This window comes from Lissotriton vulgaris, chromosome 12 (genome assembly GCF_964263255.1).
Source record: "Lissotriton vulgaris chromosome 12, aLisVul1.2, whole genome shotgun sequence".
NCBI lineage: Eukaryota > Metazoa > Chordata > Amphibia > Caudata > Salamandridae > Lissotriton > Lissotriton vulgaris.
Window position 1 is genome coordinate 87143502 of NC_141700.1, and position 112224 is coordinate 87255725.

The 112224-nt window shown below is 46.0% G+C and overlaps 1 protein-coding gene and 1 pseudogene across 2 annotated transcripts; both read left to right on the forward strand.

Annotated features, from left to right (window-relative positions):
- Positions 1–33578: 33578 nt before the first annotated feature.
- On the forward strand, positions 33579–91121 carry LOC147673427 (scaffold attachment factor B2-like). Of its 2 annotated transcripts, XM_086947289.1 has the most exons (18): positions 33579–33965; positions 35069–35156; positions 36975–37036; positions 37113–37244; positions 48910–48937; positions 49740–50190; positions 50507–50556; positions 63024–63121; positions 63574–63723; positions 66432–66514; positions 69592–69704; positions 72500–72585; positions 74689–74825; positions 75231–75530; positions 76074–76208; positions 83468–83510; positions 87832–87941; positions 90712–91121. In XM_086947289.1, exons 1-18 carry the CDS (start codon positions 33810–33812, stop codon positions 90857–90859), a joined length of 2370 nt encoding a protein of 789 aa, XP_086803415.1. In that variant the 5' UTR covers positions 33579–33809; the 3' UTR covers positions 90860–91121. The 2 variants fall into 2 exon arrangements, with proteins under 2 accessions (XP_086803415.1, XP_086803416.1); XM_086947290.1 differs by lacking the exon at positions 87832–87941.
- Positions 91122–94892: 3771 nt separating this feature from the next.
- LOC147673428 (endoplasmic reticulum-Golgi intermediate compartment protein 2 pseudogene) lies at positions 94893–104273 on the forward strand (annotated as a pseudogene).
- The last annotated feature ends 7951 nt before the right edge of the window (positions 104274–112224 follow it).

The window sequence follows — 112224 nt, forward strand, 5'->3', positions numbered from 1 at the left end:
AGTTACAGGGGTACTTATTATCTGATTTGATACGCCCACTACTTGGATCGCTTCTCCCGAGAGGGGTAGGTTAGGAACATCCACTGTTCTTACAGTAGATCTGGTAGCGCCAGTGTCCAACAGAAAGGTGACATCTCTTCCTTCAACCTTTCCTTCAATGTATGGTCCAGTCTGGTCTACCGGTAAGGAGGCGCCAAGTACGCACTCCTCATCCTCCCCTCTCAGGCCCCGTCAATCTTGATCTTCACAAAGGAAGGTATCACTTAGCAAGTACTGTGGAATGACTGCATTTCTTTCACTCTCAACCTCCCATACTTCCGCCCTCTCATTCTGCTGACCCTGATTCTTAAAATTCTGTCTAGGAGCGCGAGGTACTGGAGGTAATTTTACCTGTTGCTGGGTTTTCCTTGTCCCCTCTTTCGGTACCTGTGGATTTAAACCATTTACAGGAGCATTACCGGCCTGTAGGTGTGGACACTCGTCTCTCCAATGCCCCATCTGGCCGCACCCATGGCACGGAAACTTTTTCATGGCCTCCTCACGACTCATTTTAGGCCTGGGCTTTCCTCCCCCCCCAGAATTGGTATTCGGAACATTATTATCAGAAGTCATTTTACTTAACTGTTTTTCTTGCTGTTCGGCTAATTTTACCTGTGCCCACATCACCTTTTCCTTGAGGGCTTTCTTTTTATTTTCAATTTCATCTTCGCAGTATTTTGCATATTTCAGGACATCATCTATGGGCTTTCCCTGCCAACTGATTTTGTTATCTCGAATCCATTGTGATATTTCAGGCCTTAATCCTAGCACAAATCTGTAACTGAAATGGGTCATGTCTTTCATGTCCACATTATCAATACCACTGTAAGTTTTGAATACCTGTAGTAACCTTTCGTAAAATGAATCAACTGTCTCATCACGTTCTTGGGTTGTTCTATCTATTCGGGTCCAATCTGTCTCTTTGGCTGGCACCTTTTTCTTAAGATACTGTATGACCTGGTCATATTTCCTCATAACATCCGCTGAAGGGGCTCCCGTCCTCTCATCTCTGGGATATTCATCATTAGGCCAATCAATCTCTATTTTACATTCCGTCCACAGATCTACAGGGACCACAATATCGAAAAACCCATCCAGGTCTTTCAGCAGGCATTTCTGAACTTTTATGAAACGCTCTACCTGTCGGTACCAGTCAACTGGTTTCTCTCGTAATTTCGGGAAGTCATTTGTAAATGACACAATGTCTTGCCTGGACCAAGGGACATGGACGTACTTCCCTCCCGGGACCTCTCTCATGGGACACAATTTTTCTGTTGGGGTTACTTCCTTTAATACGAATTCTGAAGTTACTGACCCAGCCCTGCTGCCTTCCTTCTTCTTTGCCCACCTTGTTCTCCACTTCCCCACTTCGCCCCATTTCTGCAGGAGTTTCAACAATTCTTTTACTTGGATCTGTTTCCCCATCACATTCAGGCTTTCTAAGTCCTTGTCTGAAAAGTCCACTCTGTAGGGTTTCTGAAGGATTTTGGAGCGACTAACATCAACGCCCATTTCTGCAGCTGCATCCATTATCTTTTCGTGGAGCACCCTGGCACTCCGGGTAAGATTTTTACTGATGAATAGTAACTCTTCTTCATTATACGAGCTCAGGCGCTCAACTCCCACGTTCCCAGCCATCATTTCTTCTATTTCTATTCTTAATTTATATATTTCCAATGTTTTAGGTTGAGAAGTGGTCTCTTTCTCTATCTCCTTTGTCCACCTGTCTAATTCTTCAGGGGAAACTAAAGAGGCGTTCCTGATTCCAGATGCACTTTCAATCACCACTTCCTTTTGTCTAGGCTGACTTCTTGCCCCTACTATACTGGCCCTCGGCTCCCTTATGGGCAAATCCATTAAACTTCCAGATTCACACTCACTTTCCTGATCCTCATCTATGAACACTTCTTTCCTCGGGGTCTGGAAGCTAGTAGTAGGCAGCATTGGGGTGATGACAGGAGGAAGGGGACTAATCAAGTCATTTTTATACATTGGGATAGCAGGACCAATAGTTACCGGGATGGTCAAGGCCTCAGGATGGGGATGCATCTGTGCAATGGTTCTGGCTAAGTCCTCTCGCTGTCTAGTCAGGACTTCTCTCTCCTTTTCCTGCAACCCCCTTCCAGCAGTATTGCCATGTAATACCTGGGGTACTAAGGATGGATAAATACTCGGGGCAGTCGGGGTAACCAACCGAGGGGGACTTTCCCCGAATGGTTGATAATTCGGGACTATGGACTTAGGTCTGCAAAACTCATCCCTTCCACTATGCTTACTGCTTGTAGCTGTCCTGTCTGTATCACTTTCCCTCCCACTCCGGGGGTAATTGGTAACAGAACTTTGGGAATGCACCGAATCTGATTCCGCTACATAGGGAGGTGGATCCTTTATTAACAAGTCTTCCAGGTGTTCATCTTCTACATCCCCCATAGGTGCTAGGTGATGGGTTTTTGCTTTACATTTTCCTCCTTTCTCCTCTAATACTCCCATCATGGGGAACAGCCCTTCAGTCAACATAGACTGCCTCCACTGTTTCATTTTCTGCTCTTTGGTTGGCGTTGGAAGTCTGGGATACCACCTACTCACTCCCTTATCCATTCGTGGTTTATCTCGCTCTGCAGCCTCAATCTCCCATTCCTCCAAAGCTTCGTACTGGGTCAACCTAGGTCTAGGGTGTAATTCATTCATGCGGGTCCTTAAGTTAAACAGGATCCGACCATTAAATGTACCTTCAACAGGGAATGCCAGGACTCCGTCATCTACAGTATACTTTGCCCAATTTTCTAGCCAGAGACAAGTGTGATACCCTTTATCAAACATCATAAAAGAGGCAGGGGTATTTGGCGGGGGAATGAGTACGCCTTCTCTCGTTCTAATGGGTTTGTCAGTTTTGAAAAAGTTCTTCACTTTATCCGAAAATGACAATTTTCTCTTTATTCCATACATCATGTGCGGTCTACCTCGTATAAGCTGATCCTTATGAAATCCTAGGTACTTTGGATTCGGTATGAAGTCTGGATACCACATACAACTCTCCAGACTCGCTTCTAACTCGGCTTGATTAATTTTGTTTACTTTCGTGCTTCCAATGCTAGCGCGACTTCTATTTCGCGCCACCCAATCAGGTCAGAGAATACAACTACGGTCAACCAATGGGTGCGCGGCCTTTTCGCAAGACAGAGTCTCACGCTTCGGCGCTCACCCCTCCTTCACAAATTCAGCTCCGCTACACGCCCGCTATCCTGACCAATACCAGCGCGGCACGGAGTGACGTCAGAGCAGCTCTCCGACTGACTCCCGCCTTCACAAGGTAACGGAAACTTTTTACTCTCTCTAAAGTGCGAGTGCAGGTTTTAGTTAACAATACACAACGTTTGCCACTATGTCTGAGTGTTCTAAAGAGAGAAAAGACTTTTCTTTCGCTACTAGTAAACCACTTCTGTCTACTTTTCATTCACTCTGGATAGACTTCTTTGCCTGTCCCTACACACTAGTAACATAGAACCCGTTATTCTTCTGACTCATCCACCTTGATCGGGGATATGTACTGAGCCAGGATTTCACCAGCGAACTATTTTACTTACCAGACAAGCCTCGGAGACCCTACTACTCCTCCCGTATGCGACCCTTACTAGGTGATATCGCAATGAAAGTTTTATAATGGACTCGTAGCTATCATTCACTCCAGAAACAAAGGTCCTAATTAGTGCTTCCAGTTATCCTTAACCCTGCACTAATATCTCAAACCTAGTGACTTCAACAGCTAACCGGATTCTACTCACCGTTAGCTAAAATACTTCCCCGGGGATTCAGACTACACTGAACATTTACAAACAATTCTGGGTTAATTCAACCTGCAGTATTTATAACAGCAATGCAAATTCATGAACATTTACATATAAAAACACATTTCAAAAATATTGTAAAAATACAGTAACAATCAGCAGCACGTTTTTGCATTCACGGTTTGTTTATGACTATCCTGCCTACCTAATCCAACTAGTCCAAACCATCCTCTGCTACCAGAAATTACTGCTAGAGCGCGCAGTTTTCCCCAGGTCACCCGGGATACCAATTCTCTAACACGCACTGGGCCCTCGGCGTGAAGAACACATTAATTTCGTTTGGGTGAAACCTGGGTGAGGATTTCTCCTCCTGCACGCTGCTAGGAGTAATCAAGTTTGGATTTACCTCTGCTTACCATGCACCCGACTTACCACGGGCGCAATTCCTTGACGGACCTGGAGCTGTTAAGAAAAAGTAGACAGGCCTAACATCCAATACACCTTAAATCCTTAAAATACTTTCCACAGTTTTGTAAAATGACCACAGACACCTGATTAAGTTCAAGTTTTTATATAAGATTTCAAAGTGAAGAAGCCAAAATAATGAGCGATACACAGAGTAATATATCAAACATCAAAATCAGTACCAAAAGGTAACTTTGCACCAAAAATATGACCATTTAGAATATATGGGAAACTACAAGGAGAAGTTTAGCACATACTATTCACTGCAACGTTATACTAGAACAAAGGAATGAGATGGGACCTAGAACATGTACTTAACCTAAGTGTTCAGATTATTCTTGCTAAGCTCACTGCAATCCACTAAAGGAAAGGGAAAAACGGGAACATGCTATGGTTTATAAAATGTATTTCTAAAGGAGAGGGGGAGAGAAGGAACCAACTAAAATTCAGGCACATATAAGTTCAATGGCAATAAGGCAATAACACAGGTAAGAATGCTTTAACAGATCAGAGAGAGAGAGAGAGAGAGAGAGAGAGAGAGAGAGAGAGAGAGAGAGAGAGAGATACGCAAACCCACAATCTATATTTACCTAATTTAGATTGAAGACCAACCCTGGCCACGGGTCAGTTGGGAAGACGGGGACAGGGACCCTCAGAAAAGGAATGCCAGACTGTGAGCAGGTACAGCTCACGGAGAATAAGGACAGGATACCCCTCAGGTTCGGATCAAGGACTGGGCCTCCCAGGGTACGACCAACACCCACAGCTTCGGACAGCAACGCCTGCGTTACCCCCTCCTGCAAGTAATCCGCCAGAAACCCTGATTGGATTTTCGAATTCCCCAGCAAAGTGCTTCGCCAGCACTTAGGATTTTCCACCCCTTGGGAGTTTGTGGAAAGTATGGACAAAGTGCTCCGCAGCACTTTCAGAATGAGCACCTATTGAGATCGTAGGGTCAGTGACAGGTCTGCTACTCGGACAAGTCGGACAATTTTCCTAAGCTAAACTAGGGTAGTTATACAGTTTGGGGACCCTTAGACCACCCATAAATGTTGCAAGTGACAGTTTCCCACATTGTGATTGGTCAGGAGAGGTGGTGCGGTCTTTACCACCTCCTAGAATTCAGTTTCACATGATTAAATATGCAATTTTGAATACCCGCCCCTCAGGTTCACGTTCCCATGCATAGAATACAACAGTACAGGACAGTTTTCAATATGTAGCAACAGTATTGCTTCTTTCAAGGTGAGACTCCGTATTCCCAGCGGTGTTCCCAGGCGCATTGTGCTTCAGGAGCCAGCTGGCTAGGTTTAGCTTCTGCGCAGTTGGAACTTTCTCTGGTCAGGTGACGGTGCCCAGCAGAGCCTCAAGCATGGCTCCGCTCATGAATACCCAGCCCACAAAGACGCGGTACATGAAAAGTAAGCGAAGACAAATTAGAATCATACATAAAATGATCGCACTGTATACCAAGCTAAAACTTAACCAACCCTTACTTTATAATGACTATAGCGTTAAAGATTAATGCGAAAGAATAGATAGGCTAAAAGCTGCTGCAGTAAGCAGAGAGCGTGGTGAGAGACAAGCGGCCATATTTAGCATCAATGCGCATGAGCACAGAATCCCTCCAGAATGCGAGTGCGTCACATCACATGGGTATGACCGACGCATGCGCAGACTGAATTTGCGGCAAAGCAGCCATTTCAGTGCAAGCTTCGTTAGTACGTGAAAAGACAAACAAGCAAGCATCCTAGGGACACCCGCGTGTAGGGGAAAACACTTTACAAATGACGAACAATGGTGTTAATATTATTATACAATTATAGACAAGGGTTTTGCATACGAGCAAGGCGCTATACGTGCGAATCCTTGCTCCATCAACTTTAGGTGACCGAACGCATTTTTCATTATCAAACTTTAAGTCAGGCCAGAGTGAGACAAAAGCAGGAACGGGAAAAATGAAGGTAAGGAGAGGGAAACGGGGATAAAAGGAAGGGATGAAAAAGAAGCTGCAAAAGCGGTATAAGGGTACAGGAAGCGCAGGGTGAAGAAGAGGTGGTACGGGGCGGACTTAAGGCCCAACCATATCAACGCCAGCATTTGCAAGGGCTGTGGGGGGAGTCCAAGAGAACCAATAGGTACATATATGTTTATGATATACTGGTTTTTGGGGAAAAGGTGGTTGCAAGAACACTCAGGCCGGCTTTAGGGCAGTGCGGCTGCACTGGGCGCTGACCTGTAGAGGGGGCACTGACCTGGGAGGGGGGCGCTGTGTTCTGTGTTTAGCAACAAAGTATGATTGGAGAGATGAGGTGCCAGTCGCGGCTAGCAATACTCGCGGGTGGGGGGGAGGAAGGTGTTCGTGCGGGGGGGGTTTTAAAAGAAAAAGAAAACGTAGCTGACCGGTCCCATGCCGCCTCTGCTCCTGGGCCGGGTCCAGCGTTTGGCATTTGAACAGGAACAGGCAGCCTCCCTCTCCTCCACCAATCACAACGCTGCAATGCCAGCGTTGTGATTGGTGCGGACAGCGCCCAGCCGGGCACCTGTAGGGTGGCCATTTTCTCTATGTAGGGAGGCCATTTTCTCTCAGACGTGGCCTTCCTGACAGAGACCTGGATGAACGCCTCCACAGCTTCCAAAATCGCCATAGTCATCCCGGACGGCTACAAGATCACCCGCAGGGACCGCATCAAAGGAATAGAAATTGGAATCGCCATCATCCACAAGAACACCCTCAGGGTATCCACCAGCACCGACGAGACCCTCAGCACTGCCGAACACCTGCACTTCCAGATCCTCACCGATCCCAACACCACCCTCAGAGGAACTCTCGTCTACAGATCCCCCGGTCCCCGGCATCAGTTCAGCGACTCCTTCGCCAACTTCGTCAGCACACACGCCCTTGCCTCCACAGACTACATCCTCCTCAGAGACCTGAACTTCCACCTCGAGAACAACAACACCACCAACTCCACCACCCTGATTGACAACCTCACCAACCTCAGACTCAGACAGCTCGTCACAACGCCCACCAGCTCCCCTGGCCACGCGCTCGATCCCATCTTCTCCGCAAGCCCCCACGTCACCTTCAGCCACACCACCGAACTCCACTGGACCGACCATCGTTGCATCCACTTCACCTTCCAGAAACCCACCACGCACCACCGCACTCAATAGATCCCCTGCCGCAGCTGGAGCAAAATCACCGAAGACCGGCTAAACACCACCCTCACCCGAAGCCCACCCACCGACCTAAATGTTGCCGACACCGCTGCCCCCAAAGTCAGACGTTGGATCGACAACTGCGCCAACACTCCAACAGACACACTAACAAGAAAGCCAGCTGGTTCACCGCAGACCTCCAGGCCTCCAAGCAAACCTGCCGAACACTAGATAAGAAATGGGACAGCAAACAGACACCAGAAAGCTACACAGCCCACAAGAACGCCATCCGCAGAAACCATCACCTCATCAGATCTGCCAAAAGGCCCTCCTTCAAGGACCGACTCGACAACAACGCGCACAACAGCAAAGAGCTCTTCAACATCGTGAAGGAACTCTCCAACCCCAGCTCCAACACCAACGACATCCCACCATCACAAGACTTGTACAAGTCCCTCGCCACCTTCTTCCATCGCAAGATCGCAGACATCCACGACAGCTTCAACAACCCGACCACCCCAACAACCACCAACACCTCAGACCCCACGGCCTCCACCCACATAGACCCCCTACTCACCTGGACCAGCATAAACGACAACGACACCATCCAAATCATGAATACCATCCACTCCGGCTCTCCGTCAGACCCATGCCCACACCACATCTTCAACAAGGCCAGCGCCACCATCGCACCCAACCTCCGCAAGGCCATCAACATCTCCTTCGAGACCGCGACCTTCCCGGAGAGCTGGAAGCACGCCGAGATCAACGCCCTACAGAAGAAGCCCAAAGCGGATCCAAGGGACCTCAAGAACTTCCGGCCCATCCCCCTGCTCCAGTTCCCGGCAAAGGTCATCGAGAAGACCATCAACAGGCTGCTGACCCGCTACCTAGAGGAGAACAACATCCTGGACCCGTCCCAGTCCGGGTTCCGCAGCAACCACAGTACTGAGACTGCCCTCATCGCCGCCACCGACGACATCAGGGCCCTGCTCTCCGAGACCGCTGCCCTCGTCCTCCTGGACCTATCAGCCACCTTCGACACTGTCTGCCACCGCACCCTACGCACACGCCTCCACAACGCAGGGATCCGAGACAAGGCTTTGGAATGAACCACCTCCTTCCTCTTCAGCAGAACGCAGAGCGTCTGCCTCCCCCCTTTCCGTTCCGAAGCCTCCGAGATCATCTGCAGCGTACGCCAAGGATTAGCCCTCAGCCCAACACTGTTCAACAACTACATGGCACCGCTCGCCCAAGTCGCCCGACCTCAACATCATCTCCTACGCCGACGATGCCCAGCTGATCATCTCCGTCACAAAAGACCCCCTCACCGCCAAAACAAATCTCCAGAAAGGCATGAAAGCCGTTGCAGAGTGGATGAAGAACAGCCGTCTGAAACTAAACTCGGACAAGACAGAGGTCCTCATCCTCGGCTCCACCCCCTCAGCCTGGGACGACTCCAGGTGGCCGCCCGCTCTGGGAGCAGCACCGACACCCACTGACCACGCACGCAACCTGGGGTTTATCCTCGAATCAACACTCTCCATGACCAAGCAAGTCAACGCCGTCTCATCCTCCTGCTACAACACCCTCCGCATGCTCCGCAAGATCTACAAGTGGATCCCCACCGAAACAAGAAGAACGGTCACCAAGGCTCTCGTCAGCAGCAGACTGGACTACGGAAACGGCCTCTACGCAGGAGCCCCGACCAAACTCCTGAAACGTCTACAACGCATCCAGAACGCCTTTGCTCGCCTGGTCTTCCACATCCTACCCCACAGCCACATCACACCGCACCTGAGAGCCCAACACTTGCTTCCCGTCAACAAGATGATCACCTTCATGCTCCTCGCCCATGCACAAAAGGCACTCCACAACACCGGACTAGCATACCTCAACAAACGCCTCACCTTCTACACCCCGAACCGCCAGCTTCGCTCCACCGACCTCGCACTCGCCACCGCCCCCGCATCTGAAGAGCGACCACCGGCAACAGATCGTTCTCCCACCTCGCCGCCAAAACCTGAAACACCCTCCCCATCCTACTACGGCAGACCCATGACCTACTAACCTTCAGGAGACTACTCAAGACCTGACTATTCGAGCAGTAGCAGCACCCATCCCCCCTCCCCCAGCACATTGAGACCCTCACGGGTGAGTAGTGCGCTCTACAAATGTACTGATTGATTGATTGATATGTAGGATGCATTTTTGCAGCCTACATAGAGAAAATGCAGAGTGCGCATGACTGGTTTGGTAGGCCCCAGAGAGTCATTCAAACAGTCAAGATACTCAGAGTGGTGCAAGCCACTCCTCCCGGACCCGCCCACCCACCGGCCCCCAACCAGGCATACCCCTGCCTTATGCTTTCTCACAGCGCGAGAAGCAGAAACATAAAATGGTATTTAAAATACCATTTTATATTTATGCTTCTCGCACTGCAAGAAAGCAGTGGTGCGGCACTCCTCCGGCCTAATGGAGGAGCCGCCCCTGTGGTAACCGAGCGGCGGAAGGTAGACGTAGGTGATTGACCTTTCTTCATGACTACCAACTAATATGTTGCAACGAGTGAAGCACCTACCCCCTGCTCGCTGAAGTCCAACTAGAGTATTACTCCAGTTTATGTTGGCACCCTATATTCTAGGAGTGTCTTCCCAGAGGAACATTTTTTCATCTGGATGACCAAGGATTTAGGACAGGGTGCGTCTTTTAGGGGACCCACACCTCCCACTTCCTTGTTTTGGTCCTGAAGAATACCGGGGATCACCCCATATGGTAGAAACATGTTGACCAACACATAGCAGAGATACGTAGGTCGTAACTCCCCTCCCAGTATCTCACCTATATTTTTAATATTGTCCAGTTACCTTTTTATTAAAATCTATACAAAGTATTAACCAGGACAATTTTAACACTCACACTTTTTTGTCTGCAACCCACACTTCACTACCTGCTCCACTGTAACTCAGGTGTTGAAGCACACCCAAGTGACGCTAGGCCACTTGGGTGGGCCCCGATGATGAAGCAAGTCACCACTAGGTGGTGAGTGAGGGGTTTACTAACAAAGGAACAGTGTTTCCATGTTTGGAAAAGCCTTCATCTCCCTCATCGGGTAATACTCCTCCATTTGTTCTTTATAAAAGAGACCTGTGCCACTGGATAAAGGAGACAGGATACACTGTGTGCACCAGGCGCTGGATAAGGGAGGGGGGGCACACTGGATAAGACAGACTGCACACAGGGGGCACTGGATAAAAGAGACCTGTGCCACTGGATAAAGGAGACTGGATACACTGGGCGCACCAGGTGCTGGATAAGGGAGGGTGCACACACTGGATAAGACAGACTGCACACAGGGGGCACTGGATAAAAGAGTCCTGTGCCACTGGATAAAGGAGACGGAATTCACTGGGCGCACCAGGCGCTGAATAAGGGGGGGTGCACACACTGGATAAGACAGACTGCACACAGTGGGCACTGAATAAAAGAGACCCTGTGCCACTGGATAAAGGAGACTGGGTACACTGGGTACACCAAGCGCTGGATAAGGGAGGGTGCACACACTGGATAAGACAGACTGCACACAGTGGGCACTGGATAAAAGAGACCTGTGCCACTGGATAAAGGAGACTGGATACACTGGGCGCACCAGGTGCTGGATAAGGGAGAGGGGTACACTGGATAAGACAGACTGCACACAGTGGGCACTGGATAAAAGAGACCTGTGCCACTGGATAAAGGAGACTGTATACACTGGGCCACTGGATAAGAAAGACTGCAGACAGTGGACACTGGATGAAAGAGACCTGTGCCACTGGATAAAGGAGACTGTGTACACTGGGCCACTGGATAAGAAAGACTGCAGACAGTGGACACTGGATGAAAGAGACCTGTGCCACTGGATAAAGGAGACGGAATACACTGGGCCACCAGGCGCTGGATAAGGGAGGGTGTACACAGGATAAGACAGACTGACACAGACGGCACTGGATGAAAGAGACCTGTGCCACTGGATAAAGGAGACGGAATACACTGGGCCACCAGGCGCTGGATAAGGGAGGGTGTACACAGGATAAGACAGACTGACACAGTGGGTACTGGATAAAAGAGACCTGTGCCACTGGATAAAGGAGACTGTGTACACTGGGTGCACCAGGCGCTGGATAAGGAAGGGGGGCACACTGGTTAAGACAGACTGCGCACAGGAGGCACTGGATAACAGAGTCCGGTGCCACTGGATAAAGGAGACGGAATACACTGGGCGCACCAGGTGCTAAATAAGGGGGGGTGCACACACTGGGTAAGACAGACTGCACACAGTGGGCACTGAATAAAAGAGACCTGTGCCACTGGATAAAGGAGACGGAATACACTGGGCGCACCAAGCGCAGGATAAGGGAGGGTGCACACACTGGATAAGACAGACTGCACACAGTGGGCACTGGATAAAAGAGTTCTGTTGCACTGGATAAAGGAGACGGAATACACTGGGCGCACCAAGCGCTGGATAAGGGAGGGTGCACACACTGGATAAGACAGACTGCACACAGTGGGCACTGGATAAAAGAGTTCTGTTGCACTGGATAAAGGAGACGGAATACACTGGGCGCACCAAGCGCTGGATAAGGGAGGGTGCACACACTGGATAAGACAGACTGCACACAGTGGGCACTGAATAAAAGAGACCAGTGTCACTGGCTAAAGGAGACGGAATACACTGGGCGCACCAAGCGCTGGATAAGGGAGGGCACACACACTGGATAAGACAGACTGCACACAGTGGGCACTGGATAAAAAAGACCTGTGCCACTGGATAAAGGAGACAGAATACACTGGGCGCACCAAGCGCTGGATAAGGGAGGGTGCACACACTGGGTAAGACAGACTGCACACAGTGGGCACTGGATAAAAGAGTTCTGTTGCACTGGATAAAGGAGACGGAATACACTGGGCGCACCAAGCGCTGGATAAGGGAGGGTGCACACACTGGATAAGACAGACTGCACACAGTGGGCACTGGATAAAAGAGTTCTGTTGCACTGGATAAAGGAGACGGAATACACTGGGCGCACCAAGCGCTGGATAAGGGAGGGTGCACACACTGGATAAGACAGACTGCACACAGTGGGCACTGGATAAAAGAGTTCTGTTGCACTGGATAAAGGAGACGGAATACACTGGGCGCACCAAGCGCTGGATAAGGGAGGGTGCACACACTGGATAAGACAGACTGCACACAGTGGGCACTGAATAAAAGAGACCTGTGCCACTGGATAAAGGAGACGGAATACACTGGGCGCACCAAGCGCTGGATAAGGGAGGGTGCACACACTGGATAAGACAGACTGCACACAGTGGGCACTGGATAAAAGAGTTCTGTTGCACTGGATAAAGGAGACGGAATACACTGGGCGCACCAAGCGCTGGATAAGGGAGGGTGCACACACTGGATAAGACAGACTGCACACAGTGGGCACTGGATAAAAGAGTTCTGTTGCACTGGATAAAGGAGACGGAATACACTGGGCGCACCAAGCGCTGGATAAGGGAGGGTGCACACACTGGATAAGACAGACTGCACACAGTGGGCACTGAATAAAAGAGACCAGTGTCACTGGCTAAAGGAGACGGAATACACTGGGCGCACCAAGCGCTGGATAAGGGAGGGGGCGCACACTGGATAAGACAGACTGCACACAGTGGGCACTGGATAAAAAAGACCTGTGCCACTGGATAAAGGAGACAGAATACACTGGGCGCACCAAGCGCTGGATAAGGGAGGGTGCACACACTGGATAAGACAGACTGCACACAGTGGGCACTGGATAAAAAAGACCTGTGTCACTGGATAAAGGAGACAGAATACACTGGGCGCACCAAGCGCAGGATAAGGGAGGGTATAATTATCACACAATGTCCTGAAAAGTAAAAGTCAGTAGAGAGTTATGAATAGCATGCACATATCATTGCTGCAGTGGACAAGAAGGAGATTACTCATTTATTTTAATCAAAAGATAGTTATTCATTTTTATGTCATAGCATTCATTTCATGGGTGGAAGTACACAGTTAAAAACAGCACTGCATAGAATGTATTGACAACCACATGAAACTTGGTGCAGCAAACGTGAATAAATAGTGCAAGTGGCGACGCAAGTGAAAGGAGAGAAAACAGCGTGGTCGGCGCACTGTGTGTAAGGTGCAAATTATCTACAGTGAGTGGCTAAAGACGGCGCATGTGACATAGTGATATCACAGAGGGCACAATTAATTTAATAGATTTGGAGCCACTAAGAAGAAGTGCGCCTATTAATTAGGCTGTTGGGTCGACGGCGTTTTGATCCGGACCATTTCGGATCATCATCAGGACTGGTTGTCTGAATTGAATAGAGCTGTGAAGAAAGGGAGGGAGTGTTAGGGCTGTGAAGAAAGGGAGGGATTGTTGGGGCGGGGAATAAGGAAGTGTAAATGGTCAGGGGACATTAGGGAGGGCTAAGGTTACCTTAAGCAATCCTTGTGAATTGGAGTACTTGTATACAACATGGAAGTACGAATTGAAAAACCAGGCGATCACCAAGGATCAGGTACCAACATCCCTCATGACGAAGGTTTACAGGTTATCCACAATTTACTTATCACCAGACTACAGCCCACACGTATCCCGACAGAATTCATCATGGATCTTCTACGAATAGCATTAAAAAACAATTACTTTCTCGACCAAGATACATTTTTTCTACAAACGAAAGGAGTCTCCATGGGCGCATGTTTCGCCCCAAACTTTGCCGTCTTGTTTGTTTACCACCTGGAAAAGACATTTATCTTGACACCAATTAATCCCTTTTTTAACAACATCAACCTGTGGCGCAGGTATATAGACGACGTTCTATTACTCTGGACTGGCACAGCTGACACACTGCGACCCTTTGTTGAATGGCTCAACCGCTCCCAAGAACACCTTACTTTCACCAGTGATTGCAAGCAAAATTATTTGCAGTTCCTGGATGTGACTATCCATGCCAAAGAAGGGCACCTGAGCACCATCCTGTATCGAAAATCTACTGAAAAGACCACGCTGTTACTGTATTCGAGTTACCACCCGCGCGGACTACGTGATGGCCTACCCTACGGACAATTCGCCCTAATACTCCCTCCCTTTCTCCACAGCACTATTCAATTCAGACAACCAGTCCTGATGATGATCCGAAATGGTCCGGATCGAAACGCCGTCGACCCAACAGCCTAATTATTAGGCGCACTTCTTCTTAGTGGCTCCAAATCTATTAAATTAATTGTGCCCTCTGTGATATCACTATGTCACATGCGCCGTCTTTAGCCACTCACTGAAGATAATTTGCACCTTACACACAGTGCGCCGACCTCGCTGTTTTCTCTCCTTTCATTTGCTCGCCACTTGCACTATTTATTCACGTTTGCTTCACCAAGTTTCCTGTGGTTGTCAATACATTCTATGCAGTGCTGTTTTTAACTGTGTACTTCCAACCATGAAATGAATGCTATGACATAAAAATGAATAACTATCTTTTGATTAAAAAAAATGAATAATATCCTTCTTATCCACTGCAGCAATGCTATGCGCATGCTATTCATAACTGTCTACTGACTTTTACCTTTCAGGACATTGTGTGATAATTATACCTTCCTACCCAGTCCTGACCTGGTCTATGGGTTATACTCCTGTCTTATTTACAAGGATAAGGGAGGGGGCGCGCACACTGGATAAGACAGACTGCACACAGTGGGCACTGAATAAAAGAGACCTGTGTCACTGGATAAAGGAGACCGAATACACTGGGCGCACCAAGCGCTGGATAAGGGAGGGTGCACACACTGGATAAGACAGACTGCACACAGTTGGCACTGGATAAAGGAGTTCTGTTGCACTGGATAAAGGAGACGGAATACACTGGGTGCACCAAGCGCTGGATAAGGGAGGGTGCACACACTGGATAAGACAGACTGCACACAGTGGGCACTGGATAAAAGAGTTCTGGTACACTGGATAAAGGAGACGGAATACACTGGGCGCACCAAGCGCTGGATAAGAGAGGGTGCACACACTGGATAAGACAAACTGCACACAGGGGGCACTGGATAAAAGAGACCTGTGCCACTGGATAAAGGAGACGGAATACACTGGGCGCACCAATCGCTGGATAAGGGAGGGGGCGCACACTGGATAAGACAGACTGCACACAGTGGGCACTGGATAAAAGAGACCTGTGTCACTGGATAAAGGAGACGAAATACACGGGGCGCACCAAGCGCTGGATAAGGGAGGGTGCACACACTGGATAAGACAGACTGCACACAGGGGGCACTGAATAAAAGAGACCTGTGCCACTGGATAAAGGAGACGGAATACACTGGGCGCACCAGGTGCTGGATAAAGAAGGGGCACACTGGATAAGACAGACTGCACACAGTGGGCACTGGATAAAAGAGTCCTGTGCCACTGGACAAAGGAGACTGGATACACTGGGCCACTGGATAAGAAAGACTGCAGACAGTGGACACTGGATAAAAGAGACCTGTGCCACTGGATAAAGGAGACTGGATACACTGGGTGCACCAGGTGCTGGATAAGGGGGGGTGCACACACTGGGTAAGACAGACTGCACACAGTGGGCACTGGATAAAAGAGTCCTGTGCCAATGGATAAAGGAGACTGGGTACACTGGGTACACCAAGCGCTGAATAAGGGAGGGTGCACACACTGGATAAGACAGACTGCACACAGTGGGCACTGGATAAAAGAGTCCCTGTGCCAATGGATAAAGGAGACTGGGTACACTGGGCGCTGGATAAGGGAGGGTGCACACACTGGATAAAAGAGCCCAAGGGCATGGGAACTGGATATTTTGGCTTTCAGTGAACTTGACATTTTTAAGAAACACTCTAGGAACACTCAGAACAACAGGCACAGGATATGGGATAGTGCACACAGCGGACAGTGGATAAGATAGTTCAGGGGCACATTGTGTGCAGTGGACACTGGATAAGAGACAATGGGCACACGGTGTGCTGTGGACACTGGATAATAGATTGCAGGGGCACACTGTGTGCTGTGGACACTGGACTGTGTGCTGTGGACACTGGATAACAGTCCATGGGCACACTGTGTGCTGTGTACACTGGATAAGAGTTCATGGGCACACTGTGTGCTGTGGACACTGGATAAGAGTTCATGTGCACACTGTGTGCAGTGGACACTGGATGCAAGAGTCCATGTACACACTGTGTGCAGTGGACACTGGATGCAAGAGTCCATGTGCACACTGTGTGCTGTGGACACTGGGCTGTGTGCTGTGTACACTGGATAAGAGTTCATGGTCACGTTGTGTGCTGTGGACACTGGATAAGAGTTCATGGGCACACTGTGTGCAGTGGACACTGGATGCAAGAGTCCATGTACACTATGTGTGCAGTGGACACTGGATGCAAGAGTCCATGTGCACACTGTGTGCAGTCGACACTGGATGCAAGAGCCCATGTGCACACTGTGTGCTGTGGGCACTGGGCTGTGTGCTGTGTACACTGGATAAGAGTTCATGGTCACACTGTGTGCTGTGGACACTGGATAAGAGTTAATGGACACACTGTGTGCAGTGGACACTGGATGCAAGAGTCCATGGGCACACTATTTGGCTGTAGACACCAGATAAGAGTTCATGGGCGCATTGTGTGCAGTGGACACTGGATGCAAGAGTCCATGAGCACACTGTGTGCTATGGATACTGAATAAAACAGTCCATCGGCATACTGTGTGCTAGGAGCACTGTTTGCAAGAGACCATGGGCACACTGTGTGCTGGAGACTCTGGATGAAAGAGTCCCTAAGCATAGTGTTTGTGGGGGGAAATGGATGCATGAGTGCACAGGCACACTGTGCTGTGGACACTGGATGCAAGAGTCCATGGGCTCACTGTGTGCAGTGGACATTGAATAAAATTGGCCATGGAGACACTGCAAGCCATGGAAAATGGACAGTGGAGGATTTTGATGACTTGGAATTTCATTAAAGAACTATATGAAAAAAACTCAGAACAACAGGCACTAAATAAGGGAGGCAGTACACATCGAACACTGGACAAAAGATTCCAGGGGCACACTGTATACTGTAGAGGCTGAATAAAATAATTCATGGGCATTCTGTGTGCTGTGGCACTGGAAAGAAGAGGCCATGAGCATAGTGCGTGCTGTGGACAATGGAATTCAGTATTTAGTGATGGCTGTCTTGGATAGGGCGGCAGGCACTCGCACTGAGGGCAATTATACTTGGAAACTACCCCCAGGACTACACGTGAGATTGATTCGTCACTGTTTAAGGCTATGTTACAAACCTACTAGTCCCAGCCACAGGCAGAGCCACGCACCTCTGCTATTATGTATGAGTTTTGCACTTCCTGGCACTTTGAGCACAAGTCACTGGCTTGAATCTGTTAGCCTTTTGACAAATTTTAATTACTTGTTTGTCTTTTCATGTTTGTCTGTACTTTTTATCTTCACAGGTGTTTTTAATTTTTGTCTCTAATAATTAGAGACCTGAGGCTGTGTGCGTCCCGCCTTTTGGCTGGTGAAGCCCCCTCGTTTTTGCACTTCACAGACATATTTTTACTTTCAAGTCCTTTGGTTGGGTGAGCCTTAGCGTGCCCATACCGCCGGGGTTTACACTCTAGGTCCTGACGAATGCCAGGTTAATTATACCATACCGGCTGAAACATGTTGACCACTCACGTTTTCACCTAATGATAGTGGTAGCAGACCATCCAATTAGTTGGCCTTGCTTACCATCACATTTTTAACCTTGTCCTTGATGATCACTTATTAAAAGGATTTTTGATACATACAAGGCAATTTTAACTCACCACTTCACAATATTCACGTAACTTATCACATAGCCCTCTCATCCTCACAAGACCAGCTCCGCAGTAATTCTGGCGTCGCAGCACACCGGGGTGACACTCGGTCACACCCGGTGGGGCCCGATGATGAAGCAAGTCACCGACCAGGTCGGTGAGTGAGGGCTTCCATAACAAACCAAATGGGCTTTGTTGGTTCCTTGTGCTCTGTGCATATCTCCATCTAACCAGAACAGGAACACTCTTTTGTTGTTATTTTCTAGGGCGGCAGGCAGCCAGCTCCAGGCGCTTTCAGACTCATGCTTTGTTATAATTCTTTGCTGGTCAAAATGACCCTCACGTCTAGGTATTTGGACTGTAACACTGGAGTAACTTGGCACACTTTCAGAATAGACCGTGGGAGGATGGCCGCATGGCACCTCTCAGTATGGATACGGAAGGATCTACCGCCTTAGTGGGGTGCTGCTGCTCTGTCAGAGGGTATGGGTACCGATCCCCCTGGAAGGCTATCACTTCTATGCCCCGGGACTTCAGCAACTTCTTTCTCTCCAAGACCTGGGTTGAGAGATCTGGAACAAAAAAACATAACAAGTACGGAATCCGAAGACAGCCTTCTTCTAGCTGATAGGAACTTGATGTAATGTATATCATCTGACACCCCATGGACCAGGCCTGGTAAAGCCTTTATCCATTTTACGATTCTTGTATGGTTTATTACATCCTGTGGGCCCCTGGAATTGAATTTAGGAATCCATAAAGCTGACATCCCGGGTTATTGCACTCCATTGCTATATGTTTCGAGTCGATCAAACGTAATTTTCCGCTGGACATGTCCTTTGACCCATGGGGACTATGCCAACTTCAGTGTGATCCCTCCCAACATCTTGATCGGAGATTGCTGACTCTGTTTGCTTGCTGGGTCAATCGGCAGACTGCGTGCTGTGGACACTGGATAAATTAGTCCATGAGCATGCTGTTTGTGGGGGACACTGGAGGCAAGAGTCCATAGGCACACTGTGCGATGTGTAGACTGAATGCAAGTGTCCATATGCATACTGTGTGCAGTGGACAATGGATGCAAGAGTACATGGGCACACTGTGTGCTGTGGATACTAGATAAAAGAGTCCATGGGCACGCTGTGTGCTGTGGACAGTTGATACATGAGGCCATGGGCATAATGTGTGCAGTGGACACTGGGTGTAAGAGTCCATGGGCACACTGTCCCCTAAGGAAAAATGATAAAATAGTCCATGGGCACACTCTGTGAAGTGGACACTGGATAAAAGAGTCCATGGGCACACTCTCTGCAGGGGACACTGGATAAAAGGTGCCATGGAGACACAGCAAGTCATGGAAAATGGACAGTGGAAGATGTTTTTGAACTGGACATTCGGTAAATAACCATATGGGAAAACTCAGGACAACAGGCAGTGGATAAGGGAGGCAGCACACACTGGACTCTGTATAAAAGATTCCAGGTGCACTGTGAACTGGGGAGGCAGATAAAAGAGTTAAAAGGCACACTGTGAACACTGGATAAAAAAGTCCATGAGCATAATTTATGCTGTGGGCAATGGATAAAAGAGTCCTTGCACATAGTGCGTTCTGGGGACAATGGGTGCAAAAATCCATGGGCACACTGTGCGCTGTGGGATCTGGATAAGAGTCAATGGGCACACTGTACTGTAGGCACTGGACAAAAGAGTCCATGGGCACGAAGTGTGCTGTGGATGCTGGGTGCAAGAGTCCGTAGGCACAGTGCACATTCTGTCCATCAATTGTTCTTTTTGCACTTGTCACTCCGAGTGGGACGGGTATGCCCAGACGTGGGTCCCGTTCTCTCCATGCCACTGGAGTCAAGCTATCCTATCTGATGAGGGCTGACAGCCCGAAACCGGTCCTAGGTTGCTTGTTCCCAGTCCAGGGAGGACCTGGTCTGGCAGTTCGGACTAGACTGTTCCCATTGGGCGAAGGGTCAAGACTGATTTGCATATGGCTGGGTCCAAACTGGAATTGCATGTTGAGCAAAAAAACGATGGATTTAGGCCCAGATCTCTGTACTGGGGTGAATGTATGACATTGTTCTGCATTCAGTCTATCAATTGTTCTTTTTTCATTTGTCAACCCGAGTGGGCCAGGTATATGCCCAGACGTGGGTCCTGTGCTCCCCATGCCACTGGAGTCAAGCTGTCCTGGCTGATTAGGGCTTAACCGCATACGCGCTAGCGCAATTCCGCTCCTGTGCTGAGTTTTTTAAAACCGCACTTTACGTGACGAGCTGGGCTCGTGTAATGGCTGGATTTTCTGTTTAGATGGGATCAGCCCCCAGGGGCCCCTGTGACCCAGCCAAAACGTACTCACCTTCCCTCCTTAGATCGTATTCACAATGAGTAAATATACAGATAAATATACAGGTTGCACCTAAGGATGGGGAATAACAATATACATATACGGATTTTCTACAATATCTTATTCACATCAGTTGGCCTCGCGGTCACCCCGACCCAGACCGTTCTACCCTAGGGCAGATCTGACACACAATCCGGTGTGTCTACACATGGGCCTGCAGAACCCAATGCTCCCTTTTCCAAATTGTTCGCGATCCTGCGAAACTAAGCGCCAGTATCCTCCCTGGCGTTCTCACTTATTCAAGCCACAATCCAGTGGGTATCGGCACTGGTCTCCCACCCAGTGTTCTCATTAACGCCGCATATCAACGACGACCACATTCCTATGAACCATTATTGGGATGATATCTCAGCAATCTACTCGGGACAAAACTAAAATAATAACTTTGAATATGGTTCCAGATTGTATAGTGTACTTCCTGCTCTTGGCATCAAAGGTCCACTCACTCCCTCTTTATTCGATCACCATTTACCTGATCGGGGTTTCTCATCCGTTCACCTAGACAGCGTTCAACTAGAAGTGCGGTTTACCTAGATTGAACATGAACACCAGGTACACAATAATTCTATGTGAATTAGGGTATTTATTAACAATAGACATAAATCACATTACTATGCAGCATAACATTTGCAAGAAAAAGGTAAAGATTAGAGTGCACATCCTACATAAATTGGGCGGGTATCACCTGGTAAGTGGGAAGTCTGGACTCGGCAGTCATCTAGGCTCCTGTCTCGTCTCTGGGTCCTGGCTCGCCTTGCAGTCACCCTCAGCCGTCACAAGTACACGTCTGCACCGCTAGGCTCGACCTCGTCTGCTCTCCCTCAGGACCTCGGAACCTTGCTGTTTATTAGCTACCGTCTCTCTCTCTCTCTGTATCAGTGTGCTCCGCGCTACTTCTCGTTCAGTCTATCTCAGAGAGTTTCGGTCTTAAATCTTTCTCCGACTTCAAAGATGGCGACTCATCCACCATGAAAATGAATAATGGCAGAGATGCTAACGGCTAGATGCCGCCTACGGACTAACTGACAAAAAGACTAACACCTTCGCTAATATCAAAGCCCGTTCCTTCATGGAAATTCATGGCCAGTAACCTGCCGCCCACCAAATTCTTGTACCTCCCCGTACCAAGGACACTTTCCCAGCTGGCCAGCCTGAAGTTGTGTCTTCGGAGTGGAGAAAAATACATTCCTTCGATAAGGGTCAGCCTGAACCGGTTCTCTCCAAGCGAACAACAGCTTGAAACTAAAACATTACTCTTCACCTAGAAAGCCTTCTCGAGCTACCGGGCAGAAAGCAAAATGGAGTCTGTCTCGTTTAAGGCCTACGGAGCCCATAATATGCATAGCTCCATGAAAAACAGATCGGCATGTTAGCAAATGAGTGAATCATGACTAGTACTTATATATCTATCCCCTAACTTAAATTCATAAGCCTTACTCTAAGGGAAATAATACGAAAATGCCTTTATATATGTAAGACAGGGTCCCTGTCTATCGGCCTAATCCCTATGCTATGGGGGTGATAGGCTGGAGTCACTCTCCATCATTCTCCATCTCCAAAGAGCTAGCAAAAAGACAGCCATAACATTACACCCCTTGACTCCAGTCTATTAACCACAAACTAAATAGAACTAACGTCAGTAGACGAATAATATGAAACAAAACTAACTGATCTACGACCCTTCGTAAGTCTAAAAAATTGTAGCAGGGAAGGGATACACTGAATAAAGCAACAAATTGCTATAAGGATACAGACAGCAACAATAACCCCCCCTAAAATTTGTCGCATGAAATGCATGTCAGGGAGCCAATTAAAAAGCCAGTCAAAGAAACCCTGATCTATATGTTCTCTGATTTCTGCAGTCAAGTCGTGGAGTTTGTTAATGTGGGACTGGATATCTTTAGAATGGTCAGACAAATTAAAACAGCATAGACCTTCAAAATCAGAGCACTCGTGCCCATGTTTTAACAACAAATAATCGATTGCTGCACGGTTTTGCAAAATAGCTCTACGTTCACCTTGGGAATCTAATAATAAATCTGATAAAACAGTAGACGTTTGGTTTATAGACTTCACCATCCAGCAGGCCATTTTGCCGATTGTTTTGGCATTATAAACGGCCAATGCTGGAACACCAATAATAGAAAAAGCTAAACCAAGAAATTCTGATCTGGAATAAAGATGAACAGAGGAATCACAGTCTTCATGTAATGACATTGAGTCTCGGACAATACGGGAATGGGAAGGAGGATGTGAAGAAAACATTAGCAAACTTAATCTAGTGATGGCACATGGGCCACCAGAAATATTCGCAGGAATATAGGGCCAAGATGAATTCCCGCAGGAAAAGAGCCATCCAGCTGGCAATAACATTGAACGATAATGGCTAGTTGCTACTACTAAACGTTTACAGGTCATATTGTTCTTCACTGAAAGGCATGAATTAGGAAGTCTCTTTGAACATAACAAACGTTGATGAAATGAAAAAGTAGTAGCGGCTTGGAGTTTCAACCGCAAACACTCGGTAATAGCCTTAGGGTTACAGGTCATAACGAAGCAAAGATCACCAGGGGTAATATTAAAAGTAGTAATTCTGGAATTAATAGGGATATCAAGGTCTGGAAGAAGAGTACATGAGGGACAGAACTCGTGGGCCGCAAAATCGCCCAGAATAACATTAGGTCGGGCATTGGATACATTAAACACATGGCGCAAAGTCTCAGTGGATGCAGGGACAGCTACCAAACAGGTCGCTAGAATGTCAGTAACACTCTTCATAGGAGTGAGGCAAAAATGCGGAGAGTTCGTCACCCGCTTCGCGAGTGTGACCCAGAAGTTTGAAGAAGTACGCCACGCAGACCGCGTGGCTCTTATAATCCCATCAACCGGCGTCGGTGGATCCTCTCCTCTCCCGGCGTAGCAAGCCAAAAGGAGTCCAACGCCGACACATCCTGCAGCAGCAGTCCAAAGAATGATCTGAAACAATACAAATACAGGCCTTAATCATTCTCGTAAGTAACATTTATCAGCTGGGACAGCTTCCCAGCCATCTTTCCCTGGCTTCATCACCAAAACGGTGTTGTCATGACCGGTCGCAATAATATCAGCCTGTTCAGGAGGATTTTTAGGCGATTGCACCCATATTTTAGCTCCAGGAAGATCAGACGATCCGAAGCCTTTTTGTCCTCGCACAGTTAGCAACGTTGGGGCAGAGCCTTTCTTGATCTCACCACTGAAGACAGGCATAATCAGTAACTGAGCAACACGGTCAGACTTTTTGATCAATAAGTCAGTCTCACTGCTATTAAGCAAGAGAACCTTAATCTCTCCCTGATAATCACTGTCAATCACTCCTCCGAGTACTTGTACACCTTTCAGGGCCAGGCCAGATCTAGGGGCAATTAATCCAAAACTACCGGCAGGTATAGAGACACCAATGCCAGTTTCAACAATGATTCGATCTTTTCCTGGAAATTGTGCATCATTTAATGCATGCAGGTCAAGGCCTGCAGAACCTGGGGTTGCTCTACATGGAGCCAAAGCACCGGGGGTAATTTCCCAATATGTTACAGTATTCGAAATAGAATTAGGTTTTGCATCAACATGTGGAGGAAACAAACGCATCAAAGGAGATTCAGCATGTAATAAAGGACGATTATTTAAAATTAACAAAGCTTGAAGTAGGACATCTCTCCACTGGCTGTAACGGTCATTAGTCAACTTGCGCAACTGTTCTTTCAACAAGCCATTCATTCTCTCAATCAGTCCTGAAGCTTGAGGATAATATGGAATATGAAACACCCAGTCAATGTTATTCTCCGTACAGAATTCCTGCACCAATCTTCCACGAAAGTGGGATGCATTGTCTGATTGAATCTGGAATGGGACACCATAATACAAAATAATGAGCTCCAGGGTTTTAATGGTATTCACTTGGGTAGCATTCTTGCAAGGGAAAGCGACCAAAAGGCCACTATAAGTATCAACAACTGTACAAATGTATTGACAGTTTCTGCTCATAGGGAGCGGACCAATATAATCAATCTGCCAAATTTGGGCGGGCAATTTACCTCGATGTAAGTGGCCTCGAACAATTTGAGGCACCTCTTTCTTTCTAGAATGCTGGCAAATGGGGCAATGTAGAATGACATCTTTAATTAAAGAAAAGGGAATATGAATTCCTCTATCGACAGCCCACCTGTTAGTGGCTTTCTCTCCAAAATGTCCTGCTTTCTGATGGGCCCACTTCGCCAATCCCGCCAAATCAGAATCCTGCATGTCAACCACTGCCTCAGAAATTTTAGACTGTTCATCTGCAATATTATGAAAAAAATTGTCAAGGGAGTCGATTGGAGTATGAGCATCCACGTGAAAGATTGTTACAGTACTCTGCGGAAGCAATTCCCAAATTTCTTGCCACAACTCTTTACCCCATAACTCCTTAGAATGCAATTCCCAATTATGAGAATGCCATGTTGGCAGCCATACCGCTAGTCCATTTGCAGTGGACCAAGAATCAGTGAAAATGTGACATGTACCTGGTAACTCTTGTTTCAAAACCTGATAAACCGCATAGAGTTCAGCATATTGACTACTCTTACCGTCTCCAGTTGTGCATAACAATTTCTTTGTAGTTGGGTTATAAGAAACAGATTTCCAATGTCTTTTGTCACCAATGAACTTCGCAGAACCATCCGTAAACCACACATGTTTTCTATCCTCCACGGACAGATCATCAAATGATTTACCCCACTTCACGGGAGACTCCTGCACTACGGGAACCGAACACTCACTTTCAGCCTCATTGGAGGGCGCCTGCGCCACTCGCTCATGTAAAACCGCCACACCTTTCGGACCCACACGTGCCCTGTCCTGAATGTACCATTTCCATTTAATCACACTAGCCTCCTGAGCATGTCCAATTCGATGGGACTTCGGTGAACTCAAAACCCACTGCATAATGGGAATTTCAGGCCTCAAAAAATCACAGCATGGCCTAGGGTCAATTGCTCGGTATCCACCAGAGCCCAATAACAAGCAAGCAACTGTTTTTCAAAAGGTGAGTAACGCTCACCAGCCTCTGGCAACTTTTTGGTCCAAAAACCTAATGGCACTTTTTGTCTGCCCTGCTTTTGCCACAAACTCCAATTGGCATACAGGCCTTCCACGGACACATTCAAATCCACATCACCGTCACTCACAGGCCACAAATCCAAAGCATACTGAATAGCTTCTTTAGCCAAATTAAAAGCAGTCTGTTGAGGTTCACCCCATTCAAACGCATTCTTTTTACGAGTGACTCGATACAATGGAGCCAAGATCTGACTCAAATGGGGAATATGCTGACGCCAAAATCCAAACAATCCAATAAAGCATTGCGCCTCTTTCCTGTTTCTGGGAACAGCAAAATCAAGTATTTTTCGTTTAACTTGTGGAATCACCTCTCTGTGACCCTCATGCCAATTAATTCCTAGAAATTTTACAGCTTGGGATGGAGTTTGTAATTTGTCAGGATTAATTTCCCAACCTTTTGCTCGCAAACAATCAATGATTTGATCTAAATGGGATTGTACCTGGTCTTGCGTTTCACCTTGAATCAAAATGTCGTCAATATAATGACAAATCTGAACTTGTGGATTCGTGGGCACTTCAGATAAATGTTCCGCCACCAGCCGGTGACAGATCGTAGGACTATGTACATAGCCTTGAGGAAGACTCCGGAACGTCATTTGACGTCCATTCCATGTAAAACTGAATTGTTCCTGGCATTCGGGGGCAATCGGAATTGAAAAGAATGCATTAGCAATATCAATAGAAGCATACCACGTACCTGGATGCTTTTGAATTCTCTGAATCAGTGTAACAATGTCAGGCACTGCAACAGTTAATTTAGGTGTATGTTTGTTCAATTCTCGATAATCAACAGTCATGCGCCAAGAGTTGTCACTTTTGCGCACGGGCCAAACAGGATTATTCCAAGCAGATGTGACCGGAGTAATAACTCCCGCGTCAACCAAATCCTGAATCGTAGCAGTAATTTCTTCATGACCACCTGGAATGCGATATTGTTTCTGAGAAATCACTTTCGTCGCTAAAGGGATCTTAATAGGTGGCATGCGTAAACGGCCAACCCGAACGGGTCCGGTCGAAATGTACTGTCGTGTACCAAATTGATAACATCCATCATCCAAATGCAAAGTCATACCTTTCAAAATGTCAATTCCAATAATGTATTCCAAAAGTGGCACAACCAACACAGAGTATTCTCTACGAGGAATTCTACCAATTTTAATTTCGAGTGCAGTTTGAACCGCGGGTGTCTCTTTATCACCCAGACCGGTAATTGTAAAAGACTGTCCATGAAATTTTCTCGACTTACCATGAATTAAAGTGGCCTCCGCCCCAGTATCAACCAACGCTCGGGCCCTTTGGATATTACGATGTTTCCAAAAAATCTCAATATCTACATAAGGTCTGTAATCTCTGTGGGCCCACTTGCGTACCGGAGCTTGACCTACTTCCTAGTCATTTTTCCTGCGCTCCGTCAACCAAGACAGATCAGGGTAAATGTTCTCAGTTTTCTTGGGTATTAGAATTTCTTGTTCATATCCGTCTCCAGTACGAAACGGATTAGTGTCAGGTTCAAAAAGTTGTGAGTTACGGTCAGAGAGCCTGTTACGATCCTCCCTCTTTCTTACATCAGGGGAATAACTCCTTGCATCTCGACGTCTGCTAGAGCCACGATCATCTCTTCCCCTCTCACGATCATCCTCTCTCCCCCTCCCATCATTACGACGGGGGGAACCACCACGTTCATGGCGCCGATCATCACGGCGATCAGAATTCACACGTCGTCTCTCATCACCACTGTCATCCGAACCACGATCATACTCATTCTTTCGCACACGACGGGCACCCTCCTTCCGATCCAAACCACGCTTACGAAACATATCCCATAGGATATTATTAGGTTCGCCATCAATTTCTTCCCTTTTGACACCATCAGCAATGAGAGCAAGAAACATGTCACGTCTAGAGAACTTATAGTCCCCACCAGTACGACCCTCAGGTCGGGATTGTCTTTCAGGTTTAAACCATTCACCCAGCTCACCAAGCTGACGAACAGACTCGAGCACAGCAGACAAAGGATTGCCAGTTTGATTAATCAATAGTGTCATCATGACCTGCTTATAAGCAACAGGGGAAGTACGTATAATGCGGTTACGCACAGAAGATGTTAAAAGACCATCCAATAACCTGTCAGCAGTACTAAGGAAGATACACGTTTTCATGACTTCCTCCTTCAAACGTTGCGACGCATCGCGCAGAGTATACCACGGTTTTTCATCAGTAGGCCAATCAGATTCAGTTGGATATTTATGATTACAGCCCTCAGACGCAAGCTGGAGCAAAGAAATTTGAACACCACCATTATAATTCCGAAAATGGTCCTGAATCGTAGAATCAGAACTTAAAGAGCAAAATCGTAAGCAATCAACAGCATCAAGCATAATACCGGCAGCGCCAAGATCATAAAGACGCACCATCCAGGTAAGCAAGGCCTCACCAGGCCGTTGTTTAAATCGTTGCAGGATGTCACTGACCTCCTGCTGAGTAAAATCTTCCATACAATCGAGAGCTATACCACCCGGATTACCAGGGGCTTGTTGTAATTTTCGTCGAAAAATCGGGTGAGCAGAAACTGCGGGAAGAGCTTCCGAGGAAGCCCGCATCTTAGATTTAACAGAACAATCAGGGCAAGCTACGTCATCCACACGGGAAGAACGAGCACGGTCACAATCGGGAGTCAAATCAATGCATGAAGCAGATTTACAATCACGTCCGGAGCGAGAAGACTCGCGCTTGTCACCCTCCTCTGCCGAGGAGTCAGAAGTATGAGAATCCCAGATATTACCGTCCCACTCGTCGGGGTTCCAATCCATTCCAGCTTTCGCTACAATCATACGCACTTTGCGTGAAGACACACGTCCACGACGATGTTTATATTTATATCGTGCAATACGGACCGCAGCCCTTTCGGCAATGGTCTGATATGTTTCAAGTTTATCGGCAAGCAATTTATTTTGACAACGCAACAAAGTGTGCGCATTTTGCAACTCGACACACTGTCCTTCCGAATCTTTAAACTGTTTCTGTAGTTGAACAAACCTCTCATGCAATATTCTGTATGCATTAAGAACAATCCACCCTCTGCGTCCTAAAATAGGAAGCTCATCACCCTTCACTACTGGCGCTTTCTGTAGGCATGACACCACATCAGCAGGCTCCGCCTGCTCCAAGCATGAAGACCAATTTTCACTCAAACCAGTAGAATCAGCCCACTCACGGGCCAAGGCCTCGTAAGGCGTAGACTCCCAGCCGGGAATCTGGATCGGTAATTTGAAAACCGACGATGATTTTTTCGCAAACATAATGACACACAAAAAATTATATACACAATTATAAACAAAATTTTATACGTACAAGCCGAGCGCAAACCAACGAGATTAAAACAACACAATGCACACAGGCTTCGTAAACAGTTCGTGACGCCAGATGTAATGGCTGGATTTTCTGTTTAGATGGGATCAGCCCCCAGGGGCCCCTGTGACCCAGCCAAAACGTACTCACCTTCCCTCCTTAGATCGTATTCACAATGAGTAAATATACAGATAAATATACAGGTTGCACCTAAGGATGGGGAATAACAATATACATATACGGATTTTCTACAATATCTTATTCACATCAGTTGGCCTCGCGGTCACCCCGACCCAGACCGTTCTACCCTAGGGCAGATCTGACACACAATCCGGTGTGTCTACACATGGGCCTGCAGAACCCAATGCTCCCTTTTCCAAATTGTTCGCGATCCTGCGAAACTAAGCGCCAGTATCCTCCCTGGCGTTCTCACTTATTCAAGCCACAATCCAGTGGGTATCGGCACTGGTCTCCCACCCAGTGTTCTCATTAACGCCGCATATCAACGACGACCACATTCCTATGAACCATTATTGGGATGATATCTCAGCAATCTACTCGGGACAAAACTAAAATAATAACTTTGAATATGGTTCCAGATTGTATAGTGTACTTCCTGCTCTTGGCATCAAAGGTCCACTCACTCCCTCTTTATTCGATCACCATTTACCTGATCGGGGTTTCTCATCCGTTCACCTAGACAGCGTTCAACTAGAAGTGCGGTTTACCTAGATTGAACATGAACACCAGGTACACAATAATTCTATGTGAATTAGGGTATTTATTAACAATAGACATAAATCACATTACTATGCAGCATAACATTTGCAAGAAAAAGGTAAAGATTAGAGTGCACATCCTACATAAATTGGGCGGGTATCACCTGGTTAGTGGGAAGTCTGGACTCGGCAGTCATCTAGGCTCCTGTCTCGTCTCTGGGTCCTGGCTCGCCTTGCAGTCACCCTCAGCCGTCACAAGTACACGTCTGCACCGCTAGGCTCGACCTCGTCTGCTCTCCCTCAGGACCTCGGAACCTTGCTGTTTATTAGCTACCGTCTCTCTCTCTCTCTGTATCAGTGCGCTCCGCGCTACTTCTCGTTCAGTCTATCTCAGAGAGTTTCGGTCTTAAATCTTTCTCCGACTTCAAAGATGGCGACTCATCCACCATGAAAATGAATAATGGCAGAGATGCTAACGGCTAGATGCCGCCTACGGACTAACTGACAAAAAGACTAACACCTTCGCTAATATCAAAGCCCGTTCCTTCATGGAAATTCACGGCCAGTAACCTGCCGCCCACCAAATTCTTGTACCTCCCCGTACCAAGGACACTTTCCCAGCTGGCCAGCCTGAAGTTGTGTCTTCGGAGTGGAGAAAAATACATTCCTTCGATAAGGGTCAGCCTGAACCGGTTCTCTCCAAGCGAACAACAGCTTGAAACTAAAACATTACTCTTCACCTAGAAAGCCTTCTCGAGCTACCGGGCAGAAAGCAAAATGGAGTCTGTCTCGTTTAAGGCCTACGGAGCCCATAATATGCATAGCTCCATGAAAAACAGATCGGCATGTTAGCAAATGAGTGAATCATGACTAGTACTTATATATCTATCCCCTAACTTAAATTCATAAGCCTTACTCTAAGGGAAATAATACGAAAATGCCTTTATATATGTAAGACAGGGTCCCTGTCTATCGGCCTAATCCCTATGCTATGGGGGTGATAGGCTGGAGTCACTCTCCATCATTCTCCATCTCCAAAGAGCTAGCAAAAAGACAGCCATAACAGCTCGTCATCAGCGTGCGAGGAGGCTACGCCATGACGAGCCCAGCTCGTCATGAGCGTGGAAGGGGTTAAAGCCCGAAACCGGTCCTAGGATGCTTGTTTCCAGGCTAGGGAGGACCTGGTCTGGCAGTTCGGGCTGGACTGTTCCCATTGGGCACGGGGTCAAGACTGATTTGCATATGGCTGGGTCCAAACTGGAATGGCATGGGGAGCAAAGGAACGATGGATTTAGGCCCAGATCTCTGTACTGGGGTAAATGTATGACATTGGTCTGCATTCGGTCCATGAATGGTTGTTTTTGCAAGAGTCCGTAGGCACACAATGTGCTGAAGACACTGGCTAAAACAGCCCAGGATCACACTGATTAAGAAGACTGTGGGCACACTGGGTAAAACGGCCACTGGAAAGTATAAACTGAAGACGTACGAGGCACAACGGGCACTGGGATAAGGAGACTAGACATATGGTATTTGCTGAAAATTTTAAAGATCACACAGAGGTACCATTGAAGTCTCCACAATATGAGATCAGTTCCAGTGTTTTGCCTTTTTTAGTTGTAAACACACAATAAAAGAATTAAGAAACTTCACTTCAAAATTCGTTGGAAGCTCTCCATAACGTTCACAAATGATTATAAAAGAACGTAGAGGCAGAATTGTCATTTAAAAAAATACCTCAGAATACAATACAAACTCGTGGTCTTTGCGTAATTTAAAAATAAAACAAAAAGTCGGTACTGTTCTCTGGGAAAGGCGGCAAGCCTATCTACAAAGGGCATTTCCTTCAGAGTGAATATGAGCTGAAGGAGTTTGAAACCGACTAAACGAGGATTCGAGGTGACTGGGAATTATGCTTTACACCTAATAGTTGAATTATTTATGCATTTTAAAGTATTGCGAGCATTACTGGCCAAGTGGCCAAGTGGATGAACACAAACAAACTTAAAATGAACGCGAGCAAAACGGAGGTGCTATTCTTTGGTAACCCCAAACATCCCCCTCCGGATCTGTGGTGGCCAGCGGAAATGGGCCCTGCCCCATCTCCCAGCCCCCATGCAAAAAATCTAGGAGTAAAATGGGATGAGAAGTTGTCTTTCTTGCCGCATATACAACAGCTCACCACGGGCTGCCTGCATAAACTCAAAAATTTGCGGAAATTTCTGCCTTTGCTACCAGTCGAGTGCCGGAAAACGGTTGTTCACGCAACAATCACCTCTCGACTCGATTACTCTAATGGCCTCTATCTTGGTCTACCTAAATATGCGGTGCAACGCTTACAAATCGTGCAGAATGCGGCTGCGAGATTAATAAAACGGGTCCCTTTTAGGCAGCATATCTCTCCGCATCTGCACGAGCTGCACTGGCTACCAGTGGCAAGCAGAATTAAGTTCAAAGTGTTAACCCTGGCTTTCAGAGCGCTAAAAGGCACATGTCCAAATTATCTGAAACTCCGACTTCCCCGCTACCACCAAAAACGTGAGCTACGCTCAAACTCCCTACTCAAGCTAACTGTACCGCACATAAGGAAAGCGAGACTTGGAGGCAGATCTTTTTCGGCCTGCACGGCGAAACTTTCGAATACCCTGCCTCCTGCCATCCAATCCGCTACGTCAGAAGCAAGCTTTAGGAAACTCCTAAAAACCTGGCTTTTTACGCAATAATCCTGCCCCCCTTCCTGACTACTTACTCTTGTTGTGGGACTCGCTAGCGCCGGGACACCTCCCCAGAGGTAGCTGTTCGCGCTCAATAAATTTCTGTATTATTATTATTATTATTACTTAAATGTGTCAGGGCGCTTTATGTTAGCATATGTCGCTACAGGATAGTTACAGTGGGTTCTAATGACCAAACATTACCAAAAACAGTTATATAAGTTCTATGGTAAATCATTTCATAAAAATAAATTAAACAATAAGTATTTACAGCAGAGAAAGTGTTGGAAGCGCCTGGGGACTAATAAACTATTCGGACCCTAGTATGGTAGTTCGAGCTTCAGCATTTACTGAGGCTTCTCAAGACGGGTTACTGTAGCCTTGAGCTACACAAACCGCCAAAAACGACACCCTCGTCGCCTTTCACTATTGCCAGTGCTGCGAAATCAAGTTGCCTAAAAACTCTGAGTCAGACTGAAGCGAATGTGCGGCTATAAGATAAAATGTTGCCCAACAGACTTCAAGCGGCTGTGTTAGGAGTACAAACGCATGGAATTAGCTACGGCCACCTCAAATTGAACCAGGTAATTTTTTGCGAAGTAAAAAAATAATAAATTACATTTCCAGCGTTTCGAAGGTATGCATAGTGTATTGTCGACATACTAATTTCAAATAAAAATATATGAGAATCTCCAACCTTAAAAAAAATATAATTCTAATAACTTTATTAGGATTTTTTTAATGTTATTCTAATATCAAGAAAGATAATATATTTGTATTTCTGTAATATCATAGCCCTCATAAGATGGCAGCCCTCTGTGCATAGCTCTTTAGCTATACAGTAGCCTGTGAATCAGCAGTTCTCGCGAGATCTGGGTTGGAGGTCTCGCGTGTCTTGAGTTCTGCGTTGTGTCGGCTCCCTTAGACTGGAGAAGCCATTTTGTGCGCGAGTCGTAACCGTGCGGACTCTGGAGGTGAGCCGGTCGGAGGCTAGAAACAGCACAGCCCCAAGGACGGAGCTTACAGAGCCAGAGGGAACATCACAGGAGGCTTAGAGCACGCACGGGGACCGTTGACCTGCGACATCCGGTATTAAAACGGGTTAAGAAGACTCACGTTCTGTAGGCCTCTACTTCCTGCACTGCGCTTTCGGCATGGCGGACTCTGGAGCCGAGTCGGGCGCGGCCTCCGACACCGGAGAGAGCCGCAAGCTGACCGACCTCCGTGTGATCGATCTCCGGGCGGAGCTGAAGAAGCGTAACCTGGACAGTGGCGGAAACAAGAGCGCCCTCATGGAGCGGCTTAAGAAGGTGAGCGATCTCTTAAAGGACATAACCTTCGTGTCGAGCTTCAGCGAAGCCCGCATTTATTTTTACGGTTCCGTTTTCTTAAAATGTAAGCGGTCTTTCATTATTGCTGCATGTGCTTTGCCGTTGACTTTTGTTAATGTCGCGGAGGTGGGAACCTATCCAGTATCACCCTTCTCAACTCTAGTTCTGTGGAACCAGATAATTCCAGAATATTGTACTAAATGTCCTGGCACTCAAAGCGAGCTCTCGGGTTCACATACGAAATGTCTTTAAACGGCGAGTGCATCCCCATAAATAGCCCGCCAACACCCTTACATTTGCACGCTACCTTGGTGTGTATTGAACAATGTGTGCCGATGCATAAATTCGCTTTTCCGAAGTGCGATCGTCTGTGTATGTTTTACATGTGTATATATGCACTATAATGGAGCTAGTACTAAATGCGGTTTAGTAATCTAGCCGACGGGTGCGCACAACGCGTCTTTGTGCTAACAGATATACATTAATACAGCAGCAGTACTGTGTATATCCCGCAGGCTTAACGGTGCTCCTCACTGCTACATACATATGCTGTTGAAGCACGTGGGGGTAAAGACTGCTACTTAGCGATCGCCGGCTGCATTGAAATGGCCGACTCGGCCGCCATTATTTGGCGCCTGCCTTACCTCCGTTAGGCGCTGGGCGGCGAGCGCCCGAGGAGCTCTTTTGCAAAAGCTCACGATGTAGTTAATAATTGAGCGTGGTAGAACTGGGACTAGGCCCCTCGTCGTACAGCGTAGTGCATCGCAAGCGCTCCCTAGTGGATTGACATCCTGCAGCAGATGCAAGCATCTCTGGGTCTTGGGCATCCTGTGTAGCCTTCTGTATCTTTTGTGTGGTTATGCAGTTCTGAGTTTTTGGATCTGCCAATCTGCCTTTGCACGAGTTTGGATTGTCGTAATTGTGCAACCTAACTCGCGTCCACGGTGATCTGACTTCGTGTTCCGGTGTGGGTTAAGGGTGTTCTCAGGCAAGAGCACGCGAAAGCTACCGCCGTGGACTTAAACTATGAGTGCCGTTTCAGTACACGCTTTCATCTCCTACGTTTTTCTCCCATTACCCAGGCAATTGAGGACGAAGGCGGAGATCCAGAAGAAATCACGATCGAGGCCGACACCACTGCCAAGAAAACTCCAAGGCGAAGTGGAAAAGGTAAAGTTTGTTCAAAAGTTCAGTTCAAAATCTTCATTCGAATTATTATGAAACCATAAAAGCACATATATAATTATACAATTCATAAAATCCATGAAAATAGTAACAAAAATACAGGTATTTACAATGAGTGACTAGCAGTTCTAATTTGGGCATTTTCCATCATATTTCGAGCACGAACTGCAGTTTTTAGGAAAGTGCAAGCGCGGCAGATTATTTCCTCATTGTCCAATTAAAGCAGCAGCCGATAGTTGGTAAAGTTGGCTATTTAGTCAACTCTGCCTCACGTGTGATTTGGGTGAGGAAGTATAATACAAACTACAATGTTAACTGTTATAAGTGATGATATGGCTGGTTCAAAAACGTACACGCCATTGTCAAAACAGGGAGACTCATGGAAGATTTGAGATGTAACAAAGGCACATCCTATCCTCGGTGGGCCCCTTCCAGGGCCCTTGCTCATCTGCCCCCTGTTAATCCACGCTGTTGAATCCGCCCCTAGATATCCTTGGACTGGGCCACGCCATCCTTCTCTCACCACCTTGGCTGTAGTATTTCCCAGCCCTTGGACTTTCCTCCCGGGCACATTACATTGCCCCCTGACATACCAGCGCGACCTCCAACGTCTTTTCCCTGTGCTTCCCAAAAATGTCACCAATTCAGTATGACTGATGTGAATAATTAATCGGAAACCACAAGTGCCTTTGTTTATTTCAAAACACAAGCACAGGTGCACCACACATCAATTTTGAAACAGAAAGAACTGTAAAGTCCATATCCAGTAAAGGTGTTTTTCAAACTTTCTCTTTTTATTCAATTTCCAGTAGATTAAAAAACGAAATCAAAATTTACAACTTTTCACACGGTACAGCAGACTCGTTTCGACCTAGAGCACTAGATATTAAGTGGATCAATCTCATCCAGAGGCCAGTGAGTAGCAGGCTTCGTTGCTTGTAAATCGTTCCCTGTCAAGTGTTATACAGTATCAAATGTATACACCGTCTATATCACGGGTACTTACAAACTTTCTCTCAAGGACCAAATTTACAGTGTGGTTTGTGTCCGAGGGCCGCACCGGTGGGGTCTGGGGGAGGGGACGGGGCTAGAGCAACAAAAAAAACTGTGACCATGAGGTTGAACACAGGTCCCTGCAGCGGACGCCTTCGTCCACTGCGCTACCAGACCCTATATATATATATATCTGCCTCCCTCCCTGTCTCACTCACTGACTGTCTCAGTCTCTCTCCCCCTCACTCCCCTTCCACCTCTTCCCTCAGTCCCTTCCACCTCTTCCCTTACTCTCCTTTCCCTTACTCTCCTTCACTGAGGAAAGGGGAGTGTGTTTTGAACTGCGACGGTGGGTGCGATTAAGTGTGTACACAGACCCCAGTAAGTATAGAGGGGCTAACACTGGTAGAGGTATAGCAGGTTAGGTGCTGTTAGTCAGAAGGCTCCACTGTCGGGTTCGCCTGTGTACGTGCCTTTGTATATATTTCTTTGTCACTTTCTCACTCTGCGCCTAAGCTGATCTATTTCACTTGTCACCACGGCCGTTCACTTCCTAATGTCACGTGCACCTGATATGATGCATTTGGCACATCAAATATCTTCGAGTCTCCCTGTTTTGTCACTTGAAATTATAGCCAAAAATCAGATCCATAATAAACTGATAGATGAATTGACACAGAAAGGATATTTTCTATTAGCTTAGCAACTTTTAAAAACTTTGCTGGTGACAAGGCAGATCGTGAATTGTACTAAACAGACATTGACACAGCCATGTTCGTTATAATGTGGGACCCTTCCTTTCTCTTTCAGGGCGCAAGTCCGATGAGGACGGCATTGAAGATAATGGTCTTGAAGAGGATGGGGAGGGACAGGTACGTGCAGTTGGTGATTTCACACAACGCGCCGAAATGAGTGGAACGTTTGTTTCATTCTATTTTTCTTTTTCAGGAAAACATGCAGGACATTGACATGATGGATTTTAGCGTCTTAGACGAAGCAGAGATAGATGATGCCGCTCTTGATTCAGGTGATGAAAACAAGGATGACAAAGAAAATCCAGAGGCAGCCGAGGAAGACGAGGTAAAGATTAACCATTTAATTGGATACACATGATGCAGTACCAGGCAGCTCTGAATCTCAGTTCGTCTTGGATGGTCTGTTGAAGTCTCGTATGATTACATAGCCGTGATTTCCTACAATCTGGGCAGTTTTTATGCTGGTGGAAGCGTTTAGAACTTTATGATACCATACGTGTTTTCCAGCTTGGCCATTGCGCTCTCCAAGTAATAATAGAAAGTGCACATTCAGTGTGGTTTTTCCCAGGTAAAATTGCTTTTTAGATCTGCTAAATTTAGCTCGCAGCAGCAAGGACGCCTGGGAGTTGAAGTCTTCCCGATGGACGTAGTCAAATGGCCGTAACTTAATCCACCAGTTTTCTTGATGATCACGGGGGTGCTGTCGGCCACAGGGATTGTGATAATCAGTTTGCCACATAATCCGTCATCTGCTGCGTGTGAGCTGTGCAGATATCAACCGGCTAGCTCAACCGGATCAAAAGTTACCAACACTGCAGCAGCATGTTTTGCATGTCGCTGGTAGGCATTTCGTAGAGTTTGACTATTGAACTTTGTTTAATTATGTATTTGTCTGTCGGAGTGCGACCAATGAGACTAACTTTGCCCAGATAGTGTTAACGTGTAAACAAACCAATTGAGTAATACGTAACGTGTGCCGCATAATTTGAGCTTCTATTTCATGATTCCAGTAAATAATACTTAAAAGGCATCGCACATAATGGAATTCCTGTTCAAATTGCGCCAGAGTGGTGCATTTGACATCTGACTAGTTGATAATCTTGGTGCTTAGTGTGCCAGCAAATGTTGCTCCTTTAGGTAGCTAGAGGACGAGCAGGATTCAATTTTAAGAGTGACTTGTAATTGCGACTCAATTGAACATCCTTATTTATGTGCAGTCATGGGAAAATTCGTCAAAATTGACTTTATTCTCAATAAATATACAATAAAAAAGTACGTTAAACAGTCTGTATCTGCAATAATCCATAACGGTGCACAAGACAATTTATATCAAAAGGGATATTGCTCCGTGATGTCTAATAAATATACTATAGTCCCATTCTATACACAAAAAAGGAAGAACCAAAACCTCAAGGGTCCACTAAGCACTCATACCAACATAGTTGTTGCTTCACAATGTCTGAGATGTAGTGAGATCCCAGCTCTATACACTTGTAAAGTCAAGCAAAGTGAGAGCAGGACATACTCCCAATGGCAGCCCTCTTGATGGGTGAAATCCGAGCCTCCAGGCCATACACCACATGCTCAGGCCTCAGACATGAAATGGAGGAGGCTATGACCTTATGCAGTGAGAAGGGCTACAGAGGAGTCGCACGCTAAATGCGAATTTGCTTTGCCCGTGTTGATTGTCAACACAAAAAAGGTATTGCCACCCTTTTTTGTCTGCGAGAAATGTATTGTGGGTTTTTTGCGCAAGAATAAGCTGCATCTCCCACCTTCTTTGCAGTTATGGGTCCCTCGATTTTTAGGTCGAGCTCGACCTGCAATCAATGCTGCTCGGAACCTATTGTCAGCCGTTTCTGGGAATGAAGACACGAGTCAGGCGTGCGCTTTTCCAGTCTCAGTTTTGAGTGCGCCTCTGAGACGTGCAGACGCACACACAGCCCCTGCTTTTGCTTGGCTTGCATGCAAACACGGCGCACACACACACAGCCAGCCCCCACCCCCTGCACACAGGCGCAGGCACACATACACACGCTGCCGCCCCCCCCCCCCCACAACCCCCCTGCGCGCACACATACAGACACGCATACACCCGCCGCAGCCCCCTACCCCCTGCACACACACACACACCCCCGCCCCCCTTACAACTAAGCCCCACTCACCGCATCGCTGCCACTCCTGACTTAATCAGCCACCGCTGGGCTCTACCTCAGGAATGGGAGCCCCGCCCGCGTCACCAATGCTGCTCTCTGGCACTCCTTGGATGCGGGCTTCACGCAGAAGGCGGAGGTCCCGCCCCACGACTGGCTTCACGCTGCCGAACTTCTGGTTCAATAAATTGTGATTAACAGAAAGAACCGTATTTCCCCTATAAACTGACAGAATTTTGGCCCAACATGTTCCTATTTATAACACTAGTTGAAAGAAAGGTAAAACGTATTCGGCGATATAATCAACGAAGTACAATCCTGGTTTTCCGAGATTAGGAGCTAACTAGTAAACCTTACTAGTGGCTGCTCGTTAGCTAGCTGTGTAATTCTAAACTATACTCCACGCTACAAGCCTAGCGCTTTGAGCAGCTCCTCGAACTGCAGCTGTGGTAGATTAACGAGGCGCCTTGGTGAGGATTGTAAGAGTCTCCACCCTTCAGGCCCGCATGTGAGTAGCCTGAGTAGTTTATTTACCACTTCTGTTTATCCAATCACAATATCCGGTAATTAAATGCAAGTAACACATGGACCTGGGAGACTTGGCAGATGTGCTCCCATCAAGCCTGCACATGCTTCTAAGAGTCAGTCCATGTGAGACCCTCAGTCCTATCTAGCTATTTATTTATTTGCGAATTTATATACTCCGAACATTACCCAAAGGTGTCAGAACGCTTTACATAAGATCCAGTTGCATTACATAAGAAATTTGGATTACATGAGTTGCATAAAAGGTACATACAGCAAAAGTTGCATATAAACAAGTTGCAAGTTCGCACAAGGAAGATAAAAAAACAGTAAAACGTTACATTCACATAGGAGTAGTAAGTACAAAGGTCTACTACAAACGCTAGTGGTTAGAGATATATGTATACAAGTTGCATATTCTCTCAAGAATTTACAGATGTCAGTGTTATTAATGACGTATCATGTTCAGACACCCTCGATTTTTACCTGTCTGCTTTTTATGAAGATTGCCTTCGCATCTTCGGCATAATGCTTTTCTGTTAATACGTCTTTCAGGTTAGCGATGAATGATGCATTAGAGAGGTGTAGAACCCACCCACAGTTTTTTTTGGCTGTACTTTTGTGTATTTAAAATATGAAAAATATAAAGTGGTTTATTGTTTTCAAAGGATGAGTAGATGTCTTTTTCTTTGCTTTCTAGTACTTTTAGTAATTCGTCAATGGAATGAAAAGGACCTCAAGCACTAGGAAAACAACTAGTTGAGCTAGTCGCGTTAGGACGTTAAAAACTGCAAGTCCCAGCATGCTTAGACCTGTTAGCTAAAAAAAGTGGCTGAGAGTCAACTACACGACAATGGGTCATTAATGTCTACAAGGGTACCAACTAGTGCTTTCTTTGGAAAAGCACTGAATAGTTTTCCATTCTTCAAAAAGCATCAGTTTAACATGAATACTCCAACACTAAAGAAAACCTAATAGCCCCTTAAATTCACTACAAATGATCTGCTACACAAACTATTAATCACTTTAAAATAAACTGCTCATAACATACATGATGTAGCAGAATCCATTAGATCTGACATAACTGGTGATGTATATCATCTTACCATTGACATGGGTATAATCTACTTTGTATGGATATGTATCATTATTCTATTGTCTTAAGTCCAGTTGTTTACTAGTTTTACATGTGGAAGTTGTCCGGTGTGAGGTATGGTTTTGATCACAAAGGCACAAATTATTGTTTGTGTAGGGAACTTTAACCAGTACATTTCAAAAGTTTTTAGGTTTTGTGTTGCAACCATAGCGTCACAGTGAAATCATGTTATGTTCGATTTTTTAGAATGCAACAAATACTTAAGGGAAGCACTGGCAAAATGGAGCTAGTAGTCCGCAAGAAAGCATCGATAAGATTGCATAACAAACATTAACAATGCCAATAGGTCTGGTTTTAAAGAAATGTATGATAATATGAAACATTACAAGTAAATAGCATGGTGATGAATAAGGCATGCCAACTTGTTACTCTGACACTCAGATTGCTATGAACGTCAATGAATAGAGGAACAAGTTTGAAAAAGGATGTCAGACTTTAAAAAAAGAACATGTATTTTAACTGTTTGTAATGTTTATATTGCATTACAAATGCTATAGGTGTCACATTTGCGAAAGTTAAAACTATTGGCATTGTAAATGACAAAGCTATTAATTTCGCTATTTTCAAAAGCAACACATAAATAAAAAAAATTCATTTACAATACCAATAGCTCAAACTTTCCTAATGCGAGACCTATTGCATTGCAAATGCTTGTTTTTTATGCCTGTATTTTGGTGGGATGTTAAACTTCGTATTTTGCTCTTCAGAGCGGCAGGTGGCAGCTTTGTCTGGTCGGCCCTCTGACTAGCTGCATAATTTAGTTTGGAAGTCGTATTTTCATGTTACGTTACTTTCAACAATGACCATTCTCTAATGCCAGATTTGTTTGCACCTTTAAGAGCTTAGTGCTGCGTTTGACAAACTGGAACATTCCCGATTGGTGGGCCTAGAACCGACTTTTGGTGGTTCACAAAGGCCCTGGACTATACGCAAGTCAGATTTGAAATAATTAATTAGCCCTGTTTGTGCGCCGTTGCACAATTGCTGCACTTTGTCCATAAGACCAGTTTTAACATAAACCCTTGCAAGTATTTACAAGCAACGCTCCCAGTATTTTTCGCTGCTGTTCTTAACTGCGCAAATCAATGCCAAATCACTTAATTTTATGTTTATATTAAACGAGGCTTGCCATGTGTCTGCTATGCATGTAAAGCCGCTCTTGGTCGTGTTGTCCATAATGCACATCTGCACCATGCTTTAACGCAGATTTGGATCAGGCCATAGCCCATACTGTATTAAGGGTCTTCAAATGTGCTAATATGTTCGAGGCATGAGGGCTGCTGAATTCATATCTGTGCATAGATCGCCACCTAGTGTTGGGTCCGGATGATTGCACATTGTTGTCCTGGAAGAGTCTTGGAAATATCACGAGATAGGTGGCTCCTCCCCTGGACTACAGTGCGCATGGGCATCCTCTCCATCCTCAGATTGTTTTTTTCCGCCATTGGGTTCTGATGTCCTTATCTCGACTCCAGTTTCCAAAACTTGTACTCTTTACTCCTAAGGCCAAAAGGCCTTCACAGCGTCGGTATTGTATCGTTCGGTGCCTGTACCTTTCTTCAATCTACGTCGAAAGACGAAATTTATTTCGACAACACATGCCCAGGCTACATCGACGATGGAACGGACCCCGTTCAAGCGGTGTCCCGTTTGTTATTCGAAATACTCCAACTTAGATGTGCACCCAGTGTGCAATACATGCTTGTCCCCCGACCACGACGAGTCAAAATGTTTCGCCTGCTCGAAGTTCCGCTCGAAGAAAACTATCAAACTTCGACGCGCGGCGAGGCAGTCGGCCCCTGCACCTGCGAACATCTTCGATGCCGGAGACGAAGAGGTCATCCCTGAAGATGAGGAAGACTAAGAAGACGTTCCCGAAGAAATGTCGGAGCAGGACTCAAACTTCGAGGTGGACGAGCAAGCTGAAGAATACGTCCACGACCAAGACGTCGTCTAGGTAGGGGACGACTATGAGGCCCTTGGGGCCGTCTATGACAACTCCAATGGAGAGCAGAGCCCGCCCGCAGTTACGGGGCCTATCACTACCATACCGCCCCCTCCGGCTCCGGTCGAGGCATCGCCGAAAGGCCTTAGCCAAGATCCTTCTGCACGGTCTACAGCCCCGCGCCAAAGCCAGGCTAAGACCCTTTCCAAGGAGCCATCGGTCGATTCCACGAAACCGAAACAGTTGGAGCCGAAACTACTCAAGCTGGTGGTCGGTTCGACGTCGACGCACGTCCAAACAAAGGCTGTCGACGATCCTTCGGCGTCGAAGATGGCCGTCAGCTCCAAGACTGGGTCATCAAAGCAGGCCTCGACCAGCAAGCAAGTCGCCTCGAAGGGCTCTGCGTCGACGACCAAACATGGCGAAGAGCAAAGACCTTCCGTCGAGGAAACGTCTCGAGACCAACCTGTCTGGACTCAAGACTATGCTTGGAAAACGCGCTGAAACAACAACCAAGGATGCCCCGAAGGTGTCGGCAACGTCCAAAGATTGGGGGCCCACCGCGCCGGGAGCTCTATGCGGGCAAGCGAGCGGCCTACACAGCCGGCGAAGGCCCGAATCGGCCACTTCAGGCTCAACCTACGGGCACGGCGCAAATTAAGTTTGGACTTCCGCCTACGGCCCGCCCAAAGCATCTCGAATGCCATGAAACCGCAGAGGCTTCCAAGATGTCGAAGGTGTCCTCCAAGTCCACGCACGAACAGGTCGTCTACCACGAGCCTTCATATGACAACCAGGCTAAACTCATGATTGACTCGGAGACAGGCAGGCTTACCGTCCACAAGCGGAAGGTCGCGCCTGAACATCCGTTGGAAGGTTACAGGATTCCCCTCAAAAAGATGGTCTCATCTACATCTCCTGTTCTTTTTGAGGCTGTTCAGGACTATTCGCAACATGTGCCTCATTCTCCAGCTCGGAGTGAGGAGGACTTAAATACAGACTATGGCCAAATGGCATGCTCTTACCACACAGACCCTGATCAGGATGACTCGCATCAATGGTCAGGACAGGGGATCAAGGCGATGACCCTGATGACCCCCATACAGCTCCGGACTCAGTCCTACAATGTTAAACCATCGCCAACTGAGGACACCGCAGCATTTAATGCATTAATTGAACGTGCTGCCCTTAACCATGACGTCGACATGCATGCCGAACCAGTGGATGAGGATTTCTTATTTGACACCTTCTCAACATCTGAACGCTCCACTAAAACACTACCCATGCTTAAAGGGGTCCTCAAGCATGCGACAGGACATTTTCAAGGAGACAACCAAAGCCAGGGGGGCTCTACAGTCCCAGCAGTTTCAGGGCACTTCCTTTTGTCGCTCCGGTAACAGGGGAGCCACAAGAGGACAGGCTCTACAGCACTCCCAATACGCCACGGGCAACATGCAGTCTACCTACACGAAAAACACCAGGGGTGGATACCGTGGGAACGGCGCCAAAGGGAGAGGACGCGGCAATAACAAAGCCAGATCCTCCGCTCCCAACAAACAGTGACTTCTTGTCACTGCCCCCGACCATCTAACACCTGTCGGGGGAAGTCTCCAGCAGTTCCTGCCTCTCTGGGAAGACATTGCCTACCCAGGATACACAAAACCCTGTCTGGGATGGTGCTAGCACCGCCCCGACACGAAACCCTTTGTCTAAGCTCCCCTCGCTGGAAGGACTCCCAGCTGCAGGGGGTCAGACTTGTGTCTGTGGTGGCAGCATCCATTTTGTGATGCTGAGGCTCGAGTTAACTTTAACCGGGGTTCACAGTTACACACATGTCATGTCCCTCTAGAAGGGTGGAATGCTAACCCCGTCGCCAGAATTGGCGAGGGGTTAGTATTCCAATTCGTATGACACCTTACTCGACATGTTTTGATAAAGCGATACCAAAGATAGCATTTAACCGTGAGGATTATAATGCACTTAAGAGTATATGGTATGCGTTATCATGGAACAGCTATTAGGACTTGGTTCCGCAAGCTGCAAACGGGCTCAGCTCATGCCAGAGCACCATCTCACACGATTCCAAGCACTCTGCCTTCAGGATTGTCATGGCCTGCCATAGGAGTGACTGATAGGAATATGTGCGTCCATTTTAGGGTTAGATATAGGTATACTATATCTAAAGCAAAGGGTGGTTTCACCACCTTGCCCCAGCTGTCGTGCAGCCAGTTGTGTCAGATTTAGATGGCCAGCCAGGGGTGGCATAATACATGCTGCAGCCCCTGGTAGGTCCTGGGTACACCTATGCCCTGAGTTACAGGATCTGATAAGGTGGCCCAGTACCAATTGGAAATGTACCTAAGGTACATGGAATCCATTTTAGAGAGAGAGCAGTAGGCCTGGGGTCCTGATTGGCAGGGTCCCAGGCCAACTAAGTCGGAAAACCAGCAAAACACCAGGCAAAAAGTTGGGGGCAACCATAGTCAGGTATCCACCTTCCTACACCCACAACCGCAGTCTCAGGGCAATGCGATATGGATGAACTGGTCAGGCAGATTTGCGTACGCTTTTCCGCCAGCCCCCCCTCATACCTCTGGTAGCGCGCAAACTGCAACAGCACTCCATGACACTCATCCTGGTCGCTCCAACGTTTGCACGGCAAGCTTGGTACACCACGTTCCTGGAACTTTCAGTGGTGCCTCACCAGCGGCTGCGCCTCACTCCCAGCCTCCTCACTCAGAGCCATGGCGACATTCAGCACCCAGATCCCCAACAGTTGAACCGTGCGATTTGGCTCCTGAGGTCATAGAGTTTGGATACCTGAACTTGCCTCCTGAGTGCAAGAACATCATCAAGGAGGCAAGACGACCGACTACCAGGGCCTGCTATGCAGCCAAATGGAAGCGGTTTGTTATTTACTGCTCCAACAATGACATTAATCCGTTGGACGCATCTACGCAAAACATCATGTTACTTATTGCATCTGTACCAATGCAACCTGGCATACAGTTCAATCAGGATCCATTTGGCAGCCATAGCCGCTTACCTTCAAAACAGGCAGCACCTTTCCGTTTTCAGGGTGCCTGCCATTAAAGCCTTTTTGGAAGGACTTAAGAGTTATCCCTCCCACACACCCCCCTTCACCAGTCTGGAACCTAAATATCGTTCTCACCAGACTCATGGGGCCACCCTTTTAGCCACTCCATTCCTGTGAAATACAGTTTCTTACCTGGAAGGTGGCCTTCCTAATAGCTATTACATCGCTGCGGAGGGTCAGTGAGCTGCAAGCCCTCACAATTCAGGAACCCTACCTGCAAATTCATGCAAATAGGGTGGTGCCTCGCACCAACCCTAAATTCAAACCAAAGGTGGTTTCGCAGTTCCACCTTAACCAAAACATAGAACTGCCAGTTTTCTTTCCTAACCCTGACTCAGTGGCAGACCGAGCACTGCACACCTTAGATGTCAAAAGGGCTCTCCTGTATTACATCGACAGGACAAAAGACTTTCGAAAGACTAAACAGCTGTTTGTTGCCGTCTCTCCACAATATAAAGGCAACCCCATCTCCAAGTCTGGTATAGCCAGGTGGATTGTTAAATGCATCCAGATCTGTTATCAAAAGGCTAAGCGCACGTTAACAGTCCCCCCACCCCCCAGAGCGCATTCCACACGCAAGTTAGGGGCTTCCATGGCTTTCCTGGGTAACATTCCACTAGAGGATATATGTAGAGCAGCCACATGGACCACCATACATACATTTACCAAACACTACTGCGTAGATGTACACTCCAAACAGCAAGCTGCTGTAGGACAGGCTGTTCTCAGAACTCTTTCAGACTGCTGCAGCTGGCACGGGCACCCGCCGGTAAGGATGTAACTGCTATTTATTCTATGCACAGATATGAATTCAGCAGCCCTCATGCCTTGAACGGAATATGCTACTTACCAGTATGCATCTGTTCTTGGCATGAAGGGCTGCTGACATTCATATCGCCCACCCTCCTCCCCGGTGCCTGTCGCAGCTGTAGCTCTCAGAATCATTTTCAGGCATGGTCATCACTTTCAGTATTACACTCCATCTCTGCCACAATGGCGAAAAACAATCTGAGGATGGAGAGGATGCTCATGCGCACTGTAGTCCAGGGGAGGAGCCACCTATCTCGTGATACTTCGAAGACTCTTCCAGGACAACAATGTGCAATCATCCGGACCCAACACTAGGCGGCGATCTATGCACAGATATGAATGTCAGCAGCCCTTCATGCCAAGAACAGATGCATACTGGTAAGTAGCATATTCCTACAGCTATGGGCACCTAGTTATTTCAGAAGATTGCTTCAATGAATGGAATGCCACAGGCCATATACTCAAGTGCAGGTAACCAAATGGCACTTCTATGCGTTTGAAGGGGTTAACCTGTTAATTCCCTTTTTGTTAGGCCAGCTAAATATTCATGGCCGCCTGACTGCAAAAAAGAATTGTGTAAGTTACTAAATTGGATCAAACTGATTCTTTTAGCGAATAGTTGTTAATAAAGCCGGACACTTAACTTTTCTAAATATTTTATTGTCCGATCGTCTAATTGTCCATCCTTGCAGTTGTGTAAGCAAAGTTTGCTATACACCACTGACTGATTTTGGTGATCTGAACTGCGGCTAGCAAAAGTTTCGTTTACAAACAAAAAGGGGGTGAGGCAGAGCTTGCATTTTTATCTTCGTGTGAGACGTTCTGGACACCTTATTGGAAGTTTACCATGCCTCCTGTAAAACTATACATTAAATTTACCATGTATCTCTATTTCAACAGGGTAGTTTTTTTTTTAACCCCCTCCACTAATTTTTCCCGGGACTGCAAAAGCTATTTCCAGAAGATCTTGTTGACACCTCGACACCCACACTAGAATGAGCAATGCTAGTTCCCGTACTGAGAACATATTACCAGATCATGGCTCAATCTGTTAACGCCACATCTTATGAAAACCTACTCCTGGGACGTTTCTCACCTCCAATGCAGTGTCTGTCTAAACAATTTGAAGCACTGGAATTTCTCATCTTGTTAGTGTCTGTTCTACTTGGATTGTATTTTCGTCACCCACTTGAAAGTTCCTCTCTGAGGCTTGTGAGCCATCCGCTGGACTATCCCTCTTCATCCGACTCATGTTATTGGTTCATGAATCCTAACCGTGGACACCTTGCCTTCTGAAGTACTCCACATCTATGGGAGCTTCAACGCAGTCGACCACACTCTAGAAGTATGCATGGATTTGAGTCTTGCATTGGTTCACTGGCCTTAAGTTGTCTGGATGTGCCCCTCAAGCTTCCCGGAATACCAGTCCCCTGCGGAGAATCCCCCTCTTCAACATTCATCTGGGAACCCTTGGCCTAAACTCGGGCACTAACTTCAAGTCCATAATTCCAAGGCATGGAGCGGTACTTAAATCAACCACCTATCTTAAGTACAAGCATTGGACAATGCAACTATATTAAAGTCTGGTCACCGGACATTAAACTATGCATATCCCCTGTTATCCGCGAACAAAGTAAAATTGACTTCTCATGACAAACACATTATTCAGACCCCAGTTCGATGAAGAGTGCATCATAAAAAAAACAATGGTGGGTATCGGCCCTCTATTTTAAAGGAGAACCCACGTGAACCCTCACCACACTGGCTTCCATGAAAGGCACCCTACCTGCTTAGGCTCCTCCCATTACTTTAAAGTCATCACATCGGTCCAACAGCGAAGGATGCTTATCAGAAACCAACTACATTCCTTTGAAGGGCACGAGGTGCACAGCTTACAAACTGGAGAAAATCACAGGTGTGCTTTGACGCAAGGAGCCACCACCAAGGATTAACAAATGGACCTGCAATTCTGAAACAAACCAATGGTGCATCCACTGCGCACTACCAAACGCCACCTTTAGGATTTGCTTATGCTCTCTGCTCCATCTGGGCACTTCTCTCAGCTCAGAGCTCCTTGGTTCCCCTAGTTGGGTTTGCGCCTCTTATGCCAGGTATCATTCCCAGACACGGCCTGCATCTTAGTATTGTATCACAAGGCACACCTTCATTCTAGAACAGTGTCCTTAATTAACATGTGTAGCTACACAAGGTGGTTGATCGCTTTGTATGGAGTTATTTCAGCAAAAGGGAATGATGTTACTTGGAATCTTTAAACTGACCGTTGTTTCTCTTTTTCTTTCGCAGGAGGCTGATGAGGACAGTGAAGAGCCAGGTACTGTTTGTATACATATTTTTCTAAAGTTTTGCTTTCTTTTCTTAACCACTACACCATATCACCTTATTAAAGTGCCTCTCTTTTTCTATCCTTTCTGTAATGGACTATTCACATCGAACACTGCTCATGGAGATTGGAAAACAATATCACCAGATCTGTAAACTTTTATTTTGCTAGGCATCTGGTGAACCAAAACTTCTTTATTTTTTATGGTAAACGTCAGAACATAAAGGGATGGATTTCCCTTCAAGTTCCACAGATCTGGTCATATTTAAAGAACATCCGTTGTGAATTTTATTTCTTGTAGCTGAAGTAGGGTAGAGAATGAGAAACCCCAGGATTCTGGAAGACAAAGAACACACGTCATAGGAACTTCATCTGATAACTTTTTTCGTGGACAGAAAAACCACTGTCGCCGCTGGAAGATTTTCTAATTTGGATACGTGCATTCTAAACCAAATTTACAGGAATGGGGAAGTGAGCTATCGAATTGGTAAATAATTAAGCACCTGGAACTTCAGAAGATATGTGGATGAAGTTTTCAGCTCCAACTTTCTGAAGAACTTGAAGATCGATCAGCAGTTACATGTGTGAACATTAGGGAATAGCCTTCTTTGGTCTTAGTTTAATACTCCGTTTTGTTGGAATGCGTATAAATGTTGTGTGCTGAGATTTTCCAATCTCTGTGTAGCTTTAAGTTCTTTAGTTAGTGTGGCAGCCTTGCCAGTTCCAAGTTTGTGATTGCTGTATTTCCCTGGTAATTAAACCTTGTGCCATTCTATTCCTGTTAAATCCGTAGAAAATGAGAAAAAGCACGACACTTTGGGGGAAACTTGTAAATCTGAACCACTTAAGGAAGACACTTCCGAAAAGGAGCAGACAGTCACACAGGATGCAGGAGCTGTGAAGACCGTCAAAAAGAGCGCAGAGAACAAATCAACGGACAGTACTTTAGAATTAGACAAAAAATCTACACAGGCTGCTGAAACCAAGGACGACGGTGATTCTTTGGAAGTTGAAGGCAAGGAGGCAAGTGAAAAGACAGATGAAGATAAAAAGGACTCTGATCAAGTAGTTGTAGATAAGAAAGCGGATCAGAGTAGTGAAGTTATTGAAGACTCCACAGAGGAAACATCGAAAACATCGGATATGGACGAAAGCAAGGCTAGCGAAGAGAAAACTGAAGAGGAGCCGAGTGAAGAATCTGCTTCTAAAGAGTCCTCTGCCAAAGAGGGTGATCAGAAAAAGAGGTTTGTCGTTTTCTCAGTTCTAGACCCAACGCTAACGGTCTTTAATGATACGAATGAGATGTTTCCTTCGATTGGCCACCCTCATTGATGCTAACTTCACGTTAGTACTCTAGCTTATTTAAACAGTCCAACTTCATTTAACTTGTCACAATATTCCAAAATTCTACCTTGCCGTAGTTTCAACAGTAATGCAATTAATTATCCTTTGGAAAATCTGATGTGGGTGAATATTTACTTATTTTAAGTAATTGCCGTTATAATGTATTTACATTGTGTCAGTTTTTATTGTGTTACTTACATGCGATTTTGTCTATAGTTCTACCGAGGAAGAAGCTACTGCTGAAACGCCAACCAAGGATGAGAAAGGCAAGTTTTCTACCCTCATTTGTTTGTGTTCGGTGGGAAGTGCAAATTTAAGTGTGTATGACGGGCCCTTAATTTTAAAGACTTTTTTTCCAAGTGGGCGTAAACTAATGCTAATGGTGCATATATTTCCAGGCATACTCACTTATTGAGTATGCCTGGAATGATTTATACATAAAGCGGACCCTCTTATTACCGCTGTTGGTAGTCTGCAGCTGTACCTAACTAATTCAGTGGATGGAGTAGGCCAGTAATACTTATCAGCAATGTTCCCTCTAATTTCTTTCCTCTATGTGCGGCAATGAAGGTGCTCCGTGCACTGCAGCGAAGGCTGCATGCGCCAAAGACCAGCAATAACTTAACATACAAGCATGTGCGGTGTGCAAGCTACCAAAATCAGTGGTTAGGGTGCCGCTGGCCCGATAAGCAAACCACAAAAGAATGCCATTCATACCCTCTTTGGTTGGTGTTAAGACACCCATTTGCTTTAGCTTGCAGTAAGAACACAAATCGTCCTAATAAAAGTGGCAAGTGCCTATTTAGAAACTGGCCCAGATTTACTCACTTTTAGCGCTGAGTTAGCATCCCAAAAGTGACACCAACCCAGCAAACAGTGTTGTGGTAGGATTCACTGTTCAAAATTATCATGATTTATGTGCGAAAGTGGCATTCAGTAACGCAAAGTAGCAGTTGGACCTACCATGCGCTACTTTGCACTAAAATGGTCTACCATGGGTGGTACATAAGTATTTTCCGTGGGTTTTGAGACCAATCCCGATCTGGTAACATTAATACACATGGATTTGAACCCAAAAATTAAATCTACTTGAGGCAGGCTACTAGAATTGTGCAATTCTGCGGCTGTGGCCTCTTCATAACTATGAATTTGCTAAGTGTTAAGCAATCTATCATCTACTGTATAATCTGCTGATTTTAACCCCCAAAAATAGTTTCTAGTGCAAATGAATCAACAGATACCAAAACTGACTACAAGTATTGCCGCAAAGTGGAAGACCTTTCGCAAATGGTGATTGGTCACCTAGTAAGTAAGTAAAATATCTTTATTCGATTGTTTGCATATAACAATCATAAAAGTACATATCATAAACATTAGTCATAAGGTACAGTTTGTGCGAAAAATAAAATATATTACCACATCAACATGAGCACAAGCGGAAATTTCAAATTTGTAGTTTAAAAACAGTAAAAAATACAATGTTAAAAAGAAGAATCATATCGGGAACAGCGTTGATTAACCTTCCATGCTTTTCCTGTGTTTAAGTGCAAGTTTCAAAAAACTACATAAGAACAGGGTGCTGTCGCTATTTAGCATTTGAAGGTAATAAAGTGCTGGTCTGTACTGTACAAAATGGAGCCGTTGTAGTAAAGGTTTTAAAAACAATTTACGAGGGACTATATAATATGAGCAGAAAAATAAAAAGTGAGCCAGATCTTGTGGAGACTTATTGTCGCAGCCACAAGCTGGCAACACTTGGCCCCTGTGTGCCCCACTTGGTACAGCTAGCAAAAGGTGGAACATGTCAAATCGAAACCTTGTGAGCAAAAAGCGTTTGTGTCCCGACAAGGGCCAGACTAGGTAGGGTTCTATATGGAGGGTCGTTTTGGTGAGAGCATGCAATCTCACACTGTTTTTCGCATACTCTCTTTCCTCCCTTGCTAAGTACCTAGTTGTCATAAAGGTATTCTTCACGTAAATAACATCAGATTTGGTTATTTTCTCTGGGACTAGAAAGAGGTCAGGCCGGCCTAGTTCAGAGAGGCATCTTTTAATATATTTTAACCACGGGATCTTGTACTTCCCTTCCCACTCTAAAGCCTCTTGCAGGATGTTTCTAGTAAGGGGTATATCTGGATTTAGCCAACTGTTTAGCCAGCATAGCAGGGGGTTTACCGCAATCCTATCACTTAGATAAGGCATACCTAATTCTGTGTGGACAGAGAAGTTTGCCGCACCCCTAGGGAGCCTTAGAACTTGCTTTAGAAAGTTGTTTTCAATGACCTCAAGGGCGTCTATGGATTCAGAACCCCATATTTCACTCCCTTAGCATGCGACTGCAATGCTTTTGGCTTGGTATAACTTCAGAACAGCGGCCACTGGGCTATTTCCCATTTTCTTAGCAAAATCCATTATACCTGCGTTTACGCGCACTATCTCGCCCTTTTTCTTTTGTATTGCAGATGCCCAGGTTAGTTTGTGGTCAAAAAGGACACCAAGATACGAAAAAGTCCTAGTTGTCGGTATTTTTTCGTTGTTAACAGAATGGGGGTAACTTTTTTTGGGGCCTGAGCCGGTCATCATGGTGAAAGATTTCGAGTTATTAATGCTCAGGCCACGGGAATTCATAAATACAAAAAAAGAATCAAGCAGAGTTTGGAGGCCGATCGCTGTTCTAGAGATTAGGGCGGCGTCGTCAGCATATAGCAAGACGGGCACGCCCTTCCTCCCTATGTATGGGTAGTCTGCGCCGGTTTTTAGAAGGTGTTCCTCCAGGTCGTTAATATAAAGATTAAAGAGAAACGGGGCTAGGATGCACCCTTGTCTAACCCCGCGGTTTATCCTGAAGTCCCTAGTTACTTTCATATCCTGTGTGAAGCGAACATTTGCTCTGGTGTCCGAATGTAAAGCTGATAAAAAATTTATGAGATTTTGCTCCACACCCATTTTTTGCATGACCTCCCAGAGCCTACCTCTGTCGACACGGTCGAAGGCGGATGATAAATCCATAAAGGCCATGTGGATAGACCCTTTTCTGGCCAGGGTGTATTTGCCGTTTATTAGATACAGGTTCAGACATTGCGCTAACGTGGAATGACCTGGTCTAAACCCGTATTGGATGGGTGACAGAATGTTTTTTTCCTTGGCCCAGAGTACTAGCCTATTTAAAATAATACCCCCCACCACCTTGGCAATTGAGTTGATCAATGATATTGGCCTGTAACATGTTACACTTCTACGATCCCCTTTCTTGAATACAGGCACTATGGTCGAGGACCCCCATGATTTCGGGCAACCTTTGGAGATCCCAGCATTTATTACTGCGGTGAGGACTGGTGCCCATAGCTGAGTATCTGATTTAACTAATTCAGTGGATGGAGTAGGCCAGTAATACTTATCAGCAATGTTCCCTCTAATTTCTTTCCTCTATGTGCGGCAATGAAGGTGCTCCGTGCACTGCAGCGAAGGCTGCATGCGCCAAAGACCAGCAATAACTTAACATACAAGCATGTGCGGTGTGCAAGCTACCAAAATCAGTGGTTAGGGTGCCGCTGGCCCGATAAGCAAACCACAAAAGAATGCCATTCATACCCTCTTTGGTTGGTGTTAAGACACCCATTTGCTTTAGCTTGCAGTAAGAACACAAATCGTCCTAATAAAAGTGGCAAGTGCCTATTTAGAAACTGATCCAGATTTACTCACTTTTAGCGCTGAGTTAGCATCCCAAAAGTGACACCAACCCAGCAAACAGTGTTGTGGTAGGATTCACTGTTCAAAATTATCATGATTTATGTGCGAAAGTGGCATTGAGTAAGGCAAAGTAGCAGTTGGACCTACCATGCGCTACTTTGCACTAAAATGGTCTACCATGGGTGGTACATAAGTATTTTCCGTGGGTTTTGAGACCAATCCCGATCTGGTAACATTAATACACATGGATTTGAACCCAAAAATTAAATCTACTTGAGGCAGGCCACTAGAATTGTGCAATTCTGCGGCTGTGGCCTCTTCATAACTATGAATTTGCTAAGTGTTAAGCAATCTATCATCTACTGTATAATCTGCTGATTTTAACCCCCAAAAATAGTTTCTAGTGCAAATGAATCAACAGATACCAAAACTGACTACAAGTATTGCCGCAAAGTGGAAGACCTTTCGCAAATGGTGATTGGTCACCTTTCTGTTGAGAATTGTTCTATTTGGGTGTTACATTGGTACTAATGAGGTTAGGCTTTAATGCAGACTGTTAGCATGTATGAAAATGTCAAAGTTTATAAAATGTTGTAAAAAAAAGGCACCTGTTCTTGCTGCATAATTCAACCCTGACACATAATTTGGTCCTCTCCTGCCTCACAAATCCAGTCCAGCGGCCCTGACTATGGTGGAAAGTAAAGGTGGGCGAGCCAACCAATTAAAAGGGACAGCTGAGGTTGGCTCTGGCTCTTAAGAACCCATGCAAAAGCCGAGACTTAAAAGTATGCGGCATGTCAAGCATGGGACACAGATTGTTAGGGTATATAAGGTGTCTTAAAAAATTAAATGTGGAAGCGTTTCACCCTAGTCTGTGCCACTTGAATGATGTGATTCTGCAGCTTCTTTATATTACTGTGAATTTGCTGCATTTGCCACAATCAATTATCTGCAGATTTTAACAAATTTCTGGTCCAACTGATCAAAAGTTACTAAAAACGTGGCAATGTGTTTGCACTCAATGGAAGGCCCTTCGCAAACGGTTATCTGGTTTACTTTTCAGTTCCTTATTTCTGCATTTGGTTGTAACATTGGTAGTCATTTATTTTAACACACTTTATTAAAAAAAATCCTTTTTTGTTCTGTAAACACAGAATGAATACAGCCATGCATAGAAAAATTATCAGTGCATTACAGATAGTATCATGAATCATACATCAATCGATCATTGAGTAATGTCTATCCGTTGACAACATACGCCCACGGCACATGTTGTACTGCATGTATAGTTTGACAAGAGTATCCGAATGAGTTCATATATAAATGGATGTATCATAATACAACATTACAACTTTATTGCCCCCACCTCCCTTACTGACTCAACCCCATAAAGGGCAGATAGCTGTTGGATCCACCCTGGTTTCCATTATGTATCCTCAATGATATATACATGCCGCGGAGTGCAGCCAACCATGTTTTATCTGTATCGTTCTGGGGTCAAAAATATTGTGCGAAGTGAGGGCAGGTGTAACTGCAATACTGATGGCTGCGCCTTCTGCACCTCCCCAGCATACCACCTCACTATGCCAGGTGTAGACTAATGGGGCCCTCATCGATTTTTCACTGCATAGTGATGCCACGTTTGGCAGTAAGTACCGCCAGGTCAATAAAGAGTTTGTACCTTCTGTGATTTGGTGTGGCGTCGCAGGCCAAGTACCCAGCCATCACCTGACTGCTCTATAGGTACACCGGTTGTGGTTGATAGACTCCGGGTCACCTCAGTCCAGAATTCAGCCAGTTTAGGGCATGCCCATAGCATATGCAGAATCTCAGCGTTTTCTAGCCTGCATCTGGGACAGTGGCGCTTGGTGTCTGGGAACATATGTTTTAATCGGTGTGGGGTGAGGTATGCCCTATGTAATATCATAGATTATGCATTTAAACTTGGCGTTGCGAGACACCTTCTTGGGGTACTCCAGCAATGTGAGCCACTCTGTCTGTTATATCCTTCCCCAGATCTTCAGACCATTTGGTACGGAGGCTAGCGAGAGAGATCCCAGCTTGCGCCTTGACCTAGTGGTGTGACGTCCTGTACCCATGAGAAAGTGCCTGCGTTCACTCATGTGTTTGCGGTGCTTCTCTAGTTGGTGCCCAGTGCTTCTTGATCTAAGCAAGGATCCCCACTTGTCATACATAGGTTGTCCGAAACCCTAATTTCCCTGGTGAAGTTCTCATGATCCATGAGGGTACCATTGTTAAAGAGCACACCCACCGTAGTAACCCCCCCCCCCCCCCCCCCCCCCCACTAACCCAACAGCTTACGGGTAGTAATTAAGCCAGTGAATGTAGCGATACCCAATAGTTGTATATTGTTGGCATATGGTTACATCGGTAGTCATGAGATCTTTGAACAGACTATTACCATATGCAATAAAACAAAAAAGTAATACTTGCACATAATTTGCATTTTCTTGTGACAGAATTTTGTCAATCCTGCAGCATAATTTGGAGCGCTCCTGCCGCATAATTCCAGTGGTCTTGACCTTAACACATCGCAATAAGTGCAAAGTATTTATTGCAAGTGAGTTTTTAAACTAGCTCGGAAATGTTCCTGCTGTCTCCCCAACCCACTTCCTTATAAAGACAATGCTATTGTGAACCAAAAGGGAAGTGGTTATGTCTGGAATTGTAGTCCTTTGCGGCCCAGGTGGGCGTTGACATACCACCGTTTGGTGTCCGTGACGTTCTTCCTCCGGAAGTGCCCTCCCTTGGTCGCAAATTCAGGTTCTTTTTCCGCAGTTGGGTCTGGATCGTTGTCAGAGTTCTAGAGTTTTTGTAAGAGGAATCAAGGAAAATCGACAAGTCTTTTTCAGCTACATCTGACTACAGGTCAGGTAACCGTAACGGTGAGATGTTTACTACCAAGATCTCGACGTTCTATGTAGAATGCGCTCGCAGGGATGGACTAAACACTGTTCAAGTTTTTCACCAATTGCCCCCACAAATACACCCAGAAGGATCAGCATACAGTCTGCAACCTCTGCCTACTGCTCGACCACAGCAGTGAACACTGCAACTCGTGGTCTTTGTTTACACCCAAGACCCTCGGAGTATGGGAGACCGAGCTGGGCGAACCACAACATGCAGGGGCCACCACCATTGCTCCGAGACTTTGGTCTCTCCAGTGAAAAGGACAACATCGCTAAAGGACTGCACGATCGTCGGTCCATAAAAAGACTTCCAAGGAGCCAGAGCGACACTCGTAGAAGTGAAGTGAAATCCTCGAAGGGAGAATCGACTAAGGCAACAGCAACCAGGGTCAGTCAGCGGAAGGTTGCCCTCAAAGGACACCTTGTTGCCGAGAAAAGGACCGGTTTCGACAGCCCCGAGAAAAGGCGCTCCAACCCTAGACTCCGAACATGCTGCCGAAATGGTGAGTAAGAAGAGGAGGCTCGGGCCGAAATGGCGAGCATCCTGCGGCGGAAAAACCACTAAGACGAGAAAATAAGCCTATACACCATCCTGCCTAAACCCACGCTCTAAGTCGAAAGATAGCAAGGAACTGGGAGACTAAGACTACTATTTCGAGGGAGAAAGCAGCTAAGATCTGCACATCCTCGGAGGCACAAGATATAGAATGGCAAGATCTCTATGCCGGAACAAGGGGTAGACACTTACCCTTCGAGGCCCTCGCCGCCAGACGACATAGGTATCTACAACATGGTTGTCCAAAAGGCTACACAGACATATGGAGTGAAAATGGAAGAGAAGCCCATGGCCTGTTTCCTCCTGAAGACTACTGCCTCAACAAACTATGAGCCAATTCCTGCCCATGTTCCCTAGTGTGATGGATCAAGGAAGAGAGGCCTTTAAGGAACCAGTAGTATGCAAAGCTGTGACCCCCTAGAACGGAGAAGTACAAACATTATTCAAAGGATCCTGCATACATCCACGGGTCAGTACCCGCCGACTCCATAATTGCAGCAACGGCTAGGAAGAGGGCCAATGTACCCACTAATGCCGGACTACCTCCAGAAAAGGAGAGTAGGATGGATCTCACAGGGAGAAAGCCAGAGAGAATTGTGGTGGTGCATCGCAAACTCCCAACGACCTGATCAACAGGCACGCATACCAAAACTAGGGTGAAGTGGGGTAGCTCCTAAAGCATCTACCAGACCAGTACAACAAAGAGCAGCTCACCTGGTAGAAGAAGTAAAAAGCATGGCAAACACATTCCTAAAATCTGCATTGGATGCTGCAGAAACATAGAGCAGGTGAACGATGATGGGAGTGACTGAAGATGCGCATGGATCAGAATTTCGGGATTCAAGCCAGAGGTGCAAAGCAGCATCCTGAATACACCTTTTAACGGAGAGCAACTGTTGTACACCAGTTGATGCAGCTTAAGGACAATGAGACCACAAGGTCCATGGGAGCATTGCAGTCAAGAGGAATGATAAGGGGCACACCCACGAGAAGGCCGGGGTGGTAGAGGAGGCAACGTGCCTACCACATCGCACCAAACGTTCCAGCAAGGCTACCAAAGGAACAATCCAGGCCAGCCGGGGCAGCAGCAGCAGAACTGGCAGTACCAGCCCCGGGGACAGTTCTTTCAAGGGTGTGGAAACTGACCAGGACAAACACGAAGGGGAGGCCAACAGCCCTCATCCAAGTGACTCCACATGAAACAGACCTCCTGCCCCACCCTCCCCCCCCTAGCAACACCTCAGGATGGGCGGAAACACACAAAGGAAGACTGCAGATAAATGTTCAACAACAAACAGTACCTCGAACACTCAACACCGGAAGGGGAAGAATAAGACTTCATCCAGGAATGGGGGTAGGTCACATTGGACAAATGGATACTAAACCTCATACAATACACATACTGTATAGTTAGAAAAACACCCTCCAAACAGAAAACCAAGAAGCAAGGCTCACCCAGCCAGCAAAGGAGCTCTTGCAACTAGAGGCACAAGAACTGCTCAGCAAGGAGGCAATAGAGGTGTTGCCGCAAAACCAAAGGAACAAAGGGGTTTACTCAACTTTCTTCCTGGTGCCAAAGGTAGACTAAACTTTAAGACCTATCCTAGATCTAAGGTTCCCAAACAAATTCATAAGAACTCAAAGATTAAAGATTACTTCCCTACAAGAGGTAATACCACAAATAGAACAAGGGGCCATGTCTGAACTGGGGTGGTGGAGTGAGCTAAAGAATGATGTCCATCATCCCCTTTGGTATAGCTTTGTTCGCCCTGAGTTGGCAGGGTACTGCCAGACATGGGTCTCTTGCTCACTCTACCACTGGATTCAAGATAGCCTGGTTGATGAGGATTATGAATCCGAAACAGGTCCCAGGATGCTGGTTTCCGTTTGGTATCGCTTCCCTACAAGAGGTAATACCACAAATAGAACATGTCATGCTGACACGACTGGGTGTCTCGATCCTTTAGGAGAAATCGTCAGAACCAGAGCAAATAAAGACATTCTTAGGGGCTGAGATCGGCCCCCTACAGGCCAAAGTGTTCCCCCAGCAGGAGGAGAACATTGGCGATACTGAAGGAAACACGTCATTACCGCAAGGGGCAAATTCTGACAGTGAGGTTAGTGAGCAAGCTGATGGGTATGATGGCGTTGTGCATTCACCTAGTCCAAGGGAATGTGCTGTGGATAAGTTGGTAAAAGACATTGCACAATGGATTGCACAAACAATACAACTATGCCACAAACAAGCTGAGCAACTGTTACAAGGAGCAGCTTGTGCTCACTCAACGAAGAAAGGAGCAACGATTAAGTTTCGGGCCAACACACCAATTCAATACATTTGCCAAGCTCCAACATGGTCTTCTGTGCACATGTTCACTAATCACTACTGTATATCCAAATTAACAAAAAAGCGCAATTTGGATAGGTCTTGCAACCCACTCCGTAACCTGTGCTAATCTTCCTCCCAGCCACCACAATAAGGACAAACCGCTACAAAGTCTATGCACAGAAAGATTCACACTGCAAAACGTATAGTTTCTTCCCGGTCTGTGTAGTTTTGCAGCTTGAAGACTTTTTGGATTCACTAGCGAACCCACTCTCCTGCCAGAAAGATGGGACAGGAGGAAAAGGATTAAAGATGAACAAAACTTTGGAAAATAGGAGGGAAAACTAATTACAAAAGACAAAAAAAAAGAATCCGAAGATGGTGACCAAAGGTGGGAAGCACGTCTAAGTCACGAAGGACACCAAATGGTGGTATGTCGACACCCACCTGGGCCACGAATAAGACTACAATTCCGGACCCAACCACTAGATGGCGGAATAATGCACAGCATAGTGAATCTAGAAAGTAAGTCTTCAAGCTGCAAAACTACACCGACAGGCTTTAGGTCCTGGAGTGGCGAACGCGCTTATAGAGTGGGCGCTGGAAGAAGAAAGGTTGTGCGTGCTGGCACGCTGCCTAAAGGGAACATAGCTTATCAGGGTACTAATCGGTACTGGTTTCTTTTCCCTCTACATCGGCTGTCTAGCTATACCCCAGAGCTAAAAATAAAAAAGCGTTGATTACCCATTCTGCATGAATGTCAAAAATGTGACTTATTGGTGGCTGTTCCATTCGTAGTACCTTTTTGAGGTGCAGGTAGTGCATTGCTTAAAATGGCTCTCAGTAGCTTCCCCTCCTTATTCTGTTATTACCCTGTACAGAAAACTCATTTAAAATATTTTCCAAGGACCCCTGGTTCCTGCTACGCTAGTCACCCGCTTTGATCTATGGTCTGCTTTGACTACTCTAGTGCAATACATAATCTCAACCACGGATCATCATTTTAGGTCATTGCATGCGCTGTCTTCAAGACATGCTGTATCTAGGATGTGGGTGTGAGGGAATGCCCATTTTTTCATTGGTTAATCTTGCTGTCATTTATAAATGCTGGCTTTTCTAAAGGACTTCGTAGTCCCCTTTTTTTTTACGTATTCCTTTTTTTAATTTGGCCTGCCTCTTAGCTCTTTAACTGTTATTTGTACAATTAAACTGGTTTAATTTGCTTGCCTCACTTCTCCCAAAACACTGCTTCCATCTCGTGTCTCCCATGCCTCCCCCAACACTGCTCTCAGGCACCCACCACCCTGAGGCCGCTGCTGTTTTGCTCACTTGGGTAATTTACAAAATCTACCCCACTCCCCTACCAGTCGGCTCTAGTCACGAGCCGACTGGACTACGGAAACACCCTCTACGCAGGTACCACCGCTAAACTCCAGAAGAAACTACAACGAATCCAAAACGCCTCAGCCAGGCTCATATTAGACATCCCACGAAACGAACACATCTCTGGTCACCTTAAAGACCTCCACTGGCTACCCGTCAATAAGAGGATCACTTTCCGACTGCTTACCCACGCACACAAATCACTCTACGACATCGGTCCAGATTGCCTCAACTCTCGACTGTCCTTCTACACCCCCTCCCGCCAACTTCGCTCTTCCAGCCAAGCCTTCGCCACTGTACCTCGCATCAACAAGACCACCATGGGAGGCAGATCCTTTTCATACTTGGCTGCCAAAACATGGAACTCACTCCCCGCCTACCTTCGCCTCACCCAGAATCACCTAGCGTTCAGAAAGCAGCTTAAAACGTGGATATTTGACAAATAATCCTCCCCCCCTTCCTAAGCGCCTTGAAACCCTCTGGGTATGTAGTGCGCTGTACAAATTTTATGACGACTTGACTTGACTTGAATTTATATAGCACACATATCCTCGTTGCTCAACGTTGAGCCATCTGCATACTTGAACATGGATCCGTAACTTGCCCGTTGGTAGCTCACTGCTGATTCACATCCTTACCCTAACCATGTTGCACGGTGCAGTATCATATGTGGCCAAAAGAGGGCCCATGGGATACCTAGTGACAGCATGTGGTACTGCACCCTCACCACTGCTTGTACATCTTGGCGTGATCTTTCTTTGCTTTTACATGTCTGAGGATTTGTTTTATACTTGTTTATATAGGGGGAAGGATGTGGCATAATGACCAGCATTGCTGACCTTGGAGCACGGCAACCAGGTTTGAGTTAAAGCGCTGGTTCAACATCCTGTGATTCTGGGCAAATCATTTAATCTAGGATTTTTTTGTTTGTTTTAATTTTGTTGAAAAACCCGAAGATAGATGGAACTGAAGCCATAGTTTGGGATAAATCAAAAACCCCTCTTCACATTCTCCCCGGCACAGCGGGCGGGCGGGGAGGGGGGGGGACGGGGGGCGGCAGCATCTGCTATAAAATTCACTGCGCTACATAGACTCTCCCCATAATGCTTTGCAGATCCTTTTATTTTGTGGTCCAGGATGATGGGATCACAGCTGAACTGTTCAACATGAAATCGTTTTTCAGATCCGGGTCCTCGCCCTAGGTTGGGGGTGGGGGCGTGTTGTGCAAAGGTACATTTTCCAGCTTTTTATTTTTTGGATATTTTAACTTGCAGCCAGGTCTTCCTGAGAAGAACATTGTTGATGCAGTCTTCTTTAGAATGTAATTAAATCTTGCATCCTGTAGACTTATATCACGGACCATACACTCTTAAGTTCTGCTGTCCGAAAATCATGTGATTTTATGGCTATAAAATATTTTTGCCACTAAATATTCTTAGTCCGTGCAAGAAACCTCACACCCACCGGAAGAGCTGTTACCTATTTAACGTCAGATATGTGCACCTTGATATATCACAGCACCTCACTTATTTCAATTGATGCTAAACATAATGGGTTGCGTTTAAAATTCCACCTTTAATAAAAATATATTTCATAGCAATTTTTGTATTGCTTTTTTCATTTGTTTTATTTCGGTTTTAATTTAAACACCCCTTTTTAAACTTTCTATTGAGAATTCATGCAAGTCATGCCACTGCTTCCTATAAGAAAATTAGAATGTTTTTTTCTTTCAGCCAGCATGTTACTCTTGTCTCCCCTCCCTCATAACCTTTTCCCCCATTTTCTCCATTTTACTGCTCTCTTCAGCAAATCATGTATTAAATGTGTTCTTGATTAATTCCCTTTTAGGTGTTAGTCCAGCGTCTGGTAAAAACCTCTGGGTCAGTGGACTCTCCTCGACAACAAGAGCTACAGATTTGAAGAACCTTTTCAGCAAACATGGAAAAGTATGTGGTTTTACAGCTACCCTTCTAAGACGTGAAGGTTTTCCTTTGGTTGATTGCCCTACTGCCCTACTGTGAATAACCCAGATTGTTTGTGATGGTCAAAGTAATAAAAAACTGACTGGAGGAAGGAGTGGCTGGGGAAATAAGCCACCTTGACTAGAAGCCACATTAAAGTCTCCAGTTATCGGGCCTCTACATTAGACTATTTAAAATGTCTCCGTGTTCTGCGTTTTAGATTATTTATACAAAATGCTTAGATTTTTTTGCATTTATTACAATTAATATGATTATTGTGAAGATGGTGATGTAATGACTTTATTTTCTGAATTATCTGACTCCCTGCTTGCTTGGTGGTGTCATGCCTACTACAAAGTGTCCTATTACCCAATTGTTCTATGAGAGTAACAGGTTAATTATTTGAATATTAAGATCCAATCTAACTTCATTTTTAGGTGGTTGGTGCAAAAGTTGTGACTAATGCCCGCAGTCCTGGTGCCCGTTGTTATGGATTTGTCACTATGTCTTCATCAGAAGAAGCCACAAAATGCATTACTCACTTTCATAGAACAGAGCTGCACGGACGGATGATTTTTGTGGAAAAGGTAAATTGTTTCTGAAGTTGAAAACTTAATGTTTGTTTGGTACCTAGTTCAACTTGAAAGATTCCACGAGTTTGAGGCCTAAATGTTTGCCTTTTTGAACTAAGCTCAATTTACTAATGACATCCTGTTTGACCATTTTCTATAGAATGTGTCTGTTCACTTGCAGTTAACCATATATCCTGATCTCTCTAGGCATTGTAACCGTAGTCACTTTAGAATCTTCATTTCAGTATCTTGAAATAGCTAGATTTCTTTATCCAACACATTCATTTTGATCCTAGTAGAATCAGTTAGCATAGCAAAATTGTGCAAGTCAGTAATGCATATTAGTTTACCATCGTGGGTTCTTCCCATCACTGTTAAGAACATTCTTCCGAAATTATTTGTTCAGTCAAATGTGTATCTTCAGACATTGATGCTGAGGGGTCTGGAAGTTTTGTGAAAGTTGATGCGATTGAGGTGGGCCAGTTTTATTGTAGTGCCTTGAAAGTGTGTGCGAGTATTTTGAATTGTGCTAATTGTTTTATAGGGAGCCAGTAGAGCTCCTTCGGATGTGTGGGGGTTGAAAATTAGTCCTGGTAGTCTACAGCCCTTGTTGTTCACAGCATAGTGTGTTCCCGTAGTCCAGTTTAGTTGTGATTAGAGCATATGTGGTTTTTCTCTGTGCTGATTCGGAGACATTTGAATATCTTCGTCAGCATTTTTATGGTGAGGTTGTGACGGCACTGACTTGGGCAGTCAGTCATGTTTGCTATCAGACTGAGGTTCTTGTACTGTGATGGGGTGTTGGTTCCAGCTCTGTTGTCCACCAGGTAGAGTCCCGCATTGAGGTGCTATTCCCAAAGAACAGTATCTTAATCTTGTTCGTTTTGCGATTCAGACAGTTGGTATTTATGTAAGTGTGTGGTCTGCCCAGGAGACTGCTGCAGGCTCTTTGACTCATGTGTTGCTGAAAGAAGTGAAAATAGGGCAGCGGAGGTGTCCAGCTATTTGGTAGGTCCCTTTACTCTCCTGAGGGCCAGACTCTTAAGGCGTCTTCAAGTGCTATTGGAGGGGTGTGGGGGATCTGTTTCTATCGAGCTCATTTATAGCAAGTGAATGCCTCTAACACGTGCTTGATGTATGTTTTTTGTCGTTCTGTCCACTCTAACAAGAGGCTTTTTATTGTCTGTTTTTTAAAGTGCAAACATCTTTTTGGGTTTGTGTGTGTTAATGCAATAGGTCATGCATTTGCGAGCGATTAACCTATTGGCATTGCAAATGACAATGCCATTTATTTAACGATAAAGCTATTGGCAGTGTAAGTGACAATGCCATTTATTGAAGATTAAAAAAAAAGTCATGAGCAATGCCAATAGCTCTACCTTTAATAATGCCGAGACCATTGCATTGTAAATGCTTTTTTTGTTTTTTTTTAGCCTGAAGTCACGGGGTAGTGCTAACTTGTGACTTTTTCCATATGTTGTAATAAGGATCATTGAGACCCAACAAATCGATTTACATTTCTATATGCTTTTGGTGGGGCATTGATACTTTTGGAGTACCGCTTACAGAAAATCCTCGGGTTTGCTTCTGAAGGGTCAAAATGTTGACTAGCACGGCCTTTTAACTGACCTATTGTCTCGAGCCATGCTGCGAAGTGGATATGAAAGTGCAGAAGATTGTTTTCTCCTATAGTGTTCCCTGTGACGGGACAAAACCCAGCTAGATGGTTTGACTCTTATTGCTTTATACGCACATGGTTACCTTATGGCTGCACTCAAATCATACCTTGCATTATAGGAGAACCCTATGTTCGAGGCATATGAGCTGCAGATCGTACACTTTTGCAATAGATCGCCGCAACACCAAGTGGCGATCTATTGCAAAAGTGTACGAATCTGCAGCTCTACATGCCAAGAACAGATGCAAACTGGTAAGTAGCAGTTTCCATTTAGGTCTATGATGGCTTATAAGAGGCCACTTGATCGCAAGAAAAAAGCTGTCGGGTGAAATGTTAATTTTAGCTTTTTGGAGATTCTCCCTTGGCTGGCTTAGTGGTCGACATAAACGGGTCCTCGCAGCTTGAGGCCACTGGCCTACGGGACCCCAGTTAATTTATTGAATTACCTCTTTGTGAAAAGTTTGCTGAGGGGAGCAGCTAAGGGATGTACCTTGCAATCTTCGCCCCACGCAATTATTGTGCTATCTCGAAGGGCGATAAACAGTAGCTTAGTACTATGGACAGATTCTCTTGTGGGCTCAGTAGCATAAATTGCTGGTGGGATTCTTTTTGATAGGTCTGAGTACTGCGCCCAGGAATATCCTCCTTTCTGCCCTCTATACTTTTCCATATTTAGGGATACTGTTTGATGAAGCCTACCATTGGAAGCCATCAGGCCGGCTGAGTTTGCTAGGAGCATTGAGGCGCTTCTTTTCAACTTCAAAGGAATTAGTGACTATATATTAAACCTAATGTCTCCATTGTTCAGTCATGCAAGAATACCGTAAAGCTTTTTTTTTAAATCTATCAACGCTAGAGAAAATGGAGGTTGCGTTCACTGTGCTGTTTTTTAACTATATTGGTTCATAATGGGGGCAGGGGGGGGGAATGCATTGAGTTGTAACTGATATTCTTATCAGTACTACTTTTTTTTTTTTTTTTTTTTTTTTTTTTTTTTACTTCTCTTTTCTTTCGGTAATTAACCATACAGTATCTAAACTTCTAGGCAAAGAATGAACCAGCTGGCAAAAAACCAGAGAAGAATGAAAAGGAATCCGGTGATCAGTCTACTGCCACAAAGTCTGAAAAGTAATAATCTTTATATTGCACTATTTATTTATTGTGGTTGGCTTTTTCCGCATTAAGTACACATTTTTGTGGTTTGTTGTAACCCACTGTTTGGTTTACATTTTGAGTATATCATGAGTCAGAAGATTATTTTACATAATGCTGGTGTTAAGTTTGGATTAAGTCATCAAAACCGTTATCAATAAATAAAGTAACCCAGCCTTTCAAAGTCAAATAACCCAAGGTTACTATAAACATTTTTACTCACATGGTGGTCATCACTGTGCCAGACCTACAAAGAGTGTAAGTCTTTAGTTGCGTATTGGCTCAACATAAAGTGCCTTTGTTCAACTCAGTTAAACTAATGTTGACTCCTTAAGCTCTTAGCACTTGTTTCGTTTACAGCTCCCATTTTAACTTTACGATAAGAACATTTGATTTTTGCCAATGGATGATTGTCACCATTTCAATATTAAGTCTTCATTTGGTTATCTTTTTTGCTCTTTCCTAAGTATATTCTATTGAGGATCCCATATGCACAATTGGGCCTTTCCTTTGCTTTAAATATTGCTCAACCCATATGTTTGAAAGTGACACTACACATCACACACCGCAAATACAGCCCATCATCATGGCTAAATCAGTGGTTCCCAAACTTTTTTGACCTGTGGCTCCCTTACCCGAACCAGCAGTTGGCTGTGGCTCCCCACCATTTTTTACAGGAGGGTGGGTTGGGGGTATGTATTTCCTGTTGTCTTAAAGTAATTGGGACGCAATGAAGGTATTATAATGGTTGGAATGCTTGAACGATTTATTTATTTTGAAAGTTTTATATAGCGCGGACAAGATCCTTGCAGATATCAGAGCGCTTTACAAAGAGAGGTACATGAGGGAGCATAGTTAGACAGATAAATCAATAGGTCAAATAGTACAAATAGGTGGCAACAAAGCCATACAGGAGTACAAAATATTACGAATAGGTGGCTACACAGCCAAACATGTGCATAATAAGACAGTTAATACAAATAATCAAGAGGGTCAAACATGTAGTATAGATCGGTGCAGAGTACTAACAGTGTTCGAGATAGTAGTTCAAGTGTATTTAGCCATGAGGATAGCTTTTACTTCATTTTTAAAGAGTGTGGTGGAAGAGATAAGCCTGGTGTCGGGCGGGAGAGCGTTCCAGATCCTAGGCGCCATTCCTGAGAAGGAGCACTTATGTTTTTTCCTTCCGGAATCTTCGAGGTTTCAACAGATTGTTTGTGCCTCTGGTGTTTCTAGCTCCTCCAGAGATTGTCAGTTTCTGAGCGAGGTATCCAGGTGAGTTTAGATATACCGCCTTGTCTTAATTACATTAATTAAAATTTAATCTTTCACTTCACTCATCTATCCATCCCTTTGTCCATCTACCCCCTTTCACTCACTCATCAATCCTTACATCCACCCTTTCACTCATCCATCCATTCACCATTTCACTTATCAACTCATCCATCCACCCATTCACTTGCCCATCATCTACACTTTCGTCCATCCTTTCACATACCCATCCACCAATTTACTCGCCCATCAGCTGCCCTTTTACTCCATCCATCCTTTCACACACCCATCCACCCTTTTACCCATCCATCTATCCATCCACCCATCTATTTACCTTTTCTCTCATCCATGCTTCCACTCATCCATCCCCTTTCATTATCTATCCATTCCCCCTTTCATTCATCCATTCATCCTTTCAGTAATCCATCCAGCCATTCAGACATTCCTTCTCTTATTTACTCACCCACCTTTTCACATTATGAGCTGAGCCTTTGTCTGCAGAGTTGCAGGCAGACTAGGCCTATCCAGAACGAACTACAGCACAGGGTGGGGTGGTGGAGAGTTCACTATGCCTCTGCACATAGGCAGACTGAAAACTTATAAGTCACGAGTCACACATGATGCACAGTGCCAGGATGTGAGGGGACCGTGGCATGGTGTTTCCAGGGCTTTAAGTTGTGTAAAAAAAACTGGGGGGTCTCTTCAAAGGGGGTGTTGGATGTAATTTAAGAGCGTAGTTTAAAACACCTAGACTAAAAATCTGCTCTTAGCATAGTGTTGCGCCCGACTGGTATGTTATTTCTATCATTGCATCCAGATATATAATACAGCAAGTATCATTACACCAACAACAATCCAGGACTATTGGCTTTGTCAATGGTTGCTAGTTACTTTAAATAAAAAAGCAGCAACCATGGCTTTGTTGAATAAAATACTCCAGTTCTAAAATGACGAGACGGAGAGAACGATAACCTGTTCTTTTTAACTTGTTTTAAATGCTTCTTTAAATGAAGTGTTCTCTAACGTTGCAGCTTGGGCGTTTTACTTTTTATCTAACGGAATGCCCTTCTGTACACTGAGGCAGATACAGGTGCTTTAACACCCTAGACTGCCCCATTGTCATTCTGTGTGGCAATCAGTGGCATACTGAATGACAATGGGCGGTAGGGGCTGCTCTTGTGCTCTAGGAGTGCGAGGCGGCTCCCATCAGTGGTGGTGAGGCCTCTCACAGGGTGATGGCTAAAATTACAGACAAAAGGCGTACGGACGGTCCGTGAAATTTACGGACAGTGATTACCCTAGACTGTGCGCGGTACCCCTGGCACCTCATTACGGCGCACCAGGGTGCCGCGGTGCACAGTTTGGGAACCACTGGGCTAAATGATAACCATAAAAGAGCAAATAAAACATTGTTTAACTAAAATAAACATGATAAAATTTTAGAAACATAATACCCAGGAATTTATTTTCCAACAATATTACGGAGCCAAACTCAATCCAGTTTCAATCAGATATTATGGCACGATTCAGGGCTGGTTCTTCTTTTACCCAGATACTACGCCAAAGCATCAGGGGTGCTAGTTGCATGTGAAAGGACAATGGTGTTACACTCAATTCCTTGTGGCACATAATAGCAGGGGTACAACTGAGCATATTTTTAACTTGTCTACTTTTGTGTGCACATCTTTTAGTAGGTAAACCAGATTAACTTGCCACTGATTGTTTGCCCCATAGTCCATGTCCACACTTTTCTTTTAATACCTAATGTGGCTCATTTAAAGGTCATCGTCAAGCAGTAAGAAGGATGACAAAAAAGATGATTCTAAGAAGTCTGACGACAAAAAGGACAAAGACGAGAAAACATCTTCTGATCATTCTAGAACTACTAAATCAGGTACGTTATGTGAATGCTTTAATTCTCCAAGCAGTGGCTAAGCTGAAATAACTTAACTGTAGAAGACTAGTTACCGTTTGAAGGTTCTGAGTGTCAGACGAATGTCTGCCCTCCATCGTTGGGCAGTAGTGTATTAGACTTCAAAGTCTGGTTTTTAAACATGGGTAACTCATACCACATATACAGTTGGCAAGGTTCTGGAGTCTGGTAGCCTGACTTTATTTTAGCCAAGGTGTTGCATTAACCAAGCATGTGCACAGGGCCTGGGACCTGCACCCCTCGATGCGATGTACCCGACCTATTTGGCAATCCTGAAGGGGCGCACTAATTGTAAACTCTTAGCAGGCAGTCCACTAGTGCCTTTGGCCTGGTTATACTGCATTATATGGTGGTAGCAGTGTATAGTGTGTGAGAGAGCACTGTGTGAGCATGCATAAGTTTGAGGGTGAGGGCTGTTTACCCTAGACAGTGGAGTATTGCCACATTCATGTAGCTTGAGGCTGCTTCATTGGCCCATTCCAGTAGGACCTTATTAGCAGAGGGAGGGTGTTATCGCTCCAGGTGGTCATCCAGGGACGCCCACATGTCTCCTCTGGCCGTGTGATTCGCAGCGTGGTGATTGGCGGTGATGTTGTCTGCCCCTCGTAGAAATGTTACCCGTTTGAACGAGGCTTTGCTCGTGTTCTTCCAGTTCCCTAGAATTGTTTTGGCGGCTGCCGTTAGCAAAACGTCAACTAGTTTGCTGTTCTCCTTGGAGTCGAGCTCAGTGGCCAGGAAGGCCATGGTTATGCCTCCTAGGCCTCGTATGTGGCAGCCTGTAAGCGTGTCTGAGGTCGTTAACTTTGTGCCAGAAAACCTTGACTTTAAGGCAGTAGTATAGGACGTGAACCAGGTCCCCCCTTGCTTTGTGGTAATTCCAGCAGGTGCCGCTCTCACTAGCTCCTACTGTTTCTAGCTTGGCCGGGGTCCAGTGTAGTCGGTGTAATAGCCAGTTTTTTGTTTGGGCTAGTTGTGGGGTTACCTTGTTTTTGGATGCTGAGGTCCATAATCTGGCCCTTTCGTCTTAGTTTAGTGGTCTCTGTAACTCCCCTTCCCAGAATGTTAGTGTTTTGTTGTTGAGTGTTGTGGTGCGTGGTGTGATGAGTTTGTAAATGTGAGCAGTTTGGTGGCCTGTCTTGTTTAGATTTTGTGAGTACTGTATGATGGCTGGTTTGTGTTTCGAGAGGTTGGCTTTGGTGATGGCCGCCTTGATCCTGAGGAATTCATAGAACTCCTTGTTTTGTAGTTTGTGTGCGCTGCAGTGCTTCAAATGTGAGTGGGTTGCTGCCCAGCTCTAGTTGGGCCGGCGTATAGTTTTTGATCTAAGATTCACAGAGGAGTACGTTTGTGTCCAAACCAGAATAAGTTGGAACGTAGCAAAGGATCTAGGTATTGATGTACGGGTTGACTAGTAGGATAGTACAAAGGAGCAAGTGCATCTATAAAACCTGCAATAGAACCGAACACCTTCAGACTAATGGGGAGTCCAGTAATGCAGATCCAAGTGGACTATTACTTTTCCACCCCTACAAACAAGCATTTGCAATACAATGGGTCGCGCATTTACGAGAGTTTGCGCCATTAGCATTGTAAATGACAATTTGTCATTTACAATGCCAATTGCTTAAACTTGTGTAAATGCGAGACCTATTGTATTGCAAATGCTTGTTTTAGTTACCATGCCGTGTTTCCTTGCGTAGTGAATAGAGAAGAGTTCAGGTCACAGCGAGGATAAAGTATAGAAGGTGTGGGCCTCTAAGTGAACCAACAAGAACCCTGCCCATCCAGAGAAGAAGTCTCCCAGCAGAATACTGCGCTTATGTGTTACACAGATTTTCCAGACCTACACCAGGAAAAGCAAGACACGCAGCCGATTTCTTGTGACGCGGTTGGGGCTCCACCTTCTACATTGATATGTTTAATAGTACCCGAGAGGAGAAAATGAAGGAACGCTGCAAGCAAGCCGTATGCGTGTCTGGGGGCAAGCTGAGCACGCCAGAGCAGAGATGTCGTGAGCTCGCACATCGGCTGTCTGGTAAAAGTGCACATCTCTTGCCCCCTTTCGGCACCCTAAAGAGCCACCACTAAAGCAGGCAAAATACCTTTTCATGGAGGTCGGGTGGGCAAGGGCTGAGGGCAGGGTGGGTGTGGTCAAGCGTGGTGAGAGGCACGTCCTATCAGGATGGTAATATATTAAATACATGTGAACCATTCAAGCCTAGTTACTGTGACAATCCACTCCGGGGAAAAGTGCTTATCAGAGCAATATTTTCTTGCTACCAAATATGGACTTTCACTAAGGCTGACTTGGTGAGACTAATCGCATGCAGATTGTGTAAAGTAGACATAGAGATTGATTGCTCCATATTATCAACAGTTGTAAGGCACTCGAAACAAAGGTGAACGTTTTATAGACCATCCTTCCACTGAAACGATACAAGCGGGTTTGAAAGGTGCAGACTCAAATAACTGGCTGCTTTTTTTTAATAAAGGTATCCCAATCCTTCTGAGAATAGCCACTTGTAATGTTAATGTATATCACTTACTATCATATAGTATTAATACTTGATAACTTGCATGATTTTAAAGAACCGTACCACATCCATCTTAAAGTACTAAATTTTAAGTTGTAAAATTAAAAATGTACTTTTATGTATTTGCAATATTTTTTAAATTAGACGACTTTTTATATTGCATGCCATCTAACTATATATGTGAATTTGCCATGTTAACTGAGTTTTCTTTAATTTATTTAGGAAGCAGAGGAGCAAGGACAGTGGTTATGGATAAATCTAAAGGGGAGCCTGTCATTAGTTTAAAAACAACTGCTTCTAAAGAGAGGGTAAGTACCATTCAGTTACTTATAATTGGTTTCCAAACTGCATCAGAATACGATAGGTTATCAGTAAGCTTTGAGAGGCTTTGGATAAGTGAACACTTTCTTATCCACTAGCAGGTACTGACTTAAAGTCCAATTATTGAATAGAGACCGCTTTATAACTGATCACTTTTGTTGGTAAACTTCTTGCATTGTTGTAGCAGTAAGCCAAATAATTTGTTATGTGAAAAAGAATGGATGCATTAGGTTAAACCGTTGCCAATCACTTTGAAAATGATTCTCTTCTGCCATCTTTAAATACAGTTTGCAGTGGGAGACTTACCTGACACTCTAGACTATAAAAAAAACTACCATGGCTGTTGTGTTAACAGGCACTAGTCCAAAATAGTTCTGCCCATGTGCGTGGACCCCGGAGCAATCAAAAATCTCTTGAATTGTCAAATTGCAGACCTGCACAGACACTTAAGAGGGAATTTAAAGACAGATAATGCAGCCTATATCCACAGGCTACACTGTCCAGTACTTCAACTAGAAATTCCACCATAAACCCTCAAACAGATCAGAGAAAAACACCTTCCCCTACCAGCAGAAGCCTCTGGAATGATAGAGAAAGTCGTAAACAGACAAGCTCCATAGGCTGCCATTATGTGGCTCAGAACAGGATACTGTGCCTTTAAGAGAACTTTCCAGAACTGACTCAGTATCCCAGAATGCACAGCAGGTCCCTTTTACTTTCAGTTCTTTTTGAAGGCGGAACACGGCAGACCTGTAGCATTCCTTACATCAATATCTTTCTCCACCGGGGAGGAGGGCAGGCGCTTATGACTATAACAGAGATACCCCTATTACAGAAATGGAGTTACAGGACAATCTACTCCTTCTGTAGTAGGGGATCTGTGTATAGTCATCTAGTGAATAGAATGGCAAGCCCATCCCCACACCAAAGCGGCGGTGGAGAGAAGGGAAATAACACCACTACTGTGCAAACAGATTTCGCAACTAAGCCTGCCCAACCTGAGCGTCTGTCCTGGCATCAGTGTCCAGACAGTAATGCTTAGCAAAGGTATGGACCGACTTCCAAGTGGCCGCCTTGCAGATTTCTGCAATTGGAACATTACGTAGCAAAGCAGTCGTGGCAGCTTTGCCCCTGGTGGAATGAGCCTTAGGTCTACCCACTAAGGTCTTATTAGCCTTCTGGTAACACAATTGTATACAGGACACAATCCACCTCGAGATGGACTGTTATGAGGTAGCAAGACCGGTAGAGATACCCATACTACAGAACTGAAGTTACAGGACAAACTACTCCTAACTCATGCAGGAACTTTTTAACCCAATTCACGTGTGCATACCACACATTTGATCCACTCCTTGTATTTGACCAGACTCCCATATTTAGACTTGTTGCTTGTATTGCTCTTATAAATCTCTTCGGTTACTATCCTGGAAGTGGTGCATAATGTTCCCAAAGCAAGGCCCAAGACCCTGCATAGCTCTTTCCTGGGGGATACCTCTGCCTAGTATGGAGTTGATGCAGAAAGTAATGTCGACTGCCACCCATGCTTTGTATGCTCCCACAGTTAAGACTGATTTGAAATAAAATGATCAGCCCTGGAATAAACCAGAGCAGGCAGGATGCTTTTTTTCCTTGGGCTTTGTCCGATACACTTCCTTGGATAAACTGGGTAATTACTGTGAACTTCTGCTGTACTTTTGAATAACCACACTAAAGGGGATGCTAAGGGTCTCAAACAGTACTGTGGAAAAAGCTAAACACTCAAAAGTAGTGTAAGGTAAGAAAGTAAGTGGGCTGATGGGTATTCTTTCTTGTGCTTTTCCTCTCTCCTTTGGCTCGGCCCACTTACTTTCTTACCTTACACTACTTTTGAGTGTTTAGCTTTTTCCACAGTACTGTTTGAGACCCTTAGCATCCCCTTTAGTGTTTAATATTTCAGTTGGGGGACAGGGTGCTAGTTGGTTTATAAATCTAGTTTCCCCTTAGACCCTCTCCACATTTTTGTATTTGTTGGTACTTTTGAATAAGCCATTTACACACAGGCTCCTTCGTTTTATGGTTTGGCTTTTTTTTTTTTTTTACATCTATAGACTACAAAGAGCCAGGATCGAAAGACTGACAGCAAAGAGAAGAAAAATATTTTGTCATTTGATAAAATCAAAGAGCAGCGTGATCGTGAACGCCAGAGACAGAGGGAACGTGATATTCGAGAAATGGAAAGGAGACGGTAAGTTGGGATGCTAATTGTCACAAGAACTTTCATTTAGTTATTTGAATTCAACAGCAATGTTAAGTCTAAGCCACAACTGACACATTAAGAACATATTTGTACATTAATACTGCCTAGCAAGGGCATTTTTCCAAATTAAACCACACTTTTTGCAACTGGCTACCATTGTGAAGTTTTAGTAGTACATTAATACTGCACTTCAAATGAATAGGCTCCCTTGTCGGTGTCCTCTTTACACTTAGCAGGGCGATTTGTATTCATTTAGCCTACTAGGGCTCCCTCGTGCGAAGAAGTGGGTCTGAAGATTGAACATGCATGTCTGTGCTTGCTGCTTCGTGTTTTTTTCTTATGCACATGGATAAAATTGGTCCTGATCCGCTTCTTTTTGGTGTTCTCCCATAGAGACCGTGAGCGACGAGACAGAGAACGCATCAGGATGCTCCGCGAGAGAGACGAGCGGGAAGAGCGCGACCGGCTTCACAGGGAGCGCGAGAGGCTGGAGTTCGAGCGAACCCGCCTCGAGAGAGAGCGCATGGAGCGAGAACGCCTTGAGATGGAGAGGAAGCGCATCGAGCAGGAGCGGAGGCGCGAGCAGCTCCGCATCCAGAGGGAGAGGGACGAGCTGCGCCGGCAGGAGGAGCAGCTGCGCTACGAGCAGGAGCGCAGGTCCGCCACCAGGAGGCCCTATGACCTCGACGGCAGGTACGGATGGGGCACCGCGGCTTCCCTGCTTTGGGGGGCTGGAAATGTGGTGCATTTCAAAATCGGTACTGCTGTTCTTGTCACTTTTTAAAATGACCTGTTTATTGGGATTTGATTTTAAGGTTACCAATCTGATCAGAAATCCGGTGTGGATCAACTCAGTAACATTCCGAATTAATTTTTGAAATGTTACGTTTTACCATTGCTTTTCAGTTTTTGCTTCATGAATCTGTGACTGAAGAGGCCTTTTTATTTTTTCAGTTATTTTAGCCATAGGAGCGCACTTTTATTTATTTTTTTACGATTAAAAAAACTGCATTTGCAAAAACTACTCAGTCGTTACCCAGCATAGTTATTTTAAGGCAGGCTAGTTAGAGCTGGGAAATGTCATTTCAGTGCAGGAATCTATATGGCAGTACATCTTTTACTTTAGAAAACCCAATGACCAAGCTTGCGGCGAGGCGTAGAATGCAGGGGTGTATCTAGTTTTTTTTTTAAGACTGACATCAAGGTACAATAGTTAACCTTTTGAATTCTTTCCAGGCGTGATGATTACTGGCCAGAGGCGAAGAGGATGGCCGTGGATGACCGTTACCGCTCGGATTTAAGCCGTTCAGATCGATTTCATGAATATGATTCCAGAGGGGATCGCAGTAGATATCCAGATGATCTTGACAGGTGGGTGTGATCCTTGCTTGCAAATAAGTCATTGGTTGCCTAATTTAACTAATATTCCCATTAAAAAATATAATTTGAGTGAGAAAAGTAATTAACATGAATAGCTACAGGGACTTCCAATATAACGAACTTCCCATCTATAGTGGTGGTTACACCACACTGGGACTGGGAACATTTCTTCTGTAGTAGGGGATCTCTGTTATAGTCATAATCAAGTGAATAGTCCCGCCCATGTGCGTGGACCCCGGAGCAATCAACAATAATCTCTAAAGTGTCGAAAAAATGCATAACTGCAAAGACACTTAAGAGAGAATTTAAAGACATATAATGCAGCCTATAACAGGCTACACGGTCCAGTACTTCAGCTAGAAATCCCACCAAAAAATCCACAAAACAGCACAGCCTGTCCAGATTTCCCTTGCCTTCAGCAAAAAACCCTCTGGAATGATAGAGAGGAAGACATGGACAGACAAGACCCATAGGCTGCCATTATGTGGCTCAGAACAGGATACTGTGCCTTTAAGAGAACTTTCCAGAACTTCACAGTATCCCAGAATGCCCTGCAGGTCCCTCTTTCTTTCAGTTCTTTTTTCCGGCTCCTGGTAGCAGGACCCTGGAGCATTGAGCTCTCCCTTTTTGGGATTTATTTGGTGTTTTTCTCTAATTTTCACAAGTTTGAGTACTTTATTGTGCTGTGGGGCTTTTCTTCTTGGTTTTCTCACTCTGTTTTTGTCGAATATACCTGCCTTATTCGACAAATGCCCGGAGTGCTCCAGGAAAAAGGCCAGGTCGGACTACCAGGAGGTGTGTATCCTCTGCCTTCCAGCTTCTCATGTTCCAGAGGAGTGTTATCTGCCAAGGCTTCTCTGGAAGGACCCGGAGGGAAAGGAAGAAGATCAGACTTCAGGGTCTCGAAGAAAAAAAGACTGAAGGCACAAGGTGGGTCTGGAGGGGCTTCTTCTGCCCATGCTGAGGCCTCTGGGGGGCTCCCCAGGGGCAGGAAGACCAGCAAGCGTCACCATTCTCCGCCTGGGTCCATTGCGCCCACTACGGCGTTGAGAGGAATGACTGCGGTCTGTTCCCCATCGTCTGAGACTGAACGACGTCGAGGGATATCACTAGACCTTCAAGGTCCCCGGTGACTGTTTCTTCGTCTTCATCGTCGGCGTCGAGCGATCGGCATCGGCAAGCCAGGCGTCGGCGCTCGCCGTCGAGGCGATACCGCCGTTCGCCGTCGGCGAAGAGGAGGTGGACTTCGTCAGTGAGGTCCTCTCCGCCGAAGTCGCCGTCGAGGCACAGGAGGTCGCCGTCGAGGCACAGGAGGTTCGAGGCATGTGGGCTGCTGAATTCATATCTGTGCATAGATCGCCGCCTAGTGTTGGGTTCGGATGATTGCACATTGTTGTCCTGGAAGAGTCTTCGAAGTATCATGAGATAGGTGGCTCCTCCCCTGGACTACAGTGCGCATGGGCACTGTCTTTCTTCATTTTTTCAAGTGTCGCATCCACCTCGGGGCCAAACAGGTGGTCAGGATTAACTGTTTGGTTCAGGATGGTTGTCTGTATATCTGGTTTGAATCCTGATATTCTAAGCCATGCATGTCTCCTCAGCAACACGCTAGTGTTGATTGCCCTGGAGGCGGTATCAGCCACGTCCAGCGCACATTTGATAGAAGCGTTGGTGATCAGCTTCCCCTCCTGAATCAACATTTCACCTGCCTCCTTGTACTGATCAGGTACATGACAGGTCGCCGTCGAGGCGCAGGAGGTCGCCGTCGAGGCGCAGGAGGTCGCCGGCGAGGCGCAAAAGGCGTTCGACGCCGATGCGCAAAAGGCGTTCGACGCCGAGAAAGACGCCCGACGTCGAGGGGCCGACGCTCGCCGTATGGTCGCCGTTCTTCGACGCCGAAAAGGGCTGGAAGTAGACCTGACGCCGTGGGAGGTTCGCCTACGTCCCAGGCTGGAAGAGAAGGGGGTTCGCCGAACTCGGTGTATTCCGAGGTGTATACCCCGTCGGGGAAGGTGTCTCCCCCCTCTTCCGTTACTGAGGGGTCCCCCTCCAAGGATTCCTACTCTACCTCCGTTGCCTCCACCGCAACCTGGGTCAGGGTTCCCCGAGAAGCCACTTCCGGTTCCACAGAGGTCGACTTCGTTACCCAAGCTTCCGACGCCTCCCAAGGGTACACCTAGACCGAAGGCTCCGTCCAAACCCAAGTCACCCGTTCCGGTGGACCGTCCTCGGCCATGAAGGTCCCGTTCACGCTCCGGGCGGAGAGGAAGATCAAGGAGTAGTCCTAGATCCTCCACCAGATCTAGGCGTCGCCATAGGAGGCGAGAGTCTAGGTCCCGCACAGACTTTTACAGGACCCGTTCCTACTCACCGACCTGATCGGACTCTCCTGAGACCAGGATCTCTCCAGTGGACGACATTGCCACATTCCAGGAAGTTCTCCTGAGGGGAGCTGCGAAGTTGGGTATCACGGTGACGGCTCCAAAACCTACGACGTCCGTGATCTTCGAGACGCTTCACAAGAAGCACTTGTCTCGCCCTCTTCTGCCTCTGGTGCCTGGATTGAAGGAACCTGCGGAGGAGCTGTTCCTCACACCAGCGGTGGTGAAGGCCGCTCCGTCCCAGCTTCTAAAGAAGTACAGGGCCCCGGGTTCGGACCCTGCCTTTCTGAGAGTGGATCCGGTACTGGATTCTGTGATAGTGGCGGCGACAAGGAAATTGCATTCTACCTCCCAGTCATCCACGGTGCCGCCGGATGAAGTCGGTGGATCGACTCAGCGGGCAGGAAAGCACATGGGACCGCTTCCGCAGCCATGCAGGCGGCCAGCGATATAGCTCTGCTGGGCCGGTACGATAGGGCGCTGTGGGACTCCCTGCTACAGTTCGTGCAACTGCTACCGAAAGACAAGAGGGAGGACTTCCAGGAGATCCTCAAGAAAGGGATGCTGGTATCAAACCAGGTGATCAGTGCAGCGGCGGACACCTCCCTATTGGCAGCACATGGTTACTGCCATGGAATCAATCAGCGGCGGCATGCCTGGCTAAGGCTCACGCCACTAAAGCCGGAGGCCCAGCAGTGGGTGGCCAATCTGCCGTTTTCTGGGGAGACCCTTTTCGGGAAACGCGCTGATGACGAGATGGCCCGCATGAAGGCAGAGGCGGAGACCCTTACGGCTGTGGGCTTGGAGAAGCCCAAAGAAAAGAGCCTACCGACTGTTCCAAAGGCGGTTTGGTGCACAGGAAGAGGACGGGGGCAGTCGTCGGGACAGCAGCAGCAACAGCAGCAGTTCCGGATACCCTTCCAGAAACTGCAAAAGGGTAGAGGACAGCAGTCCTCTACCGCGAACAAGGGCCCGGCCGGGTCTCGACCCTGAGCGATTACTTCCCCATCATCCGTTACCCGCTCCGGTGGGGGGAAGCGTTCAATTTTTTCTGGAGAAAAATTACTCTGGACAAGTGGGTGCTGAATATTGTTTGCAATGGATAGTCTTCGGTTCATCAGCCCTCCTCCAGCGATCCCTCCGGTCAGCTCGCAGTATCAGCTGCGCGAGCTCCAGGCGGAGGCCGATATCCTGCTAAGGAAAAGGGCGATAGACGTACCTCCGTCTCAAAGAGGAAGAGGTCTGTACTCCCGGTTCTTCCTGGTTCGCAAGAAGGACAAGAACGAGTTCAGGCCAATTCTGGACTTGCGGCAGGCAAACAAGTGGATTCGCAGAAGTTTTGCATGCTGTCGGTGCATCAGATTTTTCCTCAGTTGCAACAGGGGGACTGGCTTTGTGCCATAGACCTACAGGATGCTTACTTCCACGTGCCCATCGCGTACAAACACAGGAAGTTTCTGCGATTTCAAGTTGGCACCAACCATTATCAATACACAGTGCTGCCATTCGGGCTGAGATCTGCGCCCAGGACATTCTCGAAGTGCATGGCAGTGGTAGCGGCACACCTCAGGAAGAACAAGGTGTTTGTCTACCCGTACCTGGACGATTGGTTGATCAAGGCCTCCTCCTTCTCAGAAGCTCAAGCAGACTTCCTGAAGACGTCGTTCTCTTGAACAAGTTGGGGTTGCACATCAACATGTCCAAGTCTGTCCCGATCCCGGTCCAGTGCATTCAGTACTTGGGAGCCACCATCAATACGCGGTCAGCAAGCGTGTCTCCTTCGGAGGAGCGACGGTGATCGATCCTTCGGAAGGCTAAGGCTCTTATGACCTCTCCATCTACAACAGTGAGGACGGTGTCTTCTCCACTGGGGTCGATGGCCTCTTGTATCTTCTTCACTCCTCATGCACGACTACACGAGACCTCTGCAGGAGTGCTTGGAGGACCAATGGGACCAGAGGAGAGTATCTTGGGACGACAAGATACGACTGTCTCGGCATGCTCTTCAGTCTCTGAAGTGGTGGTGTTCAGCGGAGAATCTCCTTAGAGGGGTTCCCTTCCACAAGGACATTCCTACTCAGACTATCGTGACGGATGCTTCTCTCCAAGGCTGGGGGGCGCATTCGGGGGACTTACAGATTCAAGGAACGTGGTCTCAGACGGAGTCCACGTATCACATCAATTTCCTGGAACTCGGAGCTGTTCACTTGGCACTGAAGGCCTTTCATCCGTCCTTCCAGACCAACTCTCTGCTTGTACAGACGGACAATACGACCACAATGTATTACCTCAACAAGCAGGGGGGGTCGAGATCGCACACCCTGTCTCTGGAGGCGCAGACTATCTGGCACTGGCTTCTGGCCAGAGAATTGACTATAGCGGCTACCCATCTACCAGGTGTGCAGAATGTTCAGGCAGACACACTGAGCAGACTGATTCAGGAAAACCACGAATGGGTCATAAACGACGTACTAAGAGAAGTCATCGAAAGGTGGGGGACTCCAGACGTAGCTCTGTTCGCCACCGCCGAAAACAGCAAATGCCGAGACTTCGCCTCCAGGTACTACCAGCAAGGGACGCTGGGGAATGCACTCTGGATCAACTGGTCGAACAGCTTTGTTTACGCTTTTCCGCCCATTCCCCGGATTCCAGCGGTGCTCATCAAGCTGTCCCGGTCCAGGGCACGGATGATCCTGATTGCCCCGGAGTGGCCCAGGCAGTGGTGGTTCACGCACCTTCTACACCGGTCTCTCCTTCCGCACATACGGCTGCGGTGCAGGCCGGACATTCTCGCGAAGTTCGGGGGGGCAGATGTTGCACCCCAACCTCTCGTCCTTGAGTTTGGCGGCATGGCTCCTGAGAGAGTGCGCAATATGGCCATTTGAATCTGCCCGAAGATTGCATGGACATACTGAAGGAGTCTAAGCGACCTTCCACTCGGACTTCTTATGCTTACAGGTGGAAGAGGTTTTGTATCTGGTGTGTGTCCAAGAACTTTGACCCAACGACGTGCAAGGAAGATGTCATCCTTACTTACCTTCTGCATTTGGCGCGGTCTGGCCTTAATGTTCATTTTTATTAAGGTTCATCTCGCTGCATTGACTGCCTACAGGAGGAGCCCTTCACAGACTTCCTTCTTCCAGATCCCTGTAATCAAAGACTTTTTGGAAGGCTTGAAGAAAGTGTTCCCTCCTTTCAGGCTTCCTTCGCCTTCATGGGAATTGAATGTGGTGCTGTCCAGTTTGATGAAGGAGCCTTTTGAACCCATTCAGAAGTCTTCGTTGCAGCACCTGTCCTGGAAGGCGGCGTTCCTTGTGGCCATTACATCGGCCCGCAGGGTGAGTGAAATTCAGGCGCTGTGTTGTAATGAACCTTATACTGTATTTCATGCTGCTATGGTTGTTATGCGTACTCACCCTAAATTTCTTCCCAAGGTTATTTCTGATTTTCATGTCAACCAGACTATAACTTTGCCTACGTTTTTTCAGAACCCTTCTTCTCCTGCGGAAAGGTCTCTACATTCCCTGGATGTTAGGAGTGTGTTGAAATTTTATCTGGATAAGACCAAAGGTATTTGTAGGTCAGACCAGTTTATCAATTACGGATCGGTCAGGACGGGTCTTGCGACCTCTAAGCAGTCCATCTCTAGGTGGATTGTGTCCTGCATACAGCTGTGTTACCAGAAAGCTAATAAGACCGTAGGAGGTAAGCCTAAGGCTCATTCCACCAGGGGCAAGGCTGCCACGACAGCCTTGCTTTGTAATGTGCCGATTGCAGAAATTTGCAAGGCCGCCACTTGGAAGTCTGTTCATACCTTTGCTAAGCATTACTTTCTGGACACTGATGTCAGAGCGGATGCTCAGGTTGGACAGGCTTCGCTGCGGAATTTGTTCGCACAATAAGTGGTGTTGGTTTCCTTTCTCCACTGCCGCTTTGTTGTGGGGATGGTCTTGCCATTCTATTCACTAGATTATGACTATACACAGAGATCCCCTACTACAGAAGGAGTAGTTTGTCCTGTAACTCCATTTCTGTAATAGGGGTATCTCTGTTATAGTCATAAGCGCCTGCCCTCCTCCCCGGTGGAGAAAGATATTCATGTAAGGAATGCTACAGGTCTGCCGTGTTCCGCCTTCAAAAAGAACTGAAAGTAAAAGGGACCTGCTGTGCATTCTGGGATACTGAGTGAGTTCTGGAAAGTTCTCTTAAAGGCACAGTATCCTGTTCTGAGCCACATAATGGCAGCCTATGGGTCTTGTCTGTCCATGTCTTCCTCTCTATCATTCCAGAGGGTTTTTTGCTGAAGGGAAGGGATATCTGGACAGGCTGTGCTGTTTTGTGGATTTTTTGGTGGAATTTCTAGCTGAAGTACTGGACAGTGTAGCCTGTTAAAGGCTGCATTATAGGTCTTTAAATTCTCGTGTCTTTGCAGTTATGCATTTTTTTTCGACACTTTGAGAGATTTTTGATTGCTCCGGGGTCCACGCACAAAGGCGGGACTATTCACTAGATTAGGACTATAACAGAGATACCCCTACTACAGAACTTGAGTTACAGAAAATTAACTACTCCTTCCATCTTAGCGGCTGCTACTAACTGCTTAGGGAGTTTCCAGTACTATATTGCATACTGCACGTAACAACCATGTGATTTGTACCTCAAGAAGATGGTTTACCTTTTTGTAAAAACTTGAATTTTCTTGCACTGGGTACATTGAGTGATATGCTTATTTTGGCAATGTACTAGTGATGACCGAGTACATTGGTTGGCCATTACTATGGTCTTTGCTATGGCAGACCAACATATAGATCTGTTATAAAAAAAACTGTACATGTCATTCTATTATAATGTAATTTTTTTTTTACCTAGGCGAGAAAGTTCACGATCTTCTTTGACAGACCGAGATAGTCAAGTGAGTAACAATTTTCGTTATATTTGTTAGTATTGGGATGCGCATGGCTTTTTGTATGCAATGGTAATTAAATTTAATTCAATCCTAAATATCAACAAATTTACTTTTCTGAGATGTTTCCAACTTGTTTTCCCTGGTCAGTTATTTAACTAAATATAGCCCCCTTAACTTGGACTACTCCCACTTGAGGATCCACGTATGTACTAGCACAGTAAAAAAAAAAAAAAAGAAATGTCCATTACAACGTTGCTTGTGAAGACTGGAGGGCGACATTATCAGAAAAAAAATTGCAAGTGTGAGCATCAATTCGGTGCAAAAACTTTCTGAACAAGTGCACTTGTCCATTTTCCATTTTTTAGAATAATTCTGCCTTGAATCTTTCTGTAATATTATCCCATTGATTTATGTGGGCTCTGTGCTACTTGTGCATACTGTTGGTGGAATGGAGTGAGAGCTGGACCACACTGGATAATGCTGGCTTGATAGATGGAAAATGGTGCTGAACATTTCTGTACTTTGCTCCTTTGGTCTTTAGTGTGCTCTGATGATCACCCTTTTAAACCCAAACCCCTTCAGTTTTGATATTTGACGTAATGGGGCCAACAGCTTTGAAGTGTAGATCTTTTTGAGTTGCTTTACGTTGTGCTGTTGTGTAGGTGGATCTGAAATAGTCTTGTCTTATCATCTCGCTGAGCATTGACGTGTTCACTCAGTTTCTCTTCAAATTCACGTTTCTGCTGTTCATATTGTAAATCGTGAAACTGAGTTAAATGTCTGGGCCCTTTGTGCTTGCAGAATATAGGCATGAGGTTGTACAAATGTAGTTCTGCTGTTGCTGCTGTCCCGGACCAAGAATGTCTCACTTAGAATGTCCATAAATTACTGCATCCCACCTGATCAGCGCATCTCCTTAGCTGGTATTTAATTTAACGAGCAATGCCATCGTTTTTAATTCACCTGGATACATTCCTGCAGCACGGCCTGCCTATCAAGTTGGAACATTACTTTTCGTCTCAGCAGTATACCGACTAGGATCTACAACAGGACAAAACATTGACCAGTAGCATCCACTCTTCTTTTTTCAAAGACATTTTAAGAAGTACAGCTGTCTGCTCAACTTGATTTCTAAGTTTATTTTAAGTATTCTTCGAGTAACACGTTTTTGGAGCTATGCAGCATTGCCAGTTAGTGCTGCGACAAAGTCTCTGGATCCAGTGGTGCAGAAACAGTCTTAATAAAGGATCTAACTTCATAAAGAATCTACTGTAGCAAGCCAGGAGCAAACAGAAGCTTTTAAGGCGGTTGTGATCTGTCGTTACCACACCCAATGTCCCTCGGTCCATCTGAATGTGTTCTTTTTGGCTCCGTGTCGAGCTAAAGTTAAATCTTAGCAGGGCCGGGAAGCTAAGGTATCCTAAGCCAGCTCACGAACTGGCATTTCTTCCAATGTCCTAGGTTGGTTTCAGTACAGGTATGTTCTCAACCAAGTTCAAACTAATTCTCTGGGGAAAGGTCCTTGTAAATACCAGTATAAGATTCTCTTGAACACTCTACAGGTTCAGTTGACCTTTGTTACATGCTTGAAATGGCACCTCCTGAAAAGCGCATTGGGAGTCTCATCTTTAAAGTTTAAATGAGCACTTGGCTTCCTGAAGGAGGGATAGGGTATTTACATTAGGGAGTTTGTGGTTTTCTTTAATCTCAGTCCTCATGTGAACAAAACTGCTAGTGGTGTTGTATGGTCTAGGTGGTCATTGATTTGAGAAAGGGGCGGTGTTGCATTCTAATTTACGATAATCAAGAGCATGGTCTTTGGGCATCTCAGTATGAATTTTTGCTACTGAGATGTTATAAAGTGGCACCATCCTAGAATCATGTCATAAAGAGTTTGTTTTTGGGCAGGTTGGCATGCTTTGTTTTATTCACCTAGCTAAAACTTCATTCTATGAATGATGCAGTCAGGACGAAGTGATTTTGTTTGATGTAAACTGTTTGAATATTTTTAACACATAATGTATAGTACACCTGTGCATTTAAAGTTTGTTTGGGAGGGGTATCTTTTTGCTTATTACCTGGACGGTTGCAGTGACCACCTTAACATTCCTCCCTAGCTTTGTGCCCAGGTCTTTCCTTTACGGTCCCTGCGCTTTGAAACCGTGGTAAACTTATTTGGACGGTGTGGTGTCCTCTATAAGAAGATAATCTTAGTCACTAGGTTCAGCATCAGGCTTGTCAGACTTGCATGGCTATAGATATTGTCTTGTAGCCAGTTCGAACAAGAATAGATGCATCGTACAGCTTACTGATTTTTGACAATGGTTCTAATTAATGGCACTCAAGGCTATAAAAAGATGAGACTTGCGTTTGCTTCCGGCAAAGATCTAACCATTATTTTGAAAAATGGTTCCACTATTTTGATGGGTCATTTGGGTGTTCTTTGCACCTTCCAGTGTTACTCATTCGTTCTGTGAGCTTTGTGGCTTACTTTTATATCCACGATCTGGTGTAGTTTGGGGCTCTGCTTAATCTAAAAAACTATCATTCAGTGATTATCCAAAATAAAATTTAAGATTGTTAATCTTGCTCAAGGACATGGTGGCTGTAGATAGTACACTGTCTCCAAAATGAACCTACTCACGCACCATGCTACTCAATAAACCTTAGGCATTTGAACAGACATGCTCGTGGCAGTCCCTTTGAGTAAACTTACTCATGATAGTAGAAGGAATTGATAAAGGCCCAGATTGGTGCTTTTTTTAAAACTAGGTATCAGATTGCTGTTAACCTATCCACGTCTGTTATCTAGAATTCTGCTCTAGTGGTTGATTACCACAGTCTTATTTCTTTTTTTTTTTTTTTTTTTTTTTTTTTACTAGTTTGGCTTTAGATGGTTTGCTTAATCTTCTTGGTGTCAAAGCTGAGTTGAGTGTAGACAGTTACTGATATTCGGCAGTGGTCTTGCCAGCATCTTTTTGCAGCAACTTAATAATAATTAGTTAACTGTTAAATTCTCCCAGTTTAGATTCTTTCTTATGTGGCATGAAAGTAGTGGATGCAGTTAGCCTGTGATATTTAAGGTGAGAATGTCATCCCTGCAAATCATTAACCAGCCAGTTGAGATAGTCCACGTCCGCAAGTGATCACGATTAAGGCTATCTCTATTAAGGCGCTCGCTTGGGGTAGAAGACATTACTCCTCAGCCAATCCACAGGCAGTTTAGGTGCTACATTACACATTTTCAGTGGACAAAAGCAGAAAAATGTCATGGGAAATCTGTGTCAGGCCGGAGATACTTGTGATACATTTCACCACGTGGGAGTGTTTTGGAGTCCTAAATGGATCACGGTATGACACATTTACTTATTTGCCTTGAAGATTTTTTCTTATTTAAATCCTAACTTGGCACTCTTGTGTGTGATTTGAAGCAGCACTGCTTTTTACACTACTTCACTTTTTATTATGGACATTCATGCAATTTGAGAATAAGATGGTGCAATTGCCACCCTCTATGGCTTCCAGAACTTAGTTGATTTAGTGAAGTTGAAAGGCCACTCCCAGTCCTCCAGTCAACCGATAATAAAAAATATTAGGGATTCACTGTTCTTCTGGCATTTAATCTACTGAATCTGCTGATGCCATGTTTATGGATGTATAATGCATTTTTTAAACCAGGCCAGGCCTGTGGTCTTGAAACTTAGTAGTTCTAAAACATTTAGAGGCTGAGTTTGCTGAGATTTTAAGGGTGGTGATTTTGTTGTAGATCTTTGTAAATTACTTCATTTTGTTAGTAACAACTGCTTTTCAGATGTTTATTTGGACTTGTTTTGATAGCTTAGTTGTTTTGATAGCTTAGTTGAGCAGAGACCTGGTCCAGATAGAACTGTAATTTAGGGGTATGGTGCGTCCATGACAAAACTTCTTTGAAATGTCAGGTATTCCTGTTTAGGCACTTAGAGCAATCTGCACACTACCGTACAGTTATGTACTTCAATGGCGGATTATTGATCTGAACTCTTTCTAAGGGGGCCTTTATACTTGGTCCAGTGCAGTATTTGCCCAGCAGGGGCCATCTTGGAGAAACTGAAGCCTGTGCTGGCAGCAAGACCTAGAAGCAAGACCTAAAAGGGGCTATTTCAAACCCTCAAAACAGAAATACTGTCTTATGCTCATTCTTAACAAATCTGTGTCCTTCAGGACAATTGAACAGTTCGGTGTAAGTCGTAACAGACCTGAAAGCCACCTGAGTATTTTTGAAAAGGTGTAGCTCCTTTAGATTTGAATGCATGATTATCAAATTGAGGAACCTACTTCTACTTTTCAGCATTATGCGGATCGTCATGGAGCAACAGAACGTCATGGACGCGATGGGTGGTCTAGTTTTGGTTCCGACAAAAGAATCAGTGAATCTAGAGGAATTCAGTCAACAGGCAGGTTAGTACTGGTTTCATTCTAAAGTGTTAAAACCACACCTCGCTTTTTCTCATGCCACTGATTTTAATCCTAAATACAAATAAATGAAGGTAAATCTGCAATAACTAGTACACAGTTGCTAGGTAGTATACCTTCACTAGGTGTATAGAACATTCCTCTTGCATATGCAATTGCACTTGTTCTAATGCATCACATTTTCTTTTTCCGTTCGGCAGTCTAGATATTTCTGAGCTTCAAATTGGTAGAAATGGCACAGATGGCTTTGTCACATTGGTCATCTTAAAATAAGTTTGATCACCATGACTTAAGCCCTTCTTTAACAGTAGATTTTAACCACTTTGTGACTAGGTTCACAAATGTAAACTTGACCTTCATCTGTGAACTCTGCGTAATGCATTCAAAAGCAAGCCTCAAACTATATCCCTGTCCTATGTTGTTTGTAAGTTAATGTTTCTGAACTTTTACATCAACTTGATTTTGATATGCTTATTATTCATCATTTGCTGACGCACTTCAACAGCTTGATATTGCACTTGCTTTACATGGCTTCAGCTCTACTTAATCATGGTGTTTTATTCCTTCATTTTGAAATCTTATGCTGTTCTGATCCTTGCCGCCTTTGATCACTGCTCGTTTGTGAGTTTCCAATACAGTACGTCTCAGAGTAGGTTTCTTGAATTTGGTCATTCACTTATAAGAATCTTGATATTTTGAAATGAGGGTGACATTAATTGTAGTAATTTTCATAGTTTTTTTTGGGAAAGTCTATATAATAGGCTCTCATGTAGGGTACTGGTCATCTAAAGAAATAACGCCTAACTAGTTCCAGTATGAACTGTCATACTCATTTGAGTTATGAGATGGGTACCCCAACAAAATAATCTCAAATCTGCTTTCGAGAAGTGTTGTAAAGAGACTACACCAGTCTGAACAAAATACCGTGAATAGACCTGTCTTTCGGACGTTCCTTTGGAACAGTCTGCTAGAATTCAAAATTTGGTTTTGGGACTGAATGGAAAGCATTTTTACAAAGCATGTATTGCATTCAAAGGGTCTGCTGGGTCCATATCTGGAGTCTCTCTTTGGCAAAATCGCTATAGCTCCACTCACTTGAAAGTGTATCAATCACTTATTTACTTATCTGGCTAAGATTGAGCATAGTCTGGTATCTTGGAAATGGGATATTCTAAATGGAAACAAGAAGTCTTCTGCCCAGCTTGCCAGTTTACCTGAAGAGTGCCTAATTGTCCATATAGAACTCTCGTCCTCGTTGGATAGTATACCACTCTGGATGAGACTTTACGTTTGATAGAGGATCCCTAGTGTCTGAGAAAAAAGGGAGATATGTCATTTTACTCTAAGCAAGTTTAGTGTGGTCCGTGATTGCGCCTGACCAATCCATTATAACTACCACTATACCTCTTTGGAAATCCTTTTAAAACTTTTGTTCCCATGTCTGGGTCCTAACCCGGTTCAGGGATAGGTAAGATTGAACCTGCTGTACGGCTAAATGTCTACATTTTTCTACCTTGGACTTTAATGTGGAAAAAGGCGAGGACCCCAGTCTAAATGTGACTTCTTTAATTGGACAATTGAGGTCATCTTCAAAAGTGTTAATGGAGAAAGCAGGTGATATGCTTCTTAAGTGTGAAAAGTATTGCTGAATTGCCTGAAAGACGACAACATTCATAAAATAAATAATTCAGTTTAAACTGCATTAACCCTATTACAATTGGGGGACGAATGTGAGAGAGGCTACTAAAGAAGACTTGAAGTACCAGTTAGAACTCCATGCATTCTAAAGTTTCTGCAACACAGCCCACTTCATGTCCTGAAGTAGCAGAGCAAGTACATTAAAAAAAAAAGGTTCTATGGATTGAAGCTTCCATGAGATGCAGTCAACGCTCGACATTGAGCGAGTAGTTTGAAGACCTGTGAATATTTTCATGCAATCCACATTTTCTGTGCTGATACCTCCGTCGAAGTGAGATGTACTTTGCTCTGATACAGCATTGGTGCATTCAAATAAGCCTGAAGGCTCCATTAAAGCTTGCCGGTCTTTTGTTCCTCTCGTTACTTTTCTGTAACTTGGCGCCATCTGTTTGTTTTTAATTGTGCAATTTGAACATGGACCAGTACATCATACTCAGTCTTCCTTACTAAACGTTACTTGTACCCTTTATGTGTAATGTGGAGGTCAACCTAGAGTAATTCTGACCCTCTTCTGCACTAAAATGGGAAGTTTTGTTTTTAGATTGACAAGGGAAAAAGAGGTTACTACAGGAACATGTGTCCTCCACATGATCATCAAACTACACAGATTAAGGGAAAGAGGGACTATTTTGGTGGGGGAGGTTGATTTCTTAAGATGTAAAATTCTAATTGTACTTGAATTCAGCAGTGTGATGTAAAGTCATCTAAGAATCACCAATATGGGTTGGAAGAGGATAAGTGGCTGATAGAGTAGATGCAGAAGTCACTGCTATGGTTAACTACTGAACCCGATTTGAAGGCAAATCTAGAAAAGTTGGTGAATTTAGTTATCTGTTTCAAATCATGGATTGAAAATGTATACGCTGGGACTGACCCTTTCAAATGTCCGAATTGTACTTTTTAACTTGATCCTGGGGTGTTTCCAATCCAAAACCTCTACAGTTTAAGATTCTGCTTGGGTGAAACAGTATTTACCTAGTCATTACCTTGGCATGCTGCTTCTTGAGGTTGTGCTAGATTTACAATGTTACTCAGCATTTATTACTTTCTTTTTAAGGCATACAAGCTTTGGACATGGTGAAAGCTCACAGGGGATATCTACAACAATAGGACGACAAGAAGAGTTATTGCCGAGTAGTGGAGTACCCGGAAGCTTTACGGCACCGACTCCGCCTAGTGATCCTCGCTTCACCCGCCGCTATTGAACATTTTAAATCGTTTTTGTTTTAATCTTGGAGCGATTTTGTGCAATTCTTTGGCCCAAAGGATTTTTTTTTAACCTGCCATTGTAAAGCCTTTAAGAACGTGAGCTAGCTTTTGTGGTATTGTTAACCTGCAGTTGAAACTTTTGTTAAGCATTCCATTTTTAGTAAATAAAAGGTTTACAATTGATTGTATCCTGCATGCCCGTGGGTATCCCTGCTGTTTTGTAAATGTTTCTCACCTACATAAAACACAAAATTGACACCAGGCTGTTTGTACATTTTTAAAACTTCATAACTACTTTCATACTCCTTTGACCTGCCTTTATGAAGTTTATTATTTAAGCAACTGCTTTTTCAAACTGATCAAGTTATTGCACTTTCTCCCAACTTCATTTTTTTCATACAATGTACAAATGCAATTGCTATTTTTTTTTTTACCTTATGTAAATGAAACCCATTTAGTATGTCACTAGCAGTACTTTGATGGGTTAATAAAATGTAGATAATTTGAATTTGCTTCAGTGCCTCCCTGAACTAAAAAGATTAATTGTGGTGGCAAAGTACAGTGGAATCCATGGGTCTTTTTTCTTACATAGACAGCATTGTAACTAATACCTGAAATATTTGGAGTGCACTTTTTGTCCTCACGTACATTATTCCAGAGCTTTCTTCCGTATTCCATTTCCTTAAGGGTAGGGTATGTCATCCAGAGAATTTTTATAAAGACCTGGTCAAAGCTAGAATATTACAACGCACTCTGATCCTTGGGTAACTGTCCTAAAGCGTCTTCCCAGTTAACTGGGGGCCAGATAATAAGGTCACAGGACGCGCGTTTCGGTGCCGTATCTATGGCCACACCTGCCCAGTTTCTACCATAGAGAAACTTGCCTCCACCAGTAAAAGACTCTGGAATGATGGAGAGGAAGGCATGGGCAGACAAGCCCCATAGGCTGCCGTTATGTGGCTTAAATAGGATACTGTGTTTAAGAGAACTTTCTCCCAGTATCCCAGAATGCATAGCAGGTCCCTCTACTTTCAGTTCTTTTTTTCCGGCTCCTGCTAACAGAACCCTGGCATTGAGCTCTCCCTTGTTTCAAGGGTTTATTGGATTTTTGTCACTTTTGTGTTTAAAAGTTTTTGAGTTTAGCTTTCTTGGTGCTTTCCTTCTCTTCTGTGTGTTGGTTCAGGCGTTTTAGGGCTCTAAAATGCCTGGTCTTTTTGACAAGTGCCCAGCATGTGGAAGGAAGAAGGCCAAGAGTGATCCACACGACGTCTGCCTCCCTGAAGATCATGTCCCTGAAGACTGTCATCTGCCAGCAGCTTACAGCTCGGACTCTGAGGGACAGGCTGAAGATTAGGCTCTCTGGCCGTGAGGAGAGACGTCTGCAGGCTGCAGGTGGGTCTGAGCAGGCTGGGAAGGTTCCCTCTGCCTCTGCTGAGGCCTCTGGGGGGCTCCCCAGAGGCAGGAAGACCAGCAAGCGGTCCTGGTCTCCCTCGACGTCGATTGCATCGACGACGTCGTCGAGAGGGATGACGGCGGTGTTCCCCATCTCCCCGGGGCTCCGGGTCGAGATGGCGTGACGACTCTACGTCGAAGGGCCTGGAGAGGTCGCCGTCGAAGCCACCGTCGACGGCGTAGTCTACGTCGGAGTCTTAGTGACAAGCATCGGCGCTCGCCGTCGAGGGGATCCTCGACGTCTAGGACCTCAAGAAGGAGGAATCGACGCTCGTCGTCGCGGAGGCGGCATCACGGAGGAAGAGGTCGATGTCGCGGGGGCGGCGTTCGACGTCGTGGAAGAGATCGTCGACGCGGAGGCGCCGCTTGACGCCGGAGGCGGCGTTCGGCGCCGGAAAAGCGGCGCTCTGTGTCGAGAATGAAGAGATCGGCGTCTAGGAGTCGCTCCGCCTCTCCTAAACGGCGCAAGAGGGATTCTGGCCCCAGAAGTCAGACTGCTTCTAGTGGAGGACGCAAGGGAAAGCGATCACTGCGTGGATCTCAGCCCCTTTCGCCTAAGGGGTCACCGGGCTCGGTGTACTCAGTGGTGTACACACCATCTCGACCTAGGTCGCCACCTCCGCCTGTACCTAAGGAGGACCCTCCCGTCAACCCTCCACTTCCGCCAGGCGGACCACCGCCACCGAATGGGCCGGCCCCTCGGTCGGTGGTATCTCCAGTCCCTCTGCCGAGGTCCACGTCGTTACCTCCTTTGCCTACACCTCCTAAGGGGACACCGAAACCTAAACCCCGAGAGGAGCCAAGGAAGACCCCACCACGGAAACCGGTGGAGCGGGCATGGGCTGGCAGGTCTCGCTCTCGCTCTGGGAGCAGGGAGAGATCGCGACACAGATCGTCCACGCGGTCGAGAGGCCGCCATAGGAGGCACGGATCTCGCTCACAAGAGGTCCTCGGGGACCAGGGACTATTCTCCGACCTTGTCGGGGTCACCGGACACGAGGGTCTCCGATTGATGACCTGGTCAGACCCTCCAGGATATCGCGATTTGCCGCGAAATCGGCCCTTTTGTAAAAATGCCGCGATTTTTACAATAGTGCCCGCGAAATCGGCACTTTTGGTGAAATCGTGGGATTTTTACAAAGGCGCTATATCCTGGGGGGTCTGGGGCCACTTACGTTGTTTATTGGGGCGGTCTGGGAAGGACACAGAAAAACAAAATAGCTTTCCAGGCTTAATGGGGCATTAGCAGCTCACTGTGACGGGCTTTGAAGTGCCCCTCGCGCGTCTGGCTCCCCGCTGGAGACCCTCCCGGTGACTGGGGCGAGGCCCTGCCCTCTCCCCTGGAGCCGAGGGTCAATATGGGAAAGAAAGGGCGATTGTTGCTGACCTGTGTGAGGAAGGCCCGGCGTGAATACAACATGTGCAGCCAATGCTAACACGGGGCTTTTTTTTTTTAAATAGCGAAATCTATCTTCGGCTGTCTATCTGTGTCTATATTTGTCTCTAGCTGCCTACCTGCCTGTCTTTTTATCTCCTCACTGTCTGCTTCGGTCTGCATCATTCTTGGCAAAGAAATGAGGCAAACGGATCTTTTTTTACACGTCTGCTATCTGCTCGGGCCGTCTGGACTGTCCAGAAAGCCCCAGGCTAAAACATCAAAATTCCAGTGAGCATTCTTTCTGGCACGCTTAATGAAGAACTTTAATCCACAAAAGCAATGCGTTTTTTTAAAACGTATCCTCGTGGCCAGAATAGAGCAGGTTGTAAGAATGACCTCTGCAGACACAAACACTAGCTAAAACCGAAGGTTTCTTAGTGACTGGGCCAAACTTTTGCTTCACTGGCAGGATGCAGCAACAGCTTGGAGTGGGCAAGCATGGACAGATGAACCTCTGGGAGCCGGTGGATTTGTGCTTTCTTTGGCAGGCAAAATACACCAAAGGGAAGAGCAAAATAATAGTCAAAGTTGATAATCCCGAAAACAGAAAATGTAAAAAAATAATTTCTTGAAAAAAACGCATCTTGTGCAGTTAATTCTGTCGTTTATCGTCTTCCAAAAATTCCCAATATATGCAAGTAGGAGTTCAGGAGGTTTTAACAAAAAGTAACCCCTAAACCAGAGCTTTACCACTACATTGTGGACATTCATTTCGTGTAACTGTCAAGCTGTAGGAAAAGGGAATTACTTAAACCCACAATCAAGAGTGTTTCTAGGGAGGAATGCTTACATTAGTATACATACAATAGCTTCATGTTGGTAAATAACTAAAAAAAAATAAGATATCTGTTTGTTGTAGGTAAAATGGCCAAATAAAATGCCGCAAAATTGCCGCTAAATTTCCATATTTGTGCCGCTAAATTTCCATTTTTGTGCCGCTAAATTTGCTACTCCATGCCGCTATATCCTGGGGGGTCTGCCTGGTGGCGTTCCATGATGTCCTTTTAAGGGGCGCTGCGAAGTTGGGCATATCCTTGACGGTGCCTACACCTAAGACTTCAGTAATTTTCGAGACATTGCACCAGAAACACCTGTCTCATCCACTGCTGCCTCTGGTGCCGGGCCTGGAGGAACCGGCAATGGCCCTTTTTCTCACCCTTGCGGTGACGAAGGCGTCTCCAAGATTACTGAAAAAGTACCGGGCTCCAGATTCGAACCTGGCCTTTCTGAGGGCGGAACCCCCTCCGGATTCTGTGATTGTGACGGCGGCCCGCAAACATGCCACCACCCCGTCATCCACGGTTCCCCCGGATAAGGAGTCTAGATGGATTCAGCAAGGAGGAAAGTATGTGGAACGTCGGCGACCTCTATGAAGGCTGCAAGTGCCACGGCGCTGTTGGGACGCTATGACCGCGCCCTCTGGGACTCCCTCCAGCAGTTTGTGGAGCACTTACTTCGCGAGAAGCGCAAGGACTTCCAGGAAGGGCTGAATGAGGAGATGCTGGTGGCGAACCAGATTATCAGCACTGCAGCAGACTTATCCCTGTTGGCGGCTCATGGGTTTTGCCATGGAGTTAACCAACGACGTCACGCCTGGCTCCGTCTTGCGTCCCGGAAACCGGACGCACAGCATAGGGTAGCCAACCTGCCATTCTCTGGCGAGACCCTCTTCGGGAAGCATGCGGATGACTAGATGGCCCGCATGAAGGCGGAGGCCGAAACGCTCACAGCTGTGGGCCTGGAGAAGCCGAAAGACACGAAGAAATCGTACCGACCATTCCAACGGCGGTTCGGTGGGCAAGGCAGAGGACGTGGCCAAGCTTCGGCACAGTCGCAACAACCGTTCCGTAAGCAGTTTCAGAAGCGCCAGAAGGGCAGAGGCCAGTGTAGGAGAGTAGGGTCTGCAATCCTATGATCACCCAGATTTTTTGCTTTTGTTTCACTGGTTTACGACTTTCTCTGGCTGTGGGCCTGCTAATCAGACCCACAGCCTAGCTGTTCTCTCACTAAATTGACACGTGTACCTTAGGTGTATTATCCAATTGATACTGGGCCACCTTATCAGACCCTGTAACTCAGGGCATAGGTGTTCCCAGGGCCTACCAGGGGCTGAAACGTGTATTATGCCACCCCTGATTGGCCATCTAAATCTGACACAACTGGCTGCACGACAGCTGGGGCAAGGTGGTGTAATCGCCCTTTGCTTTAGATATAGTATACCTATATCTAACCCTAAAAATGGACACACTGATTCCTATCAGTCACTCCTATGGCAGGCCTTGACAATCCTGAAGGCAGAGTGCTTGGCATCGTGTGAGATGGTGCTCTGGCATGAGCTAAGCCCGTTTGCAGCTTGCGGAACCAAGTCCTAATAGCTGTTCCATGATAACGCATACCATATACTCTTAAGTGCATTATAATCCTCGTGGTTAAATGCTATCTTTGGTATCGCTTTATCAAAACATGTCGAGTAAGGTGTCATACGAATTGGAATACTAACCCCCTCGCCAATTCTGGGGACGGGGTTAGCATTCCACCCTCCTAGAGGGACACGACATGTATGTAACTGTGAACCCCGGTTAAAGTTAACTCAAGCCTCAGCATCACAAAATGGATGCTGCCACCACAGACACGAGTCTGACCCCCTGCAGCTGGGAGTCCTTCCAGCGAGGGGAGCTTGGACAAAAGGTTTCCTGTCAGGGGCGGTGCTAGCACCATCCCAGACAGGGTTTTGTGTATCCTGGGTAGGCAGGGCTTTACAGGAAGGTGACTGCAAGTGGCACCCCGGTGCTTACTACACATCTGCCGGCTAGAACCAGTTCCAGGGGCACACCAGCCCCTGGCCTGGGGGAAGTCCGGCATGGGTGAGGGGTGTAACCACCCCCTTCCTGGTCCCACCCCTAGGGCAGGACCTAGTCGCGTACCCACCCCTTTCTTTAGGATAAAGGCAGGAGCGGGGACCCTTCTAAATTCATCTTTGAATCAAGAAACTACTTTCCACGAAAGGAACTCTCGACTCTTCTCAAGATTTCTCCCTTGTGACTAAGGAGTAGTCACCCTGCATCCGCAGGCACCATCTAAGACCTCTGCGGTTTGCTGCACGTCCTTCCTCCGGAATCCGACTGACCAGCTCGACGAGACCCGGCTTCCCTGGCACCTCTGACCTCTACCTACCTCTACAGCTAAGCTGAGAACCGTAGGTGCGACGAGACCTCGAGGGACCGGCCATCATCAGAACTGCACGACTTCTATCCAGCACGACAGCCGAGGGATCCTCTGGTGAGTGCTTTGGGGTCCGAGAAGCCCCGACCCTGAGCAGCTCCAGCACCGAAGTCCAGCCTCCCAGCATCCACGAGATCTGCGTGGGGCCCTTCTGCTTTTTGCTGCTCACTGCGTTGTCTGGCTACTAGCCCGCTGGCTTGTGGTGTTCCCGACGACATCACCACTGCTGGTCTGGTTGCTCCAGACTGGCCCTTGCTCCCTTCCAAAAGAGGAGCACCCCGGACCCCCCTGGTGCACTCCAGACGCCATTTTGAGTCCACCGCGTGGGCTTGAATTTGCCAAGACTTGTTGCCCCAATCCTGGGTCCAGCGACGTCGACAGCATCAACCATCGTGGGACAGCTCGCACCTCCATCCTGATCGCCGACAACGCCTCCTGGTCCGTGAGACTGCAGAGCCCAGCGTCGCCCACTCACCTGGTCGAGGTGACTACCATCCGGTGCCTTCCTGGTGCCATCTGATCATTGGCTAGTGGTCACGAACTTGGTCCCCTCTGCTTTCAGGTGTCATCCATCTTCGATCCATGCTTGGATCACTTCGAACAATCTTCACTGGTCGCCTGCCAGCAACTCTTTCTTCAGGCTCCTGGTTAGTCAACGAGGATTCCCGACGTCTTTGCAGACCTATGCAGCCGCATCCCCTGGGCTAGGTAACTTCGGCATTTCGGTGCCCCAGCATAGCCTCACTATCCAAGGGTCCAGATCCACTGTCGTTTTCGATCTACCTTATCGGGTTCGCCCGAGAACACTAACTTTGCTTTTACTAGCTCCCATAGACTTTGTCCCGCATCCCGCGTGAGAGTGCACACTCTGCACCCGACTCCCCTAGGCCTCCTACTAGTAATCTGAAGGTTCTGTAACGTAGTCCTAGCGATTCCAAAGCCTATTAGTCCAGTACTTACCTGCTAGTAATTTCGCATTCCACTTCCATAGTATATGGTTTTCCGTGCCCCTCGGGCATTTGTGTAAATTGTGCAACTTAAAGTATTTTCGTAAGTTTTGTTGTGTGCTTAGTACCCTGTCCTCATAAAGAGTACAGGGCTGTTGTGATCTAAATAAATACACTGTTTATTTTCATAACACTTGTGTGGTGTCCTTTCACTTGGTGTTCAAGGGGTATATGTGATGGTATAACAGCTGGCTTAACACGCCCTCTAGAGTTTAGCCCGAAGACTGCTCGTATCCACGCTACTAGGATAGCTGCTCTATAAGGTTGACTTACAACCAATCATCAATAAGGGTTGTTTGGACTGATACATAGTGATCACTAGAATAGTGAGCACTGCATATCAGGCCAACTTCTCACATTGGTGAGCAGCGGTTGGGATTGGAGCTTGCTGTTGTTTTACCACACGTATCCTAAGAATATCTTGTGAAAGATCACATAAGTACTCCAGGTACATATAACTTAGCTTAGAATACTCTGAGTTCTACTGAACCAGCTGTTGTAGCTCCTCAATGCTTAGCACACCTTGGCTACAACTCTTAGCGAGGGATTAGTAGGCAAACAAATAGTGTAGGTAGGTGCATCACTTACACCACACTAGAAACAGCATGTCAGACAATGGAGGAAACTCTGAGTCTCCCCTTGTGTCAGTGGACCCTCCACAGGTCACTTCCAGATATGCTGCTCTTAGCTTCCAGGAGATGAGACAAGTGTGTACCTCCAGGAAGCTAAAACAGGGTTCTAACCCTACAATCCCATTCCTGATTGGTCTCTTAGAGACTTATGATGCCAGGAGAGCTGGTAACCCAGACCCTTCTAATCCAGATGGGACAATGCCTCCCCTAGAGGGAACCTCAGGTGACCCTGACCTTATCCATCTCTCTGCAGAAGGTAAAGAGGAGGATGAGGACCTAGAGCCATCTGAGGACGAGGCAGACAAAGGTCAAGAAGTAGTTAGCCAGCTAACTAGGGCCAACTTAAGCAGGCATGAGAATGGTACTAGGGGACCCCTGGGGCCCCTCTCAGGCCAGCTTAACATTGGGAATGGACGAGTTAGGTCTCAATCCAGAGGCTCTAGCAGATCCATTCGAACCAATGGCTCTCAGACATTTTCTCGTAGAGGGATGTCATCCCCTAAGAGAAGGGAGCATGAAGCTAAGATGAGGGAAGCCAATCTGAGGATTGAAAGGGAAGAACTTGCCCTGGCCAAAGAGAGGCTTGCCTTTGCTAGAGAGCCAAAGTTAAGTGGACTAGATTCCACTGGTGGCAGCATTCCCCCAAGGGAAAACAGGAGTTTAGATACTAGACACCTGAGTAAGATAGTGCCCCCCCTTTAAACAAGGGGATGGTATCCACAAATGGATAACTGCTTTGGAGAGGGCTTGCACTGTACAGTGTGTCCCCCAGAGTCAGTGGGCAGCTATCTTGTGGCTCTCCTTTGAAGGTAAAGGTAGAGACAAGCTCCTCACTACTAGAGCTGAGGAGCTAACAATTACCAAGTCCTGAAGAATACACTGATAGATGGGTTTGGCCTAACCACTGAGCAGTACAGGTTACTGTTCAGGGATACCCAGAAAACTCAGTCTCAGGATTGGTCTGATTTTGTAGATTGTGCCACTAAGGCTTTGGAGGGCTGGTTGCTGGGCAGTAAGGTTACTGATTATACAGGATTGTACAATCTTATCATGAGGGAACAGATGTTAAACAATTGTCAGAACCAGTTGTTGCATCAGCATCTTGTTGACTCAGATCTGACCTCTCCCCAAGAATTGGGAAAGAAGGCAGACAGATGGGTCAGAACAAGAGTTAAGCAGAACCAGGGTGGTCAGAAGAAAGCAGACCAGAAGGGTAAAGATACTAAAGGCGAACAAAATGACCAGAAGTCTTCGACAGGTCCCCAACAATCCAAAGAGGGTGGGGGTCAGGCTTCCCAGAAGAAGACTCAAGAAGGCCAGTCAAAAAGGTGGTGCCAGTACTGTAAAAGTAAAACTCACTAGTTTAGTGAGTGCACCAAGAAAGGAGGGCAGACTCCTGCTACTGCAGCCCCTAAGGCACCTGTGCCCCCTAGTACAGCCAGCAGTATTAGTAGTAGTGCACCTCCCAAGGGATTAGTTGGGTTAACCTTGGGTTCTGAGGGGTATGACAACTTAGTTGGCACACTCACTCAGGCTGTCCTTGTCTGTACAGGGGATGTGGATATATCCCCCTGGGTTGTATGTTTAAACCACGAATTCCCCAACCACGACTTCCCTAACAACGAGGTCTTAACCACGACCTCGTCTAAACCACGATTTTTTTTCAAACGCATTCCTTTACCACTAAATTTTGCTGTAAATAAATACATGTTTAAAAAAATGCTTTCCAATCAGTATCCCGATCCCCCCACCCCTTAAATACTAATTCCCCCCACTCTAAAAATATACACGATCACCCACACACAAGCTATGCTTGCACCTACTGTAATCGTGACATGTGATGCAACATTGCCGGTGTGGTCTAGTGCATCGCTTGTCACTAGGTCAACCTAGCACATCACCTCTCCTACTTCCTGTTGTCTGTGTAGTTAACACATTGTCTCCTGGTCCGGGTGCCACGCTTACCAAGTAATCTGCATTTTTTTTCATTTATGTATTACTTAGTGGAGCGGAGCACTTAGCACTTTCTAGAAGTGTGTGGGGCTTCTGTTCAACCATATTATTTATGAAACAATGTACCTCTGAGTGAATATGCTGAATGCCCCTCCACTTTTTTTTCCTCAAACAGTATCCATTTTTCGTTTGTTATCGCTGCGCTTGACAGTACATGTGACAATTAGAGTTGTCGCATCTCTAATACTGTGGTGATGGATGCTTAACTCGTTTACTCATTCTGTTGCAGTTTTATCAGTTCAGAACAACACATCCCTGCATGTTTTGCTTCATGTTTGCAACTTTAAAGAAATCGGAAAAGTGGGGATGGTATATTAACTTACAACCAAAGCCTCCCACTTTGGAACTTAAAAACCAAGTTTGAGGCCCGGCACCATTCTGTGATTCTTGAGTAAGCACTTCATTTTGGTGCTTGACTACTTATCCAGAGCTTATAGTTCATGCAGAATGTAAGCCTGCCATCTAGTGGCCATTTTTTCTCCATGTAACTTGATCACAGAAAACAAAATAAGCTTAGTTGTTAAGTAAAGTCGTGGTTTGGGAAATTCGTTAACATCTGTCGTTCTGACTTCGTTGTTAGGGTAAGTCGTAATTTAAACTTCGTTGTTAAGGATGTTTTCCATCCCCCTGATGTCAGTCCCAATACTTTGGGCAAATACAGGCAGACACCTTTGATAAATGGCTTGTGCCAGTGTCACCATGGTGACACCTAACTTTGTGGACCCTGGACAGATCATGCCAGGTACAGATTTCCTGGTGACCAATGCTAGCAACGTCACTACCAGTCATAGTATGGCGATTGTTGCTTTCTCCTGGGGAGGGGTAAATGGCCAAAAGAAGGTTGTAGTTAGTTCAGACCTCCCAGTGGATTGTTTGTTGGGCAATGATTTGGAGTCATCACAATGGTCAGAAGTGGAGCAGAGGACTCACATGGAGATGTTAGGCTTGCCAGCACATGTGCTTGCTGTGACTAGGTCACAGGCAAGAAAATGCCCCACTGAACAGCTGCTGGATCCTGGAACAATGGACCAGACCCCTTCCAAGAAGAAGAGCAGTAGGGTTAAGGCATTGCCTTCCCCCTTGCCCCAGGTTGAGGATCAAGTCTCAGAGGAGGCTGACCTACAGGAATTGAGGGAAACTGAGCCTAAAAAATTTGAACTTGATCAAGTTGAATTTCTGGGCTCAGGGGGACCCTCAAGAGAAGACCTGGGGAAGGAACAATTAGACTGCCCTTCCCTTGAACCCCTCAGACAGCAGACTGCTGCTGAGGCTGCTGGGAACGCCACAAGGACCCACAAGGTATACTGGGATGATGGACCCCTGTACACTGAGGCAAGAGACCCCAAGCCTGGCATGGCCAGGAGGCTGGTTATCCCCTTGTCTCAGAGAGGTTTCCTTCTTACCTTGACCCATGAGATTCCCTTAGCAGGACACTTAGGCCAGACAAAGACTTGGGACAGACTTGTCTCACACTTTCACTGGCCTCACATGAATGAAGATACCAAGGAGTTTTGTCGCTCATGTGTCACTTGCCAAGCCAGTGGTAAGTCAGGTGGCACAACAAAGGCCCCCCTTATACCAATGCCTGTGGTGGGGGTGCCCTTTGAAAGAGTGGGGATTGACATTGTTGGTCCAATGGAACCCCAGACAGCATCAGGGCACAAGTTTATACTGGTGGTGGTGGACCATGCCCCCACAGCTCAAAACACAATCCTCCAAGGCAAAGGAAGTCATCACAACCCTCCCCATCCATCATGTACACCTTGTCATCCACCAACTCCCCCACCATTCATTCCTTCCCACCATCTGTGCCCCATCCACATCCAAACCCCTTCAACCACTTGCAAACCCATCCACCATCCATCCCTCCATCCATCATCTCCCCCATCCATCCCCTAACCACTCTTTCACCCATCCATCCACCCACTCATCCATCCAACCACTCACCCCTTCACCCAAGCTATCCTCCCACTCATCCATCCACTCCTCCATTCATCCATCCACTCCTCCATTCATCCATCCACTCCTCCATTCATCCATCCACTCCTCCATTCATCCATCCACTCCTCCATTCATCCACCCACTCCTCCATTCATTCATCCATCCACTCTTCCACCCATCCATTCACTCCTCCACCCATCCATCCAACCCCCCACCCACTCAACCAGCCACCCCCACCCACTCAACCAGCCACCCCCCCACCCACTCATCCATCCACCCAGTCACTCATCCGTCCACCCACTCAACCCCCCCCTCATCCATCTACCCACCCATCCATCCCTCCCGCTCTCCACCCTCCCCCCACTCATGCATGCACTCTCTGACCCATCCATCTCCATGCTCCTCTCCTCACCCATCTATGCACACACCTGCCCATCCACTCTGCCAATCATTCATCCTTGTCCTCACTCATCCATCCATCCTCCCCCTCTCTCCATTCCCCCCCTCACCCAGCCACCCATCCCTCCATCCACCCTTCACCCACTCATCCATCCACTCATGCACTCATGAATCCATCCATTGACCTCTCACCCACCCCTTCACTCCTCCATCCATCCCCGTCCATCCACCCTCCTCAATCACCCATCCATCCCCACATCCACCCCTTCACTCATCATCCATCCATTCATTCACCCCTTCACCCATCAATACATCCATCACTTCTCTCATCCATCCACCCACTGACTCGTCTACCATCCACCCCCCATCGATCCATCCACCATTTCACTGATCCATCCATCCCTCCACCCATCCATCTACCCTTCCAACCATACACACATCCATCCACTCCCATCCATCCCTCCACTCATGCATCCATACTCTCTCCCACCATCCATCCACCCCTTCACCCATCCCCTCACTCATCCATCCATACCCCCCCTGCAAGTAATTCAGAATCGCCTGCAGGAGGAGCACTCTCTTCAAGATGTAGTTTTCAAAAGTGCTGTCAAAGGTGCTTCAACAGCTCTGCCGCCAAGGGAAGACTCTTTGTTGCAACCTCCAGACGCATGCAGAATACACGGGCCTCTGTATGTCAACAAAGTAGCAGGGAACGTTCACATCACAGTTGGCAAGGCAATTCCACTTCCACGAGGCCAGGCACACCTGGCAGCACTCGTCAGTCACGAGACATACAACTTTTCTCATCGAATTGACCATATGTCATTTGGAGAGCCGATTCCTGGCATTATTAACACCCATTATTAACACCCTTGATTGAACGGAAAAAATCGCCTCAGATCATAACCAGATGGTCCAGTATTTTATCACAATTGTGCCAACAAAACTCAGAACATACAGAATCGCATCTGACACTCATCAGTTTGCAGTGACAGAAAGAGAACGTGTGATTGATCATGCATCAGGCAGCCATGGCGTATCAGGCATTGTCATGAAATATGACATTAGTTCACTAATGGTGACTGTGACAGAGTCTCATATGCCATTTTGGCAGTTCTTAGTGAGACTGTGTGGTATTGGTGGAATTTTCTCAACAACGGGCATGCTGCATGGAATGGCAGAATTTCTTGTAGACATCGTCTGCTGTCGTTTCGAGCTAGGAGCTTACAAGCAACCGACTGTTCCTCTGCACCATTGAGACACAAATAACCACATACTTCTACTTGAAGAAAACAGTACGCATTGAATACACCTGGAACCATGTTCCAATTGTTGTGATGAAAGCCACATTTTATTTCAATAAAATACCAAAAACATTGTGCAGTATATTTCGGAAAATGAAAAAGTACAGGCTTTTCATTAGAAGATAAAGCACAGCAAATCAACCCATAACAAAAATAATCCTGTTGTGAAACAGACCTTTTAATGAAATTAATGCAAATGGTCACATTTTGAAAAAACTTGCATTTCACCTTAAGTTTTTCCATCAGTAGCAGAGGCAGCGTTAGGTTTGGGAAATGGTATTAGTCTCCATCCCTCAACCAGAATGTGCCTTTTACATTGTTCTTTCTTATTATGTGTCTTCGTAAGAAATCAATTAAAAACATCATACGTCTATTTGTACCAAGGCTCAAGGAAGCACTGCCAATTCAAAAGCGAGAATTAAAAGGAGCTGAATAGACCAAGACCACACAAGGCCGACTAGTATGGAACTTGAAGCTTTCACCCTATTGGGCTATATCCTCAGTGACTTTGTCCTATATTTGCTGCATACAGTTGTTTCAAAGCGATTGTTGTTATAAACTGGAAACGCACTTTTGAGTTACTGAGTATACGAGGATGCACACTGCACTAGAGAACATTGCAGTGGTCGTACGAACATGTACATTTGTATTAAACGTATTGCTATGTGAGTTGTGTGGGGTATACCATCGGGAAGTGAAATATTTAAAATGGTTTGAAAAGGCTTTTTAACTGGCTGTACTAGCACATCGAAACAAATGATTTTTGTACCATCTTTGGAGTAAATATGACATCGAATTAAAGAATGTTAAGACTCCCGACCCCACCCCCTCCCTCCCACCCCCCTTGAAAAGCAGGGGCCCTGGGCCAGAGCCCACCCCGCCCGTGCCTCAAACCCTCTCTAGGGAAACCTTCTCTCCCTTCTGGGAAGAGCTAACTCTCCCAGGAGGGGGCCAATTCACGGAGTCGACAGCTTCAGCTGCAGTGGGAGGCAAGGGGTCTCCTCTGCTAAAGCTGAAAGCGTGTCTGTTTGTTTGCTTTCCTTTTTAGCAGAGGAGACTCCTTGTCTGCACTGCAGCCGAAGCTGTTGACTCCATGAACTGGCCCCCTCCTGGGAGAAATACCCAGACAAAGGAACGGGCACAAGGGGAAGATCGGAGTGGAGCGCGCCCCCCCTGGGATGGTGCCGCGCCCCCCCAGGGGGGCGCGCCCCATAGTTTGAAGAACGCTGCCTTAGGACCACTACAGCACCTGTTGTGGCAAGAGCCCTAGTTGGAGTATTCTCCAGGGTGGGCTTCCCTAAGGAGGTTGTCTCTGACAGAGGTGCAAACTTCATGTCAAGCTACTTAACTGCTATGTGGAAGGAACGTGGTGTCAACTACAAGTTCACTACACCCTATCATCCACAATGCAATGGGCTTGTTGAAAGGTTCAACAGGACCCTCAAAGGGACGATTCATGGACTACCTGAAAAGCTCAGGCGTAGATGGGATGTCCTGATACCCTGCCTTTTATTTGCTTATAGAGAAGTCCCACAGAAGGGGGTTGGCTACAGCCCTTTTGAACTTTTGTATGGACATCCTGTAAGAGGACCTTTGTGTTTGGTGAAGGAAGGATGGGAGAGACCTCTCAAAAAGCCTGCAACCAACATAGTGGACTATGTACTTGGTCTCCGCTCCAGGATGGCTGAGTACATGGAAAAGGCATCCAAAAACGTTGAGGCTAGCCAAGAACTTCAAAAAGCTTGGCATGACCAAAAGGCTGTCCTGACTGTATACCAGCCTGGACAGAAGGTGGGGGTGTTGGAGCCAGTGGCCCCAGCAGCACTCAAAGAGAAATGGTCTGGACCCCACACAATCCTTGAGCAAAAGGGAGAGGTCACCTACCTGGTGGACCTGGGAACTCCCAGAAGCCCCCACAGGGTGCTTCATGTGAACAGGCTCAAAGCATATGTCGACAGGAAGGACATGAGTTTGCTCATGGCCATAGATGAGGGACAGGAGGAAGAGAGTGACCCTCTCCCAGACCTGCCCACTCAGAATCCTGATGATGGATCAGTAGATGATGTTGTCTTTTGTGGCAGCCTCTCTGAACATCAACAGAAGGATTGCAAACAAGTTCTTCAATCCTTCAGGCATATGTTCTCTCTAACACCCAGTCAGACCAATTGGTGTACCCATGAGGTTGACACTGGTGACAGCTTGACAGTTAAGAGTAAAATCTACAGGCAGCCTGATCATGTTAGAGACTGCATCAAAACAGAAGTGCAGAAAATGTTGGAGTTGGGAGTCATTGAACCCTCAGATAGCCCTTGGGCTAGTTTAGTAGTTCTAGTGCCAAAGCCTCACACCCAGTGTGGTAAGAAAGAGATGAGGTTTTGCGTAGACTACAGAGGTCTCAATGCAGTCACTAAGACTGATGCCCACCCAATACCAAGGGCAGATGAACTTATAGATTGGCTTCTGCCAACTACTTAAGTACATTTGACCTGACAGCTGGGTATTGGCAAATCAGGTTAGCTGAGGATGCCAAGCCCAAGACAGCATTTTCTACCCCTGGTGGGCATTATCAATTTGTGGTAATGCCCTTTGGTTTGAAAAATGCACCTGCCACCTTCCAAAGGCTGGTGAATCATGTTCTCACTGGGCTGGATGACTTCTGTGCAGCATATCTTGATGATATAGCTGTCTTTAGCTCCACCTGAGAGGATCACCTGGTCCACCTGAGGAAAGTGTTAGAGGCACTGCAAGCAGCAGGTCTCACTATCAAGGCCACAAAGTGCCAGATAGGGCAGACACAGGTTGTATACTTGGGCCACCTTGTAGGTGGAGGCCAAGTTCAGCCACTGGAGAGCAAGATACAGTCAATCAGGGACTGGGCTCCTCCAACCACCCAGACTCAGGTTCGAGCTTTCTTGGGCCTGACTGGTTACTATAGAAAGTTTGTCAGAAATTATGGATCATTTCATTTCATAAAGCTTTATTCGGAACATCCAGAAAACATGTCCATAAAAGCACAAGTAATACAGACATTCATACAATTTCATAGAGGTAAACATAATATACAGTATATTTACATTATCGATCAAAAGGAAGATACACAAATTACAAAATATCCAGGGGGAGATGGAATAAATATTTAAAATTTCCAAAAGATTTTTTTAAAAACACATACTTTTCCTGGCGCTAATCGCTTTGAATATAAAAGATGCAGTAAAAAAACAGATATCTGCATGATTCAGATTAAAAATCAATTTCATAGCCTCTGTAATGTCTCTCACTCCAAATCTAGTGAATAATGGCTTCAAGTAGAATTTCCTTAACTCGATGTACAAATCACACGTTAATAAGAAGTGCTTAGTGCTTTGTTCAGACTTATTATCACATTTACAGGGACCAACAGGGCGCGATTTAATGTTAGGCCATGCAACCAGGTGATGTGCTATGCCCATCCTCATTCTGGTCAGCACAAACTGGTGCGAGGTTCTTGTCACCTGTGATAGATATGGTCTGAAACCGGTAAATTCATCCATGCTATTATATAATACACAAGAAGTTAATTTGGAGTCCTCTAAATGATGCCTTTCATTACAATGTTTTAAAAATGTTGTTTTCACATCGGATTTGGGGATTTCCGAAAGCCCGTAGGGGTCCATAACCACTTGATTCCAAATAAATTTTGTACACAATCAATAATGTAGCTGATCCAGGGGATCTTCAAGTGTTGGTCCAATAAAAGGCAGTCCTTAATAATTGCTCTGTTCAGTGAGGTACCATCACTGAGCCAGATAGAGCGCCACAGTAGTATGGGCCTTAACATAATCAAATCATTTAGGGCTTGGATCCCTGTCTCATTATGAACCAAGGAATTGGAAGTAGACCTGGGTAAGCATAGGAGCTTTTTCAGGAAAAGGTTCTCCTCTACCTGTAAGCTCTTGGTTGTTGACACCCCCCAAACTCCTGCCCCGTAAAGGGCAGCAGAAAGACATTTTGATTGATAAATATTTAACATGTCTTTAATACGTCTATTCCCCAGTTTCTTGGCAAACAGAAAGACCCCATTGGCGCTCCTGATCATCTTGGTTCTGACCACCTTATGTTCAGTGGCCCAGCTCCCATTTTGGGAAAAGGTAATTCCCAAATAACAAAAGTTATCAACTTTTTTCACTGGTTCACCATCAATAACAAAATGGGTTTTCCCTTTACATTTAACTTTACCAGAGGTGCATTCCATTACATAGGTCTTAGCCTTATTAATCACCAGTTTCCTATTCTTAATGAATGATACAAAACAATCCATTAAGCGTTGAAGGCCCAACGGTGTCCTAGACAGTAACACTGCGTCATCCGCATAGAGTAGTACTGGTATATTAAGATTATTAACTCTAGGGACATCTGCAGCGACTGTTTGCAGGGCAGATTCAACCTCATTAATGAAAAGGGTAAAAAGCAGGGGCGCAAGAACGCAACCCTGCCTAATGCCCCTTCCTATCCCAAACTTAGTGGTACACTCCCCATTGGGTCCATAGCGAACACTGGTGCGAAGTTTTTCATACAATCGGGCTAAGAAATAAATAATTCCCTCTGGGGCACCCATCTCCAGTAATTTGGCCCATAGTATTGCGTGGTCTACTAGATCAAAGGCACTACTGAGGTCGGCGAAGCAAAGGTAGAGCGACCCATTTTTTGCCTTGGTATATTTTCCCACCAATAACTCTAAATTCAGACACTGTTCTATAGTACCACGGCCTTTTCTAAAGCCATACTGACAATTACTTAAAATCTCGTTAGTTTCTGCCCACTCTTCTAATCTTACAAGAAGGACCCTACTCATAATTTTGACTGATGAATCCAATAAGGATATAGGTCTATAGTTTTTTGCATCCCCTCGATCTCCTTTTTTAAAAATAGGGATGATTATTGACTCTTCCCAAGTAGACGGTATATTACCGCTGATAGCTGTATTAAAGATTTTGGTGAGCAGTGGCCCCCATATATCTGGGGCGGTCTTATATACGTCAATGGGAACGCCATCTGGCCCCTGAGCCTTGCCTCCTTTGCTAGCTGTAATACTAGCCATGGTTTCACAGATAGTTATATCTAGGGCAAGGATGGGCCAACTATCCCCATTAGTGTCTATTGGATTACAAGAATCAAAGATTTTAGAAAAATGTTGGATCCATGAGTGCATGCTCACGTTAGAAGTGAGTTCAGGAACCTTGTCATCTTTTAGGAATGGGCTATTTACCGTGGACCAGAACAGGGTACAATTGTTCGTGTCCGCCGCTAGGGTGAGATTATCCCAGGCTTCTTGCTGTAATTCAGCTTTTCTACGTTTCAGGGTGGTAGTAAATCCCTGTCTAAGTTGGACCACCAGAACTTTGTCCCTGGGTTTGGCTGCAAGGGCCACTTTGAATTCTTTGCGGGCATTGGAGCAAGCTTGGTCAAACCAGCCCCTAGGACACCTTGCTTTAGACCCCGCCTTTTTAGTGAACTTTTTGTTAATAATGGAATTAATATTGTTAAAGTGATCAATATTGTCAGATGAGGTGTCTTCACATTCTAAAATTGCCGTGATATCTGTCAAACAACTAGATATAATTGCGTCTGAAGTTATTACAGCTTTTTCTCCTTTCCACCTCAGTCTATAACCATTCTGTCTGTGGGGTTCAATATTATTGATAATACCATTTTCACAGACACGATTTTTTGCCCAAAAGGTTAGTTCAGTAGTCAAACAGTTATGGTCACTCAACATAATATCTATCACATTGGGCATCGGGCATAACGGGGCAATAGTTGATGACATACATATAAAATCAATGACGGTATTAGCGCCCCTTCCTTTAAAAGTTGGAATATTTCCTCCCGTGTCATTTTTAGCATTATCCAAGATTTCCAGATCGTAATCAATCATAAAAGTATTCAAAGTTTCCCCGTAATTGTGGTGAGGGAAGTGAACTTCAGCTTCCCCCTGTCGATTATACACACCACAAACTTTCTGGGTGGATAATGGGCACACAGGTACATTAAAATCCCCCACAAAAATAAATTCAAATACATTGTTAAAATTCCTCACGAAATTATTCACCGCCGTATCTAATTCGTTAATCACTACATGTCTAGTGTTGTCAAATACATTGTTGTAGAAATTTATCAATAGAATGTTTCTTCCTGGTTCTTGTGTAAGCCATAAAATTTGTGAATGCGTCCCCACATTAACAAATTTTTTCACCTGGATTGGTAATTTGACAGAAATTAACACCAGCAGGCCGCCTTTAGTTCTACCATGAGATGAGGGCAGTGCTGGGAGCTCATAGGACACATACCCCTCAATGCCATTGATTTTTTTACTCCATGTTTCCTGAAAACATAGTATATCAAACAGATGCACAAATTCAATCCAGCCTAAGGCCTCCTCCTTGGCCACAATTCCCGCAATATTCCAACTAGCGATATGACAAGTTATGTTCTCTCTTTCATTGCTAGCTATTGACTGTTCCACACTAGCTATGGACATGTTATTATCTGTATTACAAAGCTCTATGTTAGGTGTAGAGTTTAGGGTGTCTCCCCCATTCAACGTACAGTTCAAACATACATTGCTCATTTCATTAGTTAACATAACGGCCGCTTCAAACTCTAGATCTCTAAGGGGTTCAATCGCAAGTCAATCGTTCTGATCTAAGTGACTCAGGGACTGAAACCTATTCTGGGTAGGGACCTGGTAAACCATTCCGTTATCATACAGAGGGGTGTTGCCAAATGGTACAAATTGATTAGGGGTATGCATTAAAGGGGCATTCCCCCCGAACATAGGGTTCCCCAAATGCAGCGTTGGAATGAATGGACCATGTGGTGGGCCAAAGAAGAAGTTAGGCATCAATGGTCTATTTACCATATGAGGATAGGTGGGATTGCTCGGAGCCTTCTCCTTACGATTAGATGGCGGTTGCCCACCAAGGTGGTTATAAAAATAGCCCAACGGCCTAGCAACTACTTCAGTTTCCGACTGCGTAATTGAAGCTGCTCTAAGCAGGACCGTTGCCACATGTTGTGGGTGCTTAAAGTTTATAATCACGCAGTCCCCCCCACCGTTTTTTTTGGTGTTACCTATCCAATTTACTCTTCTTTTTTTTTTTTTTTTTTAAATTTTTGAAAACCTTTATTGAAATCAGAACACACAGCTATTCAGCCTGACATCCCGGAGGCAAGGCAGCAGGAATAAAAGGAGAGAAATAGTGTCAAACAATTGAGACATAATCGTCGAAGGTTGATTTTATATTAATGAATACAACAACAAGGCGCCCGCGGGCGCGAAAGTGGCAGTGTGAATAGTGTGACGCTGGGTGTCAGGGATGGGTAGGGAAAGAGGCAGGGAAACGCGCATCAAGGATAGGTTGCAGAATGGGAAGGAGGAGGGAGGGGGAAGGTGACAGGAGAATATAATACAATAGAGCTCAGTTGGCGTCACAGGCTAGGGAGAAACATTATCATGCTGGCAGATTGGTTCAGGCGGTAAGCACACATCTCCCCTGTATTCATTCCATGCTCCCCAAATTTTAGTCCAAGTTCGAGGTCTCCCTCTGGCCACATAGACTGTCTTCTCCCTGAACATGCACCAGTCCATGTTGGCCTTCCACTGTACCAGCAGGGGGGCCTCGGCCGCACCCCACCTCTGGGCTATGTCCCTCTTAGCTACCATGTTCCCAAGGGTAACCCACCTAGTCTGCGCAACGTTGTGGTCGGAAGGCTCCCATACGTTCAGAAGGCATCGACGGGCCTCAGCGTGGGCAGCCACGCCAGTCACCTCTTCCATAACGCGGTGCACTCTTCTCCAGTAGGAGGCGATCACCGGGCAGTCCCAGAGGATGTGCAGAAAAGTGGCAAGAGCTCCACAGCCCCTGCGACAGAGACCATCAGGCGAGAAACCCATGTGCATCAATCGGGGCCCTG

What these genes read in the sequence shown, in the direction of transcription:
- LOC147673427 (XM_086947289.1), top strand. Translation starts at nt 33,810, where the DNA reads ATGGCGGACTCTGGAGCCGAGTCGGGCGCGGCCTCCGACACCGGAGAG. An exon ending in CAACTGCTTCTAAAGAGAGG is followed by an intron (nt 72,586 to 74,688) that starts GTAAGTACCATT and finishes TTACATCTATAG; the next exon opens with ACTACAAAGAGCCAGGATCG. An exon ending in CGAGAAATGGAAAGGAGACG is followed by an intron (nt 74,826 to 75,230) that starts GTAAGTTGGGAT and finishes GTTCTCCCATAG; the next exon opens with AGACCGTGAGCGACGAGACA.